Source organism: Triturus cristatus, chromosome 5_1 (assembly GCF_964204655.1).
Source record: "Triturus cristatus chromosome 5_1, aTriCri1.1, whole genome shotgun sequence".
NCBI lineage: Eukaryota > Metazoa > Chordata > Amphibia > Caudata > Salamandridae > Triturus > Triturus cristatus.
In genome coordinates this window covers 880628316-880772494 of record NC_140587.1, presented here as the reverse complement: position 1 = coordinate 880772494, position 144179 = coordinate 880628316, and the positions used below count along the sequence as shown (strand labels likewise).

The following is a 144179-nucleotide window of genomic DNA, read 5'->3' as shown; positions in this document are numbered from 1 at the left end:
GGGGTCTTGAGTCTCCCTGCTTGAAGTTTGAACAATGCCGGCAGGCTTTGCTTTCCCTTGCTCACAGCAGGTACCGATTGCACCGCTTGCGAGTTGACCAGATCTCCGGCCGTCTCCTCATCACCCCCCCGTGAGGCGTACAGCTCTTTTGTTCCGCTAACATCTTTTCAGTGGGTGATTGTTCGCGTAGCAGGTGCCCGTGTTTTCCCGGCAGCATTCTTTGCCTGCGCTTTCATGGCCATAATTCCGAGGATGCAGTGAGACAAAGGGAAACGCCGACAGCCAAGAAAGGACGTGGACGAGCCGAGCCAAAGCCAGAATAACTTGCGCATGAAACTCTTCTGAAGTTGGGTGAGCTGCCTCAGCATATCATTCGCTTTTGTTTAACAGGCAGGATCAGAATGAATCAAAATGAATCCCCTTTGCTGCAATTTTGACCATCACCACGGCGGTAGCATTCTGGAATGGGAGGAATTATCCGGGAGAGCCCACAGGACCAGCTCACTCAGCCGAGTGACCGGCTGCCATCTTGAAACCAGTTACTTTAAAAAAACAAGATTTAAAGTTATTGGGGCTTTGTTTTCGGTGTGGCGGAAAATTCGCTACAAATGGGCTATCTCGAAGGTTAATATCTACACGCCCTTTAATGCTGTGGGTGTTTTGCCCCCTATATTTCAGGATCAGGTCATTTTTAGATGGCAGCTATTTGGGTTGATTAGTATAGGCGACATATGCTCTGGTGGGCAAATGGCTTCTTTAAATTCCATGTAAATACCCAAGATGTTTCTAAATATGTTCAAATTAGAAGCTTTATCGATAAACACCATTGTGATACCCCCACAATGTTCAATAAGATTACTGTCATTGAATTAGTTCAAAGGAGGGCTAGAATCGGAACCATATATCAACATCTATTATCTGGCTTTCCAGATGATCTTGACGTACAGAATACTAAGTGGGAGGGGAAGTTGGGTAAGACTGGGGTTGATATAATGCCCGCTTTGGAATTAGCAAGCCATGTCCTAGTATCTGGCAGCTTGCGGACTCAAAGCTATATGGCAATGTTTGATTTGTATTATACACCAGCAAAGATTGCAAAATGGGGTGGTCGGAAAGCCAATTGCTGTGCTAGGTGCGGGCTTCAAGCTGCTGATGCCATACATATGTTTTATTTGTGCCCAATTTTGGCCGATTTCCTTCGTGAAGTAGAGTTTTTTATAAATACGGCGCTTAATATATCGGTAATAATTTCCCCAGGGATGGTCATAATGGGGTGTGAGGTTATAGGGAGGGCTTGAAGACCTAGTCATGTTGTCGCTTTCTTGTTTATAGTGATGGCTATGATCTGGCTTTGTATTACATCTCAATGGCTAAGCTTAGAAGCCCCTACCTTTGTGAATTGGAGAGCTAGGATGCTTGCATTGTATAACTTGGAATCTTCAGTGTTCTTACTAAGGGGGAGAAGGAGGAGGGAGCTGGCCTCTAAGATCTGGGCCCCTCTAGAGGAATGGTCTAAGCGCTGATTCCATCTATGGTGAAGCTTCTCATATCTTTTATTTTATTCATGTCATCTAGGACCTGTGTCTTTGCAGAGTTTTTTTACCGTGTTTTCTTTTTTTTCTTTTTTCACTAGGACTCACAATTGATTGTACATTTGATTTAATCTTTTGTATATTTTTCAAAAGATGAAAACCACGACTTGCTTTGGTTTTTCAAATAATGAAAATAAAGTTTTAAAAAAAAGAGAGTCTAACATGGAATTAGACAGTGTGCTATATCACAACAAACACACCTGCACTGGAAACAGCCCATTAGTGAAAGTACACTGGCTGGTTGACGCAGACAGTCTGCATTATATTGTTTAGGTGACAAGTAACCTGCATTTCAAAGGAGGAAAGAGAGCCACTTGCAGGCGGGTGAAGTGAGTGATGGATCCCACCTGCAGGGAGATGTCTTGGGGGTCCATGGTGCCCCCTTTCCAACCTTTGAAAAGTGTCCTTGGGGGGGACACTGACTCTGCACAGCATCAATGTGGTGCACAACCATTGTACCCCCTGACAGTTCATTTAACCCTGCTACAGTATTTATAGCATGGGTGGGCACAAAGGGAAAATTATTCATCATTTGCCCATGCTCCATGCACTTTAGGGAGTGCCCTAGTAAGATCCAGTTGTACACATGTAGTACCAGCCATGCATGTGCTACAAGATAGGATATGCAATCGTCTTTTGTCCCATTTGTAATAGAGTCTCAGGGGTGCAGAAAACCGGTGCACATTCCACTTTCTGCGCCGGAGTACCTTGGTTGTATGGCTCCATGAATAAACATAATCAAAATCTAAAGATTCAATTAATATTGTCATAGTTATTTACATGCATGCTAAAAATATGGGGTTTTGGCATTTTTTAAGGGACGTTAAACATTTTCAGGCTCTTTTGTATTTAAGTATTTTAAAGAAAGGGCTATATAGCCTGATGCACACATAAGCACATTGTCTTTTTTCAATTCAAATAAGGACAATTACTCCTTCGCTGGTGCCACCCATTTCTGAATTTCTTGCAGCCTCACACAATTTGGTGTGATACCTTTGACTTGCAAGCAGTCAGATATTGCAGTATATACACAAAAGCATTTTTACAAATCAGTGCAGAGCACAAGTAGCTGAGATCTGATCAACTGACCCTTGGTGCTCAAGATGTCAGATGCCAGATGCCTGTGAAATTAATAAAAATATTCAGAGAACGCAGTTAAAAGATGGGGTTCCTCACATGGAATGTAAATATTGAAATACATATATGTTCTTTGTAAAATAAAACAACAAGAATCTCGCTGAAGAAATTAAGATATCCTAAGAACATGGTAGGAGTTAAATTGGCGGACTTCTCTCTCTATCATGTAGAAAGGTATACTTGAAGTACGCCGTATGAATTTAGGTGTCTGTTTGAAATGGGAAGTGCAGTCTGTCAAGTTTAAAGGTCTGCATGGTCTTATGACTGAGGTATGTCTCTACTTGAACATGTATTCTCACGTGTTATGCATCTGAAGATGGTAGATGTGTGAAACATAGGTATACAACTATTTGTATGTTTATTTTATGTATGACGCTAGTAGCAATAGGCACAGACACATGCATGCATGCTTTCAGGAACATGGTAAGACTTACAACACTAACATGAGAAGGATTGCTGTTTTAAATTTGGTAGGTCTAAGTATCTGAGCATTCAGTGAAAAATGAAGGTGCAGCAGAAAAGTGAGCTTTAAAACATGTTGGCAGAGGTTTTAGTGATTAGGGTACTTTATATGAGGCTGTGGAAAGGTATAGTTGAAGTACGCTGTATACATTTTGGTGTCTGCTTGAAATGGGAAGTGCAGTCTGTAAACTTTAAGGGCCTGCATGGTATTGTGACTGAGGTATGTGTCTACGTGCCCATGTATTCTCACATGTGTTATGCATCTGAAGATGCTACACATGTGAAACAGAGGCATACATCTATTTGTGTGTTTATTTTATGTATGATGCCACTAGCAAAAGTCAGAGAGACATGCATGCATGTTTTCAGGAACATGGTGAGACTTGCACCAGTAACATTGCAAGGATTGCTGTTTTAAATTTAGTAGGTCTAATATTCTTAGCAAACGGTGAAAAATGAAGGTGCAGTAGGAAAGTGAGGTTTAAGACATGTTGGCAGAGGGATTAGTGATTAAGGTACTTTGTATGAGACTCTTGAAATGCACTCTTGAAGTAGGCTGTATAGATGTAGGTGTTTGCTTGAAATGGGAAGTGTAGTCGGCCAAGTTTAAAGGTATGTGTGGTCTTGTGACTGAGGTGTGTGTCTTCTTGTACATGTATTCTCACACGTGTTATGCATATGAAGAAGTAGCCATCTGAAACACAGGTATACAACTATTTGTATGTTTCTTTTATGTGTGATGCCACTAACAAAAGGCATTTACATATGCATGCATGCTTTCAGCAATATGGTGAGACTTACAACAGTGACATGGGAAGTATTGGTGCTTTAAGTTTCTGGAGTTCTCTTGGTTCTTTCTGTACTTGTCTTGCCTCTTTTTGTACTTCTGTTGCTTTTTTGTGCAATTCTGTTGGCTCTTTCGGCATTTCTATGGCCTCTTTCTGCACCGTTGTTTCTTCTTTTTCCACCTCTGTTGCCTGTTTGTGCAGCTCGCTTGCCACTTCCTGCACCCCTCTTGCCTGTTTGTCCACCTCTCTTATCTCTTTCTGCATCCTCCCTTACTTCTTTTGGCACCTCTCTTGCCAATTTCTGTAACTCTCTTGCTTCTTTCTGCACCTCTCTTGCTTCTTTCTGCACCTCTCTTGCCTGTTTGTGTACCTCTCTTCTCTCTTTCTGCATTCTCCCTTACTTCTTTCAGCACCTCTCTTGTTCTTTTCTGCACCCCTCTTACATTTTTCTGTAACTCTTTGCCTCTATCTGCACCTCTCTTGCATTTTTCTGCACCTCTGTTGCTTCTTTTTGCATTCCTCTTGCCTGTTTCTGCACCCTTTGTCCTTCTTTCTGCACCTCTTTTGCCTCTTTTTACACCTCTCTTGGTTCTTTCTGCAACTCATTTGGTTGTTTCTGCAGTTCCCTTGATTCTTTCTGTAGATCTCTGGCTTCTTTGTACACGTCTTTTGTCTCTTTCTGTACCTTCTTCACCACGTTCTGTACCTCTCTTGCAAATTTGTATCTGTCTTTTGCTTCTTTCTGCATGCCTCTTGTCCATTTTTACACCTATCTTGCCTGTCTGTTCCACCTCTGTTGCTTCTTTCTACACTATTCTTTCCTCTGTTTGTATCTCTGTTGATTCTTTTGCATCTCCCTCTCCTCTTTTGGCAGCTCTTTGGCCAATTTCAGCACCAGTCTTGCTTGTTTTTGTATGCATTTATCTTTTTCTTAACCTCTCTTGCCTTTTTTCTGCAGCTCTTGTCCTCTTTCTGTACCTCTCCTGCCTTTTTTTGCACCTCTGCTATCTCTTTCTGCACTCCTCTTGCCTCTATCTGCATTCTTCCTGCCTGTTTCGGCTTCTCTGTTGCCTATTTGTGCACCTCTATTGGCTCGCTCTGTACCCCTCTTGCCTCTTTCTAAACCTCTCTTACCACTTTATACACTTCTTTTGGCTCTTTCTGCACTTTTCTTGCTTTTTTCTGTATTTCTATTAATTCTTTCTGTACCCCTCTTGCCTCTTTCTGTACCTTTCTTCCGTCTTTCCACATCTCTCTTGCCTCTTTCTGCACCTCTATCGCCGTTTCTGCACTTCTCTAGCCTCTTTCTGCACTTCTTTTTCTTCTTTCTGTACTTCTTTTGCCTCTTTCTGCTCTTATGTTGCTTCTTTCCGCACCTCACTCTCTTCTTCCTGCACCTCACTTGCCTCTTTCTGTATCTCTCTTGCCTCTTTTTGCACTTCCCTTGCCTCTTCCTGCACCCCACGTGCCTCTTTCTGCACCTCTCCTGCCTCTTTCTCCAAATCTGTTGCTTTTTTCTGCACCTCTCTTGTATATTTCTGCAACTGTCTTGCCTCTTTCTACACCTCTGTTGGTTGTTTCTGTACTTCTCTTGCTTCTTTCAGCACCCGTCTTGCCTCTTTCTGTACACCTCTTACTCTTTTGACACCTCTCTTGCCTCTTTCTGCATTTCTGTTGCTTCTTTCTGTACTTCTCTTGCCTCTTTCTGCACCTCTCTTGCCTTTTTGTGGATCTCTGTTGCTTCTTTCTATATTCTTCTTCCCTCTTTCTTCTCCCTTGTTCCCTCTTTTTGCACTTCTGTTGCCTCCTTCTGTACCTATCTTCTCTCTGTCTGCATCTCTCTTACCTCATTATGCACCTTTCTCCCTCTTTCTGCACCTCTCTTGATTCTTTCTTCAACTCCCTTGCCTCTTTCTACACCTCTGTTAGTTGTTTCTGCACTTCTCTTGCTTCTTTCTGCATTTATTTCACTTCTTTCTGCACCCCTTTGCCTCTTTCTATACCCCTCTTCCCCCTTTCTACACCTCTCTTGCCTCTTTCTGCACCCCTCTTGCCTCCTTCTGCACCTATCTTCTCTCTGTCCACATCCCTCTTGCCTCATTCTGCACATTTTTTCCTCTTGCTGCAGTTCTCTTGCTCCTTTCTGCACCTCTCTTGCCTCTTTCTGTACCTATGTTGGTCGTTTCTAAACTTCTCTTGCTTCTTTCTGCATTTCTCTTACTTCTTTCTGCACCCCTTTTGCCTCTTTCTGAACCCCTGTTCCCCCTTTCTACACCTCTCTTGCCTCTTTCTGTACTTCTCTTGCCTCTTTCTGCACTACTTTTGCCTCTTTCTGCACTACTTTTGCTTTGTTCTGCACCTCACTGTCATCTATCTGTACCTCACTTGCCTCTTTCTGTAACTCTCTTGCCTCTTTCTGCACTTCTCTTGACTCTTTCTGTACCTTAGTTTCCTCGTTCTACATCTCTCTTGTTTCCTTCTGCACACCTGTTGCTCTCTACTGCACTTCTCTTGCTTCTTTCTGCATCTCTCTTGCTTCTTTCTGTAGCTGGCTTGCCTCTTTCTGCACCTGTGTTGGTTATTTCTGTACTTCTGTTGCCTTCTTCTGCACCTATCTTCTTTCTGTCCGCATCCCTCTTGCCTCATTTTGCACATTTCTTCCTCTTGCTGCAGTTCTCTTGTTCCTTTCTTCACCTCTCTTGCCTCTTTCTTCAACTCCCTTGCTTCTTTCTATACCTATGTTGGTTGTTTATAAACTTTTCTTGCTTCTTTCCACACTTCTATTGCTTCTTTCAGTACCCCTCTTGCCTCTTTCTGTACCCCCTTTCCCTCTTTTGACACCTCTCTTGCCTCTTTCTGCACCCTTCTTCCTTCTTTATGCACCACTCTTCCCTCTTTCTGCACCTCTGATGCCTATTTATGTACCCCTCTTGCCTCTTTCTACACTTCTCTTGCATTTTTGTGCATCTCTGTTTCTTCTTTCTATACTCTTCTTGCCTCTTTCTTCTCCCTTGTTCCCTCTTTTTGCACTTCTGTTGCCTCCTTCTGTACCTATCTTCTCTCTGTCTGCATCTCTCTTACCTCATTATGCACCTTTCTCCCTCTTTCTGCACCTCTCTTGATTCTTTCTTCAACTCCCTTGCCTCTTTCTACACCTCTGTTAGTTGTTTCTGCACTTCTCTTGCTTCTTTCTGCATTTATCTCACTTCTTTCTGCACCCCTTTGCCTCTTTCTATACCCCTCTTCCCCCTTTCTACACCTCTCTTGCCTCTTTCTGCACCCCTCTTGCCTCTTTCTGTACTTCTGTTGCCTCTTTATGCACTTCTTTTGCTTCGTTCTGCACCTCACTTCCATCTATCTGTACCTCACTTGCCTCTTTCTGTAACTCTCTTGACTTTTCTGCACTTCTCTTCACTTTTCCTGCACCTCAGTTTCCTCTTTCTGCACCTCCCTTGCCTCCTTCTGCACATCTGTTGCTTTTTCCTGCATTTCTCTTGCTTCTTTCTGCAACTGTTTTGCCTCTTTCTGCACCTCTGTTGGTTGTTTCTGCACTTCTATTGCTTCTTTCTGCACTTCTCTTGCTTCTTTCTGTGCCCATCTTGCCTCTTTCTGTACCCTCTTACCTCTTTCTACACCTCTCTTGCCTCTTACTGCACTTCTGTTGCCTGTTTCTGCACCTCTCTTGCCTTTTTGTGCATCTCAGTTGCTTCTTACTACACTCTTCTTGCTTCTGTCTTCTTCCTTGTTCCCTCTTTTTGCACCTCTGTTGCCTCTTCCTGCATCTCTCTTGCCTCTTTCTGCACATTTCGTCCTATTTCACCATTTCTCTTGCCTCTTTCTGCACTTCTCTTGCTTGTTTTTGAATGTGTATTGCTTCTTTATACACTTGTCTTGCTTTTTTCGGCACCCCTCAGCTTCTTTCTGCACCTATCGTGCCTTCTTCTGCACCCGTCTTGTCTGTTTTGCACTTCTCCTGCCTCTTTCTGCATCACTCTTTCCTCTTTGTGCACTCCTCTTGCATATCTGTGCACATCTGTTGCTTCTTTGTGCACCACTATTGTCTCTTTCTGCACCTCTGTTCTTTGTTTTTTAGAAATGTATTTTATTTGAAACACAAATTGAAGATGGCAAGAAAACATCAAAAGAGAAGAGAACAAAGAAAACAATACTACTGAAAGAAAAGTAAAAAGTGTGCATTAGAAAAAGAGCAAAATGTTACTCAGGATAAAATCTCTTCTGGTAAGAGCACAAAACATTTTTCTAAAAGAGTTGTAGAGAGATTAAAGAAAGTCAATACTAATTAACTGAAAAAGAAAAGTTTTACAACAAATTAAAAGGAAAAGAAGAATTGTAATGGTAAAAAAACATTAGTTTTTGGAAAAACAACTCATATTATAAGAAGGCTAAAACTATTTAAAGAGATACCTATAGGAATGTTTTGAAGGAGAATAATTCAAAATGTATTAAGAGATTGTAAAAAGTATAAAAGAAGATCAGCAGCGTATAAGAAGAAACAACACAATGAAAGTGTAGTAGATACTTCTTTTGAATTGAAACTAAAATTATTTATATTAATATTGAAGAGAATGAGAATATTGGATAAAACAATGGTGTTTATGAAAGAGTCAAGCAAAATAAATATACTTGTTAATAAAAGTAACTTTTGTAAAACTTTTACTGGTGAATGGAAGCACACTTCTAGTACTGAGCCTTTCTTTAATTAAGAAATCTATTTTCAAGAGAACACATTAGTACGTGCAGTTGATACTAGTGGTCCATGCTATGAGACGAAAGATGGTTGTCAAATTCGAAAAGAAAAAATGGTTGTTAGGAATGTGGATGAAGTAATAGCTTAAGAAGTTCAAGGGAGGTGTACACACGCTCCCGTGTATAAGTGGGATTGTAGTAATATTTGCAGTATTCGACAGGAAACTATGGACATATTACGCATTTGTTTAAGAAAATATGCAAAAAAAGTGTTAAACAGAAGATTAACATGTTACAAGGACTAGATCCATGTAAAATAAGAAAATATACTCATTTGCAGGGTCATTCTCGGGCTTATCTTTCAAACAAAGTGTGCCAAAGTACATTTCATCATTTAAGAATGTTAGCGGTACACCACTCTTAAATATGGAAATGAGTAAGGAGACTCTTTTATGTCAAAAATCCTGCATTATGTTTAAGTGAAATGAACACTGCTCTTTTGCACAGTTCAGGTTCAGATGTACAAAATGTTTGTTGATGATACAGAGATATGTTTTTTTGGTTCACAAGAGGAGTGCAGAGAAAGTGTTGAAGAACATGGGAAAGAGGTCAGTATTGATGAGTTTGTAGAAGATATTGCAAAGTTTAAGACAGTTTCTTCTGAAAAACCAAACTATGCTTGTATTTGTTGTTGACGTACTCACTATAAAAGTCATATTAGGAATGTTGATTTATAATTAAAAAGTGGAAAGGAAAGCAATGATAAGTGGCAGCAACTTGGTGCTTATTTCTTGGTAGAAGGTCAGTTTGAATTGGCTACTGATCAAGTTATTTGTAAATACATGTTCCAATAAATTAGAAGAGAACAAAATGCCAGCTAGAGCACTACATGACATCTTTGAGTTGGTAGCTATTCCCCAGGAACTGGCAGAATTGAATGCATATGAGTATATTGTTATTCAATCTGTACACCCACTTCAGGCCCTAGTTCGTATGGAGCCTAAAACAGGCAAGTTGCCACCAACAGATTTACAAAGCGGTCCGAAAGGAAAAGTTCTGTACTTATCTTTAGATTTTAAGAAAAACATTGAAACTGTTGGTGTTAACAGGGAGGGAAATGAGGCAGTATTTATTCTAGAAAATGGTGTACCAACAAAGGGGTATATTCACAAGAACGTGTGATAACTACCGCAAGAGCAGCTTAACGCAACTCTCAACATCGCAGCATATTGCGAGAAAATTACGCCGTGCCAACCAAGTATTCACAACGCAGTGGTAGCATGCGATAGTCACTAGATAACGCGTCAAATGGCCGCGTAAAAGTCAACGCCACACCGCAAAAATGCGAACGGAAAAAATCATGCGATGAGGCCAATAGCGGTACAAAAAGTAGCAAAAACCAGTCACACGCTTGCAAATCCCATGCGTCTGGAGGGAAAATGCACCATAAAAACCACAGAAACAACACCCCAGAAACAAGCCAAAGCACGTAGCAATTTGGATGCACCCTTACCGATTGCAGAGGCCAACGCGAACCCCACAACCCCCACAGACCACCAGCAAGGAACAACGGGGACAGTGACGGCTAAGGAGAAGAGGGAGAGGAAGACGGGGTGCAGTCTGCAGCAAAACCAGATCAGCGTCACGGAGGTGCCAGAACACTACCAGCAACTGACCCACAAGTAGACCACCTGGGATAAAGTTGGAGTGCCAAGGAGACCAATCGAGGAGGCCAAGAGGTGCTGGCATGATGTGACAACTTAAACCAGGCACAAACCCACTGCCAACAGGAAGGCTGCAACGGCAACAGGAGGTGGCAGTCCTGCACCACATGAGAAGCTGGAGGAAACCGAGGCCACAGTCATCAGTGTGGAGACGGAATAGGGAGTAGGGACATAGCCCGAGAGGACCTGACACAACAACAGGGTGAGTAACGACCAACGACTGGGGGGACGGGGGGAGATGGGCACACATGCAAAATGAGTTGTAGCAGACTGCACACCAACAATTACCCTGGATCATGTCCCTCATACCCTTGGCACACAGCAGCACACACACATAGCAAGAACAGCACACCCACATTGACGATAACGTGGTACAATGCGCAAAGTGGACACTGCAGAACAGAGGACACAACTGGCTCCGCACATGCACAGAAACATGCCTACTACATCTGACAGAGCAGCAAACTGTGAAATGGAAATGTACGCTTACGACCTCACATATGTCATGTAGTCCAAATGTACACTGTCCCACAGCAGTAGTCAGCACCTCTCAAACAGTCACAATGTACATTGTCATACAGTCTGCATGTAGACCAGGACATTGCGCCAACATACATGTCAACACAATGTCAACATGCATCTCCCCTTCACATTGCAGAGGGGCACACAACACCTCCAGTAGAGCACAGAAGACAACACATCTGTGAAGAGGACCACCACACCTTCGACACTGATGCCCTACAACAGCCCATGGACATTCCACGCAACCCACCACCAGGACCCGGGCAGCCAAGCTACTTAGAGGAGAACACTGAGCCTGCAACAGACCACACAGCTGGAAGCACCCGAAAGCACAGCTGGCTCACGACACTTCACCCACCCACACATGGCATCTCAATGCCATTTATCAGCATGCCAAAAGGAGGTGGCCGAACAGGTGTGGGTGGGGTCCCAACCCATGGAAGGTGAACTAGATCAAATACGTTGGTGTCTGTAGGAGAGTAGGATCTGTTTCACATGGGTAACCCGACTTTTTGCTGCTGTTTCACTGTTTTTCGACCTTAGTCTGGCTGTGGCCCTGCTAATCAGGACCCCAGCCTAGCTGCTTCCTCTCTTAAATGGTTTCCATGTACATTAGGTACATCTCTAATTGGATTCTGGAGTGCCTTATAAGTCCCTAGTATATGGTATACTATGTACCCAGGGCATAAGTACCTCAGAGGCCTACCAGGGGCTGAAGCATGTATTATGCCACCCCTGGGAAGCACTCCAAAATGACACCACAGGTCTGCTACTGCAGCCTGGGTTAGGTGGTGCATGCACCCCTTACTGTGGTATAGGCTACCTATATCACTACCATTGCACACACATATAAAACCTATAAGTCACTCCTATGGCAGGCCTTAACAATCCTGAAGGAAGAGAGCTTGGTTTTTATGTGAGTGGGTGCCCCTGCATGAGTAGAGACTCTCTGCAGCATTCGGAGTACCTCCTCTGATGCTGTTTGTGGTGCAGCCTGACCATATACTCTTGAGTGCATTATAACCTCGCGGTAAATGCTAACTTTGGACTGGCTGCACGGAAACATGTTGTGTTTGGTGTCAAACACTTTGGAATACTACCCCCCCACCAGTTCTGGCGGCAGGGGTAGCATTCCACCCTTCTAGAGGGAGAGACATGTTCACACTGGTCTACCCGGTAAAGACTTTCTAAAGCCCTGGCATCACAAAATGGATGCCACTGCCACAGGCACGGGTCTGGCCTCCTGCTGCTGACTGAAACTCCAGCAGGGGAGGCCTGGACAATAGGTTTCCTCCCCCAGGGAGGTGTAACCACCTCCCCAGACAGGCAGATGTGTATTGGGGCTGGGCGGGAGCACTCTCTAGTGCTTTGAAGTCCTGCACTGGGGGCACACTTGGTGTCCCTGTGCATAGTCTAGTTCAAACCGGTTGCAGGGGCTAGCTGCCCCTGCTCTGGCATGAAACTGGATGTAGGAAAAGGGTGTAACCACCCTTCTTTCCAAACCCTCCCATAGGTGGGTCCCTAGAGTATGTCCAACCCCCTATCTTAGTATAAGTATAGGAATCCAGACTTTGGATTACTCTGGACGAAACTCTGCAACATATATCCTGGACCTTCGACTTTCTATTTTCGCTAGAACACTGAAGAAATCTCCCTTGGGGTCAAGGAGTAACTCCCCTGCTTGGCAGCCACCAAAGAAGCAACTGTCTGGTCTGCAACTCTGAAGCTCCCGCCGGACACCGATGTCTTTGCATCACCAAAGGTGGATTTCCAGACGTCCCTGAGGCTACCCTCAGACCACAGCAAAGCTGAGGCCCGTGGCTATCTTGGGTGATGTGGAACCGTGACCCCTGGACACCATGAACTTTTGCCAGTCCATCATCTTTCTTGTCTTGCTCGAAGTTGTGCTTTGGGCTCTGAGTAGCCCGCGCTGCCTCTGTGGTGATCCGGGGGGGTGTTCAGGGTGGGGGTTGGGATCCTGGGGTGGTGACGGTGGGTGTTGTGTCCCTCTTGGGTGTATGGGCCGCATGACCAGTGGCTCCATGGCATCTATTGCCCTTCCGATGTGGCTGTGGGCTGTGCTCACTTTTGTGGTGCAGGCTGTGGTCCGACTTTGCACCAGGTCAGAACAGGTGTTATTTTCCTGCTGCTAACGCACCTTATCACCTGTTTTGTGTTATTATCGCAGTTCTGGCTGGTCATTGTGAATATTGTTGAGTGGTGTTGTTGCGGCTTTTGGCATGGGAACGCCTACTCTGCATCTCATTAGCGATAGTTGCGGGGGTCATCTGTGGCAATGTTTTTGCGGCTGCTATCGCGGGTAAACTAGTGCTGTGGGCTGTTAACACCAGCTTGTGATTGGGGCGATAAGTTTATCGCAGCATTGTAGAGGGGCACACAACACCTCCAGTAGAGCACAGAAAACAACACATCTGTGAAGAGGACCATCACATCTTCGACACTGACGCCCTACAACAGCCCATGGACATTCCACGCAACCCACCACCAGGACCCGGGCAGCCAAGCTACTTAAAGGAGAACACTGAGCCTGCAACAGACCACACAGCTGGAAGCACCAGCAAGCACAGCTGGCTCACGACACTTCACCCACCCACACATGGCATCCCAATGCCATATGTCAGCACGCCAAAAGGAGGTGGCTGAACAGGTGTGGGTGGGGTCCCAACCCATGGATGGTGAACTAGATCACATACGTGGGTGTCTGTAGTAGAGTAGGATCTGCTTCACATGGGTACCCCCACTTTTTGCTGGTGTTTCACTGTTTTTCGACTTTAGTCTGGCTGTGGCCCTGCTTATCAGGACCCCAGCCTAGCTGCTTCCTCTCTAAAATGGTTTCCATGTACATTAGGTACATCTCTAATTGGATTCTGGAGTGCCTTATAAGTCCCTAGTATATGGTATACTATGTGCCCAGGGCATAGGTATCTCAGAGGCCTACCAGGGGCTGAAGCATGTATTATGCCACCGCTAGGAAGTACTCCAAAATGACACCACAGGTCTGCTACTGCAGCCTGGGTAAGGTGGTGCATGCACCCCTTACTATGGTATAGGCTACTTATGACACACATATAAAACCTATAAGTCACTCCTATGGCAGGCCTTAACAATCCTGAAAGCAGAGTGCTTGGTTTTTATGTGAGAGGGTGCCCCTGTATGAGCAGAGCCCCTCTGCAGTGTTCAGAGTACCTCCTCTGATGCTGTTTGTGGTGCAGCCTGACCATATACTCTTAAGTGCATTATAACCTCGCGGTAAATGCCAACTTTGGACTGGCTGCACTGAAACATGTCGTGTTTGGTATCAAACACTTTGGAATGCTACGCCCCCACCAGTTCTGGTGGCGGGGGTAGCATTCCACCCTTCTAGAGGGAGAGACATGTTCACACTGGTCTACCCAGTAAAGACTTTCTAAAGCCCTGTCATCACAAAATGGATGCCACTGCCACAGACACGGGTGTTGCCTCCTGCTGCTGACCAAAACTCCGGCAGGGGAGGCCTGGACAATAGGTTTCCTGTCCCAGGGAGGTGTAACCACCTCCCCAGACAGGCAGATGTGTATTGGGGCTGGGCGGGAGCACTCTCTAGTGCTTTGAAGTCCTGCACTGGGAGCACACTTGGTGTTCCTGTGCATAGTCTAGTTCAAACCGGTTGCAGGGGCTACCTGCCCCTGCTCTGGCATGAAACTGGACGTAGGAAAAGGGTGTAACCACCCTTCTTTCCAAACCCTCCCATAGGTGGGTTCCTAGAGTATGTCCAACCCCCTATCTTAGTATAAGTATAGGAACCCAGCCCTTGAGACTTTGGATTACTCTGGATAAAACTCTGCAAAATATATCCTGGACCTTTGACTTTCTATTTTCGCTAGAACACTGAAGAAATCTCCCTTGGGGTCAAGGAGTGACTCCCCTGCTTGGCAGGCACCAAAGAAGCAACTATCTGGTCTGCAACTTTGAAGCTCCCGCCGGACGCCGAAGTCTTTGCATCACCAGAGGTGGATTTCCAGACGTCCCTGAGGCTATCCTGAGTCCACAGCAAAGCTGAGGCCCGTGGCTATCGTGGTGATGTGGAACCGTGAACCCTGTACACCGTGAACTTTTGCCGGTCCATCATCTCCGTGACCCGTGGGCCAGTTTCCAGTGCGACTGCTCGAGGCTCCTTCGCGATCACTAGCCTGTTGGCTAGTGGGTCCCCACAAAAGCAACTCCTCTTCTGATTGGGCTTTCCTGGTTGGTCCAGACGTGCCCTGACTTACCCGTGCGGGGTGAGTCCCCAGACCTTGCTAGTCGGCACCTACGTCCTTCTTCTATTTCCACTTGACTTGCCGTTGCCAAGGCTTGTTGGGTCCATCCTGGCCGCCGACACTGCAGCAATCGACAGACTTTGTGGGACAGCTCGAATCCAGCTCCTGGTTGTAGTCGACACCTCCTGGACCTCGTGGCTGAAGAGTCAAGACACCCATCAACTCACCTGAAGCACCCGACATCTGTGGGCATTGGACCATCGTGCCCCTGGTCACTGATAAGTGACCCAGACTCTATCCCCTCTGCTTTCAGGTTCCTTCCATCCTCGATCCAGGCTTGGATCTCTTCGGACACTTCTCTTCACGGCAGCAGCACTTCTTTGCCAGCTTCCATTGAAAACGACGCCGCGAACCAACACCATTTGACACCTATGCACCCGGCTTCCCTGGGTGAGGTAACTCGAGTACCCCGGTGCTCCCGTGGGTGTTGGCCCTAGACACCTCTAAGTCCAAAAGGGTTTGCTTGTAGTCGTCCTCTAAGTGTCCTTAAACTTTTAATTTCCAACCGTGACTTTCCCCATAGAAGTTAACGGCCATTCGCGGCTGTGTTCTAACACTCCCCTGTGCCACTACCTTGGGTGGTTCCTTGTGGTCCAAGCACTTCTACAGGCTCTAGGCCTTGTGTCTAGTTCAGTCGTGGTTCTTATACCACTTTATTAGTATATGGTTTGGTACGCCACTAGGGCCCAAACGCGTATTTGTGCTTTTACAGTTGAATACTGACTTGTAACTTAAGTACTTCGAACTCCAGCCTCATAAAGAGACTAGAGGGGTGTGTTTTATCTTAAATACATATATTTTAAATATATACCTGGTGTGGTTGTCCTTTCATTTGGTCATTCAAGAGATTATAGTCTGGTAAAACAAGCTGCTTTACATTCCTTCAAGACTTAGCCTGAAGGCTGCTCTCCATAGCTACCACTAGGATAGCTTTCAATAAAGGTTGTCTTTAACCTATCACCATAAGGGGTTTGTTTGGACTGATACAATGTGCCCACTTTAATTAGTGGACAGCATATACCAGCCCAACTTCTCACATTGTCTATTACCCTTCGGGGACCACCTACACCCCACAAAGGAGACCCACAATGCCATAGAGACACATGCAGATACACATTCACAGTACACAACGATGCCCGCGGGCACGCACATATCAGTCACACACCCACGTTGGCCCTGCGTACAACGGCTGAGGCCACTTCCCTTATGAATTGAGTTGGTGATGACAAAGCTACATGTCCAAGCTCAAACCCGATGCCTGCCGTGACATGCCTGCACCCGCTGTACACAGCAAAATGTAATGTCGTAGGGCCCTGGGCCCTCAAGCATACAACAAGACCACAGGGACACACACAGATATTATGTTGAACTGGCTACGGACACGTGTGCCCGGCCCCTTTATTGGCAGGGCCACATGTACAGTGATGCCTGTGCTCTATGTGTGTGGGGTGGGTGCAAGTCAGCCCTCAGGGATGTGCTGGCAACAAATACAATAGTTAACACAGTGAATACGTAAATCGACAACACCAGCATCACGGGGACAACTTCGGAGCATCATGGAGGTAGCCTGAGCAAGTCCAGAGGGCACACAATGAGCAAACAGAAGTGTCCATGAATTGCAGTGCACTGAGGTTGGGGGACTACAGCTGAGCGCGCCCATGTGAAGAAAAGGTCTCGGATTGTGTCTCTTCAAGACATTCCTGATGCAGATGCAGTGGGGTGTGTCAGACCTGCATCAGCGTCCTCATCAGCGTCCCAGGTCTCCCTCACTGCTTGAGGTGACATTGATGCGCGAATTCTCAACAACACAAAACTCAATCAGTAACGAACAATGGCTTGTGGTACACTGAGTCAGTGGCACCTGGAGTGCCGAGCATGGTATCAGTCTGATGATGGCATCCACGACAGGTGTGAGGAACTCCATCAGTCTGTCTGGACCACCGTTTCTACTCTGGCAGATGGCAGTTGGAGGTGGTCCAGGCGGTGGTGGGATGTGCCTCCTGCGGTGATGCAACGTCCGGGCCAGCCAAGACTTGATTTGATGTGTGAGCCCTGGTGAACTGCAGTTGAGGCCAGAGGCAGCGGACAGCACAAGGCCACAGACAATTGGCGCTGATGACCCCAAGGCCATCGCCTCAGATGCCATCCAATATCTCAGAAGAAGGGGTCCTGGACATGAGCAGCACAGAGTTAGTGGCCCCGGATGCACTGCGACCGGCACAGGAAACCAGCCACAGGACGGTGACTTGTGGTACAGTCAGATGGGCCATGTGACCTGAGCGGGTCCTCATCAATGTCCGAGGTGTATTTTGCGGAGGGTTGCGGGGAACAGTGGAAGGTTTCCTCCAGGGCATGATGCAGATGGTGGAAGCTGTCCGGAAGCAGCAAATGGAGGGGTGGATTGCCACGGCCTCGTTTTTGCCACAAAGTCAGTATCACTGCCATGATGGCAACCTCAATGGACTCAGTTGCCACCAAAGTCCAACCAGAAAGTGTCCATGGGTCTCGGGGAATAGACATAGTGGCACGGGGGCTGAAAGGGGATGCAGTCTGCGATGAGGCCTGTACAATGACATCAAGTCTGCCATAAATAAATCAAGGCTGAATTCAAGGTGTGTGTGACCTATTCGATCGCAGTGTAGGCCGGGGGCAGTGGTCAGCAAGGGCCCACAGCCACGTGTCGTGACTCAGTTCCAAATGTGTGACCTACTTGACCTTAGTGCAGGCCGGAGGTGGCCGGAGTGTACGTCAACGAGAAAGGACTAAAGCGGGCCTGTGTCGTGGAGGCCATGATGGTCTAAGAGGCTGCCATGGTCGCGGCCCTTGGGCTTGGAGCTTGTGCAGGCACGTGGTGGGCCCTCCTTGACACACACCGGTGTCAGAAGATGATCAGTCTGCGCAGGGGTGGGTCTGACGGGTTCGGGGTCCAGCGGGCTTGGGTACGGCAGGTGCACAGGATCGCAGGCAACTCCACTCACGAGGACGGCGTTGGTCCCGTGGTATGGTGAGAGGCGCTGCCCTGGCAGAGACGTTGGGCTTTCCGGAAGAGGACCACGCCCAGGGCTACGTGCCTTTTATTCATACCCCTACGCTGGCCTGGCGTATGACAGGCCATCCCACTCCGCTCACGCTTATGGGGGGACGTAAAGGCAAAATTACCACGAACTCCCTCGCTGGCTGGGGTGAGATGGTTGCGTCCACTGTCCACTACACTCCATGCACCAGCAGTGTATTTCGCCATGGCTATGTGTGTGTTCGGCATACTGCGGTCTGTCTAGCACATTTCTGCCACTCTTGGCATTGTGTACTTCCCCAATCATGGTTCTCCTGCATTCTTCACACATGCCTGGTTGCCACCTCTCCCCACATTGGGCCAGTGTGTGGCTGAGGTGCCATGCTGTTGATGGCTCCTGTTTACGCCTTGCCCAAGTTAACATTGTGAGTTGTTCTGTCATGTCTGGTGTGTGGGCATGTTGTTTTGCATGTTGGTTGTGATTTTGTGACATGTGCATTGCCAGAGATGTGAGTTGCATGGTTGTGGAGTTGAGGTGAGTGGGTTGTTCATTTGGAACTTGCCAAGGTTCTGTGCATTTCCCTTGTGCCATCCTGGGAATGCTGGTTGCTGATGGACTGTTGGTGGATGAAGGGACCATGCACACTGGCTGGGTATTTGGAGGCGACATTGGTGGAGGTTTCACGGTGTTCGGTTGTTGCCTGCACATTGATGTGGGACATGTGCTGTCTGTTGCGGTGATGGTGTGCTGTGTCACCAGGGGGTACAGGTATGACATGTATGCTGTGGAATGCCCCCAACACGTGCGTAGATCCAGCAGTGGCGTATGGTTCTTGCTTGGTCTCCAGCGGATCCTGCGCATTGTGTTGGACGTATGGGGACTGGGATACCACGCTGATGGTGATGTCCAGGACAGGTGTGAGGGACTTGGATGTGGCTGGCTGTGTGACTCCTCCGACTCTGGCGGCTGTTGGTTGGGGGTACCAGGGGCAAACAGGTGCAGCACAGCCAGCAGCTTTGTGTGGGGTGGGATGTTGGTTGTCTGCTGTGTTAGTGCCGTCGGCCTGTTGGGCGTTGTTGGTCAGGATGCGAAGGATGGTTGTCCTTTTGAGCCTGTAGTGGGCAATGACATTTGTCAGGTGTTGGGTCTGTGAGGCTGGTGCGTTTCCTGGGGGTCCGCTGTCTTTGTCTGCGCTGTCTCTGTGGTGGTCCGGGGGGGTGTTCAGGGTGGGGGTTGGGGTCCTGGGGTGGTGGCGGTGGGTGTTGTGGCCCTCTTGGGTGTCCGAGCCGCATGACCAGTGGCTCCATGGCATCTATTGCCCTTCCGATGTGGCTGTGGGCTGTGCTCACTTTTGTGGTGCAGGCTGTGGTCTGACTTTGCACCAGGTCAGAGCAGCTGTTATTTTCCTGCTGCTAACGCACCTTATCACCTGTTTTGTGTTTTTATGGCAGTTCTGGCTGGTCATTGTGAATGTTGTTGAGTGGTGTTGTCACGGCTTTTGGCATGGGAACACCTACTCTGCATCTCATTAGCGATAGTTGAGGGGGTCTTGTGTGGCAATGTTTTTTGCGACTGCTATCGCGGGTAAACTGGTGCTGTGGGCTGTTAACACCAGCTTGTGATTGGGGCGATAAGTTTATCGCAACTTTGGCTGTGATAAAGTGCCGTTACCTCGGCGATAGATCCTTGTGAATATCCCCCAAAGAGTCTTAAAATCTAGCAAGAGTTTGTAGATGTTACTAACCTTTACAAGGCTGCATTGTACCTGGTACAGAATAATATTTTCTATAAGAATGTAAATGTTGATGAAGAAGTAATATGCTTAGAAGATGAATCACTAATGTGAAGTGGCCAAATCGAAAAAGTGGGCAAGTCCAGGACAAAACAGATTTATGATCATTATACTATACATCCTCTAAATTTGAAAGAAATAATAGGAAACAGTACTGAATTATTTCAAATAAAGGAAGCAAAAGGAACTCCCCTGAGTGTATGGGAAAAAAGTTTAGAAGCTTGTTGTTTTCCATGGCTATTCCCCACTGGAGAAGGTGGACGATTTGATGAGCAAGCTGTACAGATTCCAGATTCAGAATACCATTCAACAAGATTTCGACAGTGCATTCCATATATATTTCATCTTCTGTTTGAAAGTGATTTTTCTGCACTTTCATATGCAGTGAACCACATATTAAAAATAGGAGTTCATCTTCAACATGTTTCTACAGAAGAATTCATGGACAAAGCTCAACAAAGAGATGAAAATTTAGAATCTCAGTTAATTAATTGGATGGCATGTCAACGTGGTACCAATGAATATTGGTTTCATTGTCATGGTGAACTTAAATTTATGTTAAGAAACTTAGGTACACCTACATGGTTTGTAAGACTTAGGGACCGATTCTGATGTCTGACGAACTCAGGTCCGTCCGACATCGGTCAGGAGGCGTAACCGACAGACCTGCTGTCGTCGGTTACGGCCCTGCAAGTATGATGTGACCGAACCCACTTGTATACTTCACAATGCAAGCATGCATTCCGAGCGGAATGCATGCTTGCATTGTGAAAAGCAGGGATGCAGTTCATCCCTGCACCCAAGGTGCCTGGCACCAGGTGCAGAGATCCACAGAGGGGCAACATAGGTGCCCCAGGCCACCATTCGGCAGCCTCGCACCCATGGGGGCCCTACTGGGGGCCCCCAAAGACAGTTTCCCACTGCCTTTTCGTGCCGGAAATACCGGCACGAAAAGGCAGTGAAAAACTGCCATCGTACTCCCTCGGTCTCAAAGAGGCGGCCGTGGGAGTTCTGTGGGATTTCCGGACGGCGGACAGGCTCTCCGAGCCTGTCGTCCACATTCCGGAAATCCGTGTCGGATTCCTTTCCGACCGAGCCCATCACAATGGCTCGGCCAGAAAGGAATCCGGCCGACACGTTCCGTTTTGGTCAGTAGGGCTCCGACCATCATTCGGAGCCCTTCCGACCGGAATCGGAATCGGCCCCTTAGCTGTGCTGAATATGCGTGGGAAGATTTACTTGAATTTCTATGAGAAGCAAATTCAAAGGATAAAAACATTGAATAGAGGACACCTGGAGAATTTTGTTCCTTGGATCCTGTAAATGTCTGCAGGTATTTTAACCATAGGTTTCAAAGTATGATGTCATTTATCTGCAATAAAAATATTCCTCTTCTTGGAGAAGTTACTGATTTTGTTTGGAGAAAAGAGTACCAAGCCAGAGGTGCTCCTCATGTAAACATGCTATAAAAAATGCACCACAATTTAGAACTGCTACTGCTGAAACTGTTTTGTCTTTCATCAAACAGTATGTTACATGTGCCATTCCAAGAGATGGAGGAGCAAAGAGCCAACAAGTTTTATGGTTTCAAAGCCATCGATGTGGGAAATACTTTTGACAAAAATACAAGCGTAAAGGGAAATGTTATCATTAGTAAGGCATACAATAACTCCGAAATCTGAAAATTCAAAGTATATGAATTCCTACAATGCAGTAATTTTGAGAATATGGAATGCAAACATGGATATTCAAAATGTTGCAGATAATTCAATTGCTGTTGCTCGCTATGTTACATCATATATAACCAAATCTGAAAAGGCAGAAATGAAAGAAATGTGGGAAGAAATTCCACAAGAAAAGAAACTTAGCAAGAAATTATACAGCTTTAGCTTGAAGATGCTTTCGCATCGAGAGATTGGATCCCATGAATGTTCGGACGGCTTGAGCTCTGCCAGCTTATATACAAAGTCAAGAGGAATCATTTGGGTAAGTCTAGGTCTTGCCTCCACACAAAATAGAGTATTGAAATTTTTACAAGAAATTGGATACTTAGCACAGAATGAACCAGAAAGTACAGATAGTTTTAAAACTAATATGTTGCATGCATACTATCCCAGAAGGTGTCCACATCTCGAAAACCTATGTCTGTATGAAATACTTCAACATTACAGTTTTAAAAGAAAAGTTACAGAAAATATAAAAGAAAAGAAATATGCAGTAATTGCATGTGATGAATGTTTAGTAAAACTTGCCAAAGGAAATCTTATTAACTACAGAAAACACAGTTGAGAGGTAAGCGGGCAGACTGCGACCAGCAGAAAAGTGGCAGGTGGAAAATCACACTGCGGTGGTCATGGCGGCAGCCATCCACCCGCCATCGTAATAGAACCCTTAAAGTAGATTTTTGTAGGTGTCTCCAGATACTTTGGTGAAAGTGGTAATAGCAACCTTGTATTGCAGTGTGTGGGTATATTTTTAAAATTGATTGAATCATTGCTTGTTCAAAATCAATTATGATTTTTTGCAGAAACTAGTTGTCAATGTATTGTTTTAATATTGTTAGGAGCTCTATGTATGTGGTGTTTTGTTTATTAGGGAGTAGTGCATATATGAAGGGGATGTTAGTATCTTCATATTCGCCGTAGATAGTATATAGTTGATAAAAATACTTGGGGCATACTTTGAATGTGCCATCCATCATCCATGTTGACGATGATCATTTGTTTTTCATGACTGTTGTTGTCATGTAGAAGAAATGTTTTATCTTTGTGGATGATGGTGTATTCTGGTAATATTTGTATTTCTGCAAAAGTTTGGGGGTGGGTGGTCTTCGAGCTGTAGCTCTTTCAGTTCAGGCAATTAACCTCTTTATAGTGGGGATAGATGGTAGTTGTCCTGTGACATGTTCAGGTACCCGAGTTAAAGCTTTTTTAAGTATTTGGGTACCTGTTTGTTGGAAGAAGGTACTTGCTTCTCTGATTGTCTTGAGAGCATCTCTAACCTAAATTTCAGTTACGTTGGAGGGATGGTTGTGTTCTTTGACATTTACTACATTGGTCGCTATTGTAGTGGCTCTCCCATAGCAAGGATTAGACTAATATTTACTGCATTTCCAATGTTTTTTGTTTCCAGACATTTTCTCCTGTGTGTAAGTATAGCCCTTGTAGCACAGAAGCCGTTTTCCCTTTTGTGAAGTTATGAATTTAGCTCCTTCTGCCATTTTTGGTATATCTGTGAATATATGTATATATATATTATTAATTATATAATTTTGAATAGTAAATATTTTTTAGAATTAATATATTTGAAAATAAACTTGCATGTATTTTGATTTGATTTTCTTGATGGATTTTTTTTCTATTGTTTATCCACTGGTTCTTTTTTCTGTTGGTTAATTAGCAAAATGTTATTTTTATTTAAGTGTTACATTTTATTGTGTTATTTTAATTATTTACTTTCTATTTTTATTTAGTTGAGGAAAAAGAATACTTACCTTTTTTCATTGATGATGTTTATTTCGATGATTTTGTTTTTAGGTTGCAGTTTGTAGAAGCTGGCAAGAGAAAAATATTTGTTAGTTAAATTTTTCTTCTGATTTTTTTTTAAATAGTTTGTAGTATTTGTTGGTTAATTTATATACTAACTTATTTTTATATTTTTCTGTAGAGTTGCTTTTGTCCTTGTTTTCAAAGTTAATATTTGTTTTGAGTTTTTTAGGTGGAGTTCTATTGATGTGTAATCTGTAAATTTTAAAATAAATGGTGATAATAGTATATTTGTTTATTTTGCTTTCTAGTATCTATTTAATTGAAAAAATACTTACTGACTGTAGTTGGTGACGTTTCTACTATTGATGTTGCTTTATGGTGAAGTTTGTGGAAGCTGTTCATAGAAAAGTATTTGTTAGTATCGTTTATTCATAGTTAGGTTTATTTGCTGGTTAATTTATATACTTACTTTGTATTACATTTTTCACTTATGTTGATTTTGTATTTGTTTTCAAACGTAATGTTTGTTTTGGGATTTTTGGGTGGAGTTATTGTGAAGTATAATCTGTGAAACATAAAAGAATATGTTTGAATTTAAGTTAATTTGATTATTTATATTGTTTAGTGTTTATTTTTATTTATTTCTAAATAAATAAATCTAACTACTTTGGGGGTCATTAGGATGGCGGGTGGATCGCCACTGCCGGCTCGGTGGTGGCGATCCGCCCACCAGCCCAACTTGATTTACCCCCTGGCATAATATTATGGCAGGGGGTATCACGGCAGACAGAAAGTCTGTCCCCCACTTTCCGCCAGCCGCAATCATTACCATTGCCGGCCGGGTGGACTTGGCCACTAATACCAGGCGCCGCCATCCATATTAGGATGGGTGTGGTAACTGGCCTTTACATGGTGGCGATGCCACCTTGGAAAGGCTGGTGCGATGTGCTTTGGGGGCCAGATGCGGGCAAAATTGATTAACTTAACTTATTAACTGATTAAGTGCCCTCTGTGAATACCAAAATGAGTAAGTGCACTTACTCATTTTGGTATTCACAGAAGGCACTAACTCATCGATGAGTAAGTGCCTTCTGTGAATACCATACTGGTAGTAAGTTTAGGATTTTGTCTTAAGTTAGTTCTGTAAATCGGTCTCTATATTTTTGTCATCGATATTTTTGTAATCGAGATTTTTTTAGACGATATTTATTTATCGATGTTTGTGTCATTTCTATTTTGTAGTTTGTCTATCGATATTTTTGTTTATGACATTGTTGAAACGATCATTTTGTAGTTCAATGTTATCAGAGTCGATATTTCTATCAGTGAACAGTTTTCTTGTCTCCAGCTTCCACCCATTTTTCTTACTCATCTAATTCAGAGGTCATTGTCTAGCAAGTCAGTAAAGAGTACTCTGTGAGAGGAAAGCTGAAGAGACAACGTAGGGGAAGATTTTTAAGGTGAAAAGTATCAGATTTCACTACATGGAATGGTGGAAATCCTCCGGACAGTCCTTTCATTTTCACTGTTACATTGCGAATGACTGCTGCGAACAGAAATTCATTTGTGAATTCTAATGTCTGGAAACTAAAACAACAATTTCAAGACATACTAACATATCTTTTATTTTAATACTATGCAGTAGTCCAGTAAATATCTAACAAGTCACCCTTTTTGTGTCCGTACTACGATGGGAGGAACAGAATGGAAAGCCACTGAATTCCAAATTCTGGACTCAAGGTTTACGACTTTGGGAATTCACAAAGGGCACTTACGAATACTTTCTTTATATCTGCAGATCTAGTGCAGATGTAAAGATGGTACTCATAAATGCTGTTTGTGAATTACCAAAGGGTTGAATGATAACACAAAGTATGCCTGTACCCCACAGTCTCTACCACGCATGCCTTTACCACACAATTTCATGGTAAAGACATGATGGGTAAAAAGACATGTGTGCTAAATATCATACCACTGCCTCCTGCCCTGTAAAATGTCCCTTTTCCCCTACCCTAAGCCCTAACCTTTAAACCCACACCCCAAAAACTACAATGACCCCATTCCCCCCCCTGTCTTGAGCCCTAAACTCTGGCCCACACAGTCCTAAAGTACCCCAACCCAACCCCCCACCCTGAGGTCTAAAACTTCCCATGCCCTGTAAACTGTCCCTCTTCCCCCTGCTCTGCCCTGAGCCCTACAAATTAACCCCTCATCGCAAAAAGTACCCTGACCCCAGAACCCTGCCCTGAGCCCAAAAAACTGTCCCTTACACCTGCTAAGTAGCCCTACCCAGTCCCCCTTCCCTGGGCCTAAAATTGCTCCCTTCCATACAACAACCCCGACCCCCTCCTTAGTCCGAAAACCAACCCCCACCCTGAAAAACTACACCAGGCCACCAAGATCCAGCCCCACTTACCTCACTGCGTCTTCCCCCGATCGTATTTCCACTTCCTGTCTCCTTCGCATGCCCAATCCGCTCTCCATCTGGCCCATGCAAAATGCCTAAACCACGCATATATGTTGTTAAGGCATATGCCTGGTTAAGGCAAGGGTGGCTGAGCCCAGGTTGTTAGGACTGTTTCTCTTCCCAAAGTTGTAAACTTAGACGTTTGGTTTAAGTTTAGACCAAACACCTAAGTTTACCTTTGTGAATTGGGCTCTAAATATTGATTTGTAAGGAAAAACTAAAGATCCAAGTGGCAAAAGAAGTGAATTTATAATTTCTTGTTTCAGGATTTATTCTGTTTGTAAAACTCCAGTTAGCTTGAACTTTCTGAAGTTTTCACATGCCCTTGTTTCTGAAAGTTTAATTCATAATGCGATATTGTTTGAGATCACCAGGGTTTGAATTATCTGAAAATGTGTAACTAATTCAAATATGTTCCATTCAGATGGCCCCAAACCATTTAACACTTGTTTGCATAGTGCCTAGAATTATGAGGGGGTGACAGTGCTTAACTTGTCAAAAAAATAACTGCCAGGGCCCTCGTCAGGAGGCCACTGCAGCTAGCACCACCCATTGCCCCTGCCAGTGCTGCCAATGACAGTACCAAAGCAACTACTAAGCATCACACTAATACAAGTTTGATAATTCAGACTATTCCAGGCCCCCAAAGCTATAAGAAGGGCCTGGGTGGAGGTAATAGTCATTTTAATTTAAAACAAATTAATAAACAGCTGTTGCTGTGCTCATCTCTAAATTAGACAAAGAGCGCCAATTGTATCAGTGTTGACAGTTCCGATAGTGCCAGTGCTGAGCACCAGAAACCACCAGCTCAAATGAAGCACTGCCGGTGAGATAATTATCACACCATGGCAGTTGTCCCTTGATAGATTCTTGCAGAGCAAACCTGACAAATATTTATTTGGCGAAACAGACTGTCAAATGGCGAAACATGCAGAATTTGGGGGCATATTAACAACGGCCAGCGACAATTATCGCTGGCCGTGCTTAGCAATAATTATATTATCGCAGGCTATCTCTAGAATTTATCGCCCTGGTAGCACGTTATTAACAACGCGTTACTCCAGGGCGATACAAATTCCAGAGTTAGCGAGGTTATCGCCCTTTTGCAGGGAACATCGCTGGTTTTCCAGCGATGTTCCCTGCAAAACGGCGATAACCTTCATATCAGCATAATCCATCCCAATGTTGGGGATAGGTAAGTCTGTATTTTAGCAGACATTAGTTTTTGGAGAAAACAGCTGGGGCAGCCTTGTAAATATCGTGATGTGAACATCAGCAATATATGCAAGGTTGTCCTGCCGAGGTATGCCTAGTGACGCCCACTTTGCATCTCATTAGAGATGCAATGGGAGGCGTTGGAAAAAAGGGTGCTAACATGCAATTTAGCAACCTCTTGTAAATAGGGTGATAGTTTTATCTCCGCTTTTATTGGCTTTTTAAGCCAAAAAAAGCGCAGATAAAGCCCTTGTAAAAATGCCCCTTGGTGTGTTAATTACAGATTCTGCTTTTATGCCTCATTTGCAAGTTACAAACTCTGCCGTAATGATATTTATCACATGTGGTAAACACCTTCCCCTATTCTTATTAACTTGTAATGAGGGCCTACGTTTCCCAGCAATGGAGAAGGCATGATGGGTGATATGCCGTAGTTTTACGTGTAAAAAGTTACTCCCAACTTTCAGGCAGTTAGTTTAGAAAAGAATTGTTATGGTCGTGTGATACCTCAGGGAAAACCGTAATTTAGGGTGTGAAATTACCACACAATTCAATTTCACTCATGATGGGCCCGTTGGAAGATAAAGAGGTTTGTAGTACATTGTTGGGAAACTGCAGAAGAAATACAGAAAAGGAAAACACAAACACCACGGCACTGTGCAGATGAAATAAATCTGCTTCTGGACGCTTTTGTTACTACATGTGTGTCTCAGCTGTATCTATTCCAATGGAGAGAAATCCTTACAATGCACTCGTCAGTCTTATGAAAATACTTGGGGGCATATCAACAACAACCGGCGATAATTATCGCTCAGCGCTCTTAGCGTAAGGATAATTATCGCCGGCTAGCGTGAGTTTTTATCGCTGAGATAGCGTGCTATTAGCAACGCTTATCTCAATAGCGATAAAAATCTACACGCTAACAGGCTAACGTGAGATTATAGCTGGAAACCCAGCGATAATCACACGTTACCTTGTTGATAGGGACAGGCAAACTTAGCCATAATATCCTCCTTCCATAGGATATCATGGCTAAGTCTGAAAATTAGCAGACGTAAAAAAGCAGCGTTAACCGCGGTTAGCGCTGCTTTTTTTGTCTCTAACAGGGTTAGCGACATTCTTGATAATAGGAGAAATGTCGCTTAGCGACATTTCTCCTATTATTTTACTCTGGAACGCCCCCTTTGCATCTCATTAGAGATGCAAGGGGAAGCGTAGAGTAAAAGGGTGCTAACATGCAAATTTGCGTGTTAGCACCCTGTTGTTGATAGGGCGCTAGTTTTATCTCTGCTTTTTTGGCTTTTAAAGCCAAAAAAGCAGAGATAAAGCCCTTGTTGATATGCCCCTTGGTTCATTGGGGTCGCAAAATGTTCGAAATTATGAGCATGATTCTTTTTTCAAGCCAACATAACAGCTCAGGGGTTTGAAAAGGTACAGTCCAAGTAGTGAGTACTCTTAATAATCGTTTATCCTATGTTTTTCTCGCATTGCTCATTTAGAGTTCGACTTAAGCTTGCTGTCTATTCCGCTAGTCTCAGAGGGACTTATTCGAGACTCATTACCCAGTAATAAGGCAAAAGTAATCTAATTGGCCAATACACCTTTCAAGCTGCCTTCTATACACATCCAATCATTTTTCAGTTATTAGGTGTTTTATTACATGTATAAAGTAAGATGAAGTAATTCACAGTTCTCATTAAAAACATTTGATGAGAGTCACTGCTAAATATTTTATGTAACATAATGTGTCCTACAGTATCTCTTTCCTCTGTGAATAACTTTGCTCATCTTTTTCTTTTTTATATGGTATTTTGTTTAATGCCTTGAACTTTTAAAGGTCCAGATTTCCTCTAATTATCTAATGCAAGGTTCTTTTTTAGAAATGCTTTCCTGCTCATTTAATTTGATTATCAGCCCGTTTTCGATTGCAATATTTTTCCACACACATTCGTTTCCTTTAAAGTGACACTTAACATGCATATTTTTGCATGCTTATCCAATAACGTTTTACCCAATAACATAATTCACCACTGGTGGCTACCATTTATTTCCAAACTTTCCTCCTTGTTTGTTACAGTTTTGAATTTTCGAGCCATTAGGAATGCTAACTTTTATCCCCACGAAATATGAACTTAAAGTGAAAAAGGTTGATGAGAATGTCACGCTCAATCTTGTTTTAAATTAATCAGATGACAATTATGTTTCACAATATATTTCATTAGCTATGGACTATCAAGAGAAATTTGAAATATTTTCATTTTCTGTGGTAATTAAGTGGTAAAAGAACTCAATAACATTTTCCGAGAATTCCATTAGCTTATTTTTCCATCTCCAAAATAGCATTGAAATAAAAAGTAAATTGACATCATAGCTTACGTGTACATAATTATAACAACATTATTTATTAAAATAGGACTACATGTATGACTACATTTCAGGAAATTCTTGCACTACAAAATAGACAGCGAATTTTAAGTGCAGAAGGATGAGCATTTATGCCCAAATACACCATATTTTAGAGAAGACTGTTTTCTTCATCAGTATTTCATCTAGAGCTCTAAGGTAAACCGAATGAAATATAGCACCAAAGAAAGGGTGCAATTTAGAGTTTAGTGGAAAAGGTACTCTTTTGCAATGGTGACAGAGTACCCTCACCGCTAAACTTACAATCCCCCCTTTGATTTATGGTTGGGTGGACCTTAATTATACTGATGTTGGAGCGTACTCTTGCTCCAACACCAACATACTTCTCCAACGGGCCGTTGGGGTCATTATTTTGACTTTTTTTTTTTAAACAGCTTTGGGAGTTTGGTTTTGTAAAAAGTAAATCCATGCAAACGTTTGACGATCAGCAGTCCTGTTTAACTGCAAGTGAAATTATTAATAATAGTTAAACAGTGGGGTACAGAAGGTAGAATTTTCTCATATCAAAACCAAAGGGGATGATGGACGGAGTGTTGAACAATGCAAGCACTCACCCCCAGTCAACTGATCTGGGTTTAATCCATCATCATTCTTTAGCTCACCCCGCCACCCCAGTTCAGACATGGCCATATGCAAATCAGTCTGACCCTGTGCCGAATTGGAACAGTTCAGCCCGAACTGCCAAGCCATGTCTTCCCTGGACCAGAGACAAGCATCCTGGGACCGGTTTCTGGCTAATCAGACGTCATCAGCCAGGTTAGTTTGAATCCAGTGGCAACGTGAGCAAGGGACCCACGTCTGGGCATACCCTGCCAACTTAGGGTGAACAAAACAAAACCAAAGGGGATGATGGACGAAGTGTTGAACAATGCAAGCACTCACCCCCAGTCAACTGATCTGGGTTTAATCCATCATCATTCTTTAGCTCACTCTGCTACCCCAGTTATGAATGGCCATATGCAAATTAGTCTGACCCTGTGCCCCACTTGAACAGTCCAGCCCGAACTGCCAAACCATGTCTTCCCTGGACCAGAAACAAGCATCCTGGGAACGGTTTCTGGCTAATCAGCCGTCATCAGTCAGACTAGCTTGAATCCAGTGGCAAAGTGAGCAAGGGACCCACGTCTGAGCATACCCTGACAACTTAGTGTGAAGAAAGCAAAACGAAAGGGGATGATGGACGGAGTGTTGAACAATGCAAGCACTCACCCCCAGTCAACTGATCTGGGTTTAATCCATCATCATTCTTTAGCTTCCTCCGCCACCCCAGTGCAGACATGGCAATATGCAAATCAGTCTGACCCTGTGCCTCATGGGAACAGTCCAGCCCGAACTGCCAAGCCATGTCTTACCGAGACCAAAAACAAGCATTCTGGGACTGGTTTCTGGCTAATCAGCCATTATCAGCCAGGCTAGCTTGAATCCAGTGGCAAAGTTAGCAAGAGACCCACGTCTGGGCATACCCTGCCAACTTAGGGTGAACATAGCAAAACCAAAGGGGATGATGGACGGAGTGTTGAACAATGCAAGCACTCACTCCCAGACAGACTGCATTCTGTCCATCAACTGTTGTTTTTGCATTTGTCACCCCGAGTGGTAAGGGTATGCCCAGACTTGGGTTCCGTGCTCTCCATGCCACTGAAATCAAGCTATCCTGGCTGAAGAGGGGTGAAACCCTGAAGCTGGTCCTAGGATGCTTGTTTCCAATCCAGGGAGGACCTGGCTTGGCACCCCATTCTTAGAATAAGGATTTCTTCTTTTATGTATTGCATTGTATTTTAATTGAAATTAACCAACATTTCTTTATCATATTCTGTAAACGATTATTTGAAACTAATACAAATAAAGAGTATGACTCTGAATAAGGAAGATGTACTAAACTTGTAATAATTAAACCCTTAAAAAAAGCTACAAAATTTCTCTTTAGATATAAATTGTGATGACTATTTATGTGATGAATTGATTCTAGTCTTCTCAACCACAATGGCTAAGGTCTGTTGACCTGTTGGACTGCAGCACTAAGCAGGGATCAGCCCTGTGTGTTGTGATGGTAAACCGAGTTTCATTTATGCATTCTCACTCCAGCTCTTGTATTTACCCGTGTACTAGATGCACCAATCCAGATTCAATTAGATATGAGAAAATTCTGCAAAAGCAACAGTTGGGCTGGACTGTACCAATCAGGCACAGAGTCAAGACTGATTTGCATATGGCTGAGTTCAAGGTGGAATGGCATGGTGAGCAAAAAAATGATGGATTTAGGCCCAGATCTCTGTACTGGGGTGAATGTATGACATTGTTCTGCATTCTGTCCATCAACTGTTGTTTTTGCATTTGTTACCCCGAGTGGAAAGGGTATGCCCAGACGTGGGTCCCGTGCTCTCCATGCCACTGGAATCAAGCTATCCTGGCTGAAGAGGGGTGAAAGCCAAAAACCGGTCCTAGGATGCTTGTTTCCAGACCAGGGAGGGCCTGGCTTGGCAGTTCGGCCAGGACTGTACCCATGAGGCACAGGGTCAAGACTGATTTGCATATGGATGGGTTCAAACTGGAACGGCATGGTGAGCAAAAAAATTATGGATTTAGTCCCAGATCTCTGTACTGGGGTGAATGTATGACATTGTTCTGCATTCTGTCCATCAACTGTTGTTTTTGCATTTGTTACCCCGAGTGGAAAGGGTATGCCCAGACGTGGGTCCCGTGCTCTCCATGCCACTGGAATCAAGCTATCCTGGCTGAAGAGGGGTGAAAGCCAAAAACCGGTCCTAGGATGCTTGTTTCCAGACCAGGGAGGGCCTGGCTTGGCAGTTCGGCCAGGACTGTACCCATGAGGCACAGGGTCAAGACTGATTTGCATATGGATGGGTTCAAACTGGAACGGCATGGTGAGCAAAAAAATTATGGATTTAGTCCCAGATCTCTGTACTGGGGTGAATGTATGACATTGTTCTGCATTCTGTCCATCAACTGTTGTTTTTGCATTTGTCACCCCGAGTGGGAAGGGTATGCCCAGACGTGGGTCCCGTGCTCTCCATGCCACTGGAATCAAGCTAAACCCCGAAACTGGTCCTAGGATGCTTGTTTCCAGGCAAGGAAGGTCCTGGCTTGGCAGTTCGGGGTGGACTGTACCCATGAGGCACAGGGTCAAGACTGATTTGCATATGGCTGGGTTCAAACTGGAACGGTTTGGTGAGCAAAAAAACTATGGATTTAGGCCCAGATCTCTGTACTGGGGTGAATGTATGACATTGCTCTGCATTCTGTCCATCAGCTGTTCTTTATGCATTTGTCAACCCGAGTGGGAAGGGTATGCCCAGACGTGGGTCCCGTGCTCTCCATGCCACTGGAATCAAGCTATCCTTGCTGAAGAGGGTTGAAAACCCACACCGGTCCTAGGATACTTGTTTCCAGTCCAGGGAGGACCTGGCTTGGCATTTTGGGCTGGACTGTACCCATGAGGCACAGGGTCAAGACTGATTTGCATATGGCTGGGTTCAAACTGGAATGGCATGGGGAGCAAAAAAACGATGGATTTAGGCCCAGATCTCTGTACTGGGGTGTATGTAAGACATTGTTCTGCATTCTGTCCATCAACTGCTGTTTTTGCATTTGTCACCCCGAGTGGGAAGGGTATGCCCAGACGTGGGTCCCGTGCTCTCCATGCCACTGGAATCAAGCTATCCTGGCTGAAGAGAGGTGAAGCCCCGAAACCGGTCCTAGGATGCTTGTTTCCAGTCCAGGGAGGACCTGGCTTGGCAGTTCGGGCTGAACAGTACTCATGAGTCACAGGGTCAAAACTGATTTGCATATGGCTGGGTTCAAACTGGAATGGCATGGTGAGCAAAACAACAATGGATTTAGACCCAGATCTCTGTACTGCTGTGAATGTATGACATTGTTCTGCATTCTGTCCATCAACTGTTGTTTTTGCATTTGTCACTCCAAGTGGGAAGGGCATGCCGAGATGTGGGTCCCGTGCTCTCCATGCCACTGGAATCAAGCTTTCCTGGCTGAAGAGGGGTGAAACCCCGAAACCGGTCCTAGGATGCTTGTTTCCATTCCAGGGAGGGCCTGGCTTGGCAGCTCGGGCTGGACTGTACCCATGAGGCACAGGGTCAAGACTGGTTTGCATATGCCTGGGTTCAAACTGGAACAGCATGGTGAGCAAAAAAACAATGGCTTTAGGCTAAGATCTCTGTACTGGAGTGAATGTATGACATTGTTCTGCATTCTGTCCATCAACTGTTGCTTTTGCAGAATTCTCTCATATCTAATTGAATCTGGATGGGTGCATCTTGTACAAGGGTAAATACAAGAGCTGGAGTGGGAATGCATTTAAATGAAACTCTGTTTACCATCACAACACACAGGGCTGATCCCTGCTTAGTGATGCAGTCCAACAGGTTAACAGACCTTAGCCATTGTGGTTGAGAAGACGAGGATCAATTCATCACATAAATAGTCATCACAATCTCTATCTAATGAGAAATTTTGTAGATTTTTTTAAGGGTTTTATTATTCCAAGTTTAGTACATCATCCTTATTCAGAGTCATACTCTTTATTTTTATTAGTTTCAAATAATCGTTTACAAAATATTAAACAGGAAATTTTGGTTAATTTCAATTAAAATACAATGCAATACATAAAAGAAGAAATCCTTATTCTAAGAATGGGGTGAAAGTTGTCAGTAGGTACCCATAAGCGGTTCAAATTTGAAAGAGAGTGAATTCAAGCATAACTCTCAATAATCAATCAAAGCAGAACTTCCCTCTAAGAGATGTTTATGAAGCTCAGTGCAGTCTCAAAGCAATAGGCAATAAAAACACTGGGGAAATGTGAGGTAGCAACCACATTCAATAGCATGGGTAAAATGGCTTGTAGCATGGGTGGAAAATGGTGAATGAGCGTTAACCTATTCTAGGAACAATTACTATTATAGATAATCAAACATTAATGTTGCATATAATGTTGCATCTTCTCCTCCTTTCGTCCAATCATCTTTCAGAGTACCTCTCTGGAACAGGTTCACCCATCTTCTTCTCACACAGGTACAATAGTGTACAGACAGTAATCTCTGAGTTGTGCAACTTTATTGTTTTAGTCTAACTACACATGCGGTTTACTTCATTCTAAAGATCCTTGCCCATGAATGGCTCACATTTCTAACCTTCTATTGAAGCAAATGATATGTTAACTAAGATTGAGATATGCAGAAATTGACATATCGGCAGTAAAAAAGAACATTATTTTTCATGACTTCTTCCTTTAGGAATAAAACAAGAATGTTAAAATAGGTCAAGTTCAGTTTATATGCTCCATTCCATGTTCTTTGCAAATTCTTTTATTTTCTTACTTTTGTCTGGTATAAATGTGCAGCAATGCTGAAAATTCAACATCTTGCAGACACCACCTTGTTAAAATATCTGATATTAAGTGAAAACCATGGATCTAATAGCTTCTAATTCTGTATTCACAACCAACAAAGCTCCAAACGTGCTGGTTGCCAGCTTGTCTACCACTGATAAACGCTTTCTAATCTTTTTGTCATATATTATGACTTCTAACAGTGGTATAATTGCACTAAGAATGTCTCTATCATCTGCAAAATGTGTGTGTCTGTGTGATGGTGTCAGTTCTAAAGAATCTTTGCTATATACATGATACATCTTAGGAAACAATATAGCTACATAAGAAAGACCCTCCCAATCACCAGGTAACTTGAACTAGTCATCCTGTCTATAAACAAAATAAACTCTGGGAATGTCTGATTTTTCTTCCTGTAAAATTTGCCATGAACCTCTCATAATTTAAAAGGTGTTTTTGCAAATACTAATCCAATAATGTCTGGTTCTTCTTTGTGTTCTTCTTTTGTAGACAAAGATTTTCCCTTTTTGCCTTCTGTCTAATTTCAGCTTTGGGTAAACAATTTTCTTCTTAACCTTGTCTTCTTTCTTCCAAATGTTTTTCTAAACATCTTTCTCCCTATTCTTCCTACGTGTTAGGTTAGTGTTTCTTCTCTCTAGTGTCACAATAAATACGTTCTCTAAAAGTCGCAGTAAGTGGGTCAAATTGATTGCATAAGCCTTAACATTAGCTATAGGCATGGATTGTCAAAAATAATACCAAGCTGTGTCCATTTCTTTGGCTTGCGAGACTAAATTAATGTTTTGTTGCAATGGTGCTCTAAAGAACACTAAATCATAATTTCAATTAAAAATATTAAAAGTATAGAAAACCACTACATGAGATTGGGTATGACAATGGGAATGTGGCGATAAGAAACCTCTTCTGCAGCAGATGACGGTAAGTGGGCACAGACATATCAGTCTTTTGCGTCCATAGCCTGTGTGCATTCTTGTACTAATCTAGAATAAACATTAGTTGTGTAATCATCTCTCTAGTAAATTGTAAATGATGCTTTTTATTGCTACTCATCTGTTGTGTGTGTAAATGTTGTAGTTACATTTGTAAATCTAATCTCCTTATCAGGTATAAAATAGAACTCTACTAATACTATTTTAATTACTCATACTGCTACTAGAACGACAATGCCCATAATAAATGTGCATCTATTTCCAAGGCAACCCATGTTTGTCTGTAGTGAGATCTTTTAAGCAATGGTGTACAGCAACAAGTCAACAGTTTAGTTCACATTGTTTTCAAGCAGTTTTCCTAAGTAACTTGTTTCTTTAACAGCTTCACTGCTAGGCCTCCCTGTGCTAAGCCTTTTGAAAAAAATATTTGTGATAGTTCGCGCTTAGGCCCCTGTAACTTTAAGTCCACATAAGGTAGCCACGCCAAATGTGCATCCTTTTCTTCCAACATCTTGAGAATTCTAGAGGTATCCAGGATTTGTGGATTCCCTTGGAGGGGACCCAGAAATTAGCCAAAATACATCTAAAAGTGCTGCAAAAGAAAGTATCTGTTTTTTTTCCCTGCAAATGGTATCAACAAAGGGTTTGTGGTGCTGAAATCACCATCTTCACACAGTTTTGGCATTTTACTGGGACATAGACTATATTTGCTATTTTTTGTGTTTTTAACCTCCTTCCAGTCAGTGGTAGAAATGGGTGTGAAAGCAATACTGGAGCCCATAAAGCTATACATTTCAGAAAAATAGACAAAAATCTGAATTCAGCAAGGGTCCTTTGTGTAGATAATTCAATTTTTTTTTCTAGAAACTAACAGTTGAAAATAAAACATATTGAAATTGAGTTGAAAAAAACAGACATTTGTGCCAACGTTTTCACCTGTAACTTCTAAGTATGACAGATTTTTTAAAGCAATATGCAGTAATATCTGCTGGGCCCTTCTGTTTGCGGGGATATATAGGACTTGTAAGTTCACCAAGAACCCGAGGAACCCAGAGCCAATAACTGAGCTGCGTCTTGAAATGGTAATTCATTGTGTCTCAGGCATGTAGGAAGTCATTTGGTTAATATAAAAAGTGAAAAATAAAACTAAATCCATCACATAAAATAAAAGCAAAGGAGAAAATACACATTTCCAAAGAACAATCATATAATAACTACACAAACTTTAAAATATAATATTTCTCAACCAAAACCAAAAAATTGAAATAATACAATGCAAAAAGCCACAAATATTGCAAAAATTAAATCAATCCAAAAGAGATACCTGGAAGCAATTCAAAGTATTTAGAAGGAATAAAAAAAACAGAAAAAGTATTTAATAAAAGAAACACTCCTGGGAACCGAAAAAAAAGGAAATCATAGTTAAAAATATTGGTTTATTATAAACCAAAAGAGATTTCCTTAAAAAAAAGGAACATTTCAAGGCCCAAAGGACATGTTCATGGACAAAAACGTGCAAAGTAAAACAGAAAATCCACCCGCGAAAAACATTACATTCCCCAAATATACATATACATTTCACATAATCATCATAAAATAAGTAACATAACACAAAGTAACAGAACATAAAGATGCATTACTAAAACGGTGTAAAAAAATAAAAAAAAGTACACACAAGTGAAAAACTCCACTATTATCCTGTTGGGTGCGGGTGTCGGCTAATGTATGACACTGGGGAGGAAAATAAAGGTCCCTCTGGTGAAGTCCTTTATTTCTTCTTAAGCAAAGGCTGCTCGGGCAGAGCTTCCTGGGCAGCCTGAGTGTTTTTTCCTCTTACTCTAATGATCTGGGTGCAGAGCGCGATGAAGTAACTACACTAAAGTGAAAGTAAAACTAGCAAAGGGCTCATTTCACTTTCACTACAGCAGTGCTCAGGAAGTAGAACTCAGCCCCTTAGCACTGATTGGGGTGAGAGAGGTATCAATAGAAAGGGGAGAATATCTCCTTTCCCATGCTAACTCTTCACTGCGGATTCCTGCTTAGGGATTGTGGCAGAAGAGAAATCTCCAAGCAGGGGTCCACCCATTAGGTACCAGGCATGGGGGAGTGGCTCCTTAGTTAAGGGTTTTTCTCCTCCGACAATATTTAAGTAGAGCAATTCTTTTGCCCCTCTGGGTGGGCAAATAGGGGCTACTTACCGTAATCTGCCCACTCAGGGGGCAGAAAACCCACTAGACACCAGGGAAAGGAATGTATTTACATATAGAGATGTGTGGTACCCATCATGGACTTTGCCATACCCCACCCCTTTAAAATGGGACATCAGTTTTTTTGCTCCTTCGGGGGCAGGTGGGGGTTATTACCCCAAGCCCCCCCCAGGGGGACATAAAGCCCACTAGATGCCATGGGAAAGCATTTATTTGTTTAAATATAGGGAAGGGGGCTGCCCACCATGGGCATGGCCATGCCTCCAACCCATATAAATGTTTCTGCCCTCTTGGGGACAGCTCGGGGAAATTGCCCCTGATCTACCCCAGGTGGTAGTAAAATCCACTAGATACTAGGAAAAGCATTTTATTTTAAAACATAGAGGTGTTACTGTTGATCATGGCCATGCCCTCATCCCAACTACATGAGGCATCAGTCTTCCTGCCCCTCTGGGGAGGCGAGTGGGGAAGGCAGAGAGCCCACAAGATACCCCGGCTTCACCATGACCCATCCCAAAAACAAAGGAGGCAGCCTTACTGCTCCCCTGAGAACAGATGTTGTAGATTACTCCAAGTCTGCTTCCCAGGTGGCAGAAAGCCTAGCAGACATTAGGTACTGGATTCTTGTAATTTTTTATGGGGAGAGGCCCTCCCTTTGGCATTAGCCTATGCTCCACTCCACTTCAGGCCCAATAGACTTGGGGCCACTCCTGGTGGGTAGATGGAGAATTCAACCTACCAGACCAAGACAGTTCTGAAAACCAGGCATCCGGGGGAGTCAAGGGTGGTGTGATTCACCTGGATCCCACAATTCACTGCAAACCTCAACCGTTTACTAAAAACACACATTTTCCTCAACTTTCTGTGAGGAAATCTTCTGGAATCTACTTGAAGCCAGAAATCTCCTACCTCAAAGCATTCTCTCAAGTCTCTCAATAGAAATGGTACCTCACTAGTGTGGGTGGGACAAGAGTCCTTGACACATGAGATCATAAGCGGCTACATGGTGAGATCAGCAAGAGAGGTAGCTGCAAGATTTGGGCCCATGCTCGCCTGCCACCCATGGTAATCTACCAACCAAATATATATTCGAAAACTAGACAACTAGGGGATTCCAGGGTGCTGTGTCTTGCATGAATCCGATGAAGTTTTCTTAGTCATAATGCTCTGCAACTTCAAACTTTGCCTGAAAACGCACATTTTTAAGACATTTCTCTGATAGAAACTTTTCGAATCTGGAGAAGTCCACAAACTTCTTACCACCCACATTTGCCTACTTGTGCCAAATAAATGCTGCTTCACTTGTGTGGTTGGGCTTTGTGAACACAACAGGAACAGATTAAACCAAGGGCAATGAGACTCTGCTCACAGTGGCTCCTAATGACCTTGCTTTGATCCGTTCCTATCACGAGCACTATGCCTAGCCACACAGTGGGCACAACATTTTTATCAGCACATGTGGGTGTACACTAGTTGGGGTGAATTTTGGGTATTCTAGCGATTTCAGAAGTTTCCATCACAGAAAAAAGACGAAAGTGGATGATTTTAGGCAAGGTTGAAGGTTTCAATAGCATTGTGGGTAAGAAACCCTTATGGGAGCCACACAAGACACACCGTAGTGTCTAGTTTTAAAAAATGAGCAACTTTGCTAGATTTCCCTAGGTGCCAGCTGAGCCAGGGCTCAAAACCTCAAAATACCCACTTTGCAAAAAAAGTGTCAATTTTCAGTGGGAAAATAGGATGTGTTTATGTTGCATTTCAGGCTATTTTCTGTTGTGGGCAATAGGCTTACCCATACAAAGTGAGGTAACGTTTTTACCTGAAGACTTTTGGGAATGCTGGGTGGAAGAACGTTTGTGGCTCTCAGCAGATTCCAGAACTTTCCATCACAGAAATGTGAGGAAAATGTGTTTTCTTAGTCAAAGTTTGATGCTTGCAAGGGAGCCTGGTTAAGAAAACCTGATGACAGCCATGCAAGTCCCTTAACCCTGGCTTCACCCAGGTGTATAGTTTATAAATATTTGCAAGTTTTGTAGGTTTCCCTAAGTGCTGGCTGAGCCAGGGTTGAAAATCCACAGCTACCCACTTGGCAAAAAAGGGTCAGTTTTGTGTGGAAAATGTGATGTATCCTTGTTGTGTTTTGGGCTGTTCCCTGTTGCGGACACTCGGCCTACTCACACAATTGAGGTACCATTTTTATCGCAAGACATAGTGGAATGCAGGGTGGAAGAATGTTTGTGACTTCCAGCATATTCCAGAACTTTCCATCACAGAAATGTGAGGAAAATTAGCTTTTTTAGTCAAAGTTTAAGGTTTGCAGGGGATTCTGGGTAAAAGTAAAAGGTGAGAGCTATGCAAGTCACCCCACCCTGGATTGCCCCAGTTGTCTAGCTTTCAAACTTTTCCAAGCTTGCTAGATTTCCCTAGGTGCAAGCTAAGCTAGTGCCCCACATTTTACAGGTACTCACATTAGAAGAAAAGTTCAGATTTCAGTTGATCGTGTCAGTAGTAGGTCAGGATACCATTGCTCATCAAACTAAGGGCCATATTATCAAGAACAGCAATAACATTATCGCCGGTTTAGCGGCAGGAAACTGCCGCTAAAGCGGCGATAAGGTGCTTGATAATTTGCCCTTGAGAATTCCAATAGAAGTCCAGGTTCTGGTGTGAAGGACATCAAAACTGGGCTTCTATTGGAATTCACAGGGGCATATTATCAAGTCCCTTATAGCCGCTTTAGTGGCAGTTTCCCGCCAAACCGGCGATAATGTTATTGCCGTTCTTGATAATATGGCCCTAACAGTGACAGGACTCAGGCCCTAAAAACGGCACAGAAATGACGTAGAAATTATGTATATGTGACAACCTCTCCAAGAACTAGGATGATGTGTGGATGTGTCACATGGGCAGTAACAGAGTGTGATCATGTGTTGATGCATGTGTTAGGGTTTTAACAGGGCATTTAGGGTTATGTAAAAAATGTATCCCTAACTGTGTGCACAATAGAGTCTTCGCCTAAGAGGGAAATGCCTGGACATGTTTACAACTGTGCCTGCAGAGCTGTGACAGATGAGGTCTCAGCAAGAGGAGCTGTGAAGAATCCTACATCCCAAGTCCCCAGCCCCCATGGCTTCGTGGCTGCCTAACACTGGTGCAGGCCTCAAAAGGGGTTGCAGCTGTTAAAATGTTAGAGTGAGAATCCCTTGTAAGGATTGCAAGGCGTGAAGTGAAAACACCTTGGACAAAGGACAGCTTTCCAGGCAGGGCTCTGGCATGTAGATGTGAAACTGATACAGTAACACCTAACTTAAGCAATGCAACACACAGAAAAGGGCCTCTCCAAAGTCCCTCAATACCTGGTTCTAAGCCCTCCACCCCATAAAGTATAAAAGGCTTCTGATTAGCATGCCAGGGCAAGTATAAAAAGCATACTTTAGGGCTCAAGCATAAACAGACATTCAAAAACCCATTTGGAACTACGTATCTGGACTGTTTGCTGAACAACACTACCACAGGAACTTAAAGAGAAAAAGAATGGCGCACAACAACATGGCCCAGAATGATGCTGCATGCTGTACACATTGGCACATTGCTGCAGTCTTAAGGATTTAAGGGCTTATTTAAAATATTGGGGGAATGCATTTAATGTGAACAATGATGTGGTTTTAAAAGGTGCTTAGCGCCATGTAGGATTGTATCCTTGATGTTTCAATTAATCTTTAAGGCATTGTGGTATGCTGCTTAATGTGGATATTTTTAGAGGCATTGAGCGGAAATATGGTTGTTGTTTCAAGGTTTTAAAGGGCCCTTAGCGCAAGGGGGGTCTGTTTTTAAGGTGAATAAGGAGGCAGGCTATCAACATTTTAAATACTTCTTAAAGCCTTGTGGTATGTTGCTTAACATGAATATTTTTTAGAGGACTTGAGGGGAGAGGTGGTTGTAATTTAAGGTTTTAAACTGCGCTTAGCATAAGGGAAACTGTATTTAGTGTGAAAAATGTGGTTTGTTCTGAGGGGTGACCTAGGGTACCAGTCCTAATGTTTTAAATAATGTGTAGAGCGGTGAGGGCCTGCACTTAAATGTGAATAATATTAGAGGTTTGGATGACACAATATGTGACCCTAAGATTAAACAGCTTGTAGAAACCGTTTTCCATTGTGTGTGTGTGTGTGTGGTAATATAAGGGTATCAGAGCACATCTAAATAATATTTTTTTTAGAAACAAACAAAATAAAAAAATCAATAATACAGTTTTGTACTCATCCACTGGCTATGCTGGTGGTGAACTGTCTCAGGTGCAGGCTGTGTCACAAAGGTGCTGGGGGGCGGGATGCGTTGCTCTGGGGGCATGTGTGGTGGAGTCTGGAGTGGGGCCCAAGGCCAAAAGCATCTGTTGGCCCCTAGAGCCCTCTGAGGGGCAGGAGGTGCTCTAGGAGTGTGTGTGACATAGTCCAAGGTGTGTGGGGGGATAGGAGCCCCTGAGGATTTTAAAATGAGGCCCCCAGAGTCTGCTGTGTTCCATACGCTGCTCTGGGGGCATGTGTGGCAGAGTCTGGTGTGGGGCCTGAGGCCCAAACTTACTCTGCCCACCCCGGAGCCCTCTGAGGTCTGGGAGGGCTCTGGGGTTGTGTGCGGCAGGGGCCGTCCAGTTTTATCAAAATAAAAGCCACCGGAGAACCCTTGAGGTCTGGGCGATGAACCAGGGGCTGGCTTGCATTGATTGTGTGGGTCTGCGACCCAAAGCTGTAGATACAGCCCCAGAGCAAGCTGTGGTCCGGGGAGGGCTCTGGGGTGCTAATGAGGCAGGATATGTCTGGGTATCATGATCCTGAATTGAATATAATTAAGTCCCCCAGAGCCCGAAGTGTTCCGTGCGGCGCTCTGGGGGGCATGTGCGGGCGTGTCCGGTGGGGGACAGTTGAGGCTTCTCCAGAGCCCAATGAAGTCCAGGAGGGCTTTGTGGCTATGCGTGGCATGGTCTGTGTTGGGATAGCAGTCCCCATTTGAATTTAATTAGGCCCCCAGAGCCAGTGGTGTTCCATGCGGGGCTCTGGGGGCACGTTGCAGGGTGCGTTGGAGGCCAGAGGCCCAAACTTACTGGCACAGCCCCAGAGCACTTGATGTTCTGGGCAGGGCTCTGGGACCTGGGGCAGATGGCGGCTCTTCCTTGGAGCCCACATGGGTCATGATGGAGGTGTCATGGCTGCAGGGAAGCCTTCCGCAGTGTTGCGAAGGCTGGTCCTGCCCCTCCGTGATGTCATCATTGGGGGACACCCCTGACATCATGGTGGGGCAAGGGCCTGCTTCCTCAGCGGCTGTGAAAGGCCTCCAGCGAGCCCCGCAGTGACGGCAGGGATTCTTGGCAGAAGGCTGGTGAGCTCCAAATGGGATTCCTCTATGGCTGCACGTGGCTGGCTATACAGCCCCAGGGATGCTGCTAAATGCAGTCTATAGGGCTGTAAGCATACTTTTTAAGAATTAGCATGGTGTGCTGCCCAACTGGTATTTTGCTGCGTCTGACCAGTCACCCAGATATATAGCACATAAAGTAACATTATACCCATAACAAGCAAGGCTGGTGGCTTTGTCAATGAATGTAAGTTGCATAAGATAAATAAGCATCAAATATGCTGGCGTTAGTATAGCATATTTGAAACGCAGCAGTTCTGAAATGATGAGACTGTGAAAGAAGTATACAGAGTTGTTTTGAAATTACATTAAAGGCAGTAATTGTGGTACTGCTGCAGAATTATGATTTTTTCCTTGATTTATTTTGAAAGCACATGGTACTACGTACATTGCAAACAATCTGTGTTGGAAGGTGTCTTGAGGGCTTAGTCCTTTTCAGGAGCGCCGGGACTCCCCTTTGTTGGGGCAGCTGTTGCGCTATATAAATTGTTATAACATAACATAACATAACATAACATAACAGCCCCACCAAATGAAAAAACAAAGATAGAAATACATAAATGAATAAAATACCCAGATAACGCATTTGGTTTTTGCTCTTTCTGGAGAAAGATATGTGTTTTTGTCTTGTGGCTGCTTTGACAGAGCCACAATTTACACATATGATTAATATGCCTGGGGTATAGATTGTGCACCCTGCAGCCCACTTGGTGTATATAATATGACTGCAGCATGGATCCCTGTTTTATAGAGGGATATTCTTTGTATTTTTACTTGTAGTTTATATTGTACTATCCTAACATAAAGAGGTTTTTATTAAATGATGTCAAAGAACAGAATGCACAGTCCACTGTACAGATTAGAGCCTAGATTAATGTTGCAAAAAGGTTCAAGGGTGGTAGAAATGATAGCTTATTATTAGAGAGTGTTCAGAAGTTGTTTATGAGTTGGTGTTTAACAGACTTTAATGATGATGTTTAGCAGTCGGGATGACAGGTTGTTCCTACAACCTGTAGACCTATGGCTTATGTAACACTTCCTATACGCTGATTTACAGATGCCATATGTGAGGATGAGTGTCCCTATGTAATATGTACGGGTTTCAAAATATCCCATGACACCCCGTTGAGGTATAAGAATCGTTATAAACTATTTAAATATAAAAAATGAGAGATAGTGGTTATTGAAATACCTCTTATACATTACCAATGGCCCAACTATTTACAAACTGTAAAGGCCCTTGTAGAACTGGTTCTATGCATTACGTATTAGTGGTTTCTAAGGTAAATGTAACAAGTGGTAATGCTTTGTTTATTAGAACTAGTTTTTAAACATACATGTTTAATCTACCACCACAGGACCTCCAGGAAATAACTATCCGTGACGAAGACCTGCTTACCTTTCAGCAAGGTATAACGTATTTAGAGTTCTATAGTTCTGAGTAGTTTTTGTACAATGGTATCTCAGAAACTCTGCTTTTCTAATTGTATTAATCGTGTAAGTATGATTTTACAGGTTATGAGGCTGAAGTACAACTAGCTGTTGATGCTCTACAGCAGTTCCTGGAGGGTCAAGATGCTGTACACAATGTGCAAAACAAGCCAGCTCTTACAAGTAAATAAAACAGGACCAGGCTCTAAAAACTGTCCAAGACTTACGCGGGGTCAGTCTAAAAACCACAGCGGTGAACTGTAGGAGGGCTCCTCAGAAGGGACTGCTAAGGCTTGGTTTATACTGTAATGTGTGACTTTTTTTCTTTCTTTACAGGTCCCATGGAGTCATGCAAGGTCACCAGGGATGTGCAAGGGGTAGCTCAGTGAGCAAAAAAAGGGCAACTAAAAGGAAGGCATCTAAAGAGGGACCTGTGACGTAGAAAGGAGCGGTGAAAAGACCTCTCACAGGTGTTTTTTGTTTTTACAAAATAGTATCAAAAGAACTTTCAGGTTTTATTCCCTCAAACAAAAAGGTCCACCAACCTATAGTAGTGGGTGTATAAAAGGTTGTGTAGAAGTTATAGGCCTGTAGGTAGTTTAAGCAGGTTGTACAGGTTCCTAGTTTTTTTCTCTAATATATATATATATATACATATATATACATATATATATATATATATTATTACATTCTAGAAGCATCTCAAAAGCTCACTGCAGAAGATCCATGCAAGGCTAAGAGGATGATGGTCCCATAAAGCGGCATCACAAAGACAGTACAGAACATAAGCCTCCAGAAAAATGTGTGAGTAGGCATGTATGGTGTGAGGGTGGGAGACTCCAGGGGAGGAGTGCTTACAGCCTCAGAAACCTTAATGCAGGGTTTGTGTAAAAGCGGTTCTGCAAATTTGAACCCTCTCCAGACCTCAAAAGTTAATCTCCTCTAGAAAAAATCCCTTAAGAAGAAGCAGGTGGTCCCAGAGCCCCAATCGATTCCTTTAAACCTTATGAAAAAGCAGGTGGTCCCAGACCCCCAAACTGCACCTTTAGATCTCTCATTAAAAAAGGTTGTTATACCGTTGAATGAACCCATTACCCCTCTGATCTCTAAAGGGCCAATGTCTACAATGTCTGTTGCAGAGGATCTGGTGCATCTACAAACCCCAAAAGTGAATAGCCTCTCAAGAAAAAATCTTAAGAAGAAGCAAGGGGTCCCTGAGTTCCAAGTACAAACAGTAGAAGGAACCTTAAACAAGGCCATTATATCACAGACTCCTTTCTACACCCTGAAGGAGGCTATAGTTTCATATAAGGTAATGACCCATGTAGAGGCACTCCCCCTAGGGCCAACCCCAAAGCCATCTATAATCATTCCTAACAGGCTTGGGGACTCCACGAATGTAAATGGTCAACCCTTAGAAACACCTTATACCAATTGCATGGGGTCTTTCAAGGCCTTGGCAGGGTTGGTAAACAGTATTGATAGACCCACAGAAGCCGTGCACAGAGGGCCTTCTAATGTGGACAATGGGAGTTGGCAGACGCCGGTTAGACTCACACCTGACAGTAACTCCGATGATTCCTTCACTTCTGAAGCCCTTGAGTATTTTGACCAGCATTTAAACTCCCCAAACCCTATGTCTCCTATCAACCCACCAGGAGCCTATGACCCTACAAGCCCCGTGTCCAGTGTAAACCCCACTAATCACCAACCGCACATACCCCGATAGCAGTATAGGATGGAGCGGCTGTCCAAATAAAAGTTTGGATGTCGTATATAGTGAGGAACCGTCCATGGGAGCCCTAGGCTGTTCGCATTGGGACCCTATTTCTTTGATCTAGAGAGGCCCCATGTTACAGAATAGCATTGTGGAGGACCGCCTGAGAAAGGCCCCTGCAGTACTTCAGGGAGACATACAACCCAGCCCTGTGTTCATCCCTGATCCCTCACAATATGATTCTGTAGACCCAAAAGAGGTACTAGGGGCTCAAGTAAAAGATATACAGTTAGCGGTCAGAAAACTAAAATGACAGGTGAACGCCACCACCTTAAAACTGTGGAGAGATTTAATGCTACAGAACACTACGAGGAATTTAGGTTTGTTAACCTACACCACAAATGGTCCTCTGATCATGGGGTTTTAGCCATACATCAGGCTGTGCAAACGCTTATAGAAAGGTTGATACACGATGTGGGTCCTAATGATTTCTTCTAGCAATGCTTCCAGGGGCAGGGCCTTGACAGCCCCTTGTTCACCAAACGAAGGTCCCATGATGTGTTTGACGCTGTGGAATTTCTAGAAAACCTCTCAAGGCTTTTACAGAGTAAGCCTAAACTAGTCATCTATGGCACTTTCAATGTCATAGCCCTCATTATTTGGGGCAGTGTGGGGGGTGTTTCCCAACCTTTAAAGTGTGTACTATACAGAAAAATCATTGGTAGGAAACAACGTTGGATGCTCAACTTTAACATGGAGCGACCAACACCGGTCTGGCAGCCAGCAATGTGGGGTTGCTGACAGCTCACAGCACCTCCGATGCGGTCATCATGTCTAGAGCGGCTGAAGCCCATAAGGTGCTTAAAATACCTGACAGCTGGGAGTTTGAAGGGCGGACGTGCATTGGTGATTTCCTTAACACTTTCATTCAAATTAAATTCAAAGGGTATACCATGCTGACATATAACTCAAAAGCATATGACTCATTCTTTATTTTACAATATATGGTTCATGAAAAGATGCCAGTAGAACTCATCAAAAACACGATGTAGGAGAGACAAGGGATAAGGCTATCTCTGACTCCCTCAAATGTATTTAATCACACACAACAGAGAAGCAATCAAAGAACATATAAAGTAATACTGAACAATGCAAGTGGGAAAATCAATAGATATCTTAACACTGCCCTCACACACTCGAAAGTGTCATGCTTCATCATAGGGCCGCATCATACACCTAGGTGCAGACCAACACCTTAGGTGGAGCACAATTCTTTAGAGTATATGATGAAGGAAAGTGGTGAGGGTAAAGTATAGTACAACAGATAAACAGAACAAACACAAAAGTGTAATTCTGACAGAAAGGAAACAAGTAGTCTCCTAAAGGAAGGGACCAAGAGAAGTGCAGAAAGGAAGAATATAAAACTGTCTCGAGGTTAACCCTCAGACTTTATTCTTGTCAACCTCAGGCAGGATTAAAATAAACAAAATGGGGTATTCAGGGCAGGTAACGACCCTATAATCCCCACTGCTAAAACCAACATGTTTCTGCCAGTATTCTATGTGCCCAACCGGATCACTCTGGCATTCATCAGGGTGTTGGTCCCTTGTTGTTTGGTCTATACCACTACTCGGGTATTTTTTACCTTTTCAATCAGGGTATTACCCCAGCGTCACTCTATTATGGAATTTCCAAGAGGATATACAAATCTGCAACAAAAGGAAAGATAAAACGGATCGTAATTTCCAATCTCGTTCTTCTTATAATAGTTCACAGTTCTCAAAGAATTTCCCACGCAATCATTAACGTCATAAATAGTTTCCAATGCAGCCTAATCTTAAAACATACCCATGGCCCTGTACCAGTGGACCACACCTCCCACAAAGAACACCACACCAAATGTTATGAGTGTCATATAATTATATAGATGAAGCATGATACTTTTGAGTGTGTGAGGGCAGTATAAAGATATCTATTGATTTTCCCACTTGCATTGTTCAGTATTACTTTATATGTTCTTTGATTGCTTCTCTGTTGTGTGTGATTAAGTAGAACTCATCACCCAGGGTTCCAAACTGATGATGTTAACGACTGGCCCATTACAAATAAGGTTTATAGACACCCTGAATTTCCTACCCGTTTATTGAGCAAGCAGCCATAAGCCTTTGATTTTCCAGGATGCAAAGGTAATTTTCCACACTTTTTTAACACCTGGGCGAACCAGAATTATGTGGGGCCCATGCCGCCTCCCGACAGCTATTGTATATGATGCCTGCTGAGAAAGAGAGCTTTCTACAATGGTACGCTGAAAAATGTGAAAAGGAGTTTCATTTTCAAACAGCTTTGAAAGCTTATTGTCAGGCTATTGCTATGATCCTGCAAAAACCTGCAACCTCTTCAGATATGTTGTGGTGCCTATGACTAAGAAAGTAAGGGTTGTGAAGCCCATACCCCTCAAATGACAAAAAATGTTGAATACATAGACCCTTTTCAAAACATTACTTTGGCTTCCATGTGTATGTCCATCTACAAACACATGTTTTAAGACCTAAAAGTGTCTCTCTAGTCCCACCAGAACTCTATAGTGGTAAACAGGAACATTATTCAACGCCCTCTATCCAATGGCTCCTATACGTCTCTGGGAAGGAAGACATACATATTCAACATGCCTTATGTGGGTGGTGAATACCGCCTTGGACCTTATTACCTGGATAGTTAGGCTGTAATTAAGGACGTGCCAACAGCCTTTGAATACAATGGCTTCTTTTACTACGGCTGCCCTCAGTGTTCCAAACCCCATGAGTTTAACAGACTGATGGGTACCAAATTTGAGCACTTACACAGACCCACTCTGTTGAAGGCACAGTATGTTGAAAAATGTGACTTTGCTATGCGGTCCCTTTGAGAGCATGAGTGGGTAGATATGTTAACATCTGATAAGGAACTTGGGGGCATATTATCAAGACAGGCGATAAAATTATTGCCGCTTTAGCGGTAGAAAACTGCAGCTAAAGCGGCGATAATGGGCTTGATAATATTCCCTATGGAATTCCAATTGAAGCCGATGTTAGATGTGAAGGACATCTAACCAGAGCTTGAATTGGAATTCCATAGAGCATATTATCAAGCCCATTATCGCCGTTTTAGCGGCAGTTTTCTGCCGCTAAAGCGGCGATAATTTTATCGCCTGTCTTGATAATATGCCCCTCTGCTCTTTTCTTAAGAGGTGTGATTTACCAGAGCCTCTGGAGCCCTGTGATGCCTTATTTGAGGGGCGTACAAATGCTATACAGCTGTACAGGCCGCTGGTGAAGATGAGAAAACACACTATTACGATTTCAGTAGTCTGTACCCGTTTGTGAACAAGATGACCGTATTCCACTTAGGGCACCCCACCATCATATATAGAGATTTTAAACCCATATCTGAATACTTTGGGTTAGTTAAATGCTAAATCTACCCTTCAAGGCATCTTTACTTTCCGGTGCTACCATACAGAGTTGACAGAAAGCTAATGTTTCCCCTCTGTCGAACATGTGCTGTGAGTAAAGAGGGTAGTGTGTGCAGACACTCTGAAGAACAAAGGATGCTCACAGGGACATGGTGTAGCATAAAGGTCCAGGTGGCCTTAAAGAAAGGCTACAGGCTCGGTAGAGTACACAAAGTATGGCATTTTCAGAGGACCACAACTCACCTCTTTTTTCCATATATTAATTTGCTTTTACAAGACAAACAGGAGGCCTAAGGATATCCTGAATGGTGTACTAGCCAGGATGCACAGCAAAAATACATTGATGACTACTACGCTCACGGGGGCATAGGCTTACGACCCTATCTAATAGAGGTCAACCCTGCCAGATGACAGTTAGCCAAACTCCTTATGGGGAAAATTTGCACAGCGTACAAACATGTCAAATATGACCATCATAACAGGTCCTGATGAGCTGTTTAATTACCTTTTTGCCTCTTGTTACGAGGTGTCCAGCTGCGTGTTTATCAATGACCAGTCTGCGGCTTTATGCTGGAAATGCACAAAACAGTACCCCACAATGTGTAACAACATAAACATCTTCATAGCATGCTTCACGACCTCTCACGCTCGTTTTGAGCTTTATGGGGATATGGATAAACTCCAGCACCATTGTTTGTACCATTATACTGACTGAGTGATTTTTGTGAGTAAACCCGGGGATGAAGACCCCCCCTCTTGGTGATTATCTAGGTAACTTGACCAGTGAACTTGATAAGGATGAATATATAGTTGAATTCACCTCACCCGGAACTAAGACCTATTCTTACAAAACAAACTACAACAAAGTATGTATGAAGGTCAAAAGTATAACATTAAGGTGCCGATTCCGATCCTGTATAACTCGGGTATGAACCGTCATACGGAGCGTATTTTCCATCTGAATCTGACTCGTACCCGGGAAAACCACCTTGCAAACCCGCAAGTATGATTCGTACAGAAATGGCATTTCCGTACGAATCGTAAAAAACACCGACCAGCAAAAATTTACCCACAATTCCGATCCCGGACACCGCGTACGTGATGTCCGGACGGAGTCAGGCAGCGTTTTACGAACCAGCAAGTACGATTCGTGCCTACGTCACTCCGCACGGCAAATATTTTACGGCAGCCAAAAACTCCCGGGAAATTGAGGACGACGCGAAGAAGGAGCACCTGTATGCGACGGACAGCCATGGACCCCATCCTACGTGTCATCCTGGCCCTCATAGCCTACGACCTGGTGCACAGGAACCGACGCAGATGCCGCAGAAGGTCAGAACAACACCCAGGGGCAAAGGTGGGGGGCAGGGGCAGGAAACATAACCCCCACCCAAGTTGCCCTGTACATACCTTACCTCCAGGGTCTGGTCACTTCGGGGGGTGGGGGCGTGTCCACCAAGGCCTGCGTCCCGCCACAACAGAAGTGGACGTGGACACGTCCCATCACCATAACAATTGTGGTACGCACCGAACCCACGCCTTAAGAGCGTGGGTACGGGTCGTACCATGCCTACCCCTAGGTCACCCCAAAAATGGCGGTACGGCCCGTACCCACGTTCTAAAGGCCTGGGTACGGGCTGTACCACCATTCTTGGGGTGACTTAGGGGTACGCGTGGTGCGACCCGTACCCACGCTCTGAAGGCCTGGGTACAGGCCGTACCCCTACGGCACCCCAAAATTGGGGGTGGGTATGGGTCGCAACATGCGTACCCGTACGTCACCCCAAGAATGGTGGTACGGCCCGTACCCAGGCCTTTAGAACGTGGGTGCGGGCCGTACCACCATTGCTGGGGTGACGTAGGGGTACGCGTGGTACAGGCCGTACCCACGCTCTTAAGGCCTGAGTACGGGCTGTACCACCATTCTTGGGGTGACGTAGGGGTACGCGTGGTACGACCCGTACACACGTTCTCAGAGCGTGGGTACGGAGCGCATCACGCGTACCCCTAGGGCACCAGCACATCACTGATACAAGGCGTACACACGCCACGAATGATGGGATAGGGCCTGGTGCAGCATCTGACCAGTATATTGGGGGGGTGTATGCCCAGGTGACAGTGTACTGCACCAAGGGTGCAGGCGGGTGGGTGGGTGTCATGCTACGATCCACATCAGTGGACAGAGACATAGGGGCGGGTGCCTATCACTCCCAGCAGTTTTCAGACATCTGAGGGGTGGGTGCCTATCACTCCCAGCAGTGCCCAGACATATGAGGGGTTGGGGACTATCACTCCCAGCAGTGCCCAGACATATGAGGGGTGGGTGCAGAGGACTCCCAGCAGTGCCCAGACATATGAGGGGTGGGTGCCTATCACTCCCAGCAGTGCCCAGACATATGAGGGGTAGGTGCCTATCACTCCCAGCAGTGCCCAGACATATGAGGGGTGGGTGCAGAGGACTCCCAGCAGTGCCCAGACATATGAGGGGTGGGTGGTTATCACTCCCAGCAGTGCCCAGACATATGAGGGGTGGGTGCCTATCACTCCCAGCAGTGCCCAGACATATGAGGGGTGGGTGAAGAGGACTCCCAGCAGTGCCCAGTCATATGAGGGGTGGGTGCCTATCACTCCCAGCAGTGCCCAGACATATGAGGGGTGGGTGCAGAGGACTCCCAGCAGTGCCAAGACATATGAGGGGTGGGTGCCTATCACTCCCAGCAGTGCCCAGACATATGAGGGTTGGGTGCCTATCACTCCCAGCAGTGCCCAGACATATGAGGGGTGGGTGCCTATCACTCCCAGCAGTGCCCAGACATATGAGGGGTGGGTGCAGAGGACTCCCAGCAGTGCCCATACATATGAGGGGTGGGTGCCTATCACTCCCAGCAGTGCCCAGACATATGAGGGGTGGGTGCCTATCACTCCCAGCAGTGCCCAGACATATGAGGGGTGGGTGCAGAGGACTCCAAGCAGTGCCCAGACATATGAGGGGTGGGTGCCTATCACTCCCAGCAGTGCCGAGACATATGAGGGGTGGGTGCCTATCACTCACAGCAGTGCCCAGACATATGATGGGTGGGTGCCTATCACTTCCAGCAGTGCCCAGACATATGAGGGGTGGGTGCCTATCACTCCCAGCAGTGCCCAGACATATGAGGGGTGGGTGCCTATCACTCCCAGCAGTGCCCAGACATATGAGGGGTGGGTGCAGATGACTCCCAGCAGTGGACAGAGACATGGGGGTGTGTACATCATCCTCCGATGACCAAAACTCCATGGGTGCATGAAGGCATCCACAATGTGCGACTATCTTGAGAGTGCCATGACAACACATCACTGACAGCCGTGTACCACTCCCATGAGGATGGATGTCCTTCCCCCACTGCATGACACACCACATGTGGGTGTGATGACAAATTACACATGCATACCCACCCCTGGCGGTGGCAGCACAATACACACACTGAGATCATGCAACAAGACTGTATACTCATGTTAAACCCTACTAAACTAAGAGAGCCTAAGGGAACACACACTGTCACGCACATTCCAGGACTGATAGGAATGTACAGGTGCTGGGGCAGCCAACAAGTTGTTGCCTCCCATGGAAGGAAAAGGGTGGAGTACCCACAGATACAATGCCCACAATTGTCAGTCAGGTGCCCAAATACCCTGCAGAACAAGTGACACATGTGTGCTAGGCTGGGAGTACACACATGCATAGTGCGTAAAAGGGACCATGTCCACATGAAGCCATGGCAACATACTCCATACACAAGTACAGTGACTACCAAGGATGGCACAGACGATGCAGGCGGAGACATTGCTGAGCAGGCATGGCCTGAGTTGAAGGACACCGTCACACACCAAGGAAATGTAGACACAGGTCAGCACAACTATTGGGAAACACCCTGCAGGGGAGATGTCAGGTGCCACAGAGGAAGGAACACTCCTTGGGACAATGTCACCGTACAGCAAGAGCTTGCATGACCAAAGATTATTTGCAGAGACCTTGTGATGGCACGCAGATACCAGGGTCCACCCCATGAGTAGCACACTACAACATTTCCCAGACACCTAACACATTATCACCACCCCAACTCATGGAGCAGCAGCACCAACAGCAAAACCAGAAAGGCATTAGTGTGCAAATGAAAAACAAAATGCTTTATTCAGCATTAAAATAATATTTGAATTGAAATGTACACTATATACAAGGCCCAGAGGCCAGACCATATGCGAACTCCTGGGGCGGGACCCATTGGGACGCGTCTCCCCTAGCTTGCCTGCACAGTTCAGAGTTCCTTTTCATCCACAGGGGGGGGCATCATGTGGGGGGGAAGGACCAGGCACCGCAGGGACAGGAGGGGCAAGGGTAGGTGCTGTGGGTGCAGGGACGGACGACTCTACAACAGGGGGTGGGGCAGCGCCAAAGGTGGTGGTTAGGATGGCGCTGCACACGGTCGCAAGGTCTTCCAGCATCTCCCCTGCACCCGAAGGAACCACAGGCCCCAAGGAGGGGGGGGGTTGGAGGGATGGGTTGCAGCGCTACTGGGGGTGGGTGTGGACAGGGGGGGAATCAACTCCTCTGCCCGGGGACTTCCTCGACCGCTTGCGGGATGGTGTCACACTGGGGCTGAGGGACAGACTGGCCATGAAGGACTCTTTGTCTGACTGTTGGGCAGGGGAGCTAAGGGGAGTGGTTTTGGAGGAAGTGGGTCGTGAGGACTGCGGACTCCCACTGTGGCTGCGTGTCTGCCGTTTCCCCCCGACCCAGTGGGTGTGCCTACTTCCCCCTGTGTGTGCGTGACAGGAGGTGTGCTCTTGGCCTTCCCTGTTGGTGTGCTGCTTGTGTCTGGTGGGGTGTGTGAATGGGGATGTCTGGGTGTGCTTGGGACAGGCATGGGAGTGGGAAGTGTGGATGGTGCAGGGGTACGGGGGACGGAGCGCTGCAGGAGACCCACTGATGCCGTCAGTGACGCGTCCATGGACCTCAGCAACATCCGTTGGTCAGACATCGCTGGTGACATGCCCTCCATGTACGACACCATCTGTGTCAGCAGTCTGGTGTGGCCATGGAGGACATTAAGCAGCTATGTCAGACCAACCTGCAACTGCCGCAGGATGTCCACAGACTCGCCATTGACGGCAGCAGGGGAGACAGGGGCAGGGGGTGCGGTGCCTGGCACGAAGGAGACATGTTGTTGCCTAGCACGGACAGAAGGGACCTGAGCAAGTGGGAGGGCGGTGATTGGAATGGAGGGGTCGGCGAGAGATGGAGTGCTGCTTTCAGCTGTGGGAGCAGCCTCCGCCCCCTCTGGGAGCTCAGCCTCAGACCCCCTCATGCACATCATGTCTGAGGCCACAACATCAGTCATGCATGCTGCAAGTCTGTTCATTTCAAGCCTCACACTCCTATGTTGAGACTCAGCATCAGTGCCAACAATCATGGACCCCAAAATAACTGAACTGGACAGGGGAAAGGCAAGGTCCCAACACATGTCACAGACCACCCCCACACATGATGCTGCAAGCTTTGGGCACTTGGATTAACTGGCAGCCTAGATTACTTTGTGCAAGAGTGACTACACACAGACCAGGGAACACATGTCAAGGATGGGAAGGGAGGAAGAACAACACCGGGTGACTTGGGGGAACAGGATATGCACTGCACATATAAACCCTGGCAGTGTATCCAGGCGACTGAGCACTTCCTAAAGCTGGTGACACACAACAAACACACATGTACCTACCCCCTTGCTGCTGCTGCTTCTCCTGTAGCCGCCTATCCATGTCAGGGAAGACCACCGCCAGGACACGCTTCATTTGGTGGGTCAGGCTCCAGCGCCCGCAGTTCTTGCCTTCTGGTGAGTCCCCCAGCAGGAACTGGGCGATCCTCCTGGTCCAGCACCGGATGTCCTGCCAGCGTTTCCTCACCTGTGCCAGGCGCCGACTGCGACCCTCCACAGATCTCACGGCCATGACGGCCCGCTTCCATATCTCCCCCTTCTCGTAGGTGGTTACCTGTGAGGATGACAAAGTGAGACAACATCACTACACCTGCTCCATGTCACAGAGACACACATTTGAACATCTTTGATATGTTGAACAGGGCATAGTATGCTGCCAACGAATAACACCTTTGTCATAGGGACATTAGGCTCAGTGGAAGCCCCAATGCACTACATTGCATTGAAAGTACACAGGTGGCATGAGTCCTCTTTCTAGTCTTGTTTCAAGTTTAAGCTTTCCTCAAGTTTTAATCCACCAAGGTCCTTTTATTGTTTCTATGACCCACGTTCCCGTATATATATTCACTTCCGCATCACGTGATTTGCGATGTGCGAAACGCGAGGTGGAGAGACGGACTGTCAGGAGAGTGTATTGCAAAGAAATCTAAGGTAAGGAAAGGGTAAAAGGATATTCCTAGGTAAATATGCCGTCGAAGATAGTGAGAACAATTACTAGTCTTTTCCCTCTCCTTTTTTCAACAGAATGGAAGCGCAAAGAGATTCGAATAGACTCTCAAACAAAACAGAAAATATTTAACGAGGCTTTGAATTTACGGGAGAATAAAGAATTGTGAAGGTATGATGTGTTAAGGACCGCTTATAGAGTTGTTTAGAGTTTTATGGCCATTGTTATGGCAGATTACATCTGGTCTTTGTTCCTTATTTGCCCTAGATTCCGATTGAAAGTGATTCGGTGAAAAAAATATAACTAAAAGACCCCAGGTTATAAAAGCAGAATGACATTTAACAGTAAGTTGAACAAACCTAATAGAGGTGCTTTGGGTCATTATTTTTAATTACGAAGATACTCCACTAATGTGGCTCTTATTTGTTTCTAGCACGCCTAAATAGAGAATAAGAATAAAGGAAACACATTCGTTGACCTTTAGAAATTGTTTGATGAAAAGAGGTAATATATGTGGCCTTTGACATTGTACCACACGAAGTTTGAAAGGGCTAGAATGAATAGTCACAAAGGGCTCTCTTTGGATTCACTCCACGTTTATGATAAGGTAGAACACATATATATTGGTGGAAAGACACAATTGGGTGTGTTTTACTTTATATTTTTTATGATTTGGTTGTGGTCCGCCACTTCAGCGTTGGTAACAAAATGAATCTCACTATTGTGTGTTATGTTCCTATGTGTATATAGTGTATATAAAACCATAAGTAAAAACAAGGATGAATGTATTAACATATAAAAAGGAATATTTAATTTGTTGCATTAGGTTGAACTTTATAAAATTATACGTTCAGGTGCCTTAGTCCTGATGAGGCCTTAAGATTGATTTGGCTGAAACGCGTCGACAACGATTTTGAAGACACTCGTTTGATTTGGAGTTATTTTGAGTAAATAGAAAAGAGTACTTCAATAATGTGGAGATTGTAATTACGAGATCTCAAAGTGTCTCTTTAGGAGTGATCTTCCACAGAAAGGAATGTTCTAGTATAATAATCTTATAGGCATCCTAACTGAATAATTGGGCTTTTTTGATATGTTCAGTTTCTTTGTCTTTGTATGTAAGTATTGTAAATTTTGTAAATGTTCATGTATATAGATCTAAAAAATCAATCTGTATATAATTGTGAGAAAGATGTTAAGTATAAAATAAATATTACTTACACTCACACAATTTAAAAACAGTTTAAAAATATTTGTCTTTAGGTTGGAATTACCCTTGACGTTTATGTAAAATAGAATAACACAGTTTGTCTTAAAAAAAATATAACTTAAGGGAGGAGTTAATTTATTTATCCCCTCACCTAAAATATATGTTGCACGATTGGTCCCGAGGCATTATTTTCCTTATTACTACTTATTACCACACTCCCTGATCATGGCACACACTGGACATCACAAGCAACACAAAGCTGATGGCCAGCACCTCCAAGCAGTCACATGCCCCAGGCCACTGACCCAACAACAGCAGACTGCACAGATCATTCACCTGCCAGTGGCAACAGCCGATACAAACCTCACTCTGCACATGTGCCACTTGCCTGGGGGGTGTCACAGGCATGGGGCTAGCCGAGCAAGTCAGACACACAGCACGGCTTACTTCTCACATCAGATGGGTCGAGCTGTTGCCTCCTCCATGCAGCTGTGGTGCAACACTCCACATAGACACTCACCCACATGACAAGGAACATTCACACACATCAATGTCAAGATCATTTGGACACTCTCACAACAGCTCCACTCAACTCACACACATCTGTGGGTACAGTCACCTGTTACACGGGGGGAACACTGAATCCCCTCAGGACTATAGAACAAGAAGGGCCAAGAGGATTAGCTATGATGAATGTGCCATGCAGCATGCAGTGAATGTCACAGTAAGCACAATGCAAGTGAGGAGTGCACACATGAACCACATTATGCTCTGCATGACAGACATGAGCCATTCCCACCCCCCCGGGACCCGCTCTAAACAACATTTCATGTCTGTCACACCTGGACACAATGCCAGAAGTGCCAGTCACAAAAATTAGGGGCACAGTCAAAGGTAGCGGAGTCAGCACTCACCTGCACCCCTGGTCTACCATACAGGCTGGGGAAATTTGGGAGGATGATGTCCAGCAACGCCTCATTCTCCTCCTGGGTGAATGGCTGGACCCTCTCCACAGACCGCGACATGGTGCCAGAGGAATCACAAGCAGCAGCAGTGGTGTTGAATCAAAGGTTGTGCAGGCAAGTGCCCTCTCATGGGTTCTGCCTGACTTATATCTGCCTTGCTGGTCTATTTCAGTAACAGGAGTGCAGAGTGATTGGTCAGACTCCTTTGCATCCTACGTTTCCTCCAATCCCATTAAACATACACCAGTGACAGCATTAGCATTTTTTCGAATTTGCAGCATCATGTCAAGTCAACAACCACTTTGCAACAATGTATATTGTGGCCAACTGCTTTTTCCAGGCCACATGATGGAAAAATGTGAACTTCAAACTGGGTATCCATGACAACCAGCATGCATGTAGGCCCTAATACTTGTCCCTTATGTGTCCCCATTGTAAATTTCAAATCCCCACACAGGTACGGTGTGCTTCACACGTACCCCTAGGGCACCACTACTCTAGTGCTACGGGCTGTACACACGTGTGTAGGGCCCGTAGCACTATGGTGGTGTTGCCGTAGGCGTACGCCATAGTGCTACGGGCCCTACACACGCGCGTACGGCCCGTAGCACTATGGCGTATGCCTACGGCAACACTGCCATAGTGCTACGAGCCCTACACACGCGGGTACGGCCCGTAGCACTATGGCGTACGCCTACGGCAACACTGCCATAGTGCTACGGGCCATACCCGCGTGTGTAGGGCCCGTAGCACTATGGCAGTGTTGCCGTAGGCGTACGCCATAGTGCTACGGGCCGTACCCGTGTGTGTAGGGCTTGTAGCACTATGGCAGTGTTGCCGTAGGCATACACCATAGTGCTACAGGCCGTACCCGCGTGTGTAGGGCTCGTAGCACTATGGCAGTGTTGCCGTAGGCATACGCCATGGTGCTACGGGCCGTACACACATGGGTACGGCCCGTAGCACTATGGCGTACGCCTATGGCAACACTGCCATAGTGCTACAGGTCCTACACACGTGGGTACGAGCCATATCTCTATGGCGTATGCCTACGGCGACACTCCCATAGGGATAGGACCAGTGTGTACACGTACGTGTGTACGGTCCGTACACACACGCGTACTCCTACCCAAAACCCATATAGTGATACGACCATACACACGCCCTCAGAGCGTGTGTACGGTGCGTTTCACAGCTCACACTGGTGATAGGAGGCACACAGGAAAGGAATGGAGGTGTCAGACTCGCACAAGGATGGACATCAAGTCATTGTCAGTGCAGTGCTTCATGTGTAGGGCCTAGGTATGTCAGGCAGTGAGCTGGCACATGTCTCCTCATGTTTTAACCCAATAGTTGTGTGATGACCTGTGTACACATGTCATGTGTGATGGGGCACTATGTGGCGCACTTCCCCTTCACACCTTTTACATGTGTGCATGTAGTTCAAACTTGTCAAGCACTGCATCACTGGCATGGCACAGTCACCAACACCCGCAACTGTCCCCTGATGCCAGGTACACAGATGATGACACCTGACATCTCACTATCAGCGTGCCCCGATGTGACTATGTCATGTGTGTGTCATGTGTTTCCATGATCTTGCTGTTGGTGTTCCATCAACGGCATCTGCTGTAGCTGCATCCAACATGTGTCTGTGTGTAGATGCCCATGTCACACTATTACGCACACCAGGACACATGTGGAATAACACATAATGTGTGTCTGTATGCATCGAACAGGGACTTGCGAGCTTAGGACATATCAGCATAGTCTCAATGCCTGTGTGATCATTTTTGACATGTACCCCTTCATGGCAAGGTGTGTGGTCTGTCATTTTTCCATGACATGTGACCTGTGCGTCTAGCTTGCCGGCAGCTGTCTGTATGAGATAACATCCTTCAAATGCACATATGTGGATGTATGTCACTCCTGTAATGTGTCTGGCTGTTCACTCACACTGGCCCACAGCTACTTTCATGGCATGTCATGTAGACCTTGACAATCCACATTTGTAGCTGGATCTTGGTAGGAGTATCACCTGGCTGGCATACGTGTGCAGGATGTATTGCACAGACCAGACTCTGTATGTAGCATATGTGTATTAGCTGTGAACATGTGCTCAGTTAAGTGACATTGGTGTAGTAATGTACTCAATCTTCGTTATTCCTTCCAAATTTCTGCAGGGCACCGCCTCTCCCCCGACCAATGCCAGACTTGGCTGCCATGAGGGAACGTGACTGCATACGCCGCTACAGATTCAACCAACAGTTAATTGTGGACCTGACAAACAGGCTGGCCCCACACCCCCAACCGCGACACAGTTATCCGACTGCGCTGACCCCCAAGATGAAGGTGATGTCAGCCCTACATTTCTTTGCCACCGGTACGTTTCAATTGACCATAGCTGATGTGGGTGGCATGTCCCAGACCATGTTCAGCCGTGTCCTGCATGATGTTTTAGAAGCCATGTTGGAGCACCTGGATGAATTCATCCATTTTCCAACTCCTGAGCAGTTGACAGGTATCAAGGGTGAGTTCTATGCCCTGAGAGGGATGCCCCATGTCATTGGGTCCATTGATGAGATACATGTGGCTTTGGTACCACCACAGGCACAGGAGGTAGCCTTTCGTAACCGTAAACATTACCACTCCATTAATACCCTTGTGGTGTGTCTTGCTAACATGGTGATTTCCCATGTCTGTGCACGTGTTCCAGGGTCAGCACACAATGCCTACATCATGAGGCGTAGCAGGGTGCCAGAAATGATGCTGCAGCTGCACAACGAACGAGCATGTCTTGTTGATGGGTAGACTCTGTTTGTCCAGTATTCAGCGGTATCTTATTATGTGACGGCATCTCCTGACCCACTTCTTTACATGATGTTTTCATGAAGGGGACTCTGGCTATTCCAACATGCCACGGCTGGTGACGCCTCTCAGCTGCAGATCACCGTTACAACAACGCCCATGGGCAGACCAGGCGAGTGATTGAGAGGACGTTTGGCCTCCTGAAGAGCCGATTCCGTTGCATCCACAAGACCGGCGGGTCCCTCCCATATGCACCGGTAAAGGTCTGCAAAATCTTCCTCGTGTGCTGCATGCTGCACAACATGGCAGTGGAGAAAGCTGTGCCACTCATCCTGGATCCCGATGAGCAGGAACATCCACCCGTGGAGGATGAGGGCCTTGGTCATGAGGCAAGTGAGGAGGAGGAGGAGGAGGAGGAGGAGGACATCCGAAGTCAGCTCATACGCAACTTCTTCTCATAATGGTGAGTCCCTGGGTCTGAGTGTGCACGCTTGGAGCCTTGTGTGGCATGTTTTATAATGTGTGTGTCCAGCTGACTGTATGCGAAGTTACTTTGAGGTGTGTGCTGATGTGTCACTCGAGTGCTGATGTCATTCCACACATTTTAGCTGACACACTCAATTGACAACTAGCATGGTGTCAACCTTATTCATGTAGAGTACATGACCATGCATGCGGATGACTATGTGTTTCCTGACTTCTTGTGTGTCTCTCATCCCCAGGTATTTGCGCATGCTGTCTGCTCGTGTCATCGTTGTGCTCCTGCTATTCCTTATAGTAATCAGCGCTGGGCGTAGTTCGCGAAGTAGCACTTCGCGAAGCTACGCAAAGTGAAGTTCGCACTACGCGAGCTACGCGTAGCACTTCGCGAACTGCGTAGTACCTTGTTCGCACTGTGCCAGATGTCGTTTTCAATGATTGTACAGTGCGGACAAGCAACCGGCACTGTGCAATCATTGAAAATGACATCTTGCACAGTGCGAGCTGTAGTTTTCTGCTGCTCGAGTAGATTTTTACTCGAGCTTCAGCTTTCTCAACGCGAACTGGTAGTTTCTCATCGCGAGCGGTCGCGAGCATACGCGACCACTCGCAATGAGAAACCTGAACTCCTCGCGTTGGGAATCTCGCCGGGAGGTTTATTTTCCATGCTCGCGATCGCCAACTTGAAGTTGTTGATCGCGAACAAGGAAAAAGTCTCGCCGGGATGTCATTTTGCTTGCTCGCGGTTGCCAACTTGACGTTGAGGACCGCGAGCAAGCAAAAAATGACCGCAGCACTACGCAACACTACGCTACGCGTGTTCGCACTGTGCTACGTGCAGTTCGCGTAGTGCAAAGTAGCGCGAACTTCGCAAACTACGCGAGCGTAGCGTAGTGCTTCGCCCAGGCTTAAAAGTAATGCAACGTGTGCTGAATCAGCGTTACATGCACAGACATGGTGAGAAGTCTCCTTTGGGTAAGGATTGCAGCAAGGCTTTTTGGGTGTGGTAGTTGTTTGTAATGAGTGGGCACTGCTCCTGTGCAGGTATTGTTACTATGCATACATGTCGACTCACCATGGGGCACATAACATGTAGCATGACTCACATGAATTGATAGTCACAGTCATCTGTTATGGGATTGTGGATTTTGATGAAGGCATCTATGTGTGTACAACTTCCCTCGGAAACATACGGGAGGCTACGGGTGGACATATTGCGGGACATCCCCATGAGAGGCTCAATGGGGAATTGCAGCCTCTCCGTGTGCAGCAGGGGATGTTTGGCTCACCCCTTCACTTGTGTGCCACTCCCATGGATTGACAGCATCTGTGGTGCGAAGGGGGTGTACAGTGTAGGTCCCACATTTTAATCCAAAAGACCATGTGTTAATATTGATGCATTTCCATAGGTGTGAGCCTGAGTAATAAAGGTGTTCCTCAGCCTCCAAGGTGTCATCTCTGTCAATGCAGGTCTCTTGCCACTGTGCATGCACCATCTCTGGCATGGTTGTCAAGGATTGTGCATATGAGTCTATGTGTAGATTAGCAACCTGCATGCTGTTCTACATGTATTTGATTCTCTATTCTGCATGACGTCCATGGCTGTGTATGTGTTTTGGTATCTTGGTCCCCACAACGGGCCGTCAACACCTTCTGGGGTGTGTTTCCTGTGCGCAGCTTGGCCTTCAGTTTCATGATCCGGTGTCAGTCATCTTGGGGATTGTGCATCCTTTGTCTCTGGGTGTGCCATTGAAAACCGGTCACTCCTTCCTTGACATACACGTGTTGCAGTAGTCCTTTCTGACATGCTAGACTTTGTGTGGAAATTGTGGCATAGTTCCCAGGACATGCCGCCTGCTGTTGCAGCCGCTGCAGCAAGGGCACACGAAGTTTCCTGATTTGGTAACACACACACATCAAAGATGCTCCTCCCTTCCTCCATCAACCCATTCATTTGGCTGTCATCAGCTTATCTGTGCCACAGTTGCGGCCACGCCGTCCCAAAGGCTGGACCGTCTGCACATGCAACGTGCACATTGCATGAGCCTCATGTCCTTGCATGACCCACATCACACTACAGTCTGATGTTGCAGCCACCCTCCAAGCAATGTCTATCCACACATCTGCCGCCAGCTCTCAGGCATACACTAAGCGCACACACAACACCTTTGCATGATGAGTGTGCAACTCCGACTGCCTTCACAGCACTGCCACGCCTTCCAGGCCCTGTCACACCCACCAGGTCATGTCCCTCCTACTCCCCACCGGCTCTGTACCCCGGCAAGGACATGGGAGTGGTACTCAAGGCTTCTGCATGTAGTATGCTGTCGTTGTGAGGCACATGGCACAGGTATCATCTGTCAGCGTGTCAAACTACAATGTGTTCAGGACCCCTCTCTCCACCATCACCTCCGCACACAACCTCATCATCAACTCATATGCCATTGACAGCCAGGTGCTCCTCACCCTCACCAAGGGCGCAGCCATTGCCAGTTCCAATATTCTAGATTGCATGAGATCCATTGATGAATGGCAGAACAGCAGCCACCTGAGGCTGGACTTGTACAGGACTGAGGTCAACATCTGAGGATTGTCCCCTTACAGCTGGGTCAACTGCTTGTGTCCCACCCGCAGTAGCCCAGCACAAGCACCCAGTGTCCATGCACACAAGATGGTGTGCATCATGGATTGCTTGCTCACATTTGCCATGGTAATCACCAGCATCAGTGCCTCATACTGCAACACCCTCTGCATTATGCACATGATCTCCAGATAGATCCACTCCAAGGAAAGACGGACCATCCCCCAGGTCCACGACAACATCCGTGTTAAATACTGTCCTGCCCTCTACGGGGCAGCCACATCCAAACTCCCAGGACACTTGTTCACATCCAGGCTGCATCTGCACACCTCAGCTGCAACATCCCGCGCCCCAGCCACATCACCGTCCAGCAGAGATAGCTGCAATGGATCACTGTGTGCTGCAGATTGACCTTCAGACTCCCCACCCACACTCAGGAGGCAGGCCACAACCCCGACCCAACACCAACCTTGTACCACTGTCATCCGAGACCCCGTAGTGCCATCTCCGTGCATCCAACCTTGACCTGGCCACCACTCTTCCGATCCACCGTACTCCAGCATGCAGGACATAGTTCTCCCACCTAGGAATACATACCTGGGACTCCCTCCCCGGGAACCTCCGAATGAGGCATGACCTCTACGCCTTAATGGTACTCTTCCAAATAGGTCTGTCGGCACAGTATTGCATGCACCCCCTCAGCAGCTTGAGGCCATCACAGGTGAGTATTGTGCTCCATGTCTGCATTGAATGATACATTGTGACCCATGTGTGTCCTGTACCAGATTCCGATCCCAGGGTATGGATGTGTGGAGTTAGTTCAACACTCAGGCATAGTTTGACATTTACACACACATATGTTGGTGAATAATGCCAAATGACAGCAACATCTCATGACAAAATAAAGTATTTATTTTTGGTGGGGTGAGTCTTTTGGTGGGTGAAGTAAGGTGCTCTACCGGGTGCATAGAATCCAAAGTTCACAGGGGGAGCTGGCATCCTTGTCAGTTGGAGTCATCAGAGTCCAGACCACAGTGTTGGTCATCATTGGTCAGACTGTGACCAGCAAGTCCATGTGGCAGAGAATGTCATTGGGTGAGTTGGTGCTGTTGCGCCAGAGGGCCAGGTGCCAGGCCAGGTGACCTGGGAGATGTGGATGGTCCACTGACTCTCACGGTCTTTTCTGTGGACGACCCACCTTCCTCCGGGGACCCTCAGATGCAGGCCTTGACGATGTCTGTGATGCTCCGTCGGACGAATCCTCCTCCTCCTCCTCCTCCCTCCCTGTGGCTGGTGCTGGTCTTTGCCTGGTGTCACAGGGAGGGTTGGCCATGTTTTCGGCAATCCGACGGAGTGAACAGCTCATGTCCGTTTGCACTGCCAGGAGCTCAGCCAGTCTTGCCTCCATCCGTCCTTGGTGTTGTTGTTGACTGGCATGTTGCTCGGCCTGCAGGTTCTTCATCTCGTCGAGGGTCCCCTTCATCTCTGTGAGGCTCGACACTACCTGGCTGATGCCCTTGGTGTCACGCCGGTATGTGTCCAGGATGTGGCGTATGTGTGACATACCGGTTCCCTCAGCTGGCTGGTCAGGTTCACGCCTCCGCCTGCCTCCACTCCCACGGCCCCTGCCCACACGAGCCTGGCCCGCCGTTGTGGTCACATCGGGTCTACGGGACCCCTGAGGGATGGCATCATCGGGGTTGTCTGCCTCCTCCCAGCTGCCCGGAGAACCTTGTCCCTCCTGGTCAGACTGGCTGTGTTGTTCAGTGCGAGCAGGGCTCCTGGGTGTCTCCTGGGATGTGGCAGGAATGGGGGTGGTGGTTGGCACAGATGTACCTGACGCAGGTGCTGCAGGGGCTTGGGCACCAGAGGGGCCAGGTTGGTCGGGGTCATTCACGGAGTGGTGAGAGTCATCGCTGCTGGTGGGATCATCTTCACGCTGAGCCTGGGACTGTGATTGTTCCCCCCCATTGTTGCCCTGTGTGTGAGAGAGAGACAATGTTAATGCTGTTTCATGCCACATCCATGTTTCATAAATATTCAAATTGTCACAGATCCTCCAGGTTGTTGGATATGCCTAGCATTCCTCTCAATGTCCACTTGGGGATGGGTATGTTGCGGGGGGCAGTTTGGTATGTTCTCCTGAGTGTTTGACCAGTAGAATTTTGGCTCAGATGCTTATTTGGCGATGGATTGGTCTTGTTGTGTCACATGTCCATTGTGAGAGTGGGTAAATCCGTTGCCTGCCCCGGGGGTGTGTGCTTGTGTGAGGGGAAGTATGTGACCGGGTCTGCTGTTGGGTGTAGTGTGATTTGTCATTGGGTCTCGCAGGTGATGTGTCTGTCCCCTCATGGTGCATGCTGGCATGACAGTGAGTTTGAGTGCCTGTGCTAGATATCTGAGCTTGTGTAGTTGGTGTTTGAGTGTACAGTGGTCACAGAAGGGCCTTGTGCTGCATACAGCAGGACCAAGTCTCAGCTACCTTGTCAGTACTTTCCCTGTGCATTGGGCATGGTGCATGGGTATGTACCTAGGCCATATGGGCTGAGGGCATTGGTGTCTGCTTCGGAGTTGCACAATGTGTTGTGTGAGCCCCACCCTCCCAGCATCTCGGACATCCAGTCTTGGGTTTGTGGTTGGTGTGGCCTGGGCCATGGCATTGCCTTTATTTGTGAATGGGGCATGGAGACGTTAGTGGCATGAGCGTGGTTTTAGAGTGTGGTTGTGTGCGGTGAGGGCTTGGGGGAAGTTGCGTGCATTTGGTGTATTTGTGGTGTGGATGGCATTCCCCCCATGTTACGTGAGTTGTTTTTGTACTCACCAGGCTCTGCGACTCCTTCGACTCCGTGTACTCCCACCAGCGGTAGCATGGCCATCCCCTTCTCCTCCCAGGGATGGTAATGTACGGGTTTGCGGGGCAGCCCGCCTCCAGTGATGTTACTCTGGGCGTATTCCTCGTTCATCTTCCTCTTGAATGCCCTGCGCAGATCGTACCACCTGGCTTGGCATTCATTCCTGGTCCTTCGGATGGGCGCAACAGCATTCACCTTGTCGACGATCCTCTGCCACAGGCTTGTTTTTTGGGCTATGCTGGTCTGTCTGACCAATGTTCCAAACAGCTGTGGCTCGACTCTGATGACTTCTTTGATGAGGAGGTACAGCTCCGCCCTTGTGAACTTTGGATTCTTGTCTGTGGGCATGGTGTGGGGTGTGGGTGTGGATGGTTGTGGGTGTGTGGGTGTGAAGGTGTAGGTGTGTGTGTGAATGTGAAGAGGGGGTGTTTGTGAATGAGGTTGTGTGAAGGTGTGTAAGTGAAGGTGTAGTTAAGGTGTAAGTAAGGTGCAGTTGTTTGTCTGTGGGGTCTGGCAGCAGTGAGTCTGTTGCAAAGGCTCATGGGTTGTGTGTGTGGGCCCTTTTTATTGGTCCATTTGTAGGAGTGGCTTGGTTTGAATTTGTGGTGGGTGTGTTATAAGAGGTGGTTGTGATTTAGGGCCTCTGTTTGCCTGTTTGGATGTGCCAGGTCAGTCATAGAGATGTATTTTGTCATGTTGACGTGTTTTGTGGTGTTGTGCGAGTCGAATTGACCCTCCTTGTGCTGTTTTACAGTGTCCTGGTTCTGTACGAGTTATTTTCGCGTAGGAAAGGTCCGTACATATGCGATGCTGGGTGAGGGTGCTGGGGTACGGAATTGGGGTATGGTGCGTACAGGTATGGGGCTGGGGTACGAGCCTGGGGTGCGTCACGTACAGGTGGGGGGCTGTGCTAAGGTGTTGGGGTACGGTGCATACAGGTGCGGGGCTGTGCTACGGTGTTGGGGTACGGTGCGTACAGGTACGGGGCTGGGCTACGGTGTTGGGGTACGGTGCGTACAGGTACGGGGCTGGGCTACGGTGTTGGGGTACGGTGCATACAGGTACGGGGCTGGGGTACGAGCCTGGGGTGCGTCGCGTACAGGTGGGGGGCTGTGCTAAGGTGTTGGGGTACGGTGCGTACAGGTGCAGGGCTGGGCTACGGTGTTGGGGTATGGTGCATACAGGTACGGGGCTGGGCTACGGTGTTGGGGTAAAGTGCGTACAGGTACAGGGCTGGGCTACGGTGTTGGGGTACGGTGCGTACTGGTAAGGGGCTGGGGTACGGTCTTCGGGTACAGGGCGTACAGGTGTGGGGCTGGGGTACGAGCCTGGGGTGTGTTGTGTACAGGTGGAGGGCTGTGCTAGGGTGTTGGGGTACAGTGCGTACAGGTGCAGGGCTGGGCTACGGTGTTGGGGTACGGTGCGTACAGGTACGGGGCTGGGCTACGGTGTTGGGGTACGGTGCATACAGGTACGGGGATGGGCTACGGTGTCGGGGTATGGTGCATACAGGTATGGGGCTGGGAGACGAGCCTAGGGTGCGGCGCGTACAGGTGGGGGGCTGGGGTACGGTCCTGGGGTACGGGGCGTACAGGTGCGGGGCTGGGAGACGGGCCTGGGGTGCGGCATGTACAGGTGTGGGGCTGTGCTACGGTGTTGGGGTACGGTGCGGAGGGGGGTATGGTGCTGACATACGGGGGTATGGTGCTGACATGTGCAGGGTGTGGGGGGCTGTACGACTCGTATCCGGGCACAAGTTTACCCGTGTACATGAAGGCTACAGCGTTCGCTCCGTACAGGGCATTTTACATGCAGGTGTGTATTCGGACGGGCGGTACGGATCGTACTTGCGCGCTCGGACTTCTGTTTTACGATTTGCATGTAAAAATGTCCGGCTCCCTGTCGGACACTTTTCCCGACGCTATTCGGACGTAAAAATGTACGGCTCCCTCTTGGACCATTTTCCCGACGCAATTCGTATGTATTTTTCACGTACGAATCGTACTTCGCAGTTTGTACGGTACTTGTACGATTCGTACGTAAAAATATACGGATACGAGTCGTACGCAATTTTTTTTTCCTGGATCGGAATCGGCACCTAAATGTCAACAACACTCAAAAAATCAATTTTGACAGTCTGAAGATGCGGGTGCACGAATACTCGGCATCGGACAGCCATGAAAATGATAAAACCATCGTTTTTAATTAACCCTGCATAGTCAGATCCAAGAAGAAGTGGGAAATTACAACTCAGCCCCTACATAAAATCTTCTGCGCTGTTTTCGATAAAAGGGTCCTGACTGAGGACTATAAAACACTGCTGTCCGATTATTAGATGCATTAGAGCAACTGACTCGTACGCTATGGACACACGATTACAGCATCCATTCTCCTGCTTTTTAGCAGGGCCCTCAAACTGCGGTAAAAGCTACTTTAGTAAAAAAGCTCTTAGAAAATGCTGCAGGTGTTTTATCCCAAACTCCCAACAACATTGTGTGGCTTTATTCTTCCTGGCAAGATCTTTATACCGAAGTAGCCAAAAGTTTCCTGAATATCAGGTTTATAGAAGGTATACTCAAAAATCTCAATGATGATGAGCTGCTGCTGCCAAACCTTGTAAACCTTATAATTGTAGACAGCCTTATGCGTGAAGGTGAGGATCATCCTGATCTAGAGAATGTTTTTACTCAATATACACACCATCGCAATCTAAGCATATGATACATCATGCAGTACCTGTTTTAGAAGGGTAAGAACAGTCATACTATAGCTCTCAATGCCTCATATCTGATGTTATTTAAACCCCCCGTGACAAACAACAAATATCCATCATAGCTAAACAGATCTACCCTGGAAACACACAGTATTTCATGGAGGTCTTTAATGATGCTACTGAAGAACCCCATGATTACTTACTGGTTGACTTAAAAAATAATACTCTAGAAGACAACAGACTCAGCTGATATTTCCCCCCCCTGACTGCCCCGTCGCTTACACACCTAAGACCATGCCCAGAGCCTATAAAAAGACGCGTTGAAGGCGCTTTTGTGACATTTACAATCTAGATCTTATAATATAAGGTGGTGACTATATCTGTCCGCTTGCGGTGTAATTTAGCCCTCCTCAAAATGCTGGTTAAAGCCAGCCCCCAACACTGAAAGCCCATCCTGTGTGCAGCTTCAGATGATTTAGTGGCTGTCATTTCAGAAATAGCCCTAAACACCCTAAAAGGTAACGCCCTTATATCAAATCACCAGTTACAGGTGCTGGAGACGAAGCAACACCTTATCAAGAAGCTCAGTAATAAAAGGGCATCCCTCATTTCCAAGAAAAAATTGGTAAAACAGTCTGGCAGGTCTATAGGTTCGCTGTTGGGCATAGCTATACCCCTAATTACAAGTATCCTCTCGGCCAGTGATGGAGCATGCCTCAAAGATGTATTTGGTTCCTAGACAGCAATTGGTACATTTGGGACCATCTACAGACAATGCATGGGGTATAAGTAAGAATGAGACTCTGAGGCTGGATACTGAAATTAAAGATATTTTGAACCGGCTGATCTAAATCCATACGACAAGGCAAACCTTTACACCAGCACCCTAAAACATTTTTTGATCTATTACAAACAGTGGAAAACATAAAAAAATAAGCTAACTCTATATGCCCCAGACTCTGAACAACAACCAGCAAACCCTGCAGCCCCTCAGCAACCACAGCAGCCGCCTCAAGGTCCCCCACCAACCTCAGGTTTCTTTGTTGAAGACCTCTTAAAAAATCTAAGTCAAAGGTACCGAGAGGAAGCGCAGATGTTTATAAGTAAGCTTGCAGCTTCTAAAGACCTTACAGTGTTGGAATCCACATGCACGGCCTAGTCAAAGGTCTCACGCACGCCAGACCCCTAACAAACCAAAATGCTCCTAGAGGCTGGGAGCAGTTTCTGTGAGCCTCTTCTGATCTCTATCCCTTTTACGGTCATGGGTAATGGTGACCACAGGTGCCTGCTTGAAAGTCTAAAGGGACCCAACCTGTCACCACCTTCGTGCCTCAGAAGTTCCACGGCTATTACCCTCTTGGACCACACCAGTTATGACATCTGTACCTCGAAAAAAGCCACTGGCCAAACCCCCCACGTGGCTTACAAACTAATGTTTCTCCAGACTGTTTTGAACAATTGTACCCTGTACAGGTGTGTATTATTTTTGACCTGCACATGTACCCATCTTAACAACAGTGAATAACTATCCCCAATCCTCTGTGCCTCTACAATATTGCTATACACAGTGAGTGTATACAATTCACCGTTAATTTCAGGGCACATGTGGTCGAGTTCAACCTGACTTCTTACATGTTGCACTGTGCCTATAATCCTTCTTAATTTTCCAGAGCAGTTAAACGATGTATTGTGGCCTGGGGCTTTAAGTAACACCTTACTTCTAACATTATCTAGCATCAGATGAATAGTCGAATAGGTTTCAATACTGGATATGGATTTGTTGATGGCATCGAAAACGTTTGTAACGGTTGGGTAGTATCCGTACGGAAAACCAGCGTGTATGCTCAAATGGTCCTGCTCACACTTTATGTTAAGTTTGGCTTTGTTCAGTGCAAATGTATTCCATGTTCTTGGGTATTGGATTTATGTTAGGGCTACTTCCCAATCCCCTTTCAGGTCCACAGGTTTAGCCAGTTTCATGGTGTAATTAGAAATCTGGTTGTCGGGGAACATGTCCTTAGAAGTGTTAGATGGCTGGGTAATATAAAAGGGCACTGTCTCCATCTTATCTTGAGCTTTAGACCGTCCCAAACTCACACACCCTTCAGGGAGCTGGCCAATGCCCAACTGTTAAATTTCTCTGGCCACCCAGCCATTTGACAAATGCCTGGCTGTTAGTAACGCTACCTTTCCTTTTCAGAACTTTTTCAATCCTATACACCCTGTGCGGATCGTCGGGTACCATTTGTACCTCTTCCTTGTAAAAGATGCCAGACACCTCTTTCCCATCGTACTCCTCTAACCTGTAAATATACAATCTTTCTTTAAGCTCCACAATTTCCACTGTAAATATCTTGTCGCTAAATGTCTGCTGGTATGCCTTAGTGAACACACTTTTCAATTTTGAAATCCTAACATGGTCCCCTTTTTTAAAAAGAGGCTTCTTCACCATTGTAGTGAAATGGCAACTGTACACTGTACTGCAGACCTTTAACGAATTAGGCCGGCATTACCTCTACGGGTGAAGTTTCGATGGTTCAGTGATAACTGGCATTATAAACATCTATAAATGCCTGTAGAACATCAACATATCTGTATGTGTTGTAGGCCGTAAAAAATCTCCACATCTTAGACTTTAAAGTTCAGTTACACCGCTCTACAAAAGCTGCTCTTGCTTCGTGTGTGACTCAAAATGTTGAACAGCATGCTGCTTTAATAATTTCAGAAACAACTTGTTTAAGAATTCTTTCCCCGCATCTGTTTGTATTTTTGAGGAATTCGTCCCTTCTCAAAGATGGCTTTGAAGGCAGCTTTGAGCTAGGCCCACTTTTATCGCTTAGCACTTCAGCAAAGACATACTTGGACAACATATCTATGTCAATTAATATATAACGGGATCTGTTATTATGTTTTGCTATAACTTTACAGCTGATTATAACCTTCTCTCCTGATTACCATGTCTTACCAGGTCTCTGTTTACCGGTTCATTTTCACCTACAGCCCTTCAATACAGAGCTTTGGCGCTTCCAAAGCTACCTGTCCCTTTTGTATCATAATAAAAAAAATGAAACGGGTCCCAGACATGTTATCAGTCACTACAGTGTTTGAAATGAAAGATGCTTGGGTTCTGTAAGTCCATTTTTATAATAATAAAGAATCTTAGCAAAATATTAACAAAAAACAATTCACATTTTCATAGTATATAGCCTACCATAGTTCTATCAGGGCCTTCCATGTCAGCCTCCACATCAGTATGCAGGGTATAATGCATAGCCACATGGCACCGGCATGGTTTTGTTCTAAATACACAAAGGTATATAACACTGAATAATAACTTATTTTAAAATAGTCTTCGGGAGGCTAAAGAACCTGCTCTTCTATTTTTTAAATACATATTACACATACGCCTTTCTACAAGCCTTTCTAAAATCTTTCTATGAAAGCCCGTACATAGCCCTGGCATACCCTGTAGTTTTGAGCTTGGTTCACTGGCATATCGGATCTCATTGAGTGCCATTGACAAGGTGTTCAGCATATCAGGGTGGACATATTTCTTTTCAGCTCACAACCCTTAGCAGTTTATACATCTTGTGCGTGTCTAACAAACTACATATATAACGGATTGTTCTTGCTCTGTATGAGTCACATAGGCATTCGTGCGCAGCCTGCTGAGGATTCTTCATTTGATGGCTGTAACAAAGGCTGTAATAGTCACGTTTGACACATGCTAGTACAACTGCTGCAGCAAAACCTTTAACAGACAATGCGGCATCTTGGGGTACCACTGGACTTTCCTTTTCACAGGCACCACTCCTAGTTGCACAGACACAATTCCTGCAGCCATCGTTGTTTTGGCATGTGGAACTTTCAGTCTGCTCTGAACACCATAGACAGAAAAAATTGACATCATTAACTTTCGACAGCTGTCCCGCTGCACCTTTTCTTTTTGGGGTTGCTTTTACAGTTCAAAAGAAGAAAGAGAGACAACTCATTAGTTAAAATAAAATACACTATTATGCACGTTAACTGTCTCTAATGTTTTTACTAACCTCAGCATTTTCATAGCCCTCAGCTGCACCCCTGAATTCTTGAGTCACAGAGTTTCAGTGATACCCTACTGTCTTCGGAGCTTGTACTAAACTGCTGCACAACCACTGTATCGGGAACTGCTTCCTCCATAGAAGTCATATATTCATAGATGAGTTAGGAGCCGCTATTGCTTCTTCACCCTCTTCTATTTTGAAGAAGTTGCTTCCAGCAGACCCTTCACCGTTAGTAGAGCCCTCACTGTCGCTGCTATCAACCTTAATCGGTGATGTCATTCCTTGAGACTTTGGAGGTCATTATGATAACGGGCAGATCGCCACCGCCCGTTTGGCGGTGGCGATCCGCCCACCAAAACCTACCGCCCGCATGACTTTTCCCCCTGCCACATTACGATGGCAGGGCGGACCACGGCAGACAGGAAGGCCGTTCTGACGGTTTTCTGTTGGTAGGCAATCCTCCCGATTGTCTACCGGGCGGAAAAGCCCAGGAATATGGTGGGGGTGCCATCAATATTAGGATGATGGCGGGGAATTGCCTTTCCATGGCGGAGACTCCGCCATGGAAAGACAGGCGGTTTTGGCTTTGGGGGTCTGTTGCGGGCCCCCAGGGTGTTTGTGGGTTGTGGGATGCACAGGGGTGGTACGTATGGTACCCCCTGCATTGTCATGGACATGGTGGCAGGCACCTTGCGGTGCCTGTCACCTTGAGCATGACAATGCACACAGCGCATTCCCAGCATTGTGGCGGGCGGTGCTGTGAGCACCACCCGCCACAATGCTGGGAATGGAGGATGCCACCGCCATGGTGGTGGTGGCATCCTAATTGCAGGTGCGAGACCACCGCACCACTGGCGGCCGGTCCCAGCACCACTAGGGTGGCGGGCGGACTAAATTCTGCCCGCCATCCTAATGGGCCTCTAAGCGATTACATCCGGCAGCACAAGTCATTGTGAAAACCAGTAATGTCGCAGCCCATATCTTTAGGAGCGTTCTGTTGAGAAGTCTCATCAATGATCTCTTCTGTTATGCTCCGATTATAATTATTGAGCTTGGTGGATCCATTTGTTGATTGGGTTATATCTCTTCATATTGATAAGTTCCTCTTTCTGTATTCAGGCTCCTGGTTGCTGTAAACATCTGTTGAGGGTGCCTTATATGTGTTCTAAGCAACCCCTAAAGGAGGCGTAAACCTCTACATCACAACTCGGACACATGGCATCATAGGGTTCTGGTTTGCTAGGGTCTCCAAAACAGCTCGCCCCTATGGGATCCAGCCCCTTTTGGGACAAGTGGTCACCTACATCATTTAGGGGACATGGGATCTGTCACTTTTAGTTCATTTCCGGGGCGTGGGACCTATCACTTTTAGTTCATTTGAGGGGCGTGGAACCTGTCACATTTAGTTCATTTCTTGGGCGGGGCACCTATCACTTTAATGTTTGATGAGCAATGGTATTACAACTTACCACTTGTGTCCATGTTATGTTTTGGCCTGGTTTCCGGTGCAGGTACTAGGCCTACCCACACAAGTCAGGTACCAGTTTTTATCAGAAGATGTATTGGAGAATAAAATAGTATAATATTCCTTATTACCATTTGGATATCTCTGCATTTGTGCCTTCTAAATCCAAGCCAGTGTGTAAGAAAGAAGACATTTTAAAAAATACCTTCTAAATCATATGCTAGAATGCGGACACACAAACTCATACATGTACAAAAATTACAACTTATCCTTAACTCTACAGCCTGTGGCGATTTCAGAAGTACCTAGATTTTCTTGATACCCATATTTCACCACATGAATTGTCCTACACTCGCTACACAATGAAAAATCATTGTACGATGCAACTCAGGTGTTAGCTCTGGGTACCTTGGGTTCCTGGGAACCTATAAACTCTATACATCCTCACAACTGAAGGGTCTATTAGATATAATGGTATATTGCTTTTGTAAGTTGGCCTTTGTTACATAAAGTTACAGATGAAAATGTTATCACACATGGCTGTTAGTTTATTTGGGAAAACCTTTAGGGATCTACACACATGAGCCCTTTTCTGAATTCAGAATTGTATATCCTTTCCAAAAATCTATAGCTTTCCTGAATCACAAAAGGGTTTAACAGTTTTTTCCACCACATACTGGAGGAAGATTGAGGGCACACAAAATAGGAAAAAGGGGCTATCACCTTAAAAATGCAAAGACTGTGGAAAAAAAAATGTTTTCTTCATTTGGCTCTGCCTATTCATGAAAGATGGGAAGATGGTGACTATTGCACAGCAAACTGTTTGTTGATGTCATTTTAGGAAAAGAAACAGGCACTTTTATCCAGAGCACTTTTGTTGCTAATTTCCCCAAAAAACTCAAAGTTTTGTAGATATATTTTGCCTATTTTCGTGGTCCCCTCAACCCCTGGAATCCTTTACAATCCTCAGGATGTTGGAAAAAAGGAGATAAATATGGCATGGATACCTTCCGTGCAAAAAATGCTATAGAGCCCTTAGCACCAATTACCCCAAATAGCCCAAAAAAGGCTCAGCACTGGGGGGGGTCCCAGCAGTTAAGGTGTTTGCACAACTAAACGTACAAAAATAACTACAAACAACATTATAACTAGCCACTAGACTACTCCCCTACATTCCCCCTAGCCTCGAAACCTTCAAAAGAAAATCTTTAACATGGTAGCAGTAAAAAATGATTGATCTTAATTGAAGCTATAAATAGACTATTGCCCCATAGAAGTGAATACGAAGTCATTTAAAAATGGTGAATGAATGTTTTAAAAAATGTTAAAAATTGTTTAACATCTAAAGTTGGTTAAAAAATGATGTAAAAAATGTTAAAACATTGTAAAGTATAAATGAAATAATACTATAAAAAGAAGTAATATTTTATATATATTAAAAAACCTATTTTAAAATTATGTGGTAATTATGTATATGATTTTTTTTATGTTACAAAATGATAACAGAGTATCTAGATATAATGGTTTATTTATAAGTAGAACTATATATATGTTTAAACATGTAGGTTACATTGAATAAACTTTGAAAAGACAAATAAAGCTGAAAAATCTGTTACATGTCTTTCTTCTAAGAAAAAATGAATTAATTATATTATTTATTACAAACATACAGCTAACTTCTTTTTTGATCATATTTCTGAACACCAACATTATTAATTAAACAACATAAACAATTTCTCCAAAATACAAATGCAGTTTAACAAAAGGATTTCACACTGAAATTATCAAATTAAATATTCATACTTCTACTTAACCACTTTGAAGAAAGTATTGGAGACTAAGGGGCCGATTACGATCTCATTAGGAAGGGCTCCGGATGGGATTCGGTATTGTTGAATCCAATTCGGAACTCTTGTATCCGACCGATTTGGTAAACCTTCCAGACTACTGACTACGATGCAACAAACCATCCGGGCTGTCCGAATCAGTTCTGAACGAGATTCAGGCAGCTCAGGTTGTTTGGAGCCGAATCGTACAGCCCAATGGAGACGGTTTCCGAACAAGCGAGTACGATGACCGATTCGGACAGCCGTTCCGAATTGGTTTGCCCAAGACAAAATGGCTTTGGAAATTGGTCTTTGGGGGCCCGTTGCAGGCCCCTCTTCACCTATAGGTGACTTAATGTGGCCCGTGGGGGAACCCAAGAGACCCCTCTTCCCAAGCATTCACAATGTAGCAGGCACCATGGGGTGCCCGCCATAGGGTGCAAGGTTTTCCCCAACCACCCCTTTTTTCAATGCAAGACTGTCCAGGGAAGACCTGGCTTGGCAGTTCGGGTTGGCCTGTTCCCATGAGGAGCAGGGTAAAGACGGAATTGGAAATGGATGATTCCAAACTAGGGTGGCAAAGTAAGCAAAATAACAATGGATTTAACCCAGATATCTTTACTGGAGGTGAATGATTGATTGCCTTAAGTGGGATGGATATGCTCACACGTAGGTCAAATGCTCACTCTGCCACCGAATTCAAGCTAGCCTGGCTGATGAGAGGCGATACCTTGGACCAGTCCCAGGATGTTTGTTTTCTCTCCAGGCAGTACCTGGCTTGGCAGTTTTGGCTGGGCTGATCCCATGAGGGGCAGGGTCAAGACTGATCTGCATATGATTGGGTCCAAACAAAGGGTGGCATAGTGAACATAATAATGATGGATTTAACCCATATCTCTTTACTGGCACTGAATATTTGATTTATTCAGCACTCCATCCATTATTAGCTGTCGCAGAACAGTTTTTTATATAGACACTTCTGTATCCTCTGATTCAATGCATATTTTATAATATGATGTAAGTCTCAAGAGAGGATGTATGACGTTACAACGCATACTTTTACAACGCATGGACTTACAACACAATTTTTACAATGCAACATCCACTACAACGCATTCCATTACATCGCATGACACTACAACGCATTTTTAAAAACTACCTTTACAACGCATTCCATTACATCGCATACTACCTTTACAACGCATACCATTACAACGCATATTGTTAAATTGCATTTAAGGTAAGTATTGGATAGTATAGGGGTAAAAATTACTATTCTTACTCCAGGGGGTGCAACAGTAGGGTAAGTGTTGGATAGTATAGGGGTAAAAATTACTATTCTTACTCCAGGGGGTGCAACAGTAGGGTAAGTGTTGGATAGTATAGGGGTAAAAATTACTATTCTAACTCCAGGGGGTGCAACAGTAGGGTAAGTGTTGGATAGTATAGGGGTAAAAATTACTATTCTAACTCCAGGGGGTGCAACAGTAGGGTAAGTGTTGGATAGTATAGGGGTAAAAATTACTATTCTACCTCCAGGGGGTGCAACAGTAGGGTAAGTGTTGGATAGTATAGGGGTAAAAATTACTATTCTAACTCCAGGGGGTGCAACAGTAGGGTAAGTGTTGGATAGTATAGGGGTAAAAATTACTATTCTAACTCCAGGGGGTGCAACAGTAGGGTAAGTGTTGGATAGTGTAGGGGTTAAAAATTACTATTCTAACTCCAATGGTATGCATTGTAATGGTATGCGTTGTAATGGTATGCGTTGTAATGCCTGCGTTGTAGTGACATGCGATGTAGTGTCTGAGTTGTAATGGTATGCGTTGTAATGGTATGCGTTGTAGTGTCATGCGTTGTAAAGGATGTTGCGTTGTAATGCCTGCGTTGTAAGTGTAGTGCGATGTAATAGTTGCGTTGTAATGGTTGTTTCCCCTCAAGAGATGATGAAGTAGGAAGTAGGCACTGAGGAGCACTTCCTTTACTCAATAGAGCTCCTCAATCAATCAGTCAATGATTTATAGAGTGCTGCTTATCAGCCTTAAGCATATTCAGGTGCTGGAGTGGGGTAAAGGATGCATGCTGTCCGGAGGTGGAGTGGGAGGCCATTCCAGGTCTTTGCGGCCAGGTAGGAGAAGGTGCAGCTGCCTCTTCTGATTTTGCGGAAGCGGGGCATGTGGGCGATAAAGAGAGATGTGGAGCATAGTTGTCTTCCCTGTTGGTAGAAGTTCAGTCTGTGGTTGAGGTAGGCTGTTCTTTATAGTGCAAGGCCTTATATGCATTGATCAGCAGCTTGAATTGACATTGTTTTTGGCCGTGGAGCCAGTGGAGTGCTCTGATGTGGGGGTGGTCTTGGGAGGATTTGTCTGGCTTTTGCATTTTGGATGGTTTGCAGTCTGCTCAGTAGTTGTGAGGTGATGACCACGTAGAGGGAGTTTCCGTAGTCCAGGCGGCTGGTGATGAGGGCATGGGTGACGGTGCTTCTAACATTGATGTGGAGTCAGTTTAATATTTTCTGGAGCATGCAGAGGGTGAGGAATCTGGTTGGGAAGTCAGAGTTTATCTGCTTCCTCTTGGTGATCTTTTTATCGAGTATGATGCAGAAGTTTCTGGCGTGGTCTGTGGGAGTGGGTGAGAGGCCCAGTTCCACTGGCTACCAGTAGTCGTCCCATGGGGAGGTGTTGCTCCCGACGATGAGTACCTCCGTTTTTTTGGGGTGTTGAGTTTAAGGCATTTGTTTTGAATCCAGCTGGCTATGTTGGTCATGCACCCATGGAAAAATTGGTTTTAGTGTTAGAGGGGTTTGAAGATTGGGAGACGATGGGCTGAGTGTCATCAGCATATGATATGATGCTCATTCCGTAGCTTTGGACCAGCGTTTTAGGAGGGCCATGTATGTATTGAACAGGGTTGGACTTTGGTTAATGCTGCAGATGATGTTCTTTGGGCCAGAGGTGTAAGGCAGGAGGCGGATGCTCTGGGTTCTTCTGGTGAGGAAGAAAGCCATCCATTTAAGGACCTTTCCTTGGATCCCCATCTGATAAAGTTCGTGTAGGCGGGTGTGATGTGACATGGTGTTGAAGGCTGCAGAGAGCTTGAGGAGGATGTGGGCTGCTGTCTCTTACTGGTGTAGGAGAGATTGAAAGTTCACCTGCAGCTGCAATAAGAGCAGTTCCTGTTCTGTGATTAGCACATAATCTCGATTGTGGTGGATCCAGGAGGTTTTTGATCTCCAGTTGTTTGGAGAGTTGCCTCTTTATTGCTGTCAACAACACACTCTGGACCCCACATATATGTGACTTGGGTGCACAGCTACTCCTAGAACATCCTGTATGGCAATAGTACGTACCCCTGACAAGTAAAGAGAGCTGAGTGGTCTGGAGCATGATTGTAATCTGCACTGTGCAGAGGTGCTGCTGCTGAAGGCCCGTGGTGAATTGCCATTTACCATCAAGCTTCCAAAATCAAGGAAGGGTAGTTGGAGAATGGGAAGAAGTTAGCACACACATTTTGTATATATTGTTGCTCTAGCCAGTGTTTACTGCAAATTATTTGTTGTAAAAATCTTAAGAGCCAAAAAAACAAATATATGCATGCACTAAGTCTCAAAATGAATTTGTTCTCTCGGATGCATATGTGGAGATTGCCTGCACATGTCCTTCTTTCCCCATTCCAATCATGTACATGATGGCAAGTCAGGAGATGTAGCAGGAGAAAATGTCATCACATTTTTTATTCACAGAAAGGTGCACTGAAGTGGACTTGACATTCTTCACATTCAACTGCAGCAGACCTTAACAGGCACAGAAATCCCGCTGGGGATGTTTCAAAGCAGGTAGGAGATGGAAATGGCCCCATATGTACTGCAGACACCATGCCTTTCCACTGAAATGCCTGAGTATGTGATAACATTTAAAAAATCACCCCTGAACAATAGGTGAAAAGAAACATGTTGCTGTACTTTCATGGGTGATGTGGGTATTGGGCAGGGAGCCTCCTAGTGTCAGCAAGCACCTGTTACTATGCCCAGCAGGTTCTTGGGAGGCAATGCATAATAAAGCAGCAAGTCCTTCCCTGTTTCTTTTTTATGCATGCATATCCAGGCCAAGGCTATGATCAAATCATTTACACTTGCTTTCCGGGACCCTCCCTGCCCAAACATCCCAATAATTAATCTAGATGTATGGAATGAAAAACCACTGGGGTACGCTCACAAAGGGCATTTTATATCACAGAAATGTGCACCAATGCTTTGGTGCAACATGCCCTCTGAATGTAATACAATGGTTTTAGTGTATTTATCTTAGAGTAATAAAGAGAACCAAATAAAGGAAAACAATGCCTTTAAAAGTACGGAAGTAGCCTAAAGGATGCTTGTGTTAATCTTTTGATTAGAAGTGAGAGGATATGAAGAATCATATACAGATGCATTAAATATCCCACAGTATTTGAAGCCGAGTGAAATGAAAATAACTAGTAACTTATGATATAATGAAGAGAAGTGAGAACTCCAGTGTCAGCATAATTGTTGTTTCCAATCCTGATGTTAGTGGATCTAGGGTAATATCATAAGCTCTCATCCATCTGTATTAAAGAGTATTTTAATAGTGGTTAAAAAAAAGAGTAGTTGGAAAAATCCAAATTAAAATCTTGTGAATAACATTAATTTGATAGTCATTCTCACTTGTTGTAAAAATCAACAGCAGAGTACCAATGAGCCAGCCCCTAAAGTAAAGGTGGGTAGATAATCCATGCTCAGTTTAAGGGCCTGATTAGGAGTTTGGCAGTCCCACTGCCGTCATTGCGCCAGATTCACCGCTGCCGACTAGGCGGTCTGCCCACCATATCACGATACTGTCAGATTGCTGTTTGAAAGACCGCCAGGACACACTGATATAACAGCCATTCGAAGACCGCATTGACGGCAGTTGGGAGAAAGCAGCTGTCATAGGGCAGTACAGAAAAGTTTCACCACCGTCTGAATTACAAGTTGGCTTTCCAACAAGCTGACCATGGCAGTGGGACCGCTTGCTTCGAGTCAACTGAATGGAAGGAATTGTGGTGCATTTTCACCGATTTCCTTTTATTTCCTTCACTCACCAACGTGGATCTCTTTTTCCAGGTCCTACCTTCACAGCAGCACCTTGAACCCAAAGAAAACAACCCTTTGAAAGCCGAAATCCCGGTAAGTCCATTTTGTACTATTTATCTATTAACTGGACTGGGCACATATGGCCCAGACTCTAGAAATGGGAAAATATTCTTAGTAGGAATTTTTTCGTGTGAGTCTTGCTGAAATCAAAATATACACAACATCATTGACACATATTATAAAATACACGCGGCCGCCAGAAACACCAGGGCTAGTGGTAACATTGTAATTCAGCTGGTGGGAGACCGACGCCACAGTGGTCTTCTTCTGAACTCGTAATCAGGACCTAAGTTCTGAAAAACCTAGAGCAAGTCAATATAGCTGTTATGACCAGCACCAACAATTCTTACTTCTCTTTTTGACTACTCCTTCTTTTTAAAGGGTTGAACTTCTACCCATTGGATAATGCAAATTGTCAACTTAGCATCCTCATTCCAGGAATTCAGAAACTGAAAGAAAATTGCAGGGAAAGGACGGCCAAGTTTAACTATTCAATGTTTTGGAAGGCAATAAAGATCTTACTATTTTGTGGTCTGGACTCAGACCTTTTCCTGGGAATGAGTTATTTCTGATTTCAACTTGTAACAGGTGGAATATCCTCAAGAATGCAGGAGACAGGATACTGCTGTCCAATTCTCTACTGCCTTTGACCATGATATTTAAGGTGGACAATTAGAGGAATTATTGGGTACCACTCCTATAAAGACTCTCCTTCTTTCTGAAAAGTTTCACCAAGATGCTGAGCTCCTGCCCTATTGTTTATAACAAGCATGCCTTCACAGAGGAAACACCAGTGATTATTGCATCTTCTTATGCTTTTTATAATCTCTTGGGAGGGTGATCAGATATTTGGCCTTACAATCCTCTGAAACACTTATGGCACCCTGCTCATCCTCGGAATTGATGCATGGAATGATGATTCAATATGCTGGATCAGCATCTTTCTAAACGCTTTTTGCAAATGGATGCAATTAAACTTTTTGAAACTTAATAAAGTGAAAATTCCAAATGTTGTGCAGTTTTAGACTGGACTGATGGATGACTAATGTTCAGTCTACTGACATCGGCACTGCTCTTAGTGGAGATTTACGAAAAAGTCACGCAAGGCAGCGCAGCCCATCACGAGGCTGCGCTGCGTTGCGTGACAGGGAGGGAGCAGAAGACCACCAAGGGGCATATTATCAAGAAACGTCGTTAAAATTATCACCGCTTTAGCGGCAGAAAACTGTTGCTAAAGCGGCGATAATGGGCATGATAATATGCCCTTGAGAATTCCTATATAAGCCCATGTTCTGGTGTCAACATGGGCTTCTATTGGAATTCTCTGCGGCATATTATCAAGCCCATTATCGCCGTTTTAGCAGCAGTTTTCTGCCGCTAAAGCGGCGATAATTTTAACGCCATGCTTGATAATTTGCCCCCATATCTTTAAAGATATGGATCTCACCTCCCATTTCCCTTGCGCCGGCGCTGATTGCAGCTGCCGTGCCCCATGCACACACCTTAGCGCCACATCGCTAGGGTGTGTGCATGAGTCCAGCATAGGTTTTGTACAGGAAGGGTACCCTTCCTGTACAAAATACTATGCTCAACACAAGGGACAGCTTTTCTCACTTCGTATGCGTGCTGCACAGTGCAGCACGCATGCAAAATCGTAAATATTTCTTGCGCCTAGTTGAAAAGGGCACAGTTTTTTCACGCTAAACCCAATCTACTGTTTTTAGTAAATTGGTTTTAGCGTGAGAAACTTTGGGTGGTTGCATAGAAACGCCCATGCACCACCCTTGGTATGCCCCCATGGCGCAAAGTAACGCGAAGCAAGCGCAAGTTTAGAGCTGCAAAATAAATTACAAAAAAAAAATTTTGCATCATTTTGTATCACTTTTGTGATGCTAACCTGGCGCAAAAGCTAAGTAAATCTCCCCCTTAGTTTTTTCCACAGTGTGAGGCATCTGCACTCCTTTATTAGCGTCTCTTCCTGGAGTCACTCATGTTCGTGATTTTGAATACTTGCTTCCATCAGTCACAACTCATCATAAAAACTGCCCTTTAATCCAGCTAACCTCCATGCTGATTGTTGCGTATATTATCTTGAAATTAGATAATTGAAGCACATGTTAGTCATTGTTCCCCGAATTTGCCCTAAGGAAACTACAGCATATACAAGAAGACATTTTAGACCAATGTCCAAGTAAAATCTCTCAGATCAGATGTTACATATTCATTTCTGATGACACATTTCCCGAGACATGAAGAGTTCAGGCACAGAGGCGTATCGAAAATTGAGGGGGCCCACCTACAAGGCACGTGGAGGGGCCCCTCTGGACTCTCTCTGGAGCTCATCCGCCGTAGTGCTGTGCTGAGGGGGCCCCCTGGAACTTGCTCCCACCACACGGCGGGGGCTGCGGGGGCCTGTGTTACGTCCCTGGTCAGGAATTCAAAATCGTTCAGATTAAATTTAACTCTGAAATACTCACGTGCTGCATCTGAGGCAAAATTACAATAATTTGGCTTCCAGTAGATGCTAAAAACCTTTCTCTCTTGTAAATCTTTTACACTTTTACTTTCATCTGGGGTAGTAACACAAAAAGCACTTGAGGTAAGCATGGTTAATAAATATGCAGAATCATTTGATTGAATGGACAGACCAAAATAATGTTGCATCCATGGTGGAACAGGATTCAAGAAGAATGTGATGCAATACAGTCACATTTAAAAAAATATAAACATTTTGAAAATATTTCCATTAAAAAGGGATTGCTTGATAGATTCAAAGGAACGACTTTTGCAACAACCCTTAATTGAGACAACACATGGACATTGATTTGATGAGATTGGACAGTAGAGAACGTTCTTGAAGCTGTTTTATTGAAAGAGCTACCTTTTGCAACTTACTAATTGGAGGGGACTGTGTCATGCCACCGGGCCAAAGGTTGCACACCTTTGGCCCGGATCACACTATTATGGTAAACACCTTTCATCACCATGTTAGCAAAACTGGATTCTGAAACTCCTTTTACCACCCTGCTATGAAAACTGGATTCTAGAGGTGGAAATGTGTGACAAGAAAGTTTGTGCTCATTTGCTGTATAAAATTGTGCTGTGCTGGTGGTATGGTCTGTTTTTTTGTATACTACAGTTTTTGTGTGTGTTCTGTTTTGATTGTTCTATTGTGATATGTCCTTGAATGATTCAATTGTGGTGTAATTTTGCTTTTAGTGTGGTACTGAGTTATGTTTAGCTGTTGACAGATAGGACAAAAAACATAGCTTTATTTCCAGCCAAAAGCAGCAAATGCCTTGCAAGGTCGTCTGACAAACAACCATTTACTACTTTTTGAATTGTGAACAAAAAGCACTGTTCGAGATAAAGTTATCTTCGGAGTGTACACCAAAATTATCACTGGTACTGATAATGCTTATTTTGATTTTATTCTATTTCTTCATTGCGAAGTTTCTATGTGAACATCCAATCAGTGGACATGTGTTCCGCCATCGTACAATTTAACGCTGCTATATTCAATGGCGTGCTCCCTTGCACAAACAGCAGTCATCTTAGATGAGAAGCCAGGGTCCCTTGATGGATTCAGCAAGTAGGCCAGGTGACAAAGGAAAGAAAAAATTGTTTGACATGTCCAGAAACGCCTGTGATAGATCATATGAATGACATGCTTTAAACGTAATGGTCGCTTAATAAGTATCATTAAAAAAATGCGTCTTCCTAGGAAGGTTTCACAGACAGTAACTAGTCATAAGATCCATTAGATGAACAGTTCGTCATGCTCCATCATTTTTTCAGTGCTTAAGTTTGAATTAGTGACTAATGACGAATATTTGCAGTCACCTCGAAATCTACACTTGTAGGTACAAGGGCAGATCTACAAGCCCGGTGTGCCACTTTTGCGCCGTCGTTGCGTCACTTCTGTGACACAGCGGTGGCGTAAAGCTAGCGCCATGCTGCGGGGGATTTACAACTTGACGCATCTAGGGAGATGCGTCATGTTGTAAAGCCCTGCGCCACATGAAACCTGCGTCAGGTTTCATGTGGGCGTACCGGCGCAGGGTGGGCGTTCCGCCGCAGGAACGCCTCGGAAAAGTGCCTGAGTGAAATCGACAAGATTTCACTCAGTCACTTTTCCGACCCCGCTGCGTCACTCGTGACGCACCATGTTGTGTATGGGCAGGCCACGAGCATTGCTGGAGTTGTGTCGCGCTTGCGACATGACTCCAGCAATGCGCCACCCTTCCGACGGGAGATGCGTCACGCATCTGTGTATCCTTGCGCCATGATGTGCCGCATTATAAATGCGGCCATCTGTGGTGGCGCAAGGGTAAACTTGCATGACGCATCTTATCTGGTGCATCTCTGCTGATTTGCAGGGATGCGCCAGTCATCATAAATCTGCCCCGCAATTTTTATCACACACGTTATAGTGCTTTTGTTCTGACACTGGCTTCCAGAAAAAAAGCTGTTGAAAACATCTTTGATTGTACTCTCATGTTATAATAAGCCTTCAGGCAATGGCTTGCAACATGCAAGTGCAACAGAACTAATATCAAGTGATTTCATGTCAACGTGTGGGAACGTGTCACGTGATGATCTCATGCCAAATTGGAGAATGATAGACAGCAATTAAACAATCCACTTTGAAATTGACAGGGACACAATTAGATTGTTTTTGTTTTACACTGGTAAGAAAATTAACATTCTTCTCTATTTTACACTTGGCCAAAAACATGTTATGAATACCATAGTTCATTCTTCTTACATTTATTTACCCTTAAAGTATTATTTTATTAATCCACGTTGGACTTGCATGATATCTGTTTTTTTCCCATCAGAAGGAACTAGCGCACTCATACGTCCAGTGCTTTGCTTACATTTAGTACTATACGGTGGAAAATAGCAGCAAACATCTTGCCCAAAGTCAAACGTAGTCTAACTGAAACTACATTTGTGGAGTTTTCTTCCCCCCTGGTCCATGAACTCCCTTTTGAAAGGTCCTATCAGCTGCTGAGAGTCTCATCTCAATGGCGAGGCTCAGCCCGTTTTTTGTTTCTGTGGAAATGTGTTTTGGCTGAAAATTGTAGCTGCATGAGAGCACGCAGCTGGAAGGAGCCACAGGTACCACCGACCTTGCTACAGTTGCCAGAATGATAACTATTATCCAGCAGATGTTTGACGATACAATGTACACTAGTACGAAGCACATTTTTACATCGCAGACTTAACAAAGCACCTACCATTACCACGAATATTTTTACAATGTATGTCACTACCATGCATGTCCATAGAGGTACAGTATAAGTACCTTTACCATGCATACCAATACTACGCATGTTATTAGAACGCATGTTTAAAAACCCATCATAATGAGTACCTTTTGTTTGGAAAATAAATATATAAATAAATGACGGTCAAATATTTGAAACAACTGAGCACAGTACAATTCCAATTTACATTTTTTATAAAATATGAAATAAACTGATAATGCAGCACTAGAGATATCAGGAGCAGCGCGTGCATTATAACCACAACAGTTGTGCTGTCCTTTCTCTATTTCACTCTTTCTGTGGAGCCTTTGAGCAATCAAAATGGCAGTTGTTCTAAAAAAGAATGAAAAGAATTGTCTTCTTTTACAGTAAATAATAAATATACATATTTTCAGATGGTGAACCATCCCAAAAAGAATTTTCGTAAACATATTTTCTTTCAAATTATGGTACATCACAAAAGACATCTAAATTCAGCCATCCACCATTTTCTCCTCAGTGGTACACTGACTACGGTGGTGACCACATGCTTCGGAAGTAGGAGGAGACAAATAACAGTTTGCTGTTCACATAGTGCCACCTATCTGCTCAAGTAAGTCAAACGGGTGCAATAAACACATTTGGTAATAACCCAGATAATGCCCAAATGTTATATTAATTGCTTTTTGACGGACTAGCTGCAGCCTCGAATATATTGCCTGGAGGCGAACCATTATAAGTTTATTTTAATAGCATTTTTTAATGCAAAATTTCTTTAACCCCTTCCATGCTGCGCAGATTCCGCCGCTGTGCTGACGGAATCTTGCGCGGGCGTGGTCATGACGGAACGGTTCCGTCATGAGCACAGCTCAACCGTGGCTCATGAAGGAACCGTTCCGTCATGAGCACCGAAGGGGTTAAAAAGTAAAAATGACCTTTGTCTCAGGAAAGATTCATGACAATGGTGGAGGTCCAAACTACTATTACTACTCTGCCGGGTGCTTTCCTCAATAAAGATGCTGCACAGTGGTTGGGGTTTAGATTTACTATCAATACTACCACTACATTTCCATGTGTTTTCCTCAGGTAAGGTACTGGACAGTGATGGATGTCAAAATACTATCACTACTCCGCCAGGTGCTTGGCTCAGGAAAGGTGTCGGAGAGTGGCAGGGGTCAAAATTACTTTTGCAACTCCACTTGATGCTTGCCTCAGGGAAGGTGCTGGACAGTGGTGGGGGTCAAAATTACTACTATTAGTCCACCAAGTGCTTGGCTCAGGAAAAGTTCTGTTCAGTGGTGGGGGTCAAAATTACTATTACACCTCAGCCAGTTGCTTGCCTGAGGAAAGGTGCTGGACAGTGGTGGGGGTCAAAATTACTATTACACCTCTGGCAGTTGCTTGCCTGAGGGAAGGTGCTGTACAGTGGTGGGAGTCAAAATTGCTACTACTGCTCCACCAGTTGCTTTGCTCAGGGAAGGTGCTGGACAGTGGTGGGGGTCAAAATTACTCTCACTACTTCACTGTGTGCTTTCCTCAGAGAAGGTGCCAGACAGCGGTGAATGTCAAAATTACTGTCACTTCTCTGCTGGGTGCTTGCCTTAGGGAAGGTGTCGGACAGTATTGGGTGTCAAATGTATTTTTGCAACTCTGCCAATTGCTTGCCTAATGGAAGGTGCTGAACAGTCGTGGGGGTCAAAATTACTATTACAACTCCGCCAGGTGCTTGATTCAGGTGCTGGACAGTGGAGTGGGTTAAAAAATTGCTATTACTACTCCACGGTGTGCATGTCTCAGGGAAGGTGCTGGTCAGTAGTGGGGGTCAAAATTACTTTTACAACTCCGCCAGTTGCTTGCCTCATGGAACGTGTTATACAGTGGTGGGGGTCAAAATTACTACTACTACTCCACGAGGTGCTTGGGTCAGGGAAGGTGCTGGACAGTGGTGGGGGTCAAAAGTACTCTCACTACTTCACTGTGTGCTTTCCTCAGGGAAGGTGCTAGACAGTGGTGGATGTCAAAATTACTGTCACCTCTCCGCTGGGTGCTTGCCTCAGGGAAGGTGACAGACAGTAGAAGGTGTCAACATTATTTTTACAACCCCACCAGTTGCTTGCCTGAGGGAAGGTGCTGGACAGTGGTGGGGGTCAAAATTACTAGTATAACTCTGCCAGGTGCTTGCCTCAGGGAAGGTGATAGACAGTGTTTGAGGATAAAATGGAATGTGTTTACAGTAAAACATACTGGCATTCTAATTTATTTACAGACCTTGCAATTCCTCCATTAAATTGGAAGTTGCCAATCCAAAATTGCAAACCTCAACAATCAACACCATCACTTTTTGAAGAAAGAATGACCTCCAAAGTTAAAAATGATTCCTAATCACTCTTTAAAAAACAAACCTACTAAATATCGTTTAACAGGCAACTATGAAATAACAGCAAAGATCTCTCCTTTCTTTTAAAAATTTTGAAAAATGTGTCTAAACAACAAAACAATATCTGATAATATCCGTTAAAAATACCTTTTTGACTTTAGCAGGTAGATTGCAACCCATAAAACCATGGCTGTAAGTATAACCAATCTGAAACCTCCTCTTTGTGTCTACATTTTCTAGCAGAAGAGACTAACAAGAAGCACCAGAAAGGAGCACTCAGACCACAGGAAAATCCACTTGGAAAATCCCCTCGCCGCTAGACGTCCCACCTATCAGGGATACAAACAATTGGAGGTATATATTGTCAACAAAGCAGTCGCCATAAAAAACTGTAACTTTATATTCACAGGTGCCCTATTTTAACACAATGTTCTCCTTATTTTTTTGAACAGTAGAAAAAAAGCATGACAATTTCAATGTTTGTACAGCAGAAATAAAAACATGGTTTTCAAAAAGTTTGCAGTCTGTAAAATAATGATGCAAAAAAGCATTTTACATTGCAGGTTGTTAGTGAAGCACAATTTCGGTACAAACCATTAACAAACATACAGAATGGCATTGAAAACTCAAGCAAGCTGTGTGCAATCGAACAGAGGAAATAGACTTCTCAAGCATGGTGGCCTACCTTTATTGTAAGGAGAGATTAGCTGAGCCCAGGAGTAATTGGAGGTGTGTGTAGTATTTTGTATCCCATTGCAGAGGTAGAGTGGTTACTCTTGGTGAAACTGTTGAAAGGACTACATAACATAACCACTCTGCCTGTGCAATGGACATTGAATCAAGAGAGAATATCCAGCCGATAAAAATGCTAATTTTGAGGAAGGTTTCCCAAAACATTCCCATTCATGTAGCAAGTCAAATGCCCACAATTCCTAACCTTAGAAGAATTATACAGAGACGAAAACAGGCAAGTAATCCTCAAAGAGTAACACCGCAGACCAACTCAGAAATTAACACTCCTCCTGAATTAACACTAACCTTAGCTAACAAAACCCTCCTTTTGCATGACACCGAAAATCCTCAGAAGACAATACTAATCTTTAGCACACCCCATAACCTCCTAACTCTGGAGCATAGTGATATTTGGGTGATGGATGGCTCCTTTAAGTCCACATCACATCCATTCATCCAAATATACACTATTCATACCAATATCAATGACACCACAGTTTCTTTAGTTTACAGTTTTCTCCCTGATAAGCAATCCTCAACCTACACTGAATTTTTGACAGTGGTGAAATCTAAAATACTAAGGGCCTTATTATGACCACGGCGGTCCTTGGACCACAGTACTCACAGTGGCAGTCCGACCCCCTCAACCCCAGAGGTCTGACTGCCTTATCACAATGGTAGTAGTGGTACCGCCACAAGACCATCACCTCCGCTAGGATCCAGGATCCCACGGCAGTGTGGAAAGGGGCTGTATATGCTGGTAGTGCCAGTGCCAGCACCACTGAGCATATTACGACCTGCATTTCCCCCACCCATTTCATGGCATGGACCCGCCATAAATAGGGTGGAGGAAATGCTAATAAGGGGACCCTAACACCTCCCAAGATGATTCTGCCCATGGGTGTGTGTGCGGAGGGCACATGTTGTGCCTTCCTAAAAAAACACCTACGTTTGTGCACTGTGTGGCATCCATGATATGGTACATGCCACACCTTGCACAAAGGTAGGTGCTGTCACTGTGGCAGTATGCTGTTTAGGCTCTTCTATGACCCTAACATGCCTGCAACAATGACACCACAGAAGCACCACCCACCCGCCCTGGATTCAACTTGTAATACAGCAGGCGGGTTCATCACAGGCTTAGCATTCTGCCTGGGACTGCTGCGGTAGCGGTCCCAGAGGAATACAGACAAATTTGTAATAAGCCCCGAAATAACAATCCTAGAAAAGTGATCATTGATTTTGAATTGACCATTATTAATACCATTACTAAATGATACCCTGAAATCCAAATTCAAGAAGGATTTCTTAACTTTTTACAGACATATTGGTGTAAAATAAAAAAACGTCCTTGGTTGAGTATTACATATCAAACAGTAAACTGCAGTATGTATTAAAGAAACTGACTGCATTATGCTTTGTACGTCCTAACTGTGTGAATGAGTTCTACACTTCAATTACAGAATAAGAGTAGTTTACACAAGATGAGGGCAAATTGATGCCATTACTAAATAATTTTGAGGAAACATGGATCTGTCATCTAAGCAGGTCGGGTAACAGGAGGAAGCCAAGGTTCCCAATTGAGTGGTGAAATTGTTACGTGTCCTGCTTAGAGGGAGGTAAAAAGTCAAACAATGCCATTGAGGTATGGCACAACTCCTTTAACAAATCTATTGATAGACCTCACCCTACCTTCTACCATTTTTTAGAAATTATGAAAAAGAAGCAAAGTTATCAAGAAATGAGAATAGCGCAGTCATTGACAGGTAGTCTGAACCCACAGGTTTACAAATAAAACAAAAGAAATGTCCAAGCGACTATTGGCCCAAATTCAACAATTTATGTTGATGGTGGTGCTGCAGCGTGGAATTTACTATCATCCCTTCGTCACAGACCAGATATCATACTAACGCTTTCACTCAATACACTCATTGGTGGGGCCCATAACACCAACACTCACACACACTCATTTGGTCTGCTCTTACAGGAGAGATAGATGTTCCAAACGCTGACGTGAAAAGAATATCTTATAATCTAAAGGAATTTTATTTACATAAACATACACTAAATATCCTTAATCCTGCACATCTTGATCCTGAATCTCAAGATATTCCTTCCACTTAGCCGATGGATCAATTTAGTTGAATTTGGAAAAGTGATTCTAATCCTTTTCATTTATATTCAGATGATAATAAATAACCCAACACATTTGCTTGTTAAATAATAATAATTGTATCTAATTGATGCAAATTATAGTAAACATTTTAATCAAACTACAGAACATCATATTTACCTAATCTGGCTATTAGTCGTCCTCTTAAGTCAATCAATTCGTCATGCAGCACGCTACAGTCCCAAAGATTTGGTCTGGACCATAAACGTGTCCACATCAATCAATGCCCATCAATTTTAGAGTCATCAGTTCATCTGGAAAACGGGCAGCAATATAGTCTGTCAAAGATTCAGGGAAACAGCTGTCCTGCAGTGTCACTGTCCTCTCGGTCAGCATTACGTCAGGGAAAAAAAAAGAAAAAGGTCCGCGCAACTCACTATTCTACCATCTTTTATAATAAATGTAATGACAAAATGTAACGAAAGTCAGTTTTAGGCACTTCTGATTGGTTGGTTAAGATCATCTGTTTCAGTTTCCCAAAGTCTATGATGTCACTCCGTAAAACATGATCCATCCGGCTGTCAAAAGATGTCCATTGTTAAAGCTCTAGGCAAAAGTCCAGTCGTGACCTTGTCTGGGTACAGGCTGTGTGGGTCATCTTGAGGCCATTCGTTCAGGAGCCTGGGGCATGCGTACTTGGTCTGAAACCTCGTGGAATGGTAGCTGTTTCGTCGTGTATGTTGGTCGGCCATTTTGTCGAAGGCCAAATTGGTCAACTTAAGTGAAACAAACACAAAAAGTAATTAAAACATGGAAATAACGAATAAAATGTTTAACCCTTACTAATTCCCCTATATGTGTTTGATAATCAAGCATATTGGCGACATTTAAAGCGTTTATATTCACACAATGATGTCATCTGGTGCAACTTACAATTACATCACAAAATTATTTAGCCATGCAAAATGCAAATCCCACATGTATTTCAAACATTAGTAATGTTGATTAGATAACAAACAAATACATTAAAACTTATTATAATTAATATATTATTCTAATTACTGTAAACCTGCAGAATGGGGGGGTATACAAAATGGTGTACTACCCGCTCCATCAGTGGCTTCAGACTACCTAGGCAAACTTGCACCCATACTACATTTCAAAAACATAAACTAACCCCTACTGTATCTTACTTACCTGTTTTAACCTATTTTTTTAAACTAGATGAATCATTTTGTAATTATCTTTGAAGAATTAAAGGAATTTCAGGGTTCCTGATTGTAGGTGCCTTCTTTCTTCAACTTTTTGTGACTTTTCAGATCCACCTGTCACCAAGAGTCTCTTGTACTCCAATAATCCAAAGTGTGAAACCACAATATTAAAAAAAGAGTCCAATTCCCCCCAAAATAACATAGATTGGTAAAGTCACCATTGCTTGCAAGTCAATTGTAGGAAAAATTCCAGTGTTGTAAAATATGCAATCTCAAAAATAAAATCCCGAAAAACTTTAGAAGTTTCTTAAAAATCGCTAGAGCAAATCTGTCTTCCAAATCCAAGATCCAAAGACAAATAAACCGATCCAAGCCCATGTTGGGAAGAAAACCGAAAATGCAAAATCTGGTTGCTAAAGTATCCTGCTTTCCTGGTAAAATCACTTACTGCAATCGATCAAGGGAATCCATTTTCTTCTTTAAGACACGCGGTCTTTGGCTCGAGAATGCTCCAAACATCCTACAAAAGCACAATGCCCAAAAAAAAAAATATATATTGCTTTCTTTTCAAATGGGTTTAAAAAGTCCTTAGCTTATGTTTATTTACTTTTTTCAACTGAGATTTCAAAAAAACAATCATCCCAAAGTGGGCCCACAACCACTACCTATAAGGGAATGAAAATGTGGTTAAAACATTAAAATCAAACATTTTTCAAATGACTAACATTTAGCTACTTTCTCCCTTTCTCCTTACCATAAACAGTGTCACCCAAAAACGTATAATATTAATTTAAATTGCTCTTACCTGACAACAGCTATTCCTAGAATTCCATGTTTACAGAGAAACTCAAATTACTAAAGACACAGATGTGCAAAAGCGAATGTAAAAGAGGACAATTTACGCCATTTCTTTTTATGGAAAATGTGGGAAAAAAGTGTATTAAATGTTTAAACATATGTTTTCATGATTGTAAACATTTTGAAATATCTTTTAAAAACTATTTTATATGCTAAAATATTTATTGTATTTTTTGAGATTCTTAAAATGTTGTTTAATATATGTATTATCATAAAAACTTGAGTTGTTCATTTTTAAATGTTAATAGCATTTTGATTAAAAAAATTATGTTCTGAGTGATATTTTAATGTTACATTAATTTTTAAATATATGTTTTTAATTCTGGGGGTCTAAAGTTTTCAGGTATTATTATTTCGTAATTATTTTAAATCTTACTAAATTAATACTCTAGCATTAAAACTAATAACTGAGTATTAATACACTTCCCCACCCAAACCCCCTATATCCCTCACAAATCATGGCAAAAGGTGTATGTTACAGTGTTATAAATATTTTAAATATAGTAATTTAGTTAATTCTAATGCATTTAGAATATATTATATATTAATACTTAGGTATTAAAATTCATACCTGAGCATTAGTACACTTTCCCATTTAATACCCCTATATCCCTTACATCCGGCGCTCAAATCTAGTGCCTAAAGTTGAATGTGTTACAAACTAAGAAACATTTGCAATACATGAATTTAATTGATTTTAAATTATTCAAAAAACATTATACATTATTTAAAATGTGTACAGGAGTATTATACACTTCCACACCCAGTACCGCTATATCCTCTAGAACTCTTGCCTGAAGTTGTGTGTTACAAACTTAGGCTTTCTTTAAAATTAATTCTACTATTTTTAATTTACTCAAGATAGATTGTAAATTAATGCTTAGCTATTAAAATTATTACCTCACCTATTACCTCCATATCCCTCACATCCTGTGCCTAAGGGTGTGTGTTACACCTTTAGAAATATTTTATACACATTAATTTAGTTAATTTGACATGCATAAAAATATATACATTAATACTCAGCTATTAAAAATAATACTGGTGTATTAATACCCTTCCACAACCAATACCCCTACATCTCTCATATCCCATGCCTATAGCTGTTTGTTACACCCATATAACGAAGTAAAACATTTTTTTTTTAAATTCATAGTACAATAGTCCTGCAGTGCAGAATTCATAGTATAATAAACCAAATACTTGGCAATATACTTACCCACTAACGCGTTGTAAATACATTGCACAAAAATGAGTGGTAATGGCATGCATGGTAATTCCATTTTCATGGTAATGGCATGCATTATATGCGTTATAACATCCCCTGCGTGGTAATAGCTTAGTTGTAATGGATACATTGTAATGGTTGTTTCCCTTAGCCAGCGGTGCATCACATAAATTAAATATAAAACTATTTTAAAAAAAACTCGGGGACTTATTTGAGAGGCTTGCTCCGCCAGAGCATCACTCTTTTTGCTGCTTTGGGGGCAGAGGCTCTCTATCATATCTATGAGGCAACGCAAACTTACCCTGTGCGGTTTTGTATGGCCTCATTGATGTGGAGTAAGGCAAGGCATGCAAAGCACTGCATTGCCTCACTCTGCGTCCAGGAGGTTTTCCATGGAAATTGAGGTGAGTGTTCCTATGTAACACCCATGACTTTAAACACTGTCCCAGATTTATGAAATCACGTAAACCTGGAGCACCACAAAACTTTATTCCTCACCAGAGCAGGCTTACCGGGGAGAAATGTTTTCATTTCTCCTTGTTATTTCCTATTTCCATGTATGCTGCAAACTGCAGCACACATAGAATGAGGAAAACACCTCCCAAGATTGTTTTTGTACAGGAAGGTGCTCCTTCCTGCACAAAAACAATCTTGCCAACAACTCAGGCGCTCTTGCACCATTGGGCAAGGGTGCCTGCATTAGCGCTAGCCACCAAACTGTGCACCAGTGCTGGCTGAAAGAACAGGAATGCACCACATCTCATAAATATGGTGCATTCCTGCCCTTAGCATAGGGCAGCACAGCAAAAAGACGGACGGCGCTGCCCTGCGTACATTTTATGTAAATGAGGCCCTTGGAGCCTTAGCAAATCGTGGTTGCTTACATGATGACACTGACAGAATTGTTCTTTTCAATGTTAACATATTTCCACCTTAGGACAACTGGGCCTCCCATCTTCAAGGCCTTATTAGTTTCTATCAAGTCTCTCTTTAGCTTTGTCACTGAAAAGGACTCCTACCAAATTGTTATAATTTTAGGTCTGGCCCTACACCTTTTGTTAGCAATTCTCTGAAAATACATTAGAGACGTTTTGTCGCCTGTCACCAGAGTATTTTTGCCTCACCTCATGTAATTACAGGTTGACGCATCATTCCACCTCATTTGCGGTGCTTGCATTGCAATGCATGAGCGACTATTTTTATGTCACAAAAGTACATTGAATACAAATTATGGGCCTCATTTATGAGGTTTTGCCATAGGGCAGCACCACAGGCATTCCTGCTGCGCTGCCCTACTGCAAAAGAAAAGGGGAGGAATGTGCCATATCTATCAAATTTGTCACATTCCTGTCCTTCTTCCCTGCGCTGGTACACAATGGGCTCCCATGCGCCAACGCAGGCACCATTGCACGAAGGATTATTTTTGTGCAGAAATGGAAACCTTCCTGCACAAAAACAATCACAAGATTCTTTGTCCTCTTTTCTGCAGCACACATGTAAAAAGGAAAAATGAGGAAAAATAATGATATTTCTCCTCGTTGTGCCTCCCTTACGCCTTCCCTCAGGAGGCGTACATTTTTGGCACTGCCTCAGATTCATGATTTTTCATAAATCTGGGGTATTGTCAAAAAGGCATGGATGTTGCTGGGAACGTCCCCAGCAACACCCATTGCACATCCCTTTAATGCAGAAAATTGTGTTAAAGGGAACAATATTTACGAGGCAACATTAAGCCCAAAAAAGTGTCTTAGTGCTGCCACATAAATCTGGAGCAGGCTCCTGCGCCACGGAATATCACAAAAAGTGACGTTCCGATTGCGTAAGGGGCATTCTTAAAAGAGGCCCTATGTTCTTTGTCTCAGTCACTCATTTTAGACAGAATGGAATTCTTTTTGTTTTCTTTTTCTATGCAGCAAGCTTTTTAATATTTCAGTCAGAATTTATGCAAGGCACTAATATTTTTTACACACACACATACATACATAAGGGCACGCAATCAAGGTACTTCATAAAAATAAACACTGGTAAAACAAAGAGCCCTGGCTTCAGCGTTGTAGTGCTTGCGAAGAAAGACCTGCACAAATGAAGTTTGAAAACATTAGCATATTAACAGTGGACCTGTTGGTTTTGCTAATTGTTACAAGAAAGGAAGTGATATATAAGTGGTAACCTAGTGCACATTAGATATACAACAATATAACACAGATTGATAAAACACCTTGGGCCTCATTTATGATGCCCCTTGTGGCACTTCTGTGCCGCAATAATGCCACTTTTTTGATGTTCCAGTGGCGCAATGTGCTGCGGCATATTTACAAGGCCACGTAATGTAATGCCACTTTACGTAGCTTTTCATGGCCTTGTAAATATGTGCCCCTTTCACACCGAACACTGCGTGAAAAAGGCGTTCAATGAGTGTTGTTGTGGGTGTTCCCACACAAGGAATCTGAAAGAGTCCGAGATTTATAAGAATTCGCAAACCTGGGAATGCGTCAGAATCTAATGCCACCCCAGGGTTTGCGTTAGGGAGGCACAATGAGGAGAAATGTTTTCATTTCTCCTCATTTTTTCCTTTTTCAATGTGTGCTGCATACTGCAGCACACATAGAAAGAGAAAATTGCCTGAATTGATCGATTTTGTGAAGGAATGTGCTCCTTCCTGCACAAAATCATTCAGCCCCGCAACACAGGCACCCTTGCATAATGGTGCAAGGGTGCCTGCGAGGGTGCATGGCAGCCCATTGTGCGCCAGCGCTGGGGAAAAGGACAGGAATGTGCTGTATCTCATTGATACAGCGCATTCCTGCCCATTTGTTTCAACGTAGGGCAGCACAGCAAGACTCCTTGGGTTTCTACCCTGCGCCAAAACCTCATAAATGATGCCCCTTATGAATATCTGTGAGTGAAAGGACATGTAAACAAAATAATTCAATTATGCAAAGGTTTCTTAAAAACGTGCGAGTCACACCTAACAATATTTACAAGTGCGTCATAAATTCAGCAGGCAAAACTAAAAGCAGGGTGAGTCATGTTATATGATGCTATATGCCACATCGATCCACTCTTATTTTTCTTAACTTTATATTTGATTTATGTAAAGAGGAAAACAAATATTAAAAGTCACACTATTCATAAAAATTCAAATAAGAGATCCATTTCATCCACAAGTCACCAAGATTTCCAAATGCAATAGAGTGATGAAAATGAACAATAATATTCTGAGAATAGGTCCCCCTTGATCAGGTATGAAGAAGGGGGAAAGGGTCTGGATATGGATCACAGTCAAATCGAACAACTCTACTACCCAATACTAATTTTCTAAGGTAATAGTTACATCCAAAGAAAATTACAGGGCAGAAATTAATCAGAGTGGAACCATGTTTTCATACTATGTGCAGCTTTAATTTATTCTAGATATTTTCCAAGCATGCTTGGTGACCTGTAATTAATATTTCCAATTAATACCAACATTATTAAATCTCAACAATCTACTCGCCAAAACCATAGCGGGCAGTGAGTGTTTCAATTATGTTTGATCTGCTTTTATCCAAAACAATATTACTTACAATTGATTATATGTATGTGCACAAATATTTTTAATCCAGAAAAATAAGGTAAAATTGTAACTTAAGGAAAGGGAGAAGAACAAAGCTTCACACAAACCATGCTGGAACTCTTCTCATGATGAACCATGCCTACCTTCCCGATGGTTACCTGAAGATAGGTTGGTTATAGGAAAACCAAGCTCTCTATACACCTCAAGCATGTTTGCCCAGATGCTGGACTGCAGTTGAATTGTTTGTCGTCACCAGATTTAAAATGTTATTAGGTATTCATGTCTCATTTTTATATTTTCTGTCAAAGTGTATTTCAACTTTAATCTATTGTGTTTATTATTTTTCTTGGTGTCTATTGTAGTGTCCTGTGTTTATGTGCATCAAGCCTCTAGTGGACGTCGACAGACTCCTTACAAGTATTACGTAAACTGATGGGTGTGGTTAATAAAGTTTGTGATGCAGTGTGTCCAGATAGCGGTTGTACTCTGAAGGATAAAGACATGCATTAAAGAACTCTGTGTGTGGCGTGGTGATTTGCATGCTACCGGGATTGGAAGAACGCACAACTGGCAATTAGATAGGGGTTCTGTAACCCAAAGATATGAGATTGCACTACCTGAGAGCTTGCTGAGGTCCAGAAATCTGCTTGTGCGGGCCACAGTCAAAGTGAAGCAGGCTTATGTGGAGTCAAAGCGCAACTCCAGCCAGTGCAAGACTTTCAAAGAAGACGAGTTCAGTCACATTCAGACTGGAACCTGCTGGTAAGGCTGAAAGAAGAGGGATTGTGCCTCAACATAACCCCGGGATAAGTTTGTCCCAATAGGGGAGATCACCCCAAATATTCTACCGGAGAGGTAGAAAGACCACCTGACACCAGGGATTTTGCCTCTGCAGCCGAGGAAACTGGTGCAGGTGTTGCACTCTGGCATTGGCCACACCCCACCCCAAAAAATGAACAAATCTGTGTTTTGGTCCCCCTGTCAGCAGACAGGAGGTTTGCCCCACTTTGCCACTGGGGGCCAGAAAACTACTTATGGCAGTGATATATTTTTTAAGTAAAATAATGTGATGGGTTATTAGGGGTTCATTAGGATGGCAGAAGGACCGCCACTGCCAGTCCGGCGGTGGTGGTCCTTCTGCCATCCTAATGAACCCCTCATTTTTTCATTTGAATTTTGTGTTTTTAGTTCCGTAGCGAGTAGTGGGTTTATAGGGGAATACGGTGGGAAGTAATTTAATTATATTAAATGTATTGATTATTTTAAGAAGTTAATAATTTGTTTTTATTTGAATAGTGCGTTTTTAGTTCCAAAGTGGGTTGTGGGTTTATCAGGGGATAGGGTGGGAAGTAATGTAAGTATATTAAATGTATTGATTATTTTTTATTTATAATATGTGGTTAATTGAGATGTTACAGTGTTAATTGTGTTAATGTATTTATTAACTAATTAATAATTGGTTATTAATTAATTTTAATTAATTAACTGGTAATTCATCATGGTAATTGTGTAATACATTTTAGGTGTGTGTTTAATAGGTGCGAAGGGTGGGAATTATTTTATTTCTAATTGATCAATTTATAATTGGTTGTTAATTCATTTTAATCAATTTATTGGTAATTAATTATGGTAATTGTGTTATTGATTTTAGGTGTGTGTTGTGGTGTTTATAGGGGTAAAGGGTGAGAAGTAATTAATATATAGTTGTTAATTAATGTTAATTATTTGATACTTATTTTGTGTAATTGATATTTTTGTGTGTTGTTTTTACCTTTAAAGGGGTAAAGGGTGTGTAGTAAATACATTTACATTATTATTAGTTGTTAATAATAATAGTTTTTAATTTAAAAATAATTTTGAATATTGTTTTGTCATTTTATAGTTTAATTTAGGTGTGTGTAATGGATATTATAGTGTTAAAGTGTGTGTAGTCAATGTTTGTTAGTGTTTTTTATTAAATATATTTTTTATTGATTATTAAATATGTTAATTATGAAAACACATTTAATTAAAAATGTTGAATTGTTTTGTTATTGGTGTGGTGTTATATGGTAGGAAGCAAAATAAAATACACATTTATGCTTTAATTAATTTCTTTGTTTGTAAATATTTTCAATATAAAATAATAATTTGTATACATGTATTTATTTTATTTTAGTTTATATAATATTTCTAGGTTATTGTTATATCTAATTAATATTATAATATGTGTTCTTTTTATAGGTTTAACATATTGGATTTTTTTAAAAATAATATTGTTTATTTATTATTATGATTTTTTGTTTTTCATCTATTTGAGTATGAATAGGAATTTTGGTTTCTCCTCTATCCACCTCTTTCTCTAATGCTGCACTTACTGGAGTGGGAATAGTAATTTTTACCTCTCCGCTATCTAGCACTTTCTCTACTGTTGCCCTCATTGGAGTGGGAATAGTCATTTTTACCCCTCTGCTCTCCAACACTTTCCCTACTGTTGCACTCACCGGAGTGGGAATAAGAATGCTTACCCCTCTGCTATCCAACACTTTCTCTACTGATGCATTCTTTGAAGTGGTAATAGAAATTTTTACCCTCCGTTATCCAACACTTTCCCTACTGTTGCATTCACGGGCGTGGGGATAGTAAACTTTACCCCTCTGCTATCCAATACTTTCCCTACTGTTGCACCAACTGGAGTGGGAATAGTAAATTTGACCCCTCCGCTATCCAGCACTTGCCCTACTGTTGCACTCACTGGAGTAGGAATATACATTTTTACCCCTCTGCTATCCAACACTTTCCCTACTGTTGCACTCACTGGAGTTGGAAGAGTAAATTTAATTCCTCCACTATCCAATACTTACCCTAGTTTTGCATCCACTGGAATTGAAATAGTTATTTTTACCCCTTTGCTATCCAACACTTTCCCTACTTTTGCACTGATTGTTTTGTGAAATTTAAGTTTAAATATATTTCAAATAGTTTAATGTTTTAATTTATTATAGATTTATGCTTTTTTATATGTTAAATCATTAATGAATATTTGTATTTTTTATAGTATTTTGAACTTTTAACATAAATTAGGAATAATAGTTTATTAATTGTTTGAACGTAAATATATATGTAAAAATTATTATGTTTGTGTGTTTAAATTTTATTTAGTTTATTTATTTATTTATTTTTATATTTATTTTTATTCAGCAGATCAAGCAGGATAAAAACCAAGTAAGTAACGACATATAAGTTACAATAGGACGGTGCCTGAACATCTCATTAAAAACATCAAAACTAAGCTTAAAATGATGCCAGCAAGTTTTTCAATTGAATTAATGTAGTACAGTTGTAAAAGAAAACTAAAATGTCTGAATACAAATTAAAACCAGTTATTGTCATAAGCCGACGAGCAGTACTCTCCCCATATAACTTTACATTCATTTTAAAGTTCTCGTTCTCTCCCCATCTTACGAGTGACTTATCTATATGACATCTTCTGTTTTTCTAAAGTGCCAAAGTGCAACAAAGGACCTGGCTTAAGTTTTAAGAACAGCTAAGTATTTCCAAGTCGCCATAAACTTTTTAATTGCCCCTACGCGCCATGCATAAGCTTCCTCAAACCTCCTGGTATGCTTCATCTTATTTAGCCATTTCTCATATGAGTGAGCTTCTGTCGATATCCAATTTTGTATAACTAAGGAGCGAGCAACCAGAGTCGAGATGGCTAAATTTCCCCTCTGATTTAGACAGATTAGCCTCCCGGCTCGTTATACCAAAGTGGGCTGCCTCAGGTGTTGGCTCGTGTTATTTCTGGAATGCCCAACTTATACCCACAAAAATCTTAACCCAAAATACCCCTAATTTTGAACAGGTGAAGAAAATATGTCTCCATCCTTCTTGATCTTCAGCCAAACATTGAAAACACTTATTCTCCACCTCGGGATGGATTATATTCAATGCCTTGGGGGTAAAATAAGCCAGCCAAAGAGACAAAAATGCCATTCTTTTAAAATTGGCCGCTCTCAATACCCTGCTACCTGTTAGGGATACGGTCTGCCACTCCAAACTGGAGAAGGAACATTGCGTCTCCTGAGTTACTTTCTCCACGAGTGGCGATTCATCTTAGGAGCACAGTACCAGTTGCCCACTCCTCTAAAATTGACAATAAAAAGCGCATTCGCTAATTTAGTTGGAGCACCACAAGATAAAAGATTTATTTTGTTCATAAAATTTACAATTTGTAAATATTGAAAAAAGACCATATTATTGTGATCACGACATCTGATCTGTACTTCCTGCCATGTGATCACTCTCTCCTGAATTATAAAATGCCCCAATTCTTCCAAACCACAATCCTTCCAAATTTTAAGATGACTGGAGTGGATATGCAAGCCCAAGCTTTTACACTCGCTTTTCTTCAATGCGTGAAGCCCAGAAGAGCCGCTTCGCTTGAAAAAAAACTGTAGTCTACTAGAAAATTCCTGGAGAGTTTTGTATCTAGATTTTGGGGGGAGTTTTGAAGTTTTAAGGAATGTTGGGGTCTGCGAGCCAGCTTCTTGTATCATCTTATCCAAAAACAAATGATCTAATCACCCTGTCGTGGAGAATAAACATGCTGTTAAATCCAACACTCCTGACTCGTATTATGTTCTAATATGTGGTAAAGCCAGTCCGCCTAGATTTGTATCAAGTTGTAACACTGAAAGTTTAACTCTAGAAGCCTTCTTATTCCATACATATGACCTGATCTTAGATTCAAGGCCTCTAAAATAGCAAATATAACCTTAATAGGTATGTTAGAAAACAGAAAAATCAAAAGAGGAAGTATAGACATTTTAATAAGTGACACCCGCCCAATCAGGGTTAGCGGAAGGCGTGACCAATTTTCCAATAGTTTCTCAATTTTTCTACTTGTTGCCTCATAATTCAATTTAATTAGCTGCCCATATTGACTCATAACAAAGATCCCCAAATAACGTATTGGATTTGATCTAAGAGCCTGCTGTTTTAAATTTGCCGGGAGAAACTCGATATCTGTATTCAGCGTTAAAATCTCAGTTTTATTCTGGTTAATTTTATAGCCCCCAATATGTCCAAATTGGCTAAATTCAGCTAGTGTCCAGTCTAAATTCTGCCTTTCGGGACTGAGATAAAAAATAGCATCATCAGCAAACAGTTTTAATTTTGCCATACCCTGATTCGGGGCTTGAATATCCATATTCGCTCGTATTTTTGTAGTGAGAGGTTCTATAAAGAACGTAAATAATAGGGGCGAAAGCAGACACCCTTGTCTGGTCCCACGATTGATGTCCACTGACCCTACCTGGGTTGCATTAATTGTTAACTGAGCCTGGGCCCCCTGATAGATGTTCCGAAGCATAATAATATCTTGAGACGGAACACCAAACCTGTCTAAACCCAAAAATAGGGCCTCCCAATTAACCAGATCAAACGCCTTTTCAGTGTCGACCATCATAATACAAGCCAGCGTCTTATTGATATTAAAATAATCGAGCACTTGAATCAGAAACCCTGTATTGGATGACATAGTCCTCCCAGCAACGAACCCTGACTGATCATTGTGAATCACTTCCTGAGCTAGTGGGGTGAAACGCTGTGCCCATATCTTCATCAAAATCTTATAATCAGCATTTAACAAACTGATTGGTTGGGGTTTTTATTCTTTTTAACAAAACTCACCACAATCGCCCTCTTAAACTCAGGGGGGACCATACCTACAAGCTTTACATAATTAAACAGTTTCCTCAAAAAAGGGATCAGCTCGTAAGCAAATACTTTATGAAATGCAATAGGTAGTCCGTCTTCGCCACAAGCCTTTGCTCCAGTGATAGATTCTAAAAACTTTCAAAATCTCTCCAGGAAGTATATCCCATTGCACTTGTTCAGCTAAGTTGTTAGATAGTTATGGAAGTTCTACCCCTGCGAAATATTCATCTAATGCTTCCTGTTGAACCATGTATTTAGTGGTATAAAGATGTTGATAGTGTTCAACAAAGACACAAGCAATCTCTTCCTTTTCAGTCACTAGAATACTGGTCTTGGAATTTATTATCTCCATGATAAGGGCCCATTCTTGTTGTGTCTTTGTGGACTATGCAAAAAGTTTTCCCACCATTTGACTTTCCTCGTAGACCCTTTGCTGATAGGTCCGTGAGCTATTATTTTCCTGTACGATTAAGTAATCCCTCAATGCCTTCTTAGCTTTTTCCCACTGACCCCGTAAGGGGGAGTTTCATAAACTTGAAACGCTTTCATGGGCTAGCTGTAATTCCGCAATTTTCCTGCGTCGACTTTTCACCTGTGCTGCTGAAATGGCAATCATCTGTCCACAAACTGCTGCCTTAAATCCACCCCATACTGAGAAAAGTTTAGCTGTCTCTTCATTCCTTTTAAAGATGTCGAGTATCCACTCTCTAAATCCTTCTACCCATTAAAGATCTTGAAGAAGGAGGCGGTCCATCTGCCACCTGGACCTGCTCTCCCCCAAGTCCTCAATTTCTAGTTTCACTCTGACATAAGAGTGGTCCGAAAAAGCACTCACACCAATTTCTGCTTCTGTGAGCACTAGACAACGAGATGTTAAAACATAGTCTATTCGTGAAGCTTTCTGAAACTGGCGAGAAAAGCAAGTATATACCCGACTACCACGATTAATTTTTCGCCATGAGTCGTTTAGCTGAAGATCTTGTATTAAACCCTCAAAGAAATTTTTAGTCTTTGGCTTCAGCTGTTTTTTTCTTCTTGTTTGAGGTGGCTTCTCTTAAAACTTGGATGTAGTAAAAAATCCCCACCCAGAATTATCTGACCAGAGACCCCAATAAGAAGTTTGTGAAGTGTTAATAGGGCAGATGGATCGTCCGTAATTGGACCATAATAATTGATGAAATTCATAGTGCACCCATTAGGCCTCGCCATGACCCATATCCATCTTCCCTGGTGATCTCTCTTTACTTGGACAAATTCCCAGGCCACATCTTTACTAAAATAGATGGCCACCACTCTCATCGCCACCCCAGCTGAGGCAGAAAAAGCTCTAGAAATACCCCCAGGATAAAAAGCCTCGGTAGATTAGTTTTTAGGTGGGTTTCTTGAATAAAGAGGATTTGAGGCTTTAACATTGTGAGACATCTTTTAAGCCCCCCATGTTTTTGTCCATTCAACATACTATTAGCATGTAACGATATAATACAGCACTTTCTAGTTTGATTCATATTTCCGATATCTCAGTAAATATTTTTGGATCAGACTCCTATTTCAATCATCTAAATCCTGTTTGCATCTGCTCTTTTTACTCTTTTTACTGCCATAATCCCACACACACCTGCCCCAAACCCCATGGACACCCCCTAAGAGAGGCGGTGGTCCCCACAGACCCCGCAATTCACATCTCTCCCCGCTTTCTACACTATGGGGTGCCCTGGACCTGCACCCTGGGTGATCTACCCCCCCACACAGCAGTGAAAACCTAACAATCAAGAGTCAAAGATCAAAAGTATCCACACATTCATTTTGCAATAGAAATCTCTTTCAATAAGTCCTGGGCTTCCTCTATGCTTGACAACATATGACATTTTCCTCTAACCAACACCCTAAGCTTAGATTTCTGTGCAATAGACACCTGAGCCCCCTGGGCTTTGAATAGATACAGGAGTTTCACAAATTCTTTATGTCTGCGAGTCGCCACCACAGACATATCTGCAAAAATCCATAATTTAGTACCCTTGTTAATAGAGAACTGTCTCTGCTGAATCGTCTTAGCCAGAATGTTATCTTTCACGGGATAGTCAGCAAAGTTAGTCAGAATTGTGCGAGGGAACTTATAATTAGGAATGGGATGAGCAGGAACCCAATGTGCCCTAGTTAGGTGTCGATTCCGATCCTGTAAACCCCGGGTACGAATGGTCGGATGGAGCGTTTTTTCTGTCCGACTCGTACCCGGGAAAAACACCTGACAACCTCGCAAGTACGATTCGCACAGAAATACCATTACCGGCCGAGTCGTAAAAAACACCGACCGGCAAAAAATTACATACAAATCTCTGTCTGGACGGCGCACACGCGACGTCCGGACGGAGTCAGGCAGCGTTTCACGGACCAGCAAGTACGATTCGTGCAGACGTCACTCCGCACGCAGCAGTTTTTACGGGAGCCAAAATCTGCCGGGGAATTGAGGACGACACAAACAAGGAGCCCCGGTACGCCACGGACAGCGATGGACCCCAACCTACGCGTCATCCCGGCCCTCATAGCCTACCACCTCTTATACAGAAACCGACGCAGACGCCGCAGAAGGTCAGAACAACCCCCAGGGGCAAAGTGGGGGTGTGTGTGTGCAAGGGTCAGGAAACATAACCCACACCCCACAAATTACTAAAACATCACGCACAGTAATTACCACCATGGACTGGTCACTTCGGGGGGCGTGTCCACCAATCCCACGTCCCGCCACACCGGAAGTTGGCTTGGACGCGTACCCGTCACCACCACAATGGTGGTACGGCACATACCACGCCCACCCCTACGTCACACCAACTACGCCGGTACGGCCTGTACCCACGTCCCAAAGGCATGGGTACGGGCCGCACCCCCAAAGTTGGGGTCCCCCAGGGGTACGGGCCCTACCCTGGCCAACAGCGCGTGTGTATGGCACATACCACGCCCACCCCTACGTCACACCAACTACGCCGGTACGGCCTGTACCCACGTCCCAAAGGCATGGGTACGGGCCGCACCTCCAAAGTTGGGGTGCCCTAGGGGTACGGGCCCTACCCAGGCCAACAGCGCGTGTGTACGGCACATACCATGCCCACCCCTACATCACACCAACTACGCCGGTACGGCCTTTACCCACGTCCCAAAGGCATGGGTATGGGCCACACCCCCAAAGTTGGGGTGCCCTAGGGGTACGGGCCCCACCCCGGCCATCAGCGCATGGGTACGGCCCGTACCACGACAGTGGACAGATACATAGGGGTGTGTGCCTATCACTCCCAGCAGTGGCCAGACATATGAGGGGTGGGTGCCTATCACTCCCAGCAGTGCCCAGACATAAGAGGGGTGGGTGCAGAGGACCCCCAGCAGTGCCCAGACATATGAGGGGTGGGCGCCTATCACTCCCAGCAGTGCCCAGACATATGAGGGGTGGGTGCCTATCACTCCCAGCAGTGCCCAGACATATGAGGGGTGGGTGCAGAGGAACCCCAGCAGTGCCCAGACATATGAGGGGTGGGTGCCCATCACTCCCAGCAGTGGCCAGACATATGAGGGGTGGGTGCCCATCACTCCCAGCAGTGCCCAGACAAATGAGGGGTGGGTGTAGAGGACCCCCAGCAGTGGACAGACACATGGGGGTGGGTGCAGAGGACCCCCAGCAGTGGACAGAGACATGGGGGTGTGTACATGACCCTCCGATGAGCAAAACTCCATGGGTGCATGAAGGCATCCACAATGTGCGACAATGTTGAGAGTGCCATGACAACACATCACTGACAGCAGTGTCCCACTCCCATGATGATGGACGTCCTTCCCCCACTGCATGACACACCACATGTGGGTGTGATGACAAATTACACATGCATACCCACCCCTGGCGGAGGCAGCACAATACACACACTGAGATCATGCCACAAGACTGCATCCTCATGTCAAACACCACTAAACTAACAGAGCCAATGGGAACACACACTGTCACCCACATTCCAGGAATGATAGGAATGTACAGGTGCCGGGGCAGCCAACAAGTCGTTGCCTCCCATGGAAGTAAAAGGGTGGAGTACACACAGACACAATGCCCACAATTGTCAGGCAGGTGTCCAAATACCCTGCAGAACACGTAACACATGTGTGTGAGGCAGGGAGTACACACATGCAAAGTGCGGAAAAGGGAAAATGTCCACATGAAGTCATGTCAATATACTCCATACACAAGTACAGTGTCCACCAAGGATGCCACAAACAATGCAGTTGGAGACATTGCAGAGCATGCATGGCCAAAGTCGAAGGGATGTGTCACACACCGAGGAAATGTTGACACAGCTCAGCACAACAATTGGGAAACACCCAGGGAAGATGACAGGTGCCACAGAGGAAGGAACACACCTTGGGACAATGTCACCATGCAGTAAGAGCTAACATGACCTACGAATATATGCAGACACCTTGTAAAGGCATGCAGATACCAGGGTCCGCCACATGAGCAGGACACAACAACATATACCAGACACCCAACACATCATCACCACCCCAACTCAGGGAGCAGCAGCACCAGCAGCAATACCAGAAAATAAATAGTGTGCAAACGAAAAAATAACAACCACATTCAGCATCTTGAAGAAAAGTAGCTACAGTACACCATTCAACAAGCCCATAGGCCACGCCAGGTGCGAAGTCCCGGGGGGGGACACGTTGGGACGCGTCTCCCCAAGCTCGCCTGCACATATCATCCACAGAAGGGGGGGCATCATGTGGGGGGGAAGAACCAGGCACCGCAGGGACAGGAGGGGCAGGGGTAGGTGTTGTGGGTGCAGGGACGGACGACTCCACCATAGGGGGAGGGGCAGCACCAAAGGAGGAGGGCAGTATGGCGCTGCACACGGCCGCAAGCTCTTCCAGTGTCTCCCCTGCACCCGAAAGCACCACAGGCCCCAAGGAGTGGGGGGGGGTCGGAGGGATGGGTCACAGCGCAACTGGCGGAGGGTGTGGACAGGGGGGGGACTCAACTACCCTGCCCGGGGAATCCCTCAAACGCTTGCGGGGTGGTGTCACACTGGGGCTGAGGGACGGACTGGCCATGAAGGACACTCTGTCCGACTGTTGGGCAAGAGAGCCAAGGGGAGTGGTATTGGAGGTAGTGGGTCGTGAGGAATGCGGACTCCTACTGTGACAGCGTGGCTGCTGTTTGCCCCCCGACCCAGTGCCTGTGTCTTCTCCCCCCTGTGTGTGCATGACAGGAGGTCGGCGCTTGGCCTTCCCTGGTTGTGTGCTGCCTGTGTCCAGTGGGGTGCATACATGGAGATGTCTGGGTGTGCATGGGACAGGCATGGGAGTGGGAAGTGCGGATGGTGCCGGGGTAGGGGGGGACGGAGCGCTGCAGGAGACCCACCGCTGCCGTCAGTGACGAGTCCATGGACCTCAGCAACATCCGGTGGTCAGACATCACTGATGACATGCCCTCCATGTACGACACCATCCATGTCAGCAGTCTGGTGTGGCCATGGAGGACACGCAGCAGCGATGTCCGAGCACCCTGCAACTGGCGCTGAATGTCCACAGACTCTGCATTGACGGCAGCAGGGGAGACAGGGGCAGGGGGTGCTATGCCTGGCACAAAGGAGACATGTTTGGCGTACCACAAACTCCCCTCAGAACCCAGAACCCCTCATCCGACTAGCTAAGTGTCCCATTCGTTAGCCGAGGTTGAGCTCGGCAGTCCCAATGTATAGACAACTCAGAACAAGCGACTTACAACATCCTCAGGAATGGTGGGAATCAGACATACCTGTTCGTCATTATTCTCAGATCAGTCCACAACAGAATAGACACAGACAAGGTAAAGTTGAAAGAGTTCATTCAATGAACCTCGTGTCCTAAGATGCAGGACTGTGGCCAACATAAGCAGACAAATGGTTAAGGCCAGAAGCATCAGCATTGTTGCAATCTCATAGACATTGAAGGGAGCAATCATAAGAAACTGACAGTGGAAACAGCAACCTTCCTGTCGCCAGTAAACTAATAGTAGTATCATTCGACTAATAGAAGGTCTCTAAGCTAGAACGGGGGACCCCCACCGTACAGATCAGCTCAGTGGAATCACATCACAGGATCATCTAGTCCCATCTCCTGCTAAAGTCCTCCATCACAATGAAACTTAAACGTGCTGCACTGCAATATGGCAAGCACTCGTCTATCAGGTATCTGCAGCTGCGTGCATGTTATGGCTAACTAGTGGGATGATCAACCTGCACACAACAACATGCACCTTCTAGTCACCCAGACTGTGTGTGTACACAATGTACAGTACAAGCTCGCTGCTCACTGTGAAGGATGTCAATCAACAGACAATCCTCATGTGAACTCGAGTAGGCATTTCAAAAGTAATAACATGCAACTACAGTGTCGCGTGCAAAAGCAGCAAAATTGGCAAGATGGCTTACTAACAACTAACGCGGTGGTGCCAACTTAGCATTGTACATAGGGAGATAGGAATCGTCACTACACCCCCCCTTGTTCGTACCACTAACCACTAGGGGCGCAAATTCGAGAACGCAGAGTTCAAGTTTGATAGAACGGAACCAAGAGCATGAACTGTCCATAGAAGGGAAGCGAAAAATTCAGAAAAGAAACGTCAATTATGAACGATGTTGAAGGGCAATTAACCATGTAAAAGGGGAAAAAATATCACATCGACGGATGCACCATGAAATGAGCAGGGCTAAAGTCAATCCATCAAGGTATAAGCACAATAAGTTGCAACATCTTCCAAGAGGAAATCATCTGAACGTTCCGAAAAATTTGTCTGCCATCCAGTTCAGCAGGGGGAAAGAACACACGTGTTTCTCAACAATCGGGGCATCCAGCACAATTTGTGGACAACAGGTGGGGACATCAAGATGACTTCTGGATAAGAATTAATTTGCAGCCGTTCCGATGTCCCAATTGCCTAGGACTCCATGTGCAGCAGCACAGGCCATGATACTGACACCAGAACAGTCCAACTCATGAGCCACTAAGGGGCTCATCAGTCGATCAAAATCTGGGTCAGGAGACACTGAGTTACACAGGTACAAATCCCGAGCCCATTCGAATGGACAATCTAGGCAATGAAAGACAGGTTGCACGCAGGTAAAGAAGGGAAACCGGAAGGACAATCCATAGGCACTGCTTAAGGTCGCCAGCGGCAGAGTTCCATAGAATTCAAGCATCTTGTTCCGAAGATGGAGCAGCCGGTGCATGCTGTCTTGTAACGCAAGTTGTGAAGCCACAGCGTAGTACGCAGATCAATTATAGCACCCCAGCTACGAGGGCGAGAAGCAAAGGGACACCTCTGAAGACGCTAGACAAAATCGAATGATGAAATGCGGGTATCACACCAAACAGAGTTTGGAAGGAGGTCACGAGGCCGGAGCCCACAATGTAGAAAAAAACAGCCAGGCCACACGTTGACGAGGCATGAAAGATAGTTTGAATCCGAGTCCAAAATATGTAGTGGGAGATCAGTGTTAAAAAGCGCTTGCACCTCTGTTTCTCGGGAGGAAGTCAACATGACTTGTTTTTGAGACAATGGAGCCCTTATTCTGCTCATCTTGTGGAACTCTGCTTTCAAGGTTGGAATAAAAGGCCAGATGGATACATCCAGCCGGCCATGCGGGGGTGGGAAAAGGACTTAATGACAGAAAACCACTCGTAGTGATACAGTCAGGAATTCCCGGAAGCATCCCACAGCAAACTTCATCATTGAATAGCACATAATTACCGTTAGCAAGCAGCGTACAAGACGGGGTCATGACTGGCACACGAATCCCTATCAGAATACAAGCTACATCATGAGCGTGCATGTGACAAGCACCATGCTATTGAATGTGCCTACACACCACAGAATGATCCGGAATGGAAGTGCACCCTTCACCTCTTAAATACACCTCCTTGCCATCTCTCACGCACCTGTTGTCGCCTAGCACGGACACAAGGGACCCGAGCTACTGGGAGGGTGAGGATGAGAACGGAGGGTGCGGCGAGAGATGGAGTGCTGCTTTCAGCTCTGGGAGCAGCCTCCGCCCCCTCTGGGGGCTCAGCCTCGAACCCGTCAGCGTCATAGTCGGTGTTGGGACTGGACAGGTCCTCCGCCTGACTCCCCTCGGCCTCCGTGCCACTTGCTGCGCCAGACTCTCCAGCACTGGTGGCCCCGGTGCTGGATACCTCCCCCACATCCATGCCAGTGTCTCCCTTGGTTTCCCCCGACGGTGCTGTGGCCAAGGTGAAGAGACAGGAAATGATCAGACACCTGAGTCCAAACTACATAGGACACAGCGCATAGCATGAACAGCAACATGAGTGACATCTACAATACTACAAACATATGTAGGCCCTGCACCACACAGTTGGTTTACCCACCATGCCACTGGGAAACAATGGGGAGCATGACACAACAGCAAATCACTTGATCTAAATCGATACAGAGGAGCTACTCTCTGGGGACAGTCGAGCACTGCATCACTGGCATGGCACAGTCACCTACACCCGCAACTGTCCCCCGATGCCAGGGACACGGATGATGCCACCTGACATGTAACTACCGGCGTTGCACGATGTGACTATGTCATGTGTGTGTCATGTGTTCCCATGAGCTTGCTGTAGTTGTTCCGTGACATGCATCTGCAGTTGCTGCATCCAACATGTGTGTGCGTGTCGATGGGCATGGCACACTATTACGCACACCAGGCCACATGTGGAATCAGACGTAACAGGTGTATGTATGCATCGCACATGGACTTGCGAGACAAGGACATATCTGCGTAGTCTCAATGTATGTGTGATCTTTCCTGACATGTACTCCTTCATGGCAAGGTGTGTGGACTGTCCTATTTCAAGAACATGTGACCTGTGCCTCTAGTGTCCCGCAACCGGTCTGTGTGATAATACATCCTTCTTATGCACATATGTGGATGTCTGTCACTCCTGTAATGCGTCAGCCTCTTCACTAACACTGGCCCACAGCTAGTTCCATGGCATGTCATGTTGACCTTGCACACCCACGTGTGTAGCTGACTGTTGTTAGGGGTGTTACCTGGCTGGCATACGTGTCCTGGTTGCATTGCACAGTACAGACTCTGTATGTAGCATATGTGTAGTGGCTGTTGAACATGTGAAGGTCTGCAAAATCTTCCTTGTGTGCTGCATTCTGCACAACATGGCAGTGGAGAAGGCCGTGCCACTTATCCTGGATCCTGATGAGCAAGATCATCCACCCGTTGAGGATGAAGGGCTTGGGCATGGGGCAAGTGACGATGAGGATGAGGATGAGTATGAGGACATCCGGAGTCAGCTTATCCACAACTTCTTCTCATGATGGTGAGTCCCTGTGTTTGAGTGTGCACGCTTAGAGCCTTGTGTGGCATGTGTTGCAATGTGTGTGTCGAGCTGAATGTGTGCCAAGTGACTTGGAGGTGTGTTCTGATGTGTCATACATGTGATAATGTCATTCACCATATTTGTGCAGGAACACAAAATTCATTATAACCATGTTGACAACATCAATCCTGTAGAGTGCATGTACATGTCTGCGGATTACTAGCTCATCGCTGACTTGTTGTGTGTCTGTCTTCCCCAGGTTCCTGCGGCTGTCGTCTGCTCATGTCATCATTGCACTCCTGCTATTCCTCATGAGTATTGCAACGTGTGCTGGATCAGAGTTACATGCACAGACATGGTGAAAAGTCATCTGGGGTAAGGAGTGCAGCAAGGCGTTTTGTGGGTGGTACGTGTTTGTGATATGTGGGGACTGCTCCTGTGCATGTTGTGTTACCATGCATACATGTCGACTCGCCATGGGCCACGTGACGTCTTGCATGGCTCCCATGAATTGATAGTCACCCTTCCTGACAGTCATCTGTCATGGATTGTGGATTCTGATGAAGGCATCAATGTGTGTATAACGTCCCTCAGGAACATATGGGATGGCCATGGTGGACATGGTGTGGGACATCCCCATATGAGGCTCAATGCGGAATTGTAGACTCTCTGTGTGCAGCGAGGGGTGTGATGCTCAACCCCTTCACTTGTGTGCCAGCTCAGTAGGATTTACCGCATCTGTGTGTTGCAGGGGGTGTCCAGTGTAGGTCACACATATTCAGCCGAATGACCTGTGCCTCTGTTCCAATGGATGCAATTCCATTAGTGTGAGGATGAGTAATAAAGGTGTTCGTCACACTCCAAGGTGCCTCGTCTCTGTCAATGCAGGTCTCTTGCCACATGGCATGCGGCATCTCTGGCATACTTGCTGTAGATAATGCATAGGAGTCCATGTGTAGTTTAGCGACATGCATGCAGTTGATCATTGATTAGGCTCCCTATTGGGCATGTAGTACATGGTCGTGTATGTTTTTTGGCGAGGTCAACCACACAATGGGCCATCACCAGTTGCTGAGGGTGTGTCTCCTATGCGCAGGTCAACCTTCAGTTTCCTGATCCGGTGTAATAGTTCTTTGGTGATTGTGCATGCATTGTCTCTGGGTGTGCCATGTGACAGTGGACACTCCTCACTTTACACACGTGCCTGGTGCAGTTGTCCTTCTGACATCCTAGTCTTTGTGTGCAAAATGGGCATTTTGGCAGGGAGTTGGCGCCTGCTGCTGCAGGCCCTGCACAAGCACCCAGTGGCCACACACACAAGATGGTGTGCATCATGTTTGGCTAGCTCACATATGCCATGCTAGCCCACTGCATCTGTAACTCATGCTGCAACGCCCTCTGCATCATGCACATGATCCACAGATAGATCCACTCCAAGTTACGACAGACCATCCCCCAGGTCCATGACAACATCCATCTCATATACTGCCCTGCCCTCTATGGAGCAAGTACATCCAAACTCCAAGGACACTGGTCCACTTCCAGGGGGCATCTGCACACCTCAGCTTCTACACCCTGCGCCCCAGCCACCTTACCGTTCACCATAGATAGCTGCAATGGATCACTGTCTGCTGCAGGGTGTCCTCCGCACACCCCACCCACACTCAGGAGGCAGTACACAAACCCGACCCCACACCAACCTTGAATGTCTGTAATCCTAGATCCCGTTGGTCAATCTCCGTGCATCCAACCTTGCCCATGCCACCGTTCTTCACATCCACCATACTCCAGCATACAGGACATTGTACTCCCACCTGGCCACACATACCTGGGACTCCCTCCCCGGGTACCTCCACATGGGCCATGACCTCTACGCCTTGATGATGATCTCCCAAATAGGTCTCTCCTCACAGTTTTGCAAGCACCCCCTCAGCAGCCAGCGCCCATCACAGGTGAGTATGGTGCTCCATGCCTGCATTGAATGATACCTTGTGACCCATGTGTGTCCTGTACCAGACTCTGTTCCCAGGGTATGGATGGCTGGAGTTGGTTCAACACTCAGGCATGGTTAGACATTTCCACACACATTTGTCATAGAATAATGCAAAATGACAGCAATATCTCATGTGCAGAACAATGTGAATTTATTTTGGGTGGGGTGAGTCTTTTGGTAGATGTGCGAAGGTGCTCTACCGGGGGAATAGAATCCAAAGTTCACAGGGGGAGATGGCCTCCTTGGCATTGGAAGTCATCAGAGTCCAGACCACAGTGTTGGTCATCATTGGTCAGACTGTGACCAGCAAGTCCATGTGGCAGAGAATGTCATTGGGTGAGGTGCTGCTGTTGCGCCAGAGGGCCAGGTGCCAGGCCAGGTGACCTGGGAGATGGCGATGGTCTGCTGACTCTCACGGTCTTTTACGTGGACGACCCACTGTTGTATTCTATCTATTGCATATTTCTATGTTTGCTTTTACCCACTCAGTGCCCTTCTAGTGGAATGCTTCTGCACTGTGATGTACTTCGGAATGTTGGGTGCTGGTTGAAGATAAGCCACAGTTGTGATGGGGCTGAGCTGCCTGCTGGCTGCTCCTGGTGGGGCTTATTCCAGGATACTTATCATCTAACAATAAATCCTCTTGAAATACCTCAACCTACATTACTACACCCACCTTCCTCCGGGGACCCTCAGATGCAGGCCTTGACGATGTTAGGGACGCTCCGTCAGATGAATCCTCCTCCTCCTCCTCCCTCCCTGTGTCTGGTGCTGTCTACACCTGGTGGCACAGGGAGGGTTTGCCAGACTTTGGGCGATCTGACGGAGTGATTGGCTCACAGCCCTGTGCACCGCCAGGAGCTCAGCCAGTCTTGCCTCCATCCGTCCTTGGTGTTGTTGATGACTGGCATGATGCTCGACCTGCAGGTTCTTTATCTCATCGGGGGTCCCTTGCATCCCGGAAAGTCTGGACATGACCTGGTCCATGCCTCTGGTGTCACGCCGGGATGAGTCCAGGATGTTGCGTATGTGTGACATACCGTGGTCCTGAGCTGGCTGGTCAGGTTCGCGCCTCCGCCTGCCTCCACTCCCACCACCCCTGCCCACACGAGCCTGGCCTACCGTTGTGGGCACATCGGGTCTACGGGACCCCTGAGGGATGGCATTGGCAGGGTTGTCTGCCTCCTCCTGGGTGCCCGCATAACCTTGTCCCTCCTGGTCAGACTGGCTGTGTTGTTCAGTGCGAGCAGGGATCCTGGGTGTGTCCTGGGATGTGGCGGGAATGGGGGTGGTGGTTGGCACAGATGTACCTGACGCAGGTGCTGCAGGAGCTTGTACACCAGAGGGGCCAGGTTGGTCGGGGTCATCCACGGAGTGGTGAGAGTCATCGCTGCCAGTGGGATCGTCTTCAAGCGGTGCCTGGGACTGTGATTCTTCCCCCCCAGTGTTGGGGGGAGATCGTCGACGTTGCCCTATGTGTGAGAGAGAGACAATGTTAATGCTGTTTCATGCCACATCGATGTTTCATACATATTCAAGTTGACACAGTTCCCCCAGGTAGTTGGATGCCCCTAGCATTCCTCTCAGTCTCCACTTGGGGATGGATATGTTGCGGGGGACAGATTGGGATGTTCTCCTGAGTGTGTGACCTGTAGATAGTTGGCTCTGATCAGGCGCGCAACACCCATTGGGCTCACTGGGCTTCAGCCCCCCCGTCATGTGTGTCAGCACGGCTGAGACAGCCTTGTGGGATGGCGTCTGTCTAATTGCAGCCGGACCCGAGTACTTCACAGGTCTTTGGAAGACCATTTACTCGTTAATGAGGCTTTTTTTGTGTTTTCACCCCTTCTTACAGCCACTCTGCCTATGGCTGGAAGTTTTAGCCCCCCCCGAAATCTTTTCCTCCCCCATCCCCCGGAAATTGGCTCTAGTTGCCTGCCTGGCTCTGATGCTTACTTGGCTCTGGATTGGTCTTGTTGTGTCACATGTCCATTGCGGGGGTGTGTGCTTGTGTTGGGGGGGGGGTTTGTGACCGGCCATGCTGTTGTGTGTAGTGTGAGTTGTAATTGGGTCTCCCAGGTGATGTGTGTGTCCCCTCATGGTGTATGCTGGCATGACAGTGTGTGTGAGTTCCTGTGCTAGATACCTGTGCTTGTGGAGTTGGTGTTTGAGTGTACAGTGGTCCCAGGAGGGCCTTGTGCTGCATACAGCAGGGCCCAGTGTCAGCGACCTTGTTAGTAGTTTGCCAGTCCCTGTGCATTGTGCATGGGTATGTCCCTATGCCATATGGGCTGAGGACATTGTTGTCTGCATCTCATTTTCACGATGTGTTGTGTGGGGCCCACCCTCCCAGCCTCCCGGACATCCAGTCTTGTGTTTGTGGTTGTTGTAGCCTTGGACATGGCCTTGCCTTGATTTGTGAAGGTTGACGTTCGTGGCATGGGCGTGGTTATTGAGTGTGGTTGTGTGCGGTGAGTGCTTGGGGGTAGGTGCGTGCATTTGTTGTGGTTGGGGTGTGGATGCCATTCCCCCCATGTTACGTGAGTTGTTTGTGTACTCACCAGGCTCTGCGACTCCTTCCACTCCATGTAGTCCTACCGGCGGTAGCATGGCCATCACCTTCTCCTCCCAGGGATGGTAGTGTACGGGTCTGCGGGGCAGCCCACCTCCAGTGATGTTGGTCTGGGCATGTTCTTCATTCATCTTCCTCTTGACCGCCCTGCGCAGATCGTACCACCTGGCTTGGCATTCATGCCTGGTCCTTCAAACGGGCGCAACAACATTCACCTTGTCGACAATCCTCTGCCACATGGCAGATTTTTCAGCTATACTGGTCTGTCTGACCATTGTTCCAAACAGCTGTGGCTCGACTCTGATGACTTCGTTGACAAGGAGCTCCAGCTCTGCCGTCGTGAACTTTGGATTCTTGTCTGTGGGCATGGTGTGGGGTGTGGGTGGTTGTGGGTGTGTGGGTGTGAATGTGTGTGTGTGTGAATGTGAAGAGGGGGATGTTTGTGGGGGAGGTTGTGTGGAGGTGTGTGAGTAGCGGTGTAGCGGTGTAGCGAAGGTATGAGTTATGTGGGGTGGTTTGTGTGTGGGCTCTGTCCGCAGTAGGTCTGTTGCAAAGGCTCATGGTTTGTGTGTGTGGGCCCTTTTTATTGGTCAATTTTTGGGTGTGGCTGTGTTTGAATTTTGGTGGGTGTGTTATAAGAGGTGGTTGTGTTTGGGGCCTCTGTTGGCCAGTTTGGATGTGGCAGGTCAGTCATTGAGTTGTATTTTGTTGTGTAGACGTGTTTTCTGTTGTTGTGCAAGTCGCTTTGACCCTCCTTGTGCTGTTTTACACTGTCCTGGTTCTGTATGTGTCTTTTTGGCGTAGGTACGATCCGTACATACGCGATGCTGGGTGAGGGTGCTGGGGTACGGTGTTGGTGTGCGGTGCGTACATGCGGTGGGGGGCTGGGGGCACAGTGCGTACATGCGGTGTTGGTGTGCTGTGCGTAAATGTGGTGGGGGGGCTGGGGGTACAGGGTGTACATGCGGGGCTGGGGTACAGTGCGGACAGGGTGGTGTACGGTGCTGGCATATTTGGGGGTGGGGGGCTGTAGGGCTCATACATGGGCATGAGTTTACCCATGTACATGTGTGCTCCTGCCTTGGCTCCGTACGGGCCTTTTTACGTGCGATTGTGTATTCGGACGGACGGTCGGGATCGTACTTGCGCGCTCGGACTTGTGTTTTACGACTTGTACGTGAGACTGTCCGGCTCACTTTCGCACACTTTTCCCGACGATATTCGGACGTGAAAACTTTCCGACGCACTCTCGTAGACTTTTCCCGACGCTATTCGTAGATATTTTTCACGAACGAATCGTACTTGGCCGTTTGTACGGTGCTTCTACGACTCGTACGTAAAAAAATACGGATACGAGTCGTACGCGAATTATTTTTGACGGATCGGAATCGGCACCTTAATGTTAAGTCTCCAGTAAAATCACGAAGCACGTTTTGCTTGATGAATGATTCAAACCATAAGAGAGTATCAGCTCCCTCGCTCCCCTCAGGTACTCCGACATTCTGAAGATTAGAGTGGCGTGAATGGTTCTCCAAATCTTCAAGCTTAATCTCGAGTACAATTTTGTCTTCCGCCACCAAGTTAACTTTCTGGGGCATAGAACTCATCTGATCCTCCAACTGACCAATCCTTGATTCGGCTTCTTGAAATCTTTCAGGGATGCCCGCCACTGCCTCTTCGATTTTTCCGAGCCGAAGATGAATAGCTACTATCTCATTCTCTTGAGATTTTTTCATGTCTCTGATCTCATCCAGTATGGGATTAAGTAAAGTTTTAATTTTAAGTTGTTGCGTAATGGCTCCCCAGTTGGAAATTCGGACTCCTTTTGTAAAATGTTACTGTCCAGACAGGCTGTTTGACCTAGCAGTTCCGAGCCACTCTTCATTAGGGCTCGAAATGGTTCCTGAGACTGAGGCCAGCTCTCCAACTGTTGCTTTAAAATGTTTTTGAGAGAGGAAGATTGATCAGGGAGTGAAAGGGAGTGAAAGCTGAACTGATGAAGCCGAAGGGCTTGCTTGGCAGTGCTCTGGTTGTCCTTCCTCTAGCAAAGTCCATGTTGTTGCCGAAGGCATCGAGGGTGCCGGAACCGAGGCCCGAGAAGGTGGAGATATATGTAACATCTGCAGAGAATTAATTGCAGCTTCCTCTGATGCTACTGCAGAGACTGTATTTAAACGTGGCGAAACTTGAGCGGCTGTGGGCTGGATGTTTTTTTTCGTGAATAGTGGAAATTCTTTAGAGTTCTTCAACTCCACTTTTTTCATCCCTGGCACAGACTCACTAGTCTTGTTAGTCTGCTCCTTCTCACCGACATTCAGACCCTCCATTTAGATCGATCCAGTGGGGTCCTCTCCCCCTTGCTGTAGCTCGAACTGTGGCTCAGACAGATCTTCTGCAGAGCTCTTGAAGCTTGAGTTCAGGCCTTGCTGATTTGCTGTGTTCACCACTTTAGCCTATAATAATAATGTCCCTTTTGCTTGCATCAACTTTGCCCAGCTGCTGCATCAACTTTGTCTATTGCATTTACTTGCTTAGAATGCCTCCCCGTGTTTCTTTAAGTTCTTTAAGTCCTGGGATTGAGTGTCAGTTTTCCAAAGTCTTAGCTCCCCACGATAGAAAAGATATGCAATTTAAACAGGCTAGCCCCAATCTTCCTCTGCTAACAGCATTAGAGTTAATTATAGAGTAGTTGTATTGCCACCAGCACTGAATCTCTACCAACTACCATAATTACTTGTCAGTTCCATGAATCAGCCCAACACTTAATCTCCAAACACCAAACACCACATTTCCGCCTCGCCTCCCCTCGCAGCTTCAATTAAGCTCCTATCGGCTTCCATGGGAGCATCAGTAACTCCCTTCGCTGATTCCTCATGCCATTAGCACAGCCTTGTTGCACTCACCAGAGTGAGAATAAAAATGTTTACCCCTCTGCTGTCCAACACTTTCTCTACTGTTGCATTCTTTGAAGTGGTAATAGTAATTTTTGCCCTCCATTATCCAACACTTTCCCTTACTGTTGCATTCACGGGAGTGGGGATAATAAATTTTACCCCTCTGCTATCCAATACTTTCCCTACTGTTGCACTAACTGGAGTGGAAATAGTAATTTTTACCCCTCCGCTATCCAGCACTTTCCCTCCTGTTGGACTCATTGGAGTGGGAATAATACATTTTACCCCTCCGCTATCCAGCACTTGCCCTACTGTTGCACTCACTGGAGTAGGAATATAAACTTTTACCCCTTCGCTATCCAATACTTACCCTAGTTTTGCACCCACTGGAATTGGAATAGTTATTTTTACCCCTTTGCTATCCAACACTTTCCCTACTGTTGCATTGATTGTTTTGTGAAATTTAAGTTTAAATATTTTTCAAATAGTTTAATGTTTTAATTTATTATAGATTTTTGCTTTTTTATATTTTAAATCATTAATGAATATTTTTAGTTTTCATAGTATTTTGAACATTTAACATGAATTAAAAAGAATAGTTTATTAACCCTTTCTGTGCCTATGACGAGCTGGCCTCGTCATGGAGCACAGTCGCCATGTGCCCATGACGAGTCCAGCTCGTTATGACACCCACCCACGGGGGAAGCGCTGGTGCTCCCCCCGTGAGTAGTCAATCCTTTTTTATTTTTACTGGGAAGGCAGGGGAAGACCTTGAGCAGGTTAGGGCAATGCGAACGGTGTGACCTCACTGGGTACCTATTTCGGGTGGATGCGTAGTGTGTGAAAGCTGCCTCATTCCTGGCCTCCAGCAATTTTCAGAAACAATAAAAATGTCATGATAACTTTGGTGATTAATGTTCTTCCTAGAGAGAGATGGAGTTTTGTCTAGTGGAAGGGTTGACTCCTGGAAAGGTAGCACAGAGGGTATGTGCCTGCTGCAAAGAACATGTACCATGCAGATCACAAAGTTCACTGCTTTAATGGGGGGAGCATGATGAATGGTCATTTAATGTCAGCTGTAGATGATGGATCCCTGAACAGTGTCATGTATGTGCATGTTTGCATTGTGCTGAGGGGATTATCAGGTAATTATTCACGCAGCTCTCTGATGGATGTCACATGCGGTTTTTCTGAGTCCCCAGATAGGTCATGCAGTCTGTGTGTTCTCTTTTGTACTGCCAGTCACCGGTGTATTCAACTGTGTAGCCTTGGACTGTGTCATGTATGTGCATGTAACTTGCATGATCGAGGTTACTATTAGCGGCTATACTACGTGTCTCTCGGTGCTCTTTCAAGTGGTCGCCGTCCTTTTTCCCCAGCAACCCCCCCTCCCCAGGGGTGGCAATCTGAGAGATAGCCCCGGGCGCCACAAGCTCTAGCTACGCCTCTGCCCCCGATGTCTCTTTTATGCATTCCTGCTGCACGATCGTGCGATCGTGCAGCAGGAATGGCCACTAGCGCCAGGGTTTTTTTTCCATTTTTTTGGTTTGGGGTTGTTTGTGAGAGCAGCCCCTTAGGCAAGGGTCGCTCCCCTTATGGCCACATTATTTTTTTAATATTTTAAAGTGCACAAAAAATCAAAGAGGTAGCAGACGATACGTTACAAGAGGAAAAAGTGATGTGTGCATGTTACAAAAGAGTACAAAATACAAGTAGAGGTAAAATACTGCAATAAATGGCAGACACTCAGAAAACAAGAGCAAACGTTACGTTACATGAGGCAATGGTGGTAATTGTGCATGTATCAAAAGCAAACAAAATACAAGAGGTAGCCAACACTACTTTACAAGAGGAAAAGTGACATGTGTGCAAGTTACAAAAGAGTACAAAGAACAAGTAGAGGTATAAAAGTGCAATAAATGGCAGACACTCAAAACACAGGAACACACTGGGAAGGCACTTCTATAGGCATGGAGAATAGAATTTCCTATAATGTAAATACTTTCTTCAGATAATAGAGAAGGCGTGAATTAAGTTTGGAAGTGTCTTTGCAGGAGGAGAACTTTGAGATCAGTTTTGAAGGACTGGGAAGAGGGGGTGGTCCGGAGCTGAGGCTGAGTTCCAGATTCTCGCCGCGTTGCCTGTAAAGGATTGGGCCATCGAGTTTTCCTTCTTGAAAGTGGGAGGTTCAAGCAATACATTTTGCGCAGTACGTGATGGTCTAGAGCATTATATGCATATGTGACATTAATGTTTTCTTCTCTTTTTATTCTAGTCTAAAGCTTTTGATTCCTGTTTCTGGTTTCGACAGTGGTTGTTCAGCAGTTTTGTGTAGTTGCATTTTTTTGTTAAGAATTTTTTTTTGTTGTGTTTACTCCAAATGAGTAATATTGTAATGTTTGAATGAATTTTTTTGGAAGTGATGTCATAATGGCAGCATATTTAGTTAGTGGTTTGAGCATGAAATTCTTTGCGAAGTGTTTTGCATGGTCTTATGTATAATTTCTTTTCTCTTTCTTTTTTAGTGGGATATTGTTGATCCATACTGTGTCTGTGCAGAGTAGGTGGTGGTGAGTAGTTTACCTGCCTCTGGCAAGTGAGTGGTATTGTTTTGGAGTATATATGTGTTTTTGATAAAGGTGCTTTTTGTTTATTACTCATTTTACAAAGTGTTTGTTGTTGTTTACTTGTTTGACAAGTTACCTTTATTAGTAAGCATTATGGCTAGCCGTTGAATGACTGCTCAACAGGTGGTTGGTATGCTTTTTGAATCTTCCTCTGAGCATGATTATGAGACTGATAGTGCGTCTGTTCTGGCAGTGAGTTTTCTCTCCACATGGAATCATCGGATGATGAAGGTACTCTCAGTGCAGATGAAGGTACTCTTGGTGTGGATGAAGCAACTCTCAGTGCGGATGAAGTGCCTGTTTTAGAGGAGGAAACTACTGTGCGGATGGTGCAAAAAGCATCTGGATTGCAGTCTGAGGCTGCTAGGCTTCCTACTGGAAGTGCTGGACTTTGGGTTGATCCAAACATGGTGCAGCCGGTGTTGCCTGCCTTTAGCGGTGATGCAGGATGAATGAGCAGAGTACGCGAACGTTTGCAGAAGAAGAATACGCAGAGGCATAAAAGAATATTACCAGGCCTGAGCACAGCGACAACATTAGTACGTCGCGATGATGTCTGAAGAAAAGGGTCGGATCCATGAGGAGTTTTAAAAGTTGTAGAGAACGATTAAAAAAAGACGCAGAAAGAAGCTAAAAAGAGAAGGGGCTTGAAGATACACTGCCTAGACTTCGTGCTGGTACACGCTACCTGTCTCCGACTAAGTTGAATTCAGAAATTGCATATTCGACTGCCCTAGTCCTGAAGAGGACTGAAATATCGAAGGCTGAAACGTGTCGACATTTAATTTGGAGACACTCATATGATGTTTAACTGTGACCAAACAGATAAAGAATACTCAATAAGTATTTGGTGGAAGAAATAGACCGTTGGGTTTCTTAGAATGAGTGATTTCATTCAAGGAATGCTGGTGTAAAAAATTATTGAAGGCATCCTTATTGATTAGTAGGGCAAAGAAAGAAAAACTTGTAAATTGTAATTTTGAAGTATAAATATATATATATGTATAAAATGAACGTGAAGTGAAACGTATAACAAATATATATATAAAAAATACTTTTTTGATACACATTAGTCGGTATATTTTTATTGCTGGGTTACCTTTGATTCTGGATTGAAATAAAATAGATAGATTTTTCTACAAAAATAAGGTACTTAAGAAGAGATAACTAATCTATCCCTTCATTTAATTATATTTAGATCTATCCCTAGGCATTACTACTTTTTACATTTTTGGTTAATTTACCCAGGTGCCAGAGGGTTAAACGGGTAAACCCCTTTTCTTTTTGAAGAGTAGAGTGGATTGTGAACATTTTTTGCCTATACAGTTTTTTCAGTTGTTTATGGATGATGTATTTTTGGGTGAGAATGTTGAGCAGACGAATTTGTATGCTGAACAGTTTTTGAGGGAAAACAGTGACAAACTTAGGCCCCAGTCTAGAGCTACCCGGTGGACTCCCACAAATCTGGAAGAAGTTTTTGGGTTTGACTTATTGATGGGTGTGGTAAGGAAGCCAAACTTGGCTTCATATTGGTTTACTAGCCCCTTGTTGGCAACTGCCATATTTCCTGCAGTTATGACTCGTAATCGGAATTTACTTATGCTACGTATGCTGCATTTTGTTGATAATTCTATGGTGTTGCCTCACGATCACCCTGACTGTGACCGTCTTTTTAAGATTCGGCCCGTTCTTGATCACTTTGTAGATCGATTTTCTGAGATCTATAATCCAGGGTAAGAAATATCTATTGATGAGTCTTTGGTCTTGTTCTAGGGCCGTTTGGTTTTTAGGCAGTACATCCCTAGCAAGAGGGCACGCTATTGAATTAAGCTGTATATGTTGTCTGAGAGTAGGACAGGATATGTTTTTAATTTTCGTGTGTACACTGGTAGAGATTCTACTATTGACCCCCCAGGTTGTCCGTCCACTTTTGGAGTTTCAGAGGAAATTGTGTGGGATCTTGCTAGAATACTGTTTAACAGAGGCCACCATGTGTACCTTGATAACTTCTATACTGCTGTGCAATTATTTAAGGAATTGTATAAAGTGGAAACTTTTGCATGTGGCACAATCCGCTCTAACCGTAAAGGTTATCCGAAAGAGCTTGTTTGCAAAATACTTCAGAGGGGGCAGTGCAGTTCCTTGCATAGTGATGAACTACTAGCTGTAAAATGTGTGGACAGGAGGGATGTGTACATGCTGACTTCCATCCATGATGAGAGTACTTCACCTGTGGCTGTTTGGGGTCAGGTTGCTGAAGTACGCAAACCTGTGTGCATTCTAGACTACAATAAGCACATGGGTGGTGTTGACAGAGTAGATCAGAGGTTGGAACCTTAATCTGCTATTCGGAAGGCTTATGTTTGGTATAAGAAGTTGGCCATCCATTTCTTCGAATTAGCAAGTTTCAATGCTTTTATTGTGTTCAAGGAGTGTTCTCCTGCATCAAAGTTGACATTTCTTCAGTTTCAGCACTCTGTGATAGCTAGCCTTGTTGTTGTGGAACAGGCAAGTGTGACTAGATTTGGAGTGGTGGAGGATGTGGCTCGATTGAAAGATCGCCACTTTCCTGATTACATTCCTCCCACATCTTCAAAAGATTTTCCCACTAGGAGATGTAGAGTCTGTTGGTGAAGAGGTATGCGGAAGGAGTCTCGTTATTTCTGTCCCGGGTGTCCTCCTAACCCTGGGCTGTGTATGCCTGCTTGTTCTAGAGCGTACCACACGCAAAATAAATTTTGGGAGCTTCCATGAGTGGTAAAGTGAACTGCCTGGTCTGTATTGTTTAAAAAAATTATTCTGTTTCAAGGTTGGCATTAGTGCAATGTATTTAGTTTCAGATTTTGTGTTAGAAGATTTGTATCTATTTGCAATTTGTTTGTGTTTTTTTGTATATAAAATCCTAAATGTGATGGCAGTGTGTGTAGGTTGGTGCTTGGCTGGAGGTGTGCGTGGACTGGTGCTTGGCAGGCGGTGTGTGTGTTCTGGCACTTGGCTGGAGGTGTGCATGGACTGGTGCTTGGCTGGAGGTGTGCGTGGACTGGCGCTTGGCTGGCGGTGTGCGTGGACTGGCGCTTGGCTGGAGGTGTGCGTGGACTGGCGCTTGGCTGGCGGTGTGCGTGGACTGGCGCTTGGCTGGAGGTGTGCGTGGTCTGGTGCTTGGCTGGAGGTGTGCGCGGACTGGCGCTTGGCTGGCGGTGTGTGTGCACTGGCGCTTGGCTGGCAGTGTGTGTGGACTGGCGCTCGGCTGGCGGTGTGTGAGTAGTGACTTGCTGCTGGTCACTACAAACACTGCGAGCTGAGTGCCACTCCACGCAATTCATCAGTTTGTGTGGTTGCTGTGTCAGGAATGTGGGCGTGTGGAAGTGATGGGCCCTTCAATGGCGCTGTCTGCTGGTGTGAGTGTTGTAATGTGATGGGCCCGCGGCTGGCGGCGTCAATATTTTGTATGTGTCACAAGTATGAAAGGTGTATGAATGGCCTGTAAAGAGGTTGGTGCCTTGTCGTGGCTTTACAGCTCACGAGCTGTGAGTCAATGGTTCAGTTTCTCGTCTCATTTTTGTGAAATCACTTGCTAATACAATTGGATATACTGAACCATTACTCACCCTCGTGCCAAATCCAACCAGTATGTGTTTGTGCTTTAGGATTAGATGGTTGTGCAGTAATAGTTGTCTTTTTTATCTTCCTGAAGCAGGGTGTACCATATTTTTTTTGTGAATGTTGTGATGTGTTGGTTTTGTGCCTGGTGGTGTGAATGGTCTTGTGTGTATCACGTATGAAAGGTGTGTGAATAGCCTTTAAAGCAGTTGGGCCCTTGCCTGTCGCAAGTACTTGGGCCTCCCACACAAGTGAGGCACCATTTGTACCGGGAGACCCGGGAGAACACTGGGTGGTGGGAAATTTGAGTGAGCCCGGTGATGCCACAACTTTCCCACACAAAAATGTGTGAAAAATGTGACTTTTTCAGCTAAAATTGAGGTTTGCAGGGGATTCTGGGTAAGGAAACATTGGGGGATCCAATCAAACCTCACCTCCCTGGAAGCCCCCGGGAGTCTAGTTTTCAGAAATGTATGGGTTTGGTAGGTTTCCCTAGATGGCCGCCGAGCACCGGGCCAAAAACCCAAGTGACCCCCCTTGCAAAACCAGGTGGTTTTGAGATAGGCAATTTTTATTTCGCCTCACTACGTTTTGGGCCCTTGCCTTTCGCGGGTACTTGGGCCTCCCACACAAGTGAGGCACCATTTTTACCCGTAGACCCGGGGTCACGCTGGGTGGTGGGAAATTTGAGTGAGCCTGGTGATGCCACAACTTTCCCACACAAAAAAGTGTGAAAAAAGTGATTTTTTCAGCTAAAATTTTGGTTTGCAGGGGATTCTTGGTAAGGAAACGTTGGGGGATCCACGCAAACCTCACCTCCCTGGAAGCCCCCGGGTGTCTAGTTTTCTGAAATGTTTGCGTTTGGTTGGTTTCCCATGATGGCCGCTGAGCACCGGGCCAAAAACCCAAGTGACCCCCCCTAGCAAAACCAGGTGGTTTTGAGATAGGCAATTTTGATGTCGCCTCACTACGTTTTGGGCCCTTGCCTTTCGCGGGTACTTGGGACTCCCACACAAGTGAGGCACCATTTTTACCTGGAGACCCGGGATCACGCTGGGTGCTGGGATTTTTTCAGCTGAAATTGAGGTTTGCAGGGGATTCTGGGTAAGGAAACATTGGGGGATCCACGCAAGCGATACCTCCCTGGAAGCACACGGGTGTCTAGTTTTCAGAAATGTATACGTTTGCTAGGTTTCCCAAGGTGCCCGCAGAGCTAGAGTTCATGAACTACAGCTAGGCACTTTGTCAAAAAATGGTAATTTTTCACTGCGAAATTGAGGTGTGACCATGTTGCGTTTTACGCCATTTCCTGCCGCGGGCACTAGGCCGACCCGCACAAGTGAGGTACCATTTTTCTCGTAAGCCTTTGGGGAATGTGGGGTGGGTGGAAATTTGTGGATCCATGCACATTCTGGAACTTTCCACCACAGAAATGTGGGGAAAATGTGGGTTTTTTTTACAACTTTTTAGGTTTGCAAGGGATTCTGGGTAACAGACCCTGGTGGGAAGCAGTCAAGTCACCCCATCCTGGATTCCCCTGGGAGTCTAGTTTTCAAAAATGTATAGGTTTGCTAGGTTTCCCAAGGTGCCCGCAGAGCTAGGGTTCAAAAACTAGAGCTAGGCACTTTGCCAAAAAAGGGTCATTTTTCACTGCAAAATTGTTGTGTGACCACGTTGTGTTTTGCGCTGTTTCCTGTCACGGGCACTAGGCCGACCCGCACAAGTGAGGTACCATTTTGCTCGTAAGACTTTGGGGGACGCGGGGTGGATGGAAATTTGTGGCTCCACGCGGATTCCGGAACTTTCCACCACAGAAATGTGGAGAAAAGATGGTTCTTTTGACAATTTTTTAGGTTTACAAGGGATTCTGGGTAACAGACCCTGGTGGGAGGCAGTCAAGTCACCCCATCCTGGATTTCCCTGGGTGTCTAGTTTTAAAAAATGTATAGGTTTGCTAGGTTTCCCAAGGTGCCCGCAGAGCTAGGGTTCAAAAACTACAGCTAGGCACTTTGCCAAAAAAGGGCAATTTTTCACTGCGAAATTGAGGTGTGACCACGTTGTGTTTTGCGCCGTTTCCTGTCGCAAACACTAGGCCGACCCGCACAAGTGATGTACCGTTTTTCTCGTAAGACTTTGGGGAACGCGGGGTGGGTGTGTGAAAATTTGCGGATCCACACAGATTCCGGAACTCTCTACCACAGAAATGTGGAGAAAATATGGTTCTTTTGATAATTTTTTAGGTTTGCAAGGGATTCTGGGTAACAGACCCTGGTGGGAGGCAGTCAAGTCACCCCATCCTGGATTCCCCTGGGTGTCTAGTTTTAAAAAATGTATAGGTTTGCTAGGTTTCCCAAGGTGCCCGCAGAGCTAGGGTTCAAAAACTACAGCTAGGCACTTTGCTAAAAAAGGGTCATTTTTCACTGCGAAATTGAGGTGTGACCACGTTGTGTTTTGCGCTGTTTCCTGTCGCGGGCACTAGGCCGACCCGCACAAGTGAGGTACCATTTTTCTCGCAAGACTTTGGGAAACGCGGGGTGGGAGGAAATTTGTGGCTCCACACAGATTCATCAGTGATGTCATCAGTGATGTCATGAGTGATGTCAGTGACCATGTCATGAGTGATGTTATATGTGACGTCATCAGCAGTGGATTGCGGGTGCGCGAGTTATAGTTAGCTTAACTAACGATAACGGGGGAATTTCATTGTTTTTTTACGAGTGAAATGTCCAGCTAACTATAACGTCTGTGAAACCTATGGTTTTTTCACTGAATTTGCAAGGTTTTTTAAATGCTAATTCCTAACTATAACGTGTGTGAAACCCATGGTTTTTTCAGTGAATTTGTATGGTTTTTTAAATGCTAATTCTTATATTTAAAGTGTGTGAATTTTTTTTATTTTTTTATCTTTGCAAGGTTTTTTACATCTTTTTTTTTACTTTATATTCTCTTTAAACACTATGGTGAAATTTAATAAATTCTGCAATATATAATTTTTCACCTTTTTTTAACCAAACAGGTAAGATATAGTAGTATAACATAGTAAATCTTTTTTTCCAATTTTTTATTTTTTTTTTCCGTGCGCGTACGGTAAGCTTACCGTAAGCGCACGTTTTGCTTTATGTACGTAATATTTCTACTCTGTTTGCGTATGGTTACGCAATTTGCGTAGACGTCCGTACTGCGTAAGCGCATACGTTACACGCGTACGTGCGCGCGCACGTTACGCGGAAGTGTTGGAGCGTGCCTGTTATGCGCATGCGCGCGTGCGCGTGTCTTTTGTACGCGCATGCGTACTTTTACAGTAAGCGCTCCGTAAGCGTTCCGTAAGCGTAACGTACGCGCACGGTGGGTCATGTGATCAAGAAACAACACTTTTGATTGGTTTAAACTACTTTCAGTTCTAGAACTCTCCTACACCACACCCATTCCCCTCATTTCTGCTTGTGATCCCTTAGGAGAAGGAGCTGAGTTGTCTTTGTGATACGATGGCAGAACAGCAGTCCTCTTCTGAGAGTGAGCCTGGTAGCAGCATCATCAGAGAGAGAAGGAGGAAACAAAAGACTTCTTTTGTATGGGAATATTTCACCTATCCAGAGGGGCAGAAAAAGGTAAATGCGCCTTTAGTCACCTGCTCACTTTGTGAGCGTGTCTTATCTAGAGGGAATCCTAGGAAGAAGTATTCCTTTGGAAATCACTCTATGGTTAGACACATTAAGGATAAACATCCCAGGACTTATGCTAGACATACTGGAGAAACATCTCCAGTAAGTCACCCAAGCACACCTGCAGAAGCTCAGCCGAGTACATCTTCGGCAGCTCAGCTGAGCCCTTCCTCTGCGGTGGGAGCATCACCCTTTTCTGGTCCTCTGGATATAAACCCTCGTTTTGGGAGGGTTACAATGAGATGCACAAGATGTCATGGCCTTATTGTTCATGCGGAGACCAGTGATTCCCTCATAAACAATAGGATAGACCAGCACATCTGTGGTCCTTGTTAGTATTCCCATTCTTTCTTTCCTCTTTCCCTTTATGAACACAACGGTTCTTTTAAGAGCCAACCTTACCTCTTAACTTTTTTTTAAATTTTTTAAATGACTTTTATTTTTTTTTATTTCTTTTAACCGTACGCGTACGGTACGCGCATTATTTTTTTTTTAAAAACCCCAAAAAATGTAATCAACCTACAAGGTCCATGAGGGACTACTACAGAAATGAGAAAAGCATAGAGAAGAGTAGTGAAAAAAAGTGAGCATTAAAGTAAATGTGTGACAATTCCAGAAATTTCACACTTACCTGACAATGAAAATAACTTAAAGAAAAATAACTGATTTATTTAACTTTCTATAAAGAAGTTTATTTTTATATTTTTCCTTTCTCAATCTGTAAAAAAGAAAAAGGTATTAATATTTAACAATACATTTTAGAATACAGTGCACATATTTTCATATTTCAACAAACATATTTTTGCCCTTTTTTGCTGTTTTCAGAATATATTGCATTTTACTGTAAATCGTAAAAGCAATTGCATTCATCACTTAACAGCGGGCAAAAAAAAAAAACAATCAGAAAGATTGTTTAAAAAAAGCCCAGAATCTCTTCTCACTAAAACATACCATAATAGAAATGAAACATTTGCAATAAAAATCTCACCTAAGAACAATAACTAATTCCAGGAAATATCGTCTGAAAAGTGTGTTGCATAAGCATAATCACCAAAATAATTTGTGTCAAAGAAGTCCACAATGCAAATTATTACCTTTCCTTTAGGCCAAATGGTAATCTTTAAAATATTTTTTGATTATATTTCCAATGGTAATCCAATTAAATTGTAATAATGTTTCCTTATTGTCAGGAGTGTCGCAACTCAGCTTCCTGTGATTAATCAAACTTCCTTTTGTTTGCTTCACCAAACATCCTTCCTCACCAATGACTTTATATTTTCCATTGTTGATGTCTTCTGTGGCTTTCCGTGTAAAAATGTAGTTCTGCAGCACTTCATAGAGACACATGTTCTCAGGATGATGACTTCTTTTTGGGTAATATGTGTCCAACATGTTTGTTTTCAAAATATCTGTACTTTCTGGGTCGTTCTCGGCCAAATATTCAATTTCTCCAACAGATTTCAGTACCCGATTTCGCATTCCTGCAAGGCCTAAACTGACCCAAATTATTCTTCTTGATTTTGAGTATAGACTTGCAGATGATAACCTATCTGAACATTCGTAGGATCCAATTTCTCGATGCGATAACATCTTTAAACTGAAACTGTACAGCTTCTTACTGACAGTCTTCTCTTGAGAAATCTCTTCCCACATTTCCTTCAATTCCGTTTTCTCAGATTTAGTAATGTAAGATGTGACATACCAAGCAACAGCAATAGAATTGTCTGCCACATACTGAATATCCATGTTAGCATTCCACATGGATAAAATGACTGGGTTGTAGTCATTTATATATTTTGACTCTTCTTTTCTTCTTAGGTTGTACGTATTTTTGGGAGATTTTCTTGTAATAGTATGTCGCACAGCTGACATAAAACTGTTGACTCTTCCTATTGAAAGAACAGGTCTAGGAAATCCAAATCGACATTTTGTGTAGAATTTATCTTTGGTCTTGTACTTCCGTCGACAGTATTTTCCACAGCGATGACTTTGGAAACGTAAAACTTGCTCTTTTAACTTTTTCTCTTCTGTGCTTTTAGGTATAGCACATGTTGCATATTCTTCAATGAAAGATAACACTGCTTCATCAGCATCTGTTCCAAATTTTGGAGCATCCTTGATCCACAACAGCATATGAATGTGAGGAGCACCTCTTGCTTGGTACTCTTTTCTCCAAAAGAAATCCACCACTTCTCCAAGTGGTGGATTTTTTTTATTGCAGATAAAGGACATCATAGCCTCAAATCTATGATTGAAATATCTGCAAACATTAACCGGATCCAAGGAGCACAATTCTCCTGCTGTCTTGTATTCAATGTTTTTAATGTTTGAATTTGCCTCTCGTAGAAAATCCAGTAAATCATCCCAAGCGTACTCTGCACAGCTTAGGGTTAGAAACCATGTTGGAGTTCCTAAATTCCGTAACATACATTTCAATTCTCCATGGCGTCGGTACCAATATTCATTCGTCCCACACTGACAAGCCATCAGATTGATCAATTGTGATTCCAAATGATCATCTCGCTGCTGCACTTTGTTCATAAAATCCTTAGCAGACACATTATGTAAATGTGTTCCACTTTTTAAAATGTGGTTTACAGCATAAGATAGTGCAGACAAGTCACTTTCAAATAACAGATGGAACAAATAAGGAATACTTTGACGAAATCTGGGATCTTCTGCATATAATCTTGTAGTCCGATACTCAGAAGCAGGAATCTGAAATGGACGTTCATCATATCGTCCACCTTCTCCTGTAGGAAACAGCTGGGGAAAACAACGAGCTTCCAAACTCTCCTCCCATACACTCACGGGAGTTCCTTGTGCTTTTTTCATTTGAAACAGATCAATGGTGTTTGCCATTACTTCTTTTGAATGAAGAGGATGTATGCTGAAATGTTCATAAATTTCTTCTTCTTTTGACTTGTCTACTTTTTCAATTTTCCCAGTTGGTGTGTCTGTGTCTCCTACTAAATCTTCTTCATCTTCATCTATATAAATTGATTCATACCATTTATTATTCCTTTTCAAATATAAATTTGCTCTTTGTACTTTCCGTACATCTACCAGCTCCTGCCAAATTTTCTTATTCTTTGTAGGTACACCATTAACCAGAATAACTAATGGTTCAGTTTCCAAAGTATCTGTATCAATAGTTTCCATATTTTTTTTTCAAATCCAACGGCAAATAGACAACTCTTCCTTTTAAACCTCTCTGTAAATCTGAAGGAGGTAATTTGCCTGTTTTTGGCTCCATACGTACTATGGTCTGGAACGGATGAACACATTGAATGAGTATAGACTCATACGTATTTAAATCAGAAAGTTCTGCAGGAACTTCAACCAATTCTAAATTATTATGTACAGCTCTAGCTGGCATTTTATTTTCTTCCAACTTGTTGTAACAGTATTTACTAATACGATGATCTTCACCCAAATCAAAACAATTTTCAAGAAATATATATGTTGCAAAATCCTTCCACTTATAATTATCTTCTTTTTCACTTTTTTTGTAGAGATCAACATTCCTTGTTTGGATTTTGTAATGGCTTCTCCGGCAACAAATACAAGTAATATTTGGTCTTTCATTAGAGATGATAGCAAATTTTGTAATTTGATCTTCAAATTTCTTATTTACGGAGGGTTCTACATTCTCTTCCACATTTTTCTCAATAACTGTGTCATTCCCTGCACTTTCTTGTTCTGGACCAAAGTAACAAAACTGAATCTCATCAGTAACCTTCTCAACATCTGATACAGATCCATGAAACCGAGCCTTATTCAACTCCTTTAACTTTAGTGCTGGACTTTTAGCAAAATGCAATCTTCTCACAAATTTCCTAATTTCAGTATGATGAACTGCCAGCATCCTAAAATGGTGAAAAACACTTTGACAAACTTTCCTAGATAAACAAGCCAGAGAGTGTCCTTGCAAACCAATATTCTCTCTCACTCTGCATGGATTTAGTCCTTGAAGCACCTTAATCTTCTGTTTAACACTCTTTTTACTATATTCTCTTAAAAACTCACGTAATTTATCAATAGATTCCTGTCGCAAAGTACAAATAATACTACAATTCCAAGTATACACTGGGGCTTTAGGACGTCTCCCCATAACCTCATCTGCAATCACTTCTTCCTCATTTCTTGGAACCATTTTCTCCTTTTCCATTACACAACCATCCTTAACTTCATATGCTCGACCACTGGTGTGAACTGCATGCAGCAAACTATTACTTTGAAGATAACTCTCTTCATTAAAAAATAGTTCAGTACTTGAACTATGCATCCATTCTCCTAAAAACACTTTACAAAAGTTATTTCTTTTTACTACTCTTTTCTTTTTGCTTTGTGACTTCATTACATTAACTATTTTTTCTAATGTACGCATCCTGTTCAAAATTAAAATGAATAGTTTTCTTTTTAAATCTAAAGCCTTAGCTACAATGGCTTCAATATCTTTTTTTCTCTTTAAAAATTTAGCTCTTTTCTTATATTTTTTCACATCCTTTAGCAAATTGGACATCACTCTTCTCTGAAACATTTTCCTATGGATTTCTTTAAATGCTGATTTTCTTTTCAAGTTAATTTTTATAGCTTCTGCTTGTACATTAGCATTTAGTAAATTCTCACTATTCTCCTGTTGTTTTCTACTTGAAACAGTTTTTCCAATGGGGGCATTTTTAAAATTTTTCCTTTTTTTGAATATTTTTTTAAAGAATTCCTTTGTCTGCTTACCAGAAGACATTTTCTTTTTCCCAACATGGGCATCTTCAACTAACTTGGGTCCTCCAGTTGTCTTCAAATAAACATTTTTTGTTGTTGTTTTCTCTGTCTTGATTTTATAGGCATCTTATATTTCCTTCACTGCTCTGGAGCAATACCTGAAAGAAACTAAAAAAAAATACCTTTTTGTAATTTAAATATATTACTATATTTGTTATGATCTTTTCTTTTCTTATAACACTATCTATCCCAGGGGTACTCATAGTACGGCCCGCGGGCCGCCAGCGGCCCGGCAAGCCTTCCCTGGTGGCCCGCGGACCTTGCAGACATCGTACCTGTGCACCGCCGGTTGCAGCAGCGTGGAGCTATGGGGGCCGGGCGATTCTTTTAAAAGCCAAGTCACTTGTTAATGAGGCTTTGTTGTATTTCATCTCTTCTTAGCGCCCCTGCATCTCCCCTCTGAATGAGTGGAGATGCAGGGGCGCTAAGAAGAGATGAAATACAACAAAGCCTCATTAACAAGTGACTTGGCCTTTAAAAGACCTGTGAAGTACTTGGGTGCGGCGGCTGTTTGTGTTCCAGGGAAGGTGAGGTGACGGGCAGGGGGAGGGGGGGGAGCAGCTAGTGAGAGCAGCAGGTGAGTTTAAAGCGGGAGGGAGAGACAGCGTGAGAGAGACAGACAAGTTGGGAGAGGGAGGGGGACAGAGGGAGGGAGGGGGACAGAGGGAGAACAGATGGAGAGGGAGGGAGACAGAGAGTAAGTAAATTCCAGTTACTGAAGCAGAGAGTCTGAACAACCCTCTTAGTACTGGCGAGTGTTTTGAAACGCATGGCTTGCAGCTGCTGCTGGTATTGCTAACTCATACAGTATTAGTGGCATTCTTTTTTTCTGCAGTGTTCAAAGCTCATTCACTTGTGCCATGGGTGCCATTTGATTTTCTATGATGTCACTGTCATGCCAGCTTTCATGTGATGTCATACCAGCTGATACCCTGAGTCTGTTAGCATACAGAATGCAGATGGGACTCACAGTGCAAATCCTCTATTTTTATGTGATCTACTTGTTTCCGCAACCTCCTAAAAAGAGAAGGGCAAACTACATGCTGTAATTCAGCCGCGTGCCACCGACGGCTGCAAAAATAACTGTCCCACATGTTTCATGGACAGTTAAAGTAATGCCTGCTGTGATTAACTGCAAGCAGCCAATTAGAAGGCTTCTAAAACGTAGCCCTATTCCTAATGGTTGAAAAGGTCCTTGTGTTTAGGCCATTATGATTGACTGCTGGGAATTAACCAGAATTGAAAAGTGTATAGCAAATGTGGAGGGAGAGACAGCGTGAGAGAGACAGACAAGTTGGGAGAGGGACGGAGACAGAGGGAGGGAGGGGGACAGAGGGAGGGAGGGGGACAGAGGGAGAACAGATGGAGAGGGAGGGAGACAGAGAGAAAGGGAAACAAACTGATTGAGAGAGAGGGAGAGAGATAGAGAGAGGGAGGGAGACAGGGAGAGAGAGAGGGAAGGAGAGAGAGGGAGAGGGAGGGAGACAGAGAGGGAGGGATATAGAGGGAAGGAGGGAGACAGGGGGAGGGAGGGAGACAGAGAGTGAGGGAGACAAACACAGTGAGTGAGGCAGAGGGAGAGAGAGAGAGATAGAGGAAGAGAGACAGGGAGGGGGAGGGAGACAGGGAGAGGGAGGGAGAGAGGGAGACAGAGGGAGGGAGACAGAGAGAGAGGGAGACAGAGAGACAAACAAAGTGATTGAGACAGGGAGGGAGGGAGACAGAGAGAGGGAGGGAGACAGAGAGAGGGAGACAGAGAGAGGGAGAATGATAGAGGGAGAGTGATAGAGGGAGGGAGGGAGACCGAGCTAGATAGATAGATAGATAGATAGATAGATAGATAGATAGATAGATAGATAGATAGATAGATAGATAGATAGATAGATAGATAGATAGATAGATAGATAGATAGATAGATAGATAGATAGATAGATAGATAGATAGATAGAGATGTGTGAATGCCGGGTCTGGTGGCTCAGTGGACGAAGGCGTCTGCTGCAGGGGCCTGTGTTCAACCTCATGGTCACAGTTTTTTTTTTTTTTGCTCTAGCCCCGCCCCCTCCCCCACTGCCCCCGCCCTCACCGGTGCGGCCCTCGGCCACAAACCACACTGTAAATTTGGCCCCCGAGAGAAAGTTTGTGAGTACCCCTGATCTATCCCTTTCCTACAAGTGAAAAACACAAGAAAACCAACACGAATTTAATCTCTAAGATCAATTCCTGTGTGCACACAGACTCTTGGTGTAATTCTAGGCAGAACACGATATTTCATTTGCAATTCAAAAGCACACTTTTTTTTTTTTTTTGCAATTGTTAATTACTCTAACAGTCTGACACATTTTCTTTATAGTTTACAGAGGCAGAAAAGAGCACATGTGCAATCTGCTCTTTTAGAGCATGTACATGTGTAACCTGGCTGACTGACTGCACTCCTGCAAAGATAATGATCCTTGGTGATGTTCAATGCATTAGCGTTTGTCAGGGGGTCCAAGAAGGCCATAAAAGACTCATGCTGGGATTTTACGCAGAAAATGAAATTTGCTTGCCAATTTCAAAGCACACTTACTACTGTTTTTTCCTGCAAGCGTTAATTACTCTAACAGACGCATACATTTTCATTACAGTTTTCAGACACAGAAAACAGCACATGTGCAAACAGCTTTTTCAGACCATTAACATGTGTGACCTTGGTGACTGACTACACTCCAGCAAAAGAAATCAGCCTTAGTGATGTTGAATGTATTAGCGTTACTCACTGCTACCTGAAACACCAGTCACTTGTGAATACTCAGCATGATTCTACAGGATAAACTGCTGGGTGTGTGCTAACAGTCTGCTTATGCAGACTGTGTATTTTCAGTTGCAAGAGACATATGCATGGTTACTTCCCAAAAGAACCAGAGAGACACGAAATACATCTCTGACAGCAATTCCTCTGTGCTCACAAACTCATGCTGTGATTTTACGCACAAAATTAAATTTGCTTGCCAATTTCAAAGCACACTTACTACTGTTTTCTGTGTTTTTAGGCAGAAAATGAAATTTGCTTGCCAATTTCTAAGCACACTTACTACTGTTTTTTCCTGCAAGCGTTAATTACTCTAACAGTCGCATAAAATTTCATTACAGTTTTCAGACACAGAAAGCAGCACATGTGCAAACTGTTTTTTCAGACCATGAACATGTGTGACCTTGGTGACTGACTACACTCCAGCAAAAGAAATCAGCCTTAGTGATGTTGAATGTATTAGCGTTACTCACTGCTACCTGAAACACCAGTCACTTGTGAATACTCAGCATGATTCTACAGGATAAACTGCTGGGTGTGTGCTAACAGTCTGCTTATGCAGACTGTGTATTTTCAGTTGCAAGAGACATATGCATGGTTACTTCCCAAAAGAACCAGAGAGACACGAAATACATCTCTGACAGCAATTCCTCTGTGCTCACAAACTCATGCTGTGATTTTACGCACAAAATTAAATTTGCTTGCCAATTTCAAAGCACACTTACTACTGTTTTCTGTGTTTTTAGGCAGAAAATGAAATTTGCTTGCCAATTTCTAAGCACACTTACTACTGTTTTTTCCTGCAAGCGTTAATTACTCTAACAGTCGCATAAAATTTCATTACAGTTTTCAGACACAGAAAGCAGCACATGTGCAAACTGTTTTTTCAGACCATGAACATGTGTGACCTTGGTGACTGACTACACTCCAGCAAAAGAAATCAGCCTTAGTGATGTTGAATGTATTAGCGTTACTCACTGCTACCTGAAACACCAGTCACTTGTGAATACTCAGCATGATTCTACAGGATAAACTGCTGGGTGTGTGCTAACAGTCTGCTTATGCAGACTGTGTATTTTCAGTTGCAAGAGACATATGCATGGTTACTTCCCAAAAGAACCAGAGAGACACGAAATACATCTCTGACAGCAATTTCTCTGTGCTCACAAACTCATGCTGTGATTTTACGCACAAAATTAAATTTGCTTGCCAATTTCAAAGCACACTTACTACTGTTTTCTGTGTTTTTAGGCAGAAAATGAAATTTGCTTGCCAATTTCTAAGCACACTTACTACTGTTTTTTCCTGCAAGCGTTAATTACTCTAACAGTCGCATAAAATTTCATTACAGTTTTCAGACACAGAAAGCAGCACATGTGCAAACTGTTTTTTCAGACCATGAACATGTGTGACCTTGGTGACTGACTACACTCCAGCAAAAGAAATCAGCCTTAGTGATGTTGAATGTATTAGCGTTACTCACTGCTACCTGAAACACCAGTCACTTGTGAATACTCAGCATGATTCTACAGGATAAACTGCTGGGTGTGTGCTAACAGTCTGCTTATGCAGACTGTGTATTTTCAGTTGCAAGAGACATATGCATGGTTACTTCCCAAAAGAACCAGAGGGACACGAAATACATCTCTGACAGCAATTCCTCTGTGCTCACAGACTCATGCAAAAATCACCACATACATCCCCTCTCAAACTCATAACTCACCTTTAAAATGAGTTAGTTGAGAAAGAAATGTGGCACTCAAACAGCAGACTATCAGAGTCAGAATATCAGAGCTGTACACCTCTCTCCTCTGAGCAGAACCAATTAATGGCAATGTTTCCCTCTCTTTTTTCACACATATACATGTTAATTACAAATCTCAGTGCTTCCCACTTTTTTTCAAATGAAATCATACATTTCTATTGGTTGAAAACTTCAACCCTTTTCCAAATGTTCCCTTCCCCCAACTTGACTTCTGCCTGCTACCATAGCAACAGCTCATGGAACACTGCTGTGAGGAGAGAGGTCAGAAGTTCACCACACAATGTTTCAAATGGAAAGACCAAGAGTGCTTCACCTGTCCAACCTAACAGCAAATCCAAACTATTCTTCTGTGGGAACACAATTTTCTGAACCAATACAAAACATGCTTCTAAATATGTACACATACAGCCTAGTTTTTAGTGTAGAATGGTGTGAAACAGCCAATGAGTTCTTTTTATTTTAAAAAAATATGTATGCCTCCATTTTCAAACTGTCTTTCATTTCATATTGCCATTCTACCGAAAGACACCTTCAGAGTGCATCCAGATCTCCTTGAAAGATGTTCACAGTGTGGATTGTAGGTCACAGCTATGTCTTCTGGAGTGAAACATTTGCAGAAAAAAGAGGTATGGTGAGAGACCTTGCTTTGCCAAATGTAGACATTAAATGGATTGGTCAGAGAGGGTTAAAGTGGCTCCAATTAATGCCTTTGGTGAAAACCTTTCTACATCTCCCACAGCCTAACCTTATTATTGTGCACTGTGGTGGAAATGACCTAGGCACTTTAACTGGTGTAGGTCTGGAAATGCTTATTAAGGACACCTTTGTGCAATTGATGTCGCTTTTTCCTCATTCTGCCTTTGTATATTCTAACATATGCCAAAGGCAAAAGTGGAACTGGTCCAACCAATTTTGTCTGCAGATTGACAAAGCAAGAAAGCACGTCAACAAATCTGTTTCTGCTTTCCTCAGAGACTATGGTATGGGTTCTATATACCACAACAACTTGCGTTACAACATGCAGGACATTTATAGAGGAGACGGTGTACATTTCAATGATGAAGGGAACAGAGTCTTCCTCTTGAACTTTAGACTCTGCATCGGTACTTACTTGTAGGTACCAAAAAACACTCATTGAACACAACGGCTCTTTTTAGAGCCCCCTAATATATTAACACTTAAATTTGTTTTTTTCTTCTTTTTTTTTTATTTTCTACCGTACGCGTACGGTAAGCTTACCGTACTCGCACCCCGCGATTTAAAAAAAAAATATATAAATACATTTTTCATTCTTTTATGGCCTTCTTGGACCCCCTGACAAACGCTAGGGGGTCTGCAACTCTCTTCGTTTCCCCCTTTCCACGTTCTCCTCCTTTTTTTTATCAGTGTGAGACACACAAAATGGAGGCCGACACTTCCTGATTTCGACCGATTCGAATGTTTACAGTCATGTAACCACCAATCAGAATTGAGCTCGCTTACCGTAAGCGCTCGGAGCGCGCCTATAGATATATATATTGATTTAAATGCTATTTTCTCAGCAAAAACTGAACACATTTACACCAGACCTACAAAAGGCACATCCCTGACCTGAGGACTACCTCTTTGCCAAATTTCAAGTAATTCTGTTCAGCCGTTCGGGCTGCAGCTTGGACTAAAGGTCCTATGGAAAAATGCATGGGGAAAACGCGTTTTGGGACCCCCCCTTTTTCTCAGCCCCCGCTTGACGAATCACCCCGAGACTTTCAGGGTAGGAGCGGAGTGGAGCGCCCCACCTATTTTGAAAATTTCGCCAGGATCCGTCAATTGGCGCCAAAGTTATTCAAAATAGAATGATGCGGATTTCCTATGGAAACACGGTCCTAACTATAACTACCTACTGGCGACCGCCAGTAGGTAATATATATATATATATATATATATATATATATATATATATATATAGGTATATAAAAGTCAATTATTTTATACATCTATATTTTTTACATCGATATTTTTGTGTCGATATTTTTGTACTTACCTGTTTAAGTATAGGAGTCAATATTTTTGTTGTCTGTATATTTTATTAGATTTTTTTACATCGATATTTTTTACATCGATGTTGTGTCAGTGAACCATTTCCACCATAAACTGGAAATAGGTTGAGAGCAAATAAATTAGAAAAATGGGCAACCTCTTTGAACAATGGCTAAACATTGGTAAAGAAATATTACTTTTTTATTCAACCCTGCATGTTCAAGAAAGTTAGGAAGATGGTGACTTTAGCACAGCAAACTGTTGATTCCTATTTTATGGGGAAAAACAGACACTTTTATCCAGAGCACTTTTTTACTATTTTACCTAAAAAAGACAAAATATAGCTATATTTTGCCTATTTTCTCTGTCCCCTTCAGGGGGTTCTACAAACCCTTGG

At 44.4% G+C, this 144179-nt stretch overlaps 1 pseudogene; it reads right to left on the bottom strand.

The window, feature by feature from the left end:
- Positions 1 to 73547: 73547 nt before the first annotated feature.
- Positions 73548 to 121381, bottom strand: LOC146831566 (uncharacterized; annotated as a pseudogene).
- Between the last annotated feature and the right edge of the window lie 22798 nt (positions 121382 to 144179).